The sequence below is a fragment of the Tiliqua scincoides genome, chromosome 3 (assembly GCF_035046505.1).
Source record: "Tiliqua scincoides isolate rTilSci1 chromosome 3, rTilSci1.hap2, whole genome shotgun sequence".
Classification (NCBI taxonomy): Eukaryota; Metazoa; Chordata; class Lepidosauria; order Squamata; family Scincidae; genus Tiliqua; species Tiliqua scincoides.
The window spans coordinates 193,497,614-193,600,202 of NC_089823.1; the positions used below are offsets into that span (position 1 = coordinate 193,497,614).

At 42.6% G+C, this 102,589-nt stretch overlaps 2 protein-coding genes and 1 pseudogene across 8 annotated transcripts; 2 read left to right on the forward strand and 1 right to left on the reverse strand.

The window, feature by feature from the left end:
- Positions 1-495: 495 nt before the first annotated feature.
- Positions 496-62,303, reverse strand: UGGT1 (UDP-glucose glycoprotein glucosyltransferase 1). Of its 3 annotated transcripts, XM_066619449.1 has the most exons (42): positions 62,222-62,303; positions 61,597-61,798; positions 57,546-57,685; positions 56,278-56,360; positions 55,175-55,305; positions 53,699-53,811; positions 52,931-53,105; positions 51,243-51,339; positions 49,641-49,719; positions 49,285-49,385; positions 48,353-48,452; positions 46,115-46,175; positions 41,779-41,870; positions 41,136-41,286; positions 37,704-37,823; positions 36,810-36,895; positions 34,715-34,850; positions 33,349-33,480; positions 31,926-32,090; positions 31,408-31,528; positions 28,231-28,329; positions 27,275-27,298; positions 26,658-26,752; positions 24,819-25,025; positions 22,601-22,732; positions 19,304-19,434; positions 18,537-18,632; positions 18,057-18,159; positions 16,723-16,802; positions 15,304-15,493; positions 13,569-13,727; positions 11,729-11,814; positions 11,246-11,330; positions 10,869-10,957; positions 9,463-9,567; positions 8,128-8,212; positions 5,492-5,674; positions 4,714-4,874; positions 3,967-4,081; positions 3,260-3,376; positions 2,371-2,539; positions 496-1,450 (listed from the first exon to the last, which is right to left on the reverse strand). In XM_066619449.1, exons 3-42 carry the CDS (start codon positions 57,668-57,670, stop codon positions 1,425-1,427), a joined length of 4,605 nt encoding a protein of 1,534 aa, XP_066475546.1. In that variant the 5' UTR covers positions 57,671-57,685; positions 61,597-61,798; positions 62,222-62,303; the 3' UTR covers positions 496-1,424. The 3 variants fall into 3 exon arrangements, with proteins under 3 accessions (XP_066475546.1, XP_066475544.1, XP_066475545.1); XM_066619447.1 differs by lacking the exon at positions 62,222-62,303 and having other exon boundaries at positions 61,606-61,677; XM_066619448.1 differs by lacking the exons at positions 27,275-27,298; positions 62,222-62,303 and having other exon boundaries at positions 61,597-61,671.
- A 1,645-nt stretch (positions 62,304-63,948) lies between these two features.
- LOC136646445 (5S ribosomal RNA) lies at positions 63,949-64,065 on the forward strand (annotated as a pseudogene).
- A 4,205-nt stretch (positions 64,066-68,270) lies between these two features.
- On the forward strand, positions 68,271-96,112 carry SAP130 (Sin3A associated protein 130). Of its 5 annotated transcripts, none has more exons than XM_066619610.1 (21): positions 68,271-68,385; positions 71,624-71,741; positions 71,861-72,099; positions 73,747-73,905; positions 75,088-75,199; positions 76,478-76,602; positions 77,490-77,614; positions 77,944-78,094; positions 80,469-80,559; positions 80,917-81,021; positions 81,506-81,647; positions 82,174-82,292; positions 85,736-86,032; positions 87,216-87,390; positions 87,894-87,998; positions 90,030-90,385; positions 91,309-91,557; positions 91,876-92,001; positions 93,332-93,435; positions 94,354-94,467; positions 95,344-96,112. In XM_066619610.1, the coding sequence occupies exons 2-21, from the start codon at positions 71,630-71,632 to the stop codon at positions 95,500-95,502; spliced, it is 3,165 nt and encodes a 1,054-aa protein (XP_066475707.1). In that variant the 5' UTR covers positions 68,271-68,385; positions 71,624-71,629; the 3' UTR covers positions 95,503-96,112. The 5 variants fall into 5 exon arrangements, with proteins under 5 accessions (XP_066475707.1, XP_066475710.1, XP_066475709.1 ...); XM_066619613.1 differs by having other exon boundaries at positions 91,312-91,557; XM_066619612.1 differs by having other exon boundaries at positions 87,219-87,390.
- The last annotated feature ends 6,477 nt before the right edge of the window (positions 96,113-102,589 follow it).

Genomic DNA, 102,589 nt, shown 5'->3' on the forward strand with positions numbered 1-102,589 from the left:
GAGGCAAATGATATACTTTTAGTTCAAGTGAGCAGGAAGGAGATCAACATGGCTTGCATCCACTATGGGCTGGAGGGAGGTGGTGGCAAATTCAGAGGGACCCTCAAATCCACTGCTCCCTTCCCCACCCCACCCAATTCAATCCACATCAGGATGCCTCATGGTTGGGCTATCCCTGGTCTGTTCTGCACAAGATATATTTGGGCTGAGTAGCCTGTCTCACATGTCAAAGGCAAAAAAAAAAAAAATCACATTAGGAATATTGAACCAAAGAAACCATGTGCCCAGGCATCCTCCAAGGGGCCTTGACCCAGAGCAAAACATTTCCTGTTCTATGCATCCAAAATCTGGCTAGAAGATGTGAAAATGAGAAACCTACTTTGGCAAAAAACGTGAAAATGAGAAACCTACTGACTTCTACTATAAATAGCACTGAGAAAAGTTCTTAGTCACTTCAATAAATGAATGGGGCCTGAGAGAGAAGAGTTAGAGATAAGGTTGGGGAACTCTAAGGCTTTATTGACCTGACATCAATCTTGGGTTTGAGGAAAAATAAATGTATGAAACATACATCTTCCAGAAAGCTTCCACATATTTGCATAAACAAAGTACATTCATGAAACGACATAATCACATGAGTCATTGTAATGCCCTAATAATTTTGCAGTCTTCAATAACTCTGAAGGAAGATACCCTCTTCGTGATGGGAAAAAAGTGTTAGGTGCCACGCATGGTTTCACTTCCATAAAATATACATTTATTTGCAAATGTATATTTCTGAAGTTGGCTGGGTTGCTTTGACATTTTGCTTTACAATGAGTTAACAAATATGATATTCACAACATCTCATTTTAAGTTAAAGAATTTCAGTTCTCCAACCAGAAATAGGGGTGCAATGAAACGAAACTAAATCCGTTTGATATCGGTGACTGTGTCAGTCAGTTCAAGGCATGATACCAAGCCCTGTTTAAACCTGAAAAAGTTAGCTCTACCTCAAAACCTCAAATGAGGTAAACGCCTATATATATTCTCAGTGTTTTGCCCACTTTCCAGGTAGTACCTTTCCTCTGGGCTCTTAAGAAAGGCAGAAGTGCCCAGCAGAATCTTTATTACCAGTGTGGTGGTCTGCCAAAAGTTAGATGAAGAGGTCCAGCTGCTTTTCAGTGTATTTCCATCATGACCAACATTCTGCATTCTTCTGTCGGCTTTTACACTTCTTGGGGGCGCAGCTAAAACAAGTTATGCTTGTTCCAATCATCCAGGCCCTATTCCATTGTCCGAAATCAATTCTATCACAAGTTAATTACACACATCAGGAACCCCCTTCAGTTTATTCAGCAGTTTTGCAAACATACTAGAAAAAAAACTAGTATTTGATAGAAAAATTGTCTATGAAATAGTCTGACTTGGTTCATCACCATGGATCATAATTCTATATGTGCAGCCATATCTGTAGAAAAAGAAGACAGAACAAAAAGAAATTAGTATTACTGTTATTATTAACAGTATTTATATACCATTTTTCAATGAAAACCTCACAATTTCCATGTAAGCACTCTCTGTCTCCCCACCATGGCCTGCAAGCCAAAGGTCAAAATAGCAGAGGGACAGACTGCCATTCTTTCTAGTACCCTTCCTTTAAATGCACAATTCTCAGCCTCAGCATGGTAACACATATACAGGTAATAGAAATGCTGCTATCCATGGCTAATAGAAAAGACTATGATATGCCTAGACCAGAGGGAACTTATAACAACAGCTCCTATAGAGACCAGCACTGGCCTGAGAGAACTGCTACTGCAGCCCCTCCTTACCCTCCTTGCCAAGGACTGCTTATGCATGCCCTGAGAGGGGGAAAGAAGGTGATGTACCAAGGCCAGAGGGAGCTTTTAAGTTCTGTTTCTACAGAGACCAGCACTTATCTGGTCCGAGAGTTTTGTATTGTACTTTTTTAAATGTTATAAGTTGCTTGGGGGCATCTTCAGAAGTACAAAGATTATATAAATACTTGGATAAACAAATAAGATATTTTTCACAGCAAACTCAGATGCCTGCAGTGGTGGGATAGCCACAGGCACACCAAGCAAAAGTATAACTTCATGCTCATGTCTATAAATTTTAGAAAGAACAACATTCATGAGCGTTGTGAAAACAAAGCAGTCCTCTAGTTTTCATTCCAGAGTTGGGTTTCAATAGTATCACTTTCAACAGTGGAAGGATTTTCTCTTCTCCATTAGGCCTTCAGTGGTCCCAAAGTGAGCTGTTGCTTCCCAGAAAATGGCTAGTCAGTCTGTTGCCATTTCAGACTGTTAACATACTCAGGGAGGATAATAGCTAGATCTCAAAGTAGTGTGAAAGAAAATATCCCACCTTCTTGATTTGGGGGTTGTGTCTCATTTGTTGTTAAAAGCGTTCCTGATGCTTTCTCTTGGTGGAAACGACTGAACAGCTGCTTAATTTCTTGATCGTAGTCCTGCCACTCAGGGACAATCCTCACAGCTGCCTGAAGTTTTGGCTCTTTGGTCATGGGGTTATTGCACTGCAACATAACACAAAGGTCAGTGCTATGAAATGTCGGGTCAATCTCTGCTCAGAAAGAAAACTTTCTGATCACAGTGTCTGAACAGTGTCTAGTAACTTCAGTCACTAATATCATGATCATGAAAACGACTCTGCATTTTTAAAAATTCCACTGTTATCAGAATAGTGAAGCCTCTTTTGGAATAGAATGAAAACAATACAAAGGTTCCCCAACTGTTTTTATAGTTTACAGCAGGAAAGAAAGTAGACTGATATCGATTGGTAGATCTTTGGGTAACCTGCAATGGATTGGCAAACGCTTTTACTCACAATTGTTTAATAACAGCAATGACAAAAATGTCATCCAACCATCAGTCCATCCCCCCCCCCATGCTATTATTACAGAGCAGGGTTCTAATTCATATGCTGTCCTTGTGTCTATACATCATTCCACTGTATGGTCCATGAAGTGCAGCAGCTAAATTGGTTTCACCTTCTCACTTGGTTTCACCTTCGGTCACCATTTTACACCAGAATCTGTGCTTTTTCCCAACTTCCTCTTGCAGCCACAACTGTGTACCTAGCCCTGGTTGGTGGACCCTGGGATTCTAGTAAAAATAAGACCACCAAAGTAGATCCCACAAGCTTGAAGTCTTCCCTCAAATGCTTTATAGCACACAAAGGCATTTTGAAATACTTCTAATTGCCTGCCCCCTACTGCTTTTACAAGGAGACTTACCAGATCAATTGTTTTTGCTTTCTTCTTTGATGCATCATCACACCACGTTTCACACCAAAGCCACTCTTGTGGGAGTGATTTAATAGGCACCTGATGGATCATGTTGTTGGGCAAGTCCTATTAGAAGGAAAATAATAACGGTAGTTATTTCCTTACTAACCCTTTCAGGAGAGTTAGTAATCAGATGCAAATTAAAGTTAATTCCAACACAAATTTTTTGCTGTCCAGAACATGTTAGTAAATATATGGCAAGATACCAAAGAATACATAATCCCATACGGTTTCTGATTTATCAACAAAAGTAAAGGATGATGGATTATGGTTATAACCAGAACACACCAGACAGACCAACAAACTGGAAACCAGCGATGAAGAACATTTAGCTACCCTTATTTCAAGGCTGACCACTATCTGCAATCATAAACCACCATCGTTTAACAGCTACGCCGCTCCAATTGGATTTAGATTAAAATTTAAGACATCTTCCTCCTCATCCTCAATATTAATCCTCACTGTTTGCTTTTTTGGTTTATCTGTTTCTAAAGCTTTATGCTGCACATGGTTGGCAACCTTCAGTCTCGAAAGACTATGGTATAAGCCTACAGCACCCGGTATTCCCAGGCGGTCTCCCATCCAACTACTAACCAGGCCTGACCTTGCTTAGCTTCCGAGATAAGACGAGATTGGGCAGCGCACCGTGTAAGTACCTGATCAAGATTGGAAAGACTGTTGGGATCCTGGCTAAGTCCTTGATATTGTCCTCTGAGGCGGTCTCCAGCAGCTATCTTCCGGAACTTCTTCAAATCCACAACATAGAGAGCACTAAGAACAGACAGAGCAACTGCTTGAGTCACTGTATCTGAACACTACAGTAATGAGTTAAATACAAAAATATTCAAATGCACAATATGATCAGATCATTAAGTGGGTAAATTAAAAGAACAGAAAGCATCACATTCCTGAAACTTGCATTTGTTCTTTATTAATAAGTTAAACTTACATATCTTCTGAGAAAATATTTTTTGCCATAAAGTATTCATTTTTTAAACTGTTATATGAGTATTAGTTTTCATCCTGAACGTCCTCCAACAGGTTCAGGGTGGTATATACAATGTTCTTTTGTTCTCACAATGGCCGTGTAAGGTAGATTAGGGTAAGGAGTGACTGGTCCAGGGTCACCAATGAGAACCTGCTTGTCTCTACTCCTATCAGATGCTTTAACTACCACAGGAAATAATGCCTCAAGCCAGTACCCTGAAGTTTGTGATAGAATACTTTGCAGAAAAATGCAACGCCACAGTTCACACATGAGCACTGTGTGCCCACTTTTCATATGCCCACACCAGTTTCACCACTGACAGCAGAAGTTAGTGATGCCTAGTTTTCAAATCCTTGTTATTAAATTTACAAGGCAACAGCAGCACCCATATCAGGCAGAAACAACTGGCTGTCACCTGATGTGATATTTTCTTCCTGCCAAGTGACTTGCCCAGTATCCTGACTTCCAAAATCTGTATCCGTCCATCTCTTTGCGGCTGTCACAGAACGGTGTATAACCATAAGGTGCGCCATCCAAGTTGAAATCTCTTAGCTCCTTGAGATCTGTCCGCACAATCTAAAGAAAAAGTAGTTCAAAGGTTTAATCTTCAGTTTTGGTTTTAGATATTCTAATGGGAAGCTTGGGGACTAGGACTTGCATGGTTATGCTAACTGGTATGTTACTAGCTTAAGTTCCACCAAGATTGAGGGTGCAGATGGAATGTTCCAGCCCCCAATCCTGCTCTGCACTATCCACTAGTGATGTCACTGCCACAGATGGAGCAAACTCAGTCCTGCTTACCCAAACCTGGATATTTCCTTGGTTCCTGTGAAACAAACATAGCTCAAGAAAGATACAAGCAATACTTCTTTCCCATCATCCTTGAATGCCCACCAAAAGCCTCTTACTTCTTTTACTCTTCTCCTACCCAACATGGATGGATGCAGGAGAGGGGTGTCAGAAATGTAGTCCTCTTCAAACCTGTGGCTGTCTCTAGAAGGGGCAGAGATGGCTTCTCTGCTATCAGATAATATTATCTGTTATCAGATAATAAGGATGGTGAAATAAAATTATCCTGAACCCCTGACATGCTGTCTATATTATAATTAAATGATCTCAACTAACCTATTCTGGTCTTTTTATGTTAAGTTTTCTAGCAACTCCAGCAATTTTAAGATCTGAGGAACACTTACCTGGTCAGCATCCACAAAGAGAAATTTATCAACGGCAAGAGGAAAAAGCACATCCAGAAAGAGGATTTTGTAACCCCAGATGATACGCTGCTTCTCTGTTTGCTGGTGAAGCCATCGTGGCCATTTGTATTGGACTAGTTCATACTGGAAATTGTATTCTGCAGCCATATAGGGGATGAACTCCTAGAAGGAAAGTATGGTTACTGATCTCCAGAGCTTCTGATATCAAAGCAATGTTTAAAGCAAACTTTAAAAATAAAGTAAAACGCTCCAAGAAAAAAAAACACCTTAAAAACAAGATACTGTGCAGTGAAAGCTTTGCATGGAAATGGCAGAGGTGAAAGTTCAAGTGCAGGGCTCCACACATATTGGCTGGGTTGGGTAGCCAATCATTTTTTCTAGCAGCCCAGGAGGCTTGGTACCGAGTACCGAGTGAGTACTGCGTTCTGAGTACTGGGTGTCCCTTCTGTACCTGCTGCCCAATAAGGGGGTTTTATGCTAAGGAATGGAGAGTGGTGAGTATGTTCATTAACAACCTCTTCCTTCCAACCCATGACTGTGATATGTTATCCTGGCACAAGATGCAGTCTAACACCATTTTGACAGAAGCTGTCTTGGGGCTGCCAAAGGCTTTTAAAAACCTATGGCAGCATATACCAGAAGCTTTCCTAACTGGTTGCCAGACTTTTAAAGTATATAATACAGAAACCAGACAACTGTATTTGTGGGCTCCTGCTTAAGAGATTTTAAGATAAGGGTATCTTGATTTTCACAGGGCCATGAGTGCTTCTGATCATTGCTCTGAAATGTGCTAGGGAATCCCTTCCTTTAACTTGTGAGTCAAGCATGTTACTGTTGGCACACTCAGGAAGCAGCATGACAGCAGAAACATCAGGAGATCTGGCACAGATTTCAGACTTGTAATGTATGCCTGGCACAAGAACAGTCTGTTCTCTTCTGAAGCCTAAGTGTGACTATTCTAATTTATTTTTTTACGTGGTGCAAAAGAAAAGGAAGGCAGTTCACATTGGCAACACTGTACAATGAAACCACAAAGACAGCAGACAATGGGAAGTCTATTTCATCCCCATGTCCCAGCACAGGGGGCTGAAAGTATGGAATGAATCCCTTGCAAGTCTCAATGAACTCAAGTCATTCTCAAATAGATTTTAGTGATAAATAAACCAACCCTTAAATGCAAATGGCCTCAGTACAGTTGGGTCTCTGAGATCCATTACTAAGCTACACTAGTAATGCCATTGTTGAATTTTATCTCTCTGTATTAATATGGAAAATGCTCATTGAGAACCAGGAGCACCCAAACGAGATTGGATAATGGATTTATCTTGAAAAGTGTATTGTTGTCTGGAAAGCTGAAGCTCACTGGAACAGTCTGTTTAGCAATGAGTGCAACTTGCTTAGGATGCATCCCAAATTTCAAACATCTCAGGTAGCCACATTCCCTGGGGAAACTGATCTATCCCACAGCAAGACACTGCTCAATTGGTACAAACCAGGAACACTAGACTGCAAGACCAAATGTTCACTATGTGTCTAACAGCTCAATCCTATGCATGTTTATGTAGAAGTAAATTCCACTATGTTCAGTGGTGCTTACTCCCAGGAAAGTGTGCATAGGATTGCAGCCTAAGCCTCCACATCTCACTCTTGAGTTAAGCCATTTCTGCCTGAAGTTGCATATATGCAACAGGGATCAAATGTGTACACCTGTGGGCTGGGCAGAAATGGGTTAAAGAGAAAACTAACAGGTAGCTTACAGTGAGTTAAACACAATTCACACACTGCAGTTTAAAAATAATGCAGTCCCTACACATGTGAGAAATTCTTCAAGGCTGATCAAGCATTGTGTTTATGGGGGGGGGGAGCCTTTAATGTAACCCACCTGGATACATCACACATTGTTATGGGCAACATCCTACAGCTGTATCTTGTGCCTATTTACTTGGAAATTCAGATCTACTAAGTTCAATGGGAGAGACTCCCAAAGAAGCATGCACAGGACTGCACCAAAACTTCTCATGCTATCAGAAAGTATACTTGAAACAAAGCTTCCCTGCATGACTACAATATCATCATCATCATGAACCTGGAGCCAAATCACAGTGATACTTTTTACGATCAGCTTTCCCAGCCACAACTTTCCAATAATATGAGCTGATTATCCTGAACTAGAAAGCAACCCTTTGGATAACCACTATATAAATCACCCAAGTACTATGACTTATGGGGGAAACGCTTCTCTGTTAACCATATGGCGCTAGACCATAGGGTAAAACATTACTGATGGGGGTGATGAGTTGTGGGATATCCTCCCTAAAGCAATCCACCAATGCCATATTTTATGGTTTCTACTGTATTTTGTTACAGGGGGACACAAATTGCATTTTCAACTAAACTACTGCAGCAGGTGGCTTTAACCAGGGATACATTTACAAGCAACAAAAGCAACCTATACAAAGATGTGAAGCATTATTTCTCAAACTTTGCTAAAGCCTGCAACTTTCTCCTTAATGTTTGCTTTATTTTATTGTATTTACTTAAATGTACAGCCCAACTTGAATGCAGTTATGCTCACTGAGTCATCAAGGAAGTTAAATCTTTTCATTGCAACAAACCTTAAATGTAGGTGACAAGTAGTTCTTCAAGAACCAGAATTTCACAGGAGTCTGTGTATTTTTCAACACAGATAGCATCATTATGCTGTCAAGGCAAAAAGAGAGCCATTTTAAGTACCTTTAACAACTACATGAAGCAGTGGCGAAGCAGTGGCATAAATGCTCCAATATGACAGGTTTTGCTCTTACATCTTGATGTTTCATACAATTTGTATTGGTGAAATTATTAAACTGTGCACTGAAAATCAAGAGGACAGCACCCGCCTTTATATATATTTTTATATTAAAAAATAAAAGTGCACAATGCAAGGACATGTTTTCTCAACTTTTGTGCTACATGTTTACTTAAACACGTGGTCTCATACTCCAAATGTATTTTTTGAACAAATCCTGAATCACTAACATTAAGTGCCTATCGTTTATTTTATATAAGTAAAATAATGTAATGATGCACAGAAACATATTTGATATTTTCTAGTTAAACAAAATCCTGATTTTTGTTTACACAAAATCCTGATTTTGCGTGTTATACAAGCAACCCTGGTTCTCACTTCTTTGAAAATGAGTTTTTAAAAACATAGACCAGACAATCATGTAACATGGTTTAGCATTTGTGAATGAACTACCACAAATCATGGACTTGCACCTTAGATATCTGACAGTTTAGCTTGCCCTCTGAGTTTTCTCCAAAAGGTGACAGGCATCTTTCTGCTGGGGCTTCAGTAAATTAAATACTGTTTTTCATAACTTTAGGGCTCTCCTTCTTTTTTTCTAGCTTGCAATGTCCCCCTCCTCCTTTGCACACAAGGGAACAAAGCTGAGCGTTTCCACTTTCCATTCTGAATAAACAAAACCACAATTTTCTTCATATCTAAACTCTAGAAATTGTGCTGGCTCTGGTTAGTTAACCAACTCAGATCTGAAACCATGGCTGCATGGTTTTGTTTGAACTAACCACAGTTAGAATAACCTAGCTTTCCCCAATTCAAGTGTAACAAGAAATAAAGAATTTGGTGAACTGTAAATTCTACTTCTGGCTTGCCTGAAAGTGGTCCATGTAGGTTAAGTGCCAGTTGGTTCAAAGATTGGGAATGGGGGGGGGCAGACAACAAATGTAGGAATCAGGGCAAGAGAAGAAGGGATATGCAAATTTGAGGGTCATCATGGCTTGTTCACGATAATCTCTAAACCATGGTTTGGATGTCTGAGCTGGGCCAGCTGGAAGAGTTACACCACATATTTGGATAACTGACCATAGACAGTCTCCCAAATTGCCACTTACAAGCAGCAATGCATTTTCCAATTTGAGTAACATACTATTGATCCCAGACTAACCGAAGAAATCTCTCATATAGATGCCCTGATGCCACAGAAAATATGTTGATCACATCATCTTTATCCTGTTTCACCTCTTCTTTTTTCTGCCCACCTGTAAATCCCCTAAAAAAGAAGGGGAAAAACAAAATGCTAACATCAAAATGCAGTAACACATAAGAGGCCCAGGTCTGCTTTCTGCTTCCACAACATGTTCCTCACTTAGGCTGCAACCCTATCCACACTTTTGTGGGAGAAAGCCCCAGTGACTCTAATGGGACTTACTTCTCAGTATACATGCAGAGGATTGGGCTCTTAGTCAATAATACTGGTTGAATGGACTAAAAGCACTCGGTGTTTGTGCTTCAAGAGAACAGGAATGCTTAGTATGATCACTTTATTGTAATTACACAAATTCTCTCTCATCAAGAACATGCTGGCTATTATTCAACAAAATGTAAAAAAAACATAAAATCCTGACACAAAATCTATCATCCTTAATATGAAACACAACATTCAAATACAACAAATGCATCTAAATAATGTTTCATACTATCACCCATTTGTCTACTTATGCATATGAAAAATTCTACAGAAACTCTTCTAGAATTTATTCACATGTAGTTCTGGTGCAATCCCCACTTCTATTCGAGTTCTTATTTAAATAATTGAAATACACTGAAAATTTACAGTATGGTTAATTTTTTAATTCTAAAGTGTGGCATTGCACATCTCTTATAGGTGCTATATTAAGCCTGGAATCCTAAACACACTTAATTGGTATTGAGTCCCATTGAAGTCAGTGCAACTTACAGCCAACTTGACATACACAGGATTGAACCACTACAGCACGAAGAAATGTTTCTGCCTCAAAGGAAGTTACATTCCAATCCTATCCAAGGTCTGTGCTGGTGGAACGTGCAAAAGTGTCATTAAGTGCTTTGCAGCAATGCAGGGAGCCAGCACACTGGCGAGAAGATCACAGCCTTCTCACATGTGTTGAAGGAAGCCTGCTGGACCAGGTAAGCCTGGCACAAGGGTGGAACAGGGTAGGGGTAGAGGCTTGAACAAGGCAGGGATAGGTGGATTGGAGCAGGGAATGGGTAGGTTCGGCAGCAGTGGCACACACCAAATCCCAACCCCCTTCCTGGGCCTGATTCACCTGCACAGATCAATATGGACTTGCACCAGTGATATCACTGGCACAGGTCTGAGTTGACCTGTTGCAGCTTACGCCTTACCCTTACAAATGTCTCCTTACGCTAAGGGGATTTCCAGCAGCTGAAAATCCCCTACGGGATGCAGCGTAGACCACAGGAGAATTTAGTTAGGATTGGGCTGCCCAAAGGGCAGGAAGTAAATTGATTAAATATATATTCAGGTTTAAGATACTTGAGACACAGTGGGAAAGAGAGAATCATGTTTACCACTTAAGGGATTCCCAAAATCCAGACTCATTTTCACTAGTTCCATCACTGAGCAAATCTTCATTGATCATATCTAGTTTCTTCTGAACCTGTAAAGAGATCACAGTAAACTTAAACTTATAATTCAAGGCTGGAAATATTTACAGTACACTACAATGCGTGATATATTCGGCTTTTTCTATTGGACTACAGTATGCGGACCTTTTGTGGCACGCCAGTGTTCCACAGCACACCAATTGAAAATTGCTGCTTTAGAGCTTCACATTTCTCATGAGATTCTCTGTAAGATATACAAGAGGGGCGAAAGGCTCCTTCTTCCCATTATAAAGCAAATTTTTGAAAATACTTCCTTACCATGCCATTTTTAAAAAACTTACCTTCACTTTAATAATTTTGCTCTTGAAATTGTTGAGAACAACAACGACATCACTTGCATCTGGAGGCGAATCTGTACCATCATGGCTAAAAAGGAATTACAATATTTAAAACATTTTACAAAATAATCACTATAAAAGAAGAGCTATTTTGTTTCCAGTTGTGCTTTCTTTCCTTCATCATGAACTTGTCTCAAAAATGCTTTCTTCCACCTTCAGTCTATCCTCCTACTCATTTCAAATGTTCTAAGAAGTTATTTCAGAAAGGGGTATATAAGCTTTAGGATGAATATACGCATCTGCTTATGAAACAATGTAGTTGAATCACATAATTCAGTTTACCCCCAAAACCAAGTGTTATCCATTTTGTTAGTTTAGGGAAGAGTATTGCCAGTCAGAAAAACAGATGAGCAGAACCATGTTCTGATAGATGAAATGAATTTTCACCAGAATGAAATAGCAAAGCAGTTCTTCTTGTTAACACACCTGTAGATTCTGTATATATCTTCAGACCTCCCCTTTCTTAGTTTCAGAAACCAGGCACCAGGGTTAGCTTTTAACTGGAAATAGCCCTATAAAAGGGAAAAAGACACGCTAGACCAGTGATTTTCAATCTTTTCCATCTCATGACACACTGACAAGGCACTAAAATTGTCAAGGCACACCATCAGGTTTTTGACAATTGACAAGGCACAGCAAACTGACACGAGAGGGTCATATCCCCCAGTGGCCCTACTAACAAATGATCCTCCCCCAAACTCCTGCGGCACACCTGCAGACCATCTGTGGCACACCAGTGTGCCACGGCACAGTGGTTGAAAATGGCTGCTCTAGACCACTGACAAATAGCTTCCTTACTGCCAAGCAGAAAGACATAGCAACCCAAATGTTTGCTTTATATAAGGTACAAAAAATTAACATGGTAAAACACCTTGCTCTCAAAAACAAGATGGATGTCACATTATGGCTGGCAGAGATGTTCTCATAGAATCTATGACTGAGAAAGGACCACCAAAATTACACAAGCAGAACACTAAATGCCCTACGTACTTCCTTGTTTTTGACACTAAGAACACAGTAACAAAATCTGAGCTTCACTACAACAAAAAGGGTTAGAAACAATTTTAGAAAAATATAATTTGGGATTTGTAAGATTCTAATATAGCCCAAAGATCTTGAGAAGTATTAAGCAAATTATGGGCCTACCCTACCTAATATTGGACTGGTGTAAGGGGGGGGAGGTTTACAACAGTGGAACAGTATTCCACTGTTGTAAAATGGTTGCCAAAGGTGTGTACAGTGTGGTGACAACCATTTTGCTAGTGCTGCTGCAAGAGGTGGTAGTAGCACTGGAGTGACATTGACAGATGCCGCTGCCCCCACTGGACACGGTGGCAAGAGGTGTGAGTGGGTAGTAGGTGGGGGTGGGAGGAACAGGGAGTGAAGGGGAGGAATGAGGGGATGAAGACAGAGGGGGACAAATTGGAGGCTGGGAAGAGGGTGGTTTCAGTGCCACCAATTTCCTATTCCCCTTTCCAGCCTCAATCCGCCTTCTCGGGTCCACCTGAACCAGCTATATAGCTGGCGCAGGTTCAAGTATTTTACCCCCTAGACATAGGAACAAATGTTTTGTTCACCCAGAGAAGAAGAAAAGCCTCCAGAATCTGAAACTCCCCCAAAGGATGCAGCACATGCCCCATTGGCACTGCTGCATCAGCACAGGGCCAGTTAGGTCAGACTGGACTGCCTGTGTATGAATTATTATATCTAAGGATATGACACTTCTTACCCACTGCATCCTTGGGCAAGGGGGGTTAGTTCTACTAGTCAGAGTTCATTAAACCTGTAGTGACAACCTCTGTTGTTACAGTACTCTCATCCAAGAATGACTGTATTTATTTGCTTTTTAGAATGCTGAAATAAATATATTCTGGTGTGACCAACTGGGCACATAATTTTTAGAGGAAGATTGTTTCGCCATTTATTTTAAAAGTTTTAAGCTAATTGTGCGGCCTGTTTTTTAAATATCTTTTCTCTACTTTGTTTATCTCTACATTGTTCTGAACTCCATAGGGGCAGCAGAAGATAAAGTGATCCAAAGGTGACCAAAGAACTGCTAGTTAAGTCAAAGGCTCTAGACTTGCTGCCAGTGTATACTGAGACAAGTGATCAAGTAAACAAAAGGATTGTCATTTGTTGCATATAGTGCAGAGTCTCAGGATCCTAGAAAATACCTTGACAGAGCATAGAAGCATCAGTTACCTGGGGACTATTTGCAAATCTGTTTCAAAAGTTATTCAGTTTGGTTAGCAGGTTAGTCACTTACTAAGTTGGCCATGACGATGGTGTCAACCACAACAGGGTTTGTTGATGTCCCCAGTGTGAACTGAAGCCCTCGAGGGGGCTGCCCTGTTGTGATATCATAGCAGTGCCCTTCTAAAAGGAGGTACTCCAATTCATATTCAGCTGCCACTATACTCTCCACCTGTGAAAAGAAATAACCAATATTTAAGCTAAATTTCTTAATGGCTGATTACTTTGTAATTTGAAAAAAGGATATACTATGAAAAATATACAGGACTATAAACGAAGGAACACACATAGAAATAAATGTTGCACTGTTCCATGTGCAGTTCTGCAAGCACATGCAGAAGAAACTGAGCTACAATAGTGACCATTTTATGTGCGGCATCTTGGGCAACATGCTGTGCACATACAGAGTCAAGTCAGGCTCCCATTCAGATTTCTGGGAGCAAGAACCTTGCCTGATCATTACCATGCGCCCAAGTCCTTTATAGCGAGCAGAAGGATATTTTAAGATTCAATTCACTGTTTTGTTTTTGCAACCTTAGAGAACCAGCTGCCCCAGGCAGGAAACACAGATGCAGCAGGACGAGACCTTGCCTTTGCTAACTAGAATTCTGTAGTTACCTTATTGTACTGCTGGGAATTTAGGTTCAAAGATTTGCTGGAAGATGAACTCATGGTAATGACAAATTTCTCCATTCTTAACCTTTTCTATGATTATCTTTTGGTTTCAAAAACTATAGTCCAACTATATCAGCTTGTACACCAGTTGTAAAATGATGGAACAAGATGTCATTTTTTAAAAGCTTTAACACATTTGTGCAAATTGTGCTCAAATAGCTATCACTGCTCTTTGCAGTGCTGAAATAAACAGAACCCTTTAACTATGACAGCTTTCAGAATGTCTCTGCCTCTCCTGGGGAATCTCTCTGCACAGAATAGAAAAATGGAGAACCCATCCATACACTGCAACTTCTATTTGAAAACCATTTGAAATCTGTGTTGAGCTTTCTGTGATGACATTTTGACTCAAGAAACCACTAGTTACGCTAAAACACAAAATCAAAATTCGTTGTTGGGAAGAGGGAGCTGGTGGGACTGTTCAGCTTGACTTCCAAACTCAGCTCCACCAATAAATGCAAGCAGATTGTAAGCTTGCAGCCTTACTCTAACCCTTTGGATAGCCCAAATCTGAGCTGCCCGGAGCGCCCAGACTTGGCGGCACCGAAAAGGGCTGTCGCCAAATCCTGCATCTCCTGTGCTACCACAGGAGGCTCCTTGGGAGAAGGGGACGTTTATCCCCTTCCCCCGAGTAAGGTAAGCAGCCCCGCAATGGGGCTACTCACTTTACCGCCGACCAAAAAGTCAGCAGTAGAATAAAGGCGCTCGTGTAGGGTGCGCAGCCTTCCACAAGCGACCTGGATCCAGCTCTGCGGATCCTCCTCCCGCCTGCACCTCGGCACGCCTCACCCATGCCCCCACCTCCCATTCCACAGCCCAGCGGTCCAGGGGACCGCCAAGTCGTGGAACTTGGGCCACCACCCGGCGCTAGCCCAGCACCGGCCGGCACTGGGCTAGCACTGGCAGGAGCCCGGCAGTGAGCCCCGCAAACATGCCTTATGGCATGTTTGCGACTGTGGCCGGCGGCACGGAGCCATGCCGCCAACCACAGGATTGGGCTCTAAATCCAGAAAGAATTCTCCCCTTGAAAAAATCAGAACATACTCTGGCCGCAAAATATTCACATCTCTTACCTCCTCTAAATAAATGTTGTCAAGATCATAGGACGTTCTTACAGATTCCACCATCCAGCTCTCGGGAGTGATTGGATTCAGAGTAAACAAGGGAGACTGAGGCATATCCAAGAATTTGGCAACTGGACCAGGAACAAGGAAGTTGTCCTCTGTGAAAGTGACTTCTGGCTCCAAAACATAGCGATAAAAACTGAAATGTAAAATGTAAAATATCATAACATTATAGTGTTAAATCCTGCAGAAAATTTTTTTTGTGTTGTAATGTTTAAGTCTTAATAGCTTCCCTTAGACCCACTTTGTGTATCTAGACACTGCTTTGAAAAAGTATATGTCAATTCCTCAAATTAGCCTGCTGGACTCTAGTGTTTTAAGGGGCATTACAACTCTTTATTTTCTGTCCAAAACTCAAGCCAAGGATTTTAGAGAATTATGTATCTTTCACACTACTCATTCCTTGTCCAATTCTTCTATGCATCTATTACAAAAATCAAGGAACAGGGTATAAACTAAAGAGCATCACTGCTACATTAGTGACACTAAAGGAACCAGAAAACAGAGGACTGAAATGAATCCAGAATGACACTGTTTAGAAAGTGCTACCAAATGAGTTAACACACAATGAAGTTTCCTTTTTTACCTAAAACAGGATCAACAGTCTAGTAGTTTAAAACTACAAACATTCGAAGCCACATGAAGCCCTTCTTCAAGCAGAGCATGTGGAGTAAAATGTATTGCATGTGGTCACAAACTCAAGTTTTGTACCTTACTATAAGGCAATGCTGTGATAGGTGATTGAGCGGAAAGCAATTATTTTAATAATCAATTAATTTCAAAGAGTTTCAAAACTTAAAAGTTTACTAGACTAATGTTACATTTTATGAGCAACTTCACTGAAGTTTTAATTTTCTCCATGGTGAGTACCCACCTGTGTGAGACTTTTGCAAGGTTAACAACTGGATTTGGGTTAATACATGCTGTCTTAAATCATGGGGCCAGCATGACACAATCACTCATTTAGCAGGCATAAGAATGTTTATTTTAGAAGGTACAACATATTGGACAGGATACAAAGGCCTATACCAGGCATTCACAGGGCTGGAAGAGAATCTACTTTGCATGCCAGGTTCCCAAGGTCAATCCCCGGTATTCTCCAGGCAGGACTGAGAAAAATTCCTGCTTGAAACCATGAAGCCAGAAAGTGTCAACAATATTCAGCAAGATGAACCAATGGTCCGACTCAAAATAAGACATTTTCCCATGTTCCTAGGATTGTGGCCCATTTATTTTGTACATAAACCTCATACTCTGTCTGTTATGGAAGTTGCACACCAAAGCAGTAGATTCCTTACATCAATGAACTGAAGCAACACAAGGCATACTTTTTTCATTACTGTTTTATAAAGCTCATTTTTCCCTCACCTTTTCAAAGGCATATCTGAGAGCTTGGACTGGCAATTCATAAAAACTCTGAGGTTCATGTTTATGAGCTTGGTCAACACCTGTACAAAAGGGGGGGGGGAAGGCAAGATACATCTGAAATTAAACTTTACAGTAGACAGGGTAGATTTTGTGCAAGTTCCTGCTTCTCCCTTATCCCCAAATTTTTCACTCTCTGTTGGCCCATTAAGGCTGCACGATTCAGTGAGTTGCTCAGAAGCAGCCATACATACTGTGGTTACATGAACACAATCCAAGGCAAAAGGGAACATTACCAGTTGTTCTAAGGAAGAGACATGACTAATATGCAAATAAAATGATATAAAATAAGCAAAGGAAAAACACTCTGAAAACTTTGTCCCATAATGCACTTGGACCTTCATTTAAATAGGTTAAACAACAATTAAGGAAACTTCTCAGACACCTCAGTTATCTCAATGCAAAAGATATATACAGTCAAATGAGTAACAGTTTTAGGTTTCTGATGTTAAGTTTCATAAGACAACTGATTCTCAAGAGTTACTGGAGCATACTAAGAAAGACGGGGGAAACAACATATTGTATTTCTGAAATGGTTGGCAACCTTCAGTCTCGAAAGACTATGGTATAAGACTACAGCACCCGGTATTCCCAGGCGGTCTCCCATTCAAGTACTAACCAGGCCTGACCCTGCTTAGCTTCCAAGATCAGAAAAGATCGGGCATCTGCAGGGTAACAGTTTCTGAAAGCCTTCCAGTAAAATAATGCATCATTATTGAGAGTATCAAATATGAATGCCTTTGTTAAACTAGATCATGTAAACCCACTTTCTATGTCAAACGAACAGTGCTATAATTTTCTCACCTTTGAAATTTTATTTCTTGTTAAATGAAAAGAAAGTACACCAATGTCACATTTTAAAAAAACAATTAATCTTGACATGCTAGTTTTATAATTTGTGGGATTTATTTTCTCTCTCATTCTCACTCAGAGAGAGAGAGAGAGAGAGAGAGAGAGAGAAAGAGAGAGAATATGAGAATAACCAGGGTGCCTCCCACAATAATGGAGGAAGAATACAATTCAAAAAATATACTATAATTGCCTCTTAGTTATGTTGTTTTCTGGTGCTGTGTACTATTAGATATGCTGTTTTTTACTTGTTAATTACTGAATTAATTTTTATTGCACTTTTTAATATGTTGTGAGCCACCTTGAGCGCCTTCCTTGTGGAATGGGAAAGACAGTATAAAAATATTTGAAACAAGCAAACTACTGAAACTGCTCAGGTTAAACTGTCCCTCAACTCTGATTATTACAAACCAATAATGCATCCACACCATAAGTAATGGAGCAAGTCTTTGTGCATCTCTGGTAGCAGGGTCAACAATAGCCACAACATCAAAATATGTCTCTCCCTCCTTTGGTCTTAACTTAATTGCACTAAAGAGAAAAAAAAAGGAAAAAAGAGACACAAACATTTTTACAATTAAATATATGCACATTAGAATAATCAACAAATAAAATGTTTTCCCTCATCATCCCACAATGGAAATGTCCACACAGGCTCCAACAAGGAGTATTTGATATGTTTAAAGCAAGTATTTTTATCAATCCCTTCTTTAAGCAGAAATTAAACTATCAAAGCACAGGGACACATACTCCACTCCAAATAATACATTAACACTCCTTAACACAAACAAGTAATGAAATCCGAGATCTTTATAGATCTAAATCTTTATAAAAGCTTTTTAAAAAGAGACTTTTGATAGTTCATATACATGAAATCCAGAGAAGAATCTATACCATTAACTTCTTACCTGTATTTGTCTTCAAAAAAGTTGTATTCAATTCTTGCCTCTCCTTTTGGCTGAGCAGACAGAAGAGCATCCACCTTCATCACGAGATCACTTGCTCTAAAACAAAATGCATTTCGCTTGTTCCCAGTGCTACCAGATCTCATCAACAAATTTTTTTTTACATAGTACTTCAAAGTGTTCCAGGTGCTTTTGCAAAAACTAAAATGAAATGTTCCATGGCCCGCATATTTACAATCAATAGCTTGTTTCCAATGGTGCCTCAATGAATGAAGGCACTACTGTTCATACAGTGGGATGATGCCCAATTTCCACTGATTTTTTTGTCTCCCAGTGGCAGCCCCTCTTGCTGCAAACACCATTCTGGAGGGTCTCCTGACCCTTAGGAGGAGCTTTTGAAAGAGGCTAGGGCAGTGATTTTCAGTCTTTTTCATCTCATGGCACACTGACAAGACATTAAAGTTATCAAGGCACACCACACTTTCTTGAAAATTTACAAGGCACACCACACCACCAGCCAGGGGTCACATTCCCCTATTAATAAATGACCATCCTCCAAATTCCCACTGCACACCTGATGGGGTGGTTTACATCGTTTTTAGGATTCAATTGTAAGCATGAAAACCTAAACTTCCAAAATGGGGGTCCACGATGCGCAAAAAAAAATAAAAAAAAAGCAAAAATGATTCCTCTAGTACTATCCTCTGACCAGATGATAACTGGAAAAGCTAAATGAACAAACTATTGGTAGCTTGCTCATTTTTACTTACAGATCTTCTTCCACTCCTAGTTGCTGAATATGAGTTTTTATTTTCTGTCCAGAAGTCTTTAATATAATATTTTCTAGCAAATGGAAATCATCCTGGTTAAAAAGTTCACCATCTCCTAATGGGCCAATGATCTAAAAAGAAAATGAAATGGTGAAGGTAGGCAATGCAAAAATAAAGGATAATAAAAACAATAAGGTAATAAAGAAAAATTCAGACACATCTGAAATGCACACATTGATGCCCGGGACAACTAGCCTCATCCTTATAACAACTCCAAATGCCTTTGAGAAAGGTCACATTGTTCCTGTTGTGCTATGAACAATACCAAAAACCTCCAATCATATTAACCTCTATCTGCTCCTTCCAAACATCAACTGAAGTCTTGCTGAAGGTTCCTCTGCGGAGTGACATAGGACAGTACCTTATTTCCTGATGGTACCCAGACCCTGCAATACTGTCCTATGCTTGTTTGCTCCTCCACCGTTTACCTTTGGTCATGGTGAAAATGTTGCTTTTTATGGTACATTCATTCCCACTGATAATTGAAAATCATAGAGTTGGAAGGGGCCTAATAGGTCATCTAGTCCAACCTACTGCCTTAGGCAGGAAATCCTCTTAGAACATTTCCAACAGGAGGGCGGCAGGGCCAGAGGCAACTAAATGGCCGTGCTTTTCTGAGCTCTTGAAAGCTCTTGGAAAAGCATGCTATTTCCTCCCAACAAACCACGGGTCTGATGAGATCTGAGGATCTGTGATCAGGAGAGATTCCATCCTACAGATAGTGTACAGTTTCGGAGAGGAAGGATCCAGCCAGGGGCTTTTTTCTCTCCAAGGGAACCCAGCCATCAATGTAGGTGTTGGTGAGGATTCATGCTGAAACTAAGCTGAAGGCCCCAAGCAGGGAAGGATGTTGGAAGAACTAAGTGAGTGTTGTTCTGCTGTGTGTGTCTGGCATTGATTGATTAATTGACTGCCTGATTAAACTTTTGCCCGAGGGAAGAAGGAGGGGCAGGTTTTCCCCCTCTGGGAAGAGGAAAAAGGGGGGAGGCTTTCTCTGCTCATTTGTTTGTTTGTGTAAGAAGAAGCTTTGGAGGAGACCTGCAGAGCTTGTTATGGAAATATGAGAGCATAACTCTAACTTTACAAGTCTAAAACTTGTTGGATTACAAATTAACCATTTTGGAATATAAACTTTGCTTCGAAACACTCAGTTTTGTTTTCCTGTGGAGATCTTGGAGTGCCTGTGGAGAAGGCTGGAGATTTGCATTTCTTTGTTTTGCAAATGTGGTTTATTGTTTTGAATTCTTCTCACTATCTCCTGGAATGGAATGTGGTTGATATAGCAACAAACATAAGCAATAGAACCAAAACAGAGTAAGAAGAACATCGGGGACATCTAGTGGAGTTGAAAAGACATTGTAAGGACAAGAACAGGACTTGACAAGTGAAGGAGGAGATACACTGAGGACATCTAGTGGCGTTAAAAAATATTGCAAGGCAAAGGTTTATTTGACTTAAAATTTCGCTGTGTTGGTTTTTATGGGTGAACAGTTGATTTTTTGATGATGTGATGTGATGTATGGGTAATTGATAGTGATATATGTGATAACAGATATTTGAGTTTTACAGGAAAGAAGATACAAGAAGGAAGAAAAAGTGACAGGAAAAGGAGCAAAAGGTAGGGGCTCTCCCGCCCTGGAGTTAAGCTTGGGAAAACTAACACAAGAGGAACCGAAAAGGAAAGATTGGAAGCAGACAATACAAGACAATATAGAAAAATTAGTGGTGATGGGACAGCAGCACAGAAATCAATTTTTGCAGGTTCAAGCTAGTCTGGTTGTTTTAACTACACAACTAAATGATCTTTAAAAAAAGGCCTCAGAAGGCCTCTATCTCCGGACCAGATCAGATGGAAAGCTCTTCAACCTCTCCAGACTGAGAGCAAAAAATAAAAAAAACACGAACATCTCCAACAGGTGCTTGTCGAGGCTCTGCTTGAATAGCTCCAGTGAGGGAGAGTCCACCACCTCTCTCGGCAATCTGTTCCACTGCCAAACCGCCCTGACCATCAGGAATTTTTTCCTGATGTCTAATCAAAATCTCTCTTGTAGTACCCACTGGTTCTAGTTCTACTTTCAGAGACAGCAGAGAATGAATTATTCCCTTCTTCCATATGACAGCCCTTTAGGTATCTGAAGACAGCTATCATATCCCCTCTCAGCCTTCTCTTCTCCAGGCTGAACATGTCAAGTTCCCTCAACCTTGGGCTTGTCCTCCAGCCCCCTGATCATCCTTGTCGCTCTCCTCTGAACCTGCTCCAGTTTGGTTGCATCTTTCTTAAAGTGGGGTGCCCAGAATTGGACATGATACTCCAGGTGAGGTCTAATCAGTGCAGATCCTTGTCCTGAAGGGATCCTTGCACTGAGAAGATCCTTGTTTTTGTCTGCTGACTTTTCTCTCCTTTTAAAATCATCAGCTGCTTGACTATTTTTTGTAATTTGTTTGCATTCACACTGTTATTAGCTGTCTTGCAGTGCCTTGATGGACAAAGAAGCAGAATATAAATATTTTAAACAAGTGAACATTCACATGGGCACTATCCTAATGCAGCATTTTGTAACATGAGTATGGAACAGTTGAGCTACCATACCACCCAGATAGCTGGCCAGCACAGCTCATTAAAACATCCACAGAGGCACACTTGGGATACACTGTTATCTAATCCTAGAGATAATCTAATTGCTGTGGGGAAGCATTTCATCCACAGAAAAGGAATGCTAATTGTGAAGGGCCTCTTGAAAAATTATGAACAGAAATAAGGGTGCTCTATGCTTATCTGGATAGAAAGGCATGCGGTCAGCAAACTTCTAGACTATGCAATACGTTATTCAAATAGCTGCAAAACCTTTGCACACTGTCCAATGAAATAAATTCTGATCATTGTATAAAATTTAGGTTGTAAGCAAATACAAATCCCATTCAATTTCTTAAGGTCCTTTAATGGCATAACGCGAGTTATCTGGAATGTTGTTCAATGAAATTAGAGTGAATGAATTCATTAATTCCATGCTGAACAAAAAACAAAAAGACAGTGGTGATTTTTAGTACCAGCCAGCTTTTAACCATGTTGAAGATCAAAGGACTGGCATCTTATTCTGATTTTATCTGGATGTTAGTTAAAAATGCTATATTGCCTTGAGCATGAGAGTGGGACAGGCTAGGTGTGTAAATAAATATTCCTATAAGCGATATCGTCTCTGTTCCAGATTTTAGAGGCAGCTTCCTCATTTTACTTACTCTTCCATTGCTGATTACCGCCCTCTGGCCTTTCTTTAGTTTAAGAACATCCTTGGAGTACATGGTATGTGAAAGAACAAAATCCACTTTAGGAGATTCAAAGGCATCTTTAAAAGCATTGATATCCATGCCCTGAAATGGTCGGGAGAAAAAAATCATTCTGAGTAAAAATCAATTAAGAAACTGGACAAGTGCACAAACTGCTATATGGTGGTGGTGGTGGTGGTTTTTAATTAAATTCCTTCCAAGTAAACAGGTGAGAGTTTCCCTTGTTCTCACTTATAATTATTGAAACTACCTAGATAATTTTGCAAGGCCATCTAAAAATGTCTTTAGACACACTGGGGTGTGCTGAACTTTGCAGCCTATCGAACTAAACAATTCATATTCTGCAGATTTTATTGCAATTCCATGATAGAATAAAAACTGCTATGTTTCTTAAGAAAAATACAACTGAAAAATCAATACTTTTTAATACTAACAAGTAACCATGCACAAACAGGTAGGAATAGGGGCAACAGCTCAGTTGCAGAGTGTAGGATTGCATACAGAGAATCCTAGGATAAATTCCTGACATCTTGATGTAAGACTGGGAAATACCTCTGTCTGAAACCTGAGAGTCACAGCAAGTCAGTGCACACAGCAGTGAGATATGGTAGGTGGGCCAATGGTCCAAGGCAGCCTCTATATTTCCTATAAAGTTACTTGGGACTGGAAAGCTCCCCTCTACAACTTTGGAAAAGGGCCTAATGTGACCTACCCACAATGGCTGATGGAGGGAAACAGAAGGGGAGATCTTAAAGTAAGTTGAAAGATTTCTATAACAAAATTAAAAATGTTGCTCGAATCTTCAAACCACGGATTAAAACACATTGTAAGATCTAGTCCCAACATTTCACTTTCATTTGTGGAAAGCATCTTCAGAGGCTTACAAAGAATTTTGTGTCCTCTGCTCAATGTTCTGAATAACATCCCTTTTTGTAGGTAGCCCAAGCAAGTATCTAATTGGTCTCATCTGCTAGCTGGAAATTCAACAAATTACACTCTTTGCCTGTTCATCATGACCACAATTTCCTATATAGGTTTCTCTTCAAACTTTTTTATTCTCATATATTTGAGTACTGGAAGGCAGGCATTACTTAATGCCTTAAGTAATTTAAACAGAGTGTCTTCCTTTTTGTTCATATTGTTTTTATGTTTTTGAATTTCAATGGCCTCTCTATGGGTTCTACTATGCTATTGTTGCACTGTGGAAAGAACCTGAGTTTGATTAAAATTTATTTGGTGACCAGTTCGCACAGTATGCTCTGCCACTGCTGATTTTTCACTTTGTTCTAAGCAGCAGTGGAGTTCGTGTTCCTTAACTCTAGTAATCACACTCCCTACGTAGTCCCGTAGATTTTGTGGCCCCTATGTAGATTTTTCCACACTCGCAAGGAATACAATATACACTGGCTTGAGGATTTGAGCAACATTTTAAATTTTGTTTTAGACTCATCCAGCCACAAAAGCCGTAGTGTGTTTGTAAAGATTTCTATATTTCTCTAAACTACTGTTTTGTGATATGGAGCATACAAGTGCAGCCGACTGCATCCTTAATTAGTAATAACTAGAAAAAGATAAGGACACTTTAATAGTCCAATCCGAAGATTTACAATACCAGTAAATCAACCCATAGGACTGATCACACGCTCTGCTCTTGCTGCTAAAAACTACTGCATAAATTATCATGTATTAACAGGCTTGCAGTCAGATACACTGACGCATTTTGTTGCATGGTGCACAAATTCATAATGCCAAATCCTCAAATCCCATGTCCCAAAGCACTCTGACAATGGGACTTGTTAAACTCTGTTCACAACTTTAGTGAGCTGCTTGTGGGCAGGGCTGGTGGGTGGGGCTGCAAGTAAGGCTCCTAGATGAGGATCTCATATTTTTGCTGGGACCCATGTTTCTGAAATATGCCTCTGCATGGGAATAGTACACTCATCTGTTCCTAACTCCTTAGGAGAGTGGGAGAGGAAGTGGCTCTGGGCTTCCTGAAATCGCTAAACTTTGTTTGGTTGTAGGTGGTGATAGCACAGGTTCAACTCTACCCTGTAAAATATTTTCACTAAAATATTTTCACTGTCAGATTCCCCACACATACACCCGCTCTGGAGCAGGTGACCCAAAAAGCAACTAGTCTACCTCACTAGAAATGACTATATATACTTACTCCAACAGCAAATTCAGTGATATCAGCTCCAGCTTCCAGCGCCTTTGCATTCTCCTCTTTAGCTAATTTTGTGATGAAATTTTTGGCATTGTTAGAGGTTTGTGTCTGCAAGGTTGCCCATATGGCCCTGGCAACAACTGTATTCTTACTGTCTGGTTCTTCACTGGGGTTGTTGATCATACCAATCCGGACATGGTTACTGGATTTCTACAAAACAATAAAATCTACTTTAATAATGTTGTTTCTAGACAATTTTGAAGTCTGACAAAGAGTACCATAACAATCAGCATTAAAATGCCACCTGTCACATATATGCGATTCCAACTTTTATTTAACAAGTCTCACAATATGTATGAACAGAAACAATGAGCTTTTTAAAAAGAAAACAGCACATTTAAACAGCTACAATCATAATGGCATAGAAACGCCTTACCTTTATTTAAAATTAAATTAAAACCAAAATATTCATCTGCTCATTCCTTTCTTTAAGGGTAAAAATGGACCGTAATATAAAAATACACTGACCAAAAGAAACAGATTTTTGCTTAACGGCAGACATTTGTTAAAAGCCTGAATACTAATAAAGCTGTTTGTTCTCTGGAAAAATGGAACAAGCACTTTTTCTAAATTGTTTTACTGCACCATAAAATAAATCACAATTATGAAACATGAACAATGGGTTCAGGCTTCTTATTACTTTAGATTCCAACATGAATTTGTAGGCAAAACAATACTTGTAGTTTAGTGTAGAAAAGAATTCCTACTGGGCTATTCCCATTTAAACAGCTACAGTAGGGTAAGACCTGTATCAGGACCAAATTAAAGTTACTAAGTAGTAAGCAAGCTTTCAAATTCAATGAAATATCTCTTCAGGCTGGATATTAAAGCAAAACTGGAGTGAGGGTATGCAATAAAGAGATAGCTAGGTATAATGAGAAGGCTAGTCTGCCATTTGCAATTGTCTTAACCCGAAGAAACTTACGGCATAATCCTATACACATTTATCAAGAAGCAAGTCTCACTGGGCACAATGAGACTTTCTTTCAAGTAAATGTGCATAGCACTGTGCTATTCATTAGGTTAGACTATTGCCTATTGTAAAATACAAAGTAAAAACAAACCTCAGGTTGTATCAAGATTTCTGGTGTGAAAAAAAGCAATTTTATGTTATCGCAGTCAGAATTTATCTGGACCAGCCTCCAAAAGTCTCAAAAAATAAGCAAGTGCTGGCACTTATTGAGCAATCCTGCACATCCTATGAATTCAGTGGGACTTACTTCCAGGAAAGTGTGTACAGGATGGGCAACACAATCCAATGTTGGGCTTATGCTGACAGATCTCATGATCCATCAGTGTAAGCCCCATTCCAGTGGAGCAAAAGCCATGCTGTCGTCATGCACTTTCGAGCTGATGGCATAAACCACTGGAAGCCCCATACATATGCCAGTGGCTTTCAGATGCCCCACTGAAGCAGGCAAGGTGGGGGACATTTAGGGAGGACTGGGGTGAGAAGTGGGCCAAACTAGGGGTGGATTTTGGTGGCAGTAGTGCTTTCCAGTGCTATCCCCATCTGCCTGTCCCAACACACCCCTGAGTCTTCTCAGACATGCAACAGCTAGCTGACTTAGGTCTGAGAATATTTCTTGGAGGTCCAGCAGCCTATAGGAAGCAAGTAAAAAATGATGTTTACTTACCTCTCCCAGGCCGCCATAGCATGCAGCATGTACTCCGTGAGAGATACTGCATGCTATGGGATAGCAGGGATAAGACTAGACTGTTAGTTCTCTATATATGCTGGTAACATTGCTTGCCTCCTTGTTAACTAAGGCTGCTACCTACCTGATGTTTGATTGCATCATATAACAGTTGTCTTCCAGATGGTTTGTCAAAGTCTCCAACAATCCAAAAAGTCACTGGTCTTACAAAAGATTCATCTGTACAAGAAAAAAGAATGCCATCAAAGAGAAAAACTAAACTTCTTGATAATAGCACAAGAGAGTTCCATTTCATGCTAGGTACATCATGCAGTGTATTTTTTTTGGGGGGGAGGAGTGGAACCTCAAGGCAAGATATATATTAGACATTCCAAGGATTCTAGCAAGTACCAAGGAAAATACTATAAATTAATATTAATATTAGATTAGGTTTACAATACTTAAAATAGAGCACATGCATAACTCTGTTTCTATTAATAATTTGGCTACTTGCTTAAAAAAAGATTTTGAAGACCTGCCTGCAAAGAACCTGTAAGCAACTTCAGTGCGCTTATCCCTTAAGGGTAAAATTTTATTTGCATACTATGGACTTAAATTTCATACAGTACATATAAATAGAAATCCATCTATTTTTCATTGCTTACAGGTGCCAGGACCAACAACTCAAAATATCTCTCAAAGAATCTAAATATAGTAATGTAATAGTAGGGAGAAGGGAAAGGAAGTGCTCAAACTCATTACCATAGATTTCTTTGGAAGACATTCCTGAACAGAAGTAAAAGAGGAGAGAGTGGGAAAATAAACCATTAGTTTATAAAACAGCCATCATACAACTAGTCGGGTCTGCTGTACTCCTATAAGCAACCAGCAAAGTTTATGGCAACTAAGAATGAACTCATTTTCAGCAGTGCAAAAAAATCAACATATTTTATGAAATCATGTATCCCTTTAGAACAAAATCAATCTTCTGCAACTTGTCCCCTCTCATAAAAGTCTCACTGATAGGCTTCTTTAGCCCACATAAGTTTAAAAAAACCCTCCTCGTGCTCGTTCCTGATATAATAGAGACTGGAACAGTTATGGGTTTCTCAATTTCAGTGTCTTCTGGCCCAATCCCATCCTCTTCCCCCCCCCCCCCCGCTGCCAATGCAGCTGTGCTGCTAGAATGTGAGCTGCATCCTGAGGGAGAGGGGCATTCCTGGAGGTCTCCTCTGGGTAGGAGAACATTTGTTCATTCTGCTGCACATGTAAGACCAGAGAAATCAAACGATAGTATAGAAGCTGGGGGATGCTACGTGATAGTTTGGTTTAAGAAATTCTGCCTGAATACTTTGTCAAAATTCATACATTTGCTTGTGTTGCCATGTGGTTTATATCCATCTGACTTTTCAAAACATGACATCAATGAACATTTAATGGCAGGTTAAATCTATGGTGGCTTATAAAGAATTTGCTCACCCAATGAGCCGTATGCAATAACCCAAAGAAAGAATTGACCACATGAAGAAGGACATATAAAGTAAATGACTGAAACTACAGTAGAGAAGGGACAATAATATGGTATCACTAGAAGCTGTTTTGAAAAGATAAGGATATATCACACTATGTTTTGCAACACAAAGGAACACTTGATAAACAAGTGAAATTGTAAGCCTTCATTTGCATTAGTTTCAGTATGAAGACACACTAGAGTATACCTTTCTTGGTCAAGTAAGTCATGCTGTTTGCCACAGCAGCTGTCTTGTCTTTGGAATCCAGGAATGTAAATCTAGGAAAGTCATCTACATAGAAATTATCTGCAAGAAAAACAAAATCCAACACATGCCATATTTTAAGCTAAGAACAAGGGACATATCAGTCATGGAATTAAATTCACATAACTTATTTTCAAAAGTACACCAATGTCTCCACCCTTGAGTTCACCTACTTTTGCCTAGACTTGTAGCCTCCAAACCTTGGTCCACTGCAAGCAGGAAAAGCAATCCGGCCATGGCACTTTCCATTCTGTGCCTCAGTTGCCTTTCTTCTTTCCCAGTCATTGCAGAGCCTCAGGCCGGGCAGCTGCTATTCTCAGGAAATCGGGGTACAGAGGCACCTGGAGTGACAGGCACTGGAAGCAGCTGCCCGGCAGCTGCTCTGCACTGGAAGCAGCCGCTCTGCGATGCTTGGGCAAGAAGAAAGGCGGCTTCTCCTGCATGTTGGATCCCACCCATGCGCCACCATTTGGAGGCACCTGGACTATAATCAAACTAGTATAATGCACAGAATAAAAATAGAGATAATGACTCAAAAGCACTCTTTAATGTGCGTCTAAAGTTCTTCCATTAAAACACTTATTTTCCTTTCCACATATAGTACATCGTATTGCATTTTTGTTTATTGTTATAGCAACAGCTGCAATAATATGCTATTTCAATCTTCAAGGGTAGTTTGGTAGGTGCACAAGGGAAGATGGGGCCAGAAAATCTTAACAAGGATGTGGACGCTTCCTTCTGGAACCCAGCACTGAGAGAAAGAGAGGGGGAGAGAGAGCGCGTCTGTGTACATGTGTACACAGGCGAGAAATCATGAGAGATTTCTACCAATATATCCAGTTTAGATAATCTCTTCGCCTTATCAGTGGGCCACTAAGGGGTCAGGGCTGTCTGGGGATGTCATGACAACCAGGAGAGGCCCAGAGGAGAACAAGAGGACACGCAGGAAAATGTAGAGCATCACTAAGTTCTCTCCTCCTTCCCTCTGGGCTGAGCCATTAGACAGAAGAGTAGAATGGCACACACTACTGCATAAGCACTTTGTTAATCTCTTCAAAAATAGTGGTGTGGCTCAGATGCTTTTCCCCTTTACAATCAAGCTCCAGGGCAACCAGGCTCCAGAGCAAACTAAAGATAAAGTTAATATTTTCACTCCTCCAGAGAAAAAAGTAAGCAGGGTCTCAGTGTTGCTATTTCAATCAAGCATGGCTCATTCTCTTTGGCAGGATCACACCTGACCCTTCTACATCCTTGTTCCATTTTAGCAAATGTTTGGCAAAGCTCTGGTTTCTTTAAACACATGGCACGGCTCTTTTCTATCGTGTCCTGCTGAGTTTTGATTTGGAGTTGTTGAAGCCTGTGTTGCAGTGATTCTCAAATACTTCCTCTTCTGTTGAAATCAGTGTGTGTTAAAGAGAGTTTAGAGGGGGGTGCGGGCTTTCATATATTACCTGGAATACTGACAAAGGCAAAGAACCATCCCTTCTCTACTCCAAGCACATTTACTTAGAAACAAGCCCCCTGATTTCAGTGGCACTAGTCCCAGGGATTCCAACTTGCTCAGAATGGATCTGTGTTTAGACCTCAATCATAAACAGTTCTGAAAGTCATGTTTTAATCCTCATTTCCATCTGAAACAAAGTCTAAGGCTACAATTCAGTGCACCATTTACTTAATAATAACACCCATGGAAAGCAATGGGATCTACAGGTATAACCTGATTATCCACAGATTTTTCACCCGAAGTTTTATCTTAATGTGATGAGAAGGACCCTTTAAATTAAAGGGAAAAAGTCATTTAACAATAGCTCCTTAATGCAAGAGAGGGCAGCTGGCTGACAATCCATCAATCATTCTCTCTCCAGGCACTTAGAACAGCTTTACTTCAAGGCAAGCAACCCCTCCCTTCCCCCAAGCATGTGAAAGAATTATCATCACTTTGCATTCTTTCCCAGTACTGCACTCTAGGTGAAGGGAGGGGTTGCTGGCTCAGAGTGAAGTCTTTCTAAGCCCCTGGAGAGAAACAGATTCATGGATTGACTGCCTAATGACTGTCTTACTTCACAAAGGTAAGCAAGGCTGTTTTTAAAAAGCCTAAAGGGGCATTGTTTTTTAAATGGATTTGCTTTAATGTGATTTAAATCAGATTGCAACTATGTGTTGCACATGTTCATTCCTTATTGCTTGTCTCTCCACTGTAAATTGAATTGCACACTTCCCCAATTATGTGTTATGTGTAGAGCTTCTGGTTTAACACACCAGGCACCTTAAAGAAGGAATTGATTAATGGTTGTATCAGTATGTTTATAGTGCACTTACTCTGATAGTGTAAACTATCTAAATCTACAAACTAAAAAGATTGTGAAGATCAGAATTTAAGTTAGTGTATAAAAATGTATCTTATGATCTTTTACTACATTTTTAATGAATCAGAGACTGTACGGTTCTTGGTAGGTTATTTTTCAGGATCTGACCTTGGGTCAAATCAGACAAAATTATAGTCAGACACTTCCCTAAGTTTAACCCCCTGACTTATCCGAGGATCATAGAAAATTCCACGATTTTGGCTCAAAATCTGCCCTCGACTTATCTGTGAGATCGGCATACTCAAGTGTCTGCGGTGTACATGGCTGAAGACGAAAGGAAATAAATAGGTTCAGCGACAAGTTACAAGCCATGAAGGGTATGTGTGACTTCCTGGTTTTAGAAGTAGCCTACCACAGAAGGCCAGATGCAGGAGAGTGGCAACAAGATGGCTGGCATCAGAACAGTGGAAATCAAAATTTTGTACAAGAGTAACCTAATTTTATACCACAGCCTTTGCTCTGAAGAGATTATACACAAAGTCTGCCTACGTTTCCTTTGTATCACTTTTATCTGTCCAATTGCAATATTCACATTCTTGCAGAAATATTTGGGCATAGGAATGTATAGAGACAAAGAAGAAGGGAAAACATAGACAAGAACAATAAGGTCAGGGAACAGAGACTAAGTCTGGAAGGATAGAAAAACCACCTATGCAAGATACAGAACATCATCTTCCAACAATGTCTGAGGATTTTCAAATTCTTTCATACTCTTCTCCAATGTCACTCAATGTCAACAAGAATTGTCCCTTACTAGTTGCAGTTAGATCTAGGTACTCTCTATCACCCATCAAGATCCGAGAGTTGATTCTTGGAACAACGTTAGGTTGGCTCATGATATATTCAACCACATCTTGATCATTTGAGAGTTCACCCTGAAAAACAAAACAAAAAGGGAAAACCCATATATCTCAAATAACTTTGAAAAAGAATGCTTTTGAACCAGCTTCAACATGAAGAAGTTAATAGTTCTTTGCACAGTACAACTGTAATTAGTACCTCGCAAAATATTGAGATCCAATGTGCCGTTATATGAAATTTTGGAGCTGAATGTATATCTTAGAAGAGGAAACCCTGTGCTATAACAAAAATTGTGCTTAAAAGTCCCTGCAGTTTCAAACACAGTTTGCCTCATGGCAGAGGGCATCACGGTCCTATAACACAGAAGTCTAAAATCCGTTAGAAGCATAGAACAAGCTAAACAGATCTTTGGTTCTCATCTTTAAGCATAGAAAGTGCCTGATCTCTTATTTTTAAAGTAACACATCTTACCAAGTACACAGCCCTTTGGAAAAAGCTGGTGGTTTCCAGTATTTTATGCATTGTCACTGTTTCTAGTTCATCAGGATCTAGCTGTTCTTTTTGAAAGGGCATTCCATTAAAAAGCACAATCGGTAAGGGGCCCACACCTGTCTGCTCATAGTAAGCATGGCCTTCCTGAAATACACAGAAGATATATACATGATTATTTCCTTCATGTTTCTACTACAACTTACTGCCTTTAAATACTTCCTTAACAACGTCAGAAAAAGGCACAGCATTCTGATTACAAGTTTTTTTCTTAAGCAGCACTGTCCATACTGTGAAGACTAATTCAAAGTACTTACTACATATCTAGTATTTTAATATTTCAGTATATACTAGTCACACACAATACAAAATTATATTTTTAATTACATATAAACTAAGCAGCTGATAGGAACCAACTGGTTCTGACTACTATGTGTGTTTGCAGATTGGGCAAGACACACCATGCACCCCCCCCCCAAAGGCAAGACTCAAATTCTTCTCCTGGGGAGCTTGTGGCTTCCACATGCATTCCTCCTATCCACTGGACTATGGAGTGAGCTGCCTGTTATGATTGGCAGGACCACCTTTCTTCACTTGGCTTTCTCCTTGGGAAAAAGAGTGATTGGCAGGCTGCTATAACACTTATTTTGTCCATCTGCATGCTAAATCTGGGCTTCTAAATGAATCTTTGGATAAGTCATTGCTTTCCTACTAGGCGAGTCATGGAGATGCCTCCCTCTTGTCCAGGGGAGGCACTGTGAGCTTCCTGGCAGGTTTGTATTCTTTGTGAAAGGAGACGTGGCCTGGTTAAAGTGATGTCTAAAGGTGCTTGTTTCTGATGAGTAAGATAGATTTGCACCCTTTTACCAAACACAATGGGTTTACTTCTGAGAAACGTTAATAACACCATTTTCAAACACTTCTAGTGATGTCATAGTGGCACCCACTTCTTTGTGCATGTTGATTGGCAACTTCCATGCATGGCTAGTAGCAGCAAGGCAAGATCAGGGCACAACATGATTGGTTCAGGGGTGGTAGGGTTGATACAAACAATGTTGGAAGGTGCCAGTGATGCTACATTGCTTCTTGATTCTACAGCTATTCTTGCATTTTCAGGTTTGCTGCTGCAAATGCACAAGATCAGAACTATGTTATGCCAGCGTCAGCTCTGCTGCGGTAGCCACTTGCTGTGATGGGACCACAGGATTTGCCTTCTCACCAGAGAAAGAGAGCAGAGAGCATTACTGAGTCATACTGTTCCTTGAAATTATGAACACATACCATTCATAGAGAGTATCTTGATCTGCCTGCCATTGTACTGAACAGTTTGGAAAAACACAATTATAGAAGGCAGAAATTAAGCAGTGGGGAAAGAAAGCATGTAAAATATACATGAATTCCTTACCTTCCTATTTTGATCATAGGCAGAATCAACTCCAATAATGCTGTTTACTTCTACATAGGGATATTGTTTTTCAAGAACACTAACCACGTGTTCCACTTTCAATTTTTCTCCTGCACTTACTCTGTTATATATCTGCAAAAGCACAGTTGAAACACACGCAACATTACGATCAATATTTTTTGCTCCCACTTAATCATTCGTACATCAACCACTCTCCCTTACTTTCCCAATGCCTGGAACTCCATTCAAGTAAAATAAACATTGTGCTCCATCTCTTATTTTCTTCAACCCCCAGCTGAAATCCTACATACTCCAGGAAGCCTTTGACTTAATCTCTTAGTCCTGTCCCCAAAAGAAATGATATCTCAGTATTTCAGAGACCTGTCTTTTTGGCCCCTAATGTTATTCTACAAAGTGTTACATACATAATACCACCACTGCTCTATCCCAATACTTACAGCAAACTAGAATTGCAAAGCTGATACTTACGGCCAGGACTTGATTACGTACAACACAAGACAGTGGGCCCTCCTTATCAGCAGGCTCCGTATCCATGGTTTTGAATATATGTGGACGCTGAGCCAACAGCTGGAGGGCCAGACCTCCCAGATGCAACCAGAAGTACCTTCCAGTCCTTTCTGGGAGGTCTTCTGAGGCACAGGGAGGTCGCACAGAATGCCTCCCAGAGGCTTCCGGTTTGCAGGTACCCCCCCCCCCCGGATTTAACTATCTGCGGGGGGGGGCATCCTGGAACAAATCCCCCACGGATACCAAGGACCCACTGTACAAATAGAAAGATTTTTTTCCTAACCTGTTCTATAAGTTACTATAATGAGAAGTCTACCATTACTTTCTCCCAGCATCTATATTTCCCCAGAATGTTTAAGGAAGTGCAAGGCAGAAAGCCTCAAAGAAAACAAATTAAGAACTGATGGTGATATGAGTGAATCTCTGAAAACGATCACTGTTAAGAATCAGTGGATCACACTGAGACTATGACTGAGTTGCAGTGACAACAGCAAAAGGAAGAAACCAGACAGCATATAGGTAGGAGAGAAAAGATGGAGTGAACCATCTGACCCATTTCTTCTTTAAATGCATTCAACTCTTGTCTCAGGGACAAGAAGCCCTGGAAAGCAACAGCTTTCCCATTACATGGTACAGCAGCAATAAATAAGAAAGGAAATGGCGAGGGAGGAAGAATGGCGTGAAGATTGGAGCAGGGACAGACTGGATTCAGTATTCCCTTCCTAGCCTCAAATTGCCCCTTTTCTTTCTTTCATACATGTAGTTCCCTCTAATCAAGCCCAGTGGGATGCACAAATCTGACCACCAGATTGCATTGCTTTTGCAAAGAATTACTTACGGATATAACTGTCTGGAAGGCATAATGGCTATCTACTTCTTCTGCAACATAATTGTATGCGCGAAGAAGAGCAACTCCAGCATCTTGTAACCCATCAACATCTTCAGAGTCATTAACCACAAAGACTAAACCAATCCTATTTAAAAAAAACAGGAGTCATACAGATTAAAATCTTAACCCAGGGGTTCTCAAGAGTAAACCTCCCAAGATAACTTTTTGCAGGGGTGGAGAAAAAGGCGGTGACACAATCCCCAGAATTATGCTGCTGCAGGGGCAGGGGGACTTTTTCAAACAGTCTTTTTCCCCACAGCTTGTAAAATGTGAAAGTGGTGATCGCAATCCACTTCCAGTTTTGTGATATAACACTACTGGATCACTACTTCAGCAACTACACTGGCTGCCCATTTGCTTCTGGTCCCAATTCAAGATACTAGTTCTAACCTTTAAGGCCCTCCATGATTTAGGACTAGGCTATCTAAAAGACCATCTCACTCCACCTCACTCCATACACTCCAGCCCGCCCTCTTAGGTCATCTGAGGGGACTCTTCTACAAGTGCCGCCTCTGCCCTAAGTGAGAGGTGTGGCAGCTTGGGCACAAGCCTTCTCTGTAGTGGTGTCACAACTATGGAATTCCCCTTCCAGGGAATTCCAGGCAATTTCCCTTCCAGGGGAATGGAGAACTAGTCCCTCCCTCATGACTTTTAGGCAAGGGCTCAAAACAGGAGAGGGAGGTGAGACTCCCTAGACTAATTTGCTCCCCCATAACCACTCAAGCCACAGCATTCTTGAGCCATAGCATTCTAGTCCCTCTAACCACTCAAGCCACAGCATTCTGCACTAATTGCAGTTTCTGAACCATTTTAGAGGATAGCCCCATGTACAGCATGTTACAGTAGTCCAGTCTTGAAGTTACTAAAGCCTGGGTCACCATGACCAGGTCCAGATGGCTCAAGTATGGTCTCAGTTGGTGCACCAGCCTAAGCTGTGTGAATGTACTTCTAGTTACTGCTGCCACCTGGTTCTCTAAAGAGAGCTGAGAGATCAGAACTCCCAAGCTGCACACCTCTTCTTGCGGGGAAGAGGGGTGCAGCAAACGGCCAGATGATCTCCCCTAGCAGTTTCATATAGATGTTAAAAAGCATGAGAGATAGGATAGAGCCATGTGGCACCCTAAACTGTAAGAGCCAGGGCACTGAACAGGTGTCTCCCGGCATCACCACCTGGAACCTGTCAGACAAGGAAGAGTAGAACCACTGCAGAGCAGTGCCTCCAAGCACCATTTTGGTCAGCCAATGGTGTCGAAAGCTGCAGATAGGGGAAGTACATCCCTGCTGGATCTATCTAATCAGTGTAAACAGGATGGCTAACTCAAGTTAATGCTAAGTAGGAATCATTCCTACAAAGAATCTGAACCAATAGCAAAACAAATCCTACTTAGCATTAACCATAGCTAAAACAAAGCCATGGATTTGGGTGGGAAGAGAAAGCATTCGTATACAACAAGGGAGGCAGAGGTAAATAATTGTGACATTACATTTGTACCAGTCCACAGTGACAGAAATAGTCCACAATGTGGATGTTCCACTTAGTACTCCTGCATGTGCATGCAAACCAGACACTCATTAGATTGTGTATAAATTCTACTCCCATATCTCCAACCTATTCTGGTGCCAACCAGAACCTTCATTCAGCAGATAACCCAGAAAGTTTGTATATATGGATTAGATATTCATTATTTTCATAGCTGGAAAAGGGGAAGGGGCAGAGAAATACACAAATGCTTCAGCAGAGCTTTAGGGCACAATCCTAACCAACTTTCCAGCACTGACTTAGTAGCAATGCAGCCCCCAAGATAAGGCAACAAACACGTCCTTAGCTTGAGGAGGCCCCCTTGACTACCTCCCCACTGCAGGATGCAGTGCACACCACATTGGCACAGCTATGTCAGTGCTGGAAAGTTGGTTAGGATTGTGCCCTTAGTATGCTAAATGCTTACTTTTCCTATTATCAAAACTCTTAAGTTGTGATTATTCCTCAGCCTCAAGAATAAAGACAATGCCTTAAAGGTTCCATACAAAAAAAATCAAACATTACCTCAAAGGTATGTGGTTACTAAGGAACATTTCAGCCACACTAAGCAATTCCACTGTGCTCTCATGGGATGGATCCAATATGAGTACCTGACAGTAACAACAAAAAGTTTCTACATGTTATTTTCTCACTTTAGAACAGATACAGCAACATTTCATACTCTGAAATATATGTCCAACTGCAGCAAGTGAGACATAGCACAATTTAAATGGATTCCCCCAACATTTAATGGAGCTAGAACCTGAAATGAATGCCAGGTTTCTTCAACTGTGTTTAGATACTGATATGTCAAACATACAATGTGCTGTTTATGGGACTGTCATGGACAACCACTCACAAGTTTCAGATACAGCACAACCAACCACTGCAGCACATTACACAAGGGCTGCTCCATCAGCACCAGGTTCTTTGTATTGGTTTTTGTATTGGTTTTGACTGACAAAGCCATAAGTGGCTCGAGCCATTTCAGTGACTGGGACACAATCATGCAAATACCCTTTTCTACTGGAAACTCCCCAAAGATCAAACTTCTTTCAGAAGCAGTGAAAGTTCTTCCAATTTAGGCTGGTTTTGAATTGCCAGAGTCAGACCTGCAGCAAGAGGTTTCCATTTTGTCCAATTTTATTTCAACATTTTGTGGTTCACTTCCAAACATTTGCTCAAGGATGTCTTAGGAGTCATAAAAGGATCTCTGGTTTTTTTAAGTGCAACATACTCTGCACCTCAAGGAAATGCAAATAAGGACAAAGATAGAATATGCCAGTAGACTCATACAACATACGTCAATTATTGTGGAATCATTGGTTAGGAAATTAAGCTTAAACAAAATAAAAAAAAATATTTAACCCTGGAAGATTTAGGATGCAGTAACAGAGCAAAAACAAAGTCAACACTTACAAAATTATGAAAATTTTTTCTTATTTGCCTGATTACACCAGGGAAGGTAGGGCGCAATAGTTCCTGGATGCTAGAAGACCAAGAATTATATTTGCTGTCAACTTCAAGATTGTTGATCCACTAAAACAAACAAACAAAAATTAAAATCATGCTTGTTAAACTGCCTGTTACCAATTTAATTTGGACAGGAACACTGGTGCTTACCATAAAAGTCTCTTCCTGATGGGAGGAGGGCATCTCCTCCCATTCACTCAAGGGGCAGGACTATTAGCAAAGGCTTCAAGAGCCCATAGGAAATATCCCTCACAGGTTTTTTGTTTAGGTTTTTTTTTTTGGTAGGCTGTAGCCTGAGACATAATTATAGAAACTTCAACTTGGAGTATAGAAAAACATAACATAAATAACACTGACGGCTTCAAGATGATGTAGGATAAATCTAGAGAACTAATATGAACTAAAGAGTCTTGGGGAGACAATATTATCCGGGAAGCGTAAGGCAAGAGTTCCCAAAGTGTGTGTTGCAGCACCTTAGGGCATAGTGGCACAGTACTGTGGGATATCCCTGGTGACCCCCCTCCAACCTGTTCTCATGGGTGCCACCATCTTGGACCTCGCCAAACTTGCAAGAAACAAGATGGTGGCTTCCAAATCTCATGGTGCCCATACCAACATGTAGTCCCAGTCGGAAATGCTGCAAACTTTTTGTGATCCACCAAAAATTGGTTCTTGACCCATTGGTGGGTCCTGTCTGGGAACCATTGCTCATCTAATGTGAAGTCACACACAATGGTGCTGGAGCAGAGTGTCTGCTTACCGTCTTCAAAACCTCTGCTGTGGTTGTGATAAGAAGGGGAGAAGAGACACAGTCTAGTGGTGTCTCCCAAGACCTGACAGCTTGCTGAAAAGACAGCTGCACCATCTCTCCTGATGTCCACTAAAGCCTCCCTTAATGGCAAAGGGGTTGGGTAAGGGAGAGGCAGTGGTGGATCAGCACCTCCTTCTTAACCAAATGTTGGTGTCTACTAGGGAGACGCAGATATCCCAGACTTGACAGCCAAACAATCCCGCATGGTGGGCAAAGGCATATACTTTGTTGATAAAGTCGCTTGCTTCTCTGTTTCAGCATCTGACCAAATCTGGTGGGCTTGTTGCATGCTATTGCAGCTACCTGATTTTCAGTTGAAGGGCATTTTAGAGGCCCCTAAGTAAAGAAACTTTTCTCTCTCTCCTTCTCTCATTTTTTGGAAGAGAAATACCAAGAAGATGAGGAAAAAAGTGCCTCCCCAACCATGGATAGGAAGACAAGGCGAGAAGCCAAAGTGGGGGGCGGGGAGCGATACCTATTCCAAGCAGGCCTTGAAGACCTTGTGATGGAGATGAGCTTCCTCATTCGCTTTCATTTTCACTTGAGGCAAGAGAAGTCAGGTCATATTCCTGGAAGTTAGTGCCTGTCTCAAGAACAGTCAAGACTAGAAAATGAGAGGAATTTCCTCTAAGGGAGCTCCTTAAACCTTTGCTAATTACCTTAAGTCCTGTCTCTTGAGTGAGTGAGGGGAGGTATCCAACTCTAGATGCCCCCTCCACCAAAAGAGACTACCATGTTGACAACATTCTAATTAGCTGTTCTAGTGTAGTGAAGATGAGACACAGTATTATGTGAAGAAACCTCTGAAAAAGTTCACCTACGATACTATTCTCACTGCTTCTACCCTATAGCATACGTCATGCTCTTCTGGGCATTTTCAATTCATTTGTTGAGTTAAATGTCACTAGAAAAGCTGGCAATGAAATAAAGGAGAAATGATACTGAATATCAGCCTGAACTTATCAGCACAGCTACATCACTCCACCTGGCTCACAACTGTGCAGTGTTAGGAACCCAGTGCCTCATGTTGCTATGCCTCACATTCCTTCTCTGAGTTGGAACACCAGCACTGATTGCTCAAGTGACTTTGACCAAGTGGGCAGGATCAGCCCCTAATACTGAAGCAATAAAAAATATAGCTGCCTTGCACTGGAGAACAATCCAATGCCTTACCTTCTGCTTAGAACAGTATTTGATTGCCCTGAAAGCAAACTATACCTCTGTTCCTTTGGTTGGCAACCTTCAGTCTCGAAAGACTATGGCAGTGCTATTCAAACTCGGGCATTGCAACGCCCCAGCCTGAGGGCCCTGGTCTCTGCCCCCTTAAGGGGCGGGGCCACCTTGAGGCAGGGGGAAGGCAGTGCCACGACCCCCAGGATCGTGCCACTCGGGCTGCAGGGGCTTGGGTGCACTTACCCAAGCCTCCTGCAGCCTCCCTGGGGTGTGGGGAGCCCGACACGACTTCTGGAAGGGCTCCCCGCAGCAGGGAAAGTGGATGTGGAGCGATCGCACTCCACTTCCGCTTTAGCAGGGTGGAGCGCGATCGCTCCGCATCCACTTTCCCTGCTGCGGGGAGCCCTGCCAGAAGTCGTGTCGGGCTCCCCGCACCCCAGGGAGGCTGCAGGAGGCTTGGGTAAGTGCACCCAAGCCCCTGCAGCCCCCTGAGCGGCACGATCCTGGGGGTCGCGGCACTGCCTTCCCCCCACCCCCACTGCCTCCTCTCCCCACCCCCGCAAAGACTTACTGGCTCTCAAACTCTCCCAGAGAGTTTGAGAACCACTGGACTATGGTATAAGCCTACAGCACCCGATATTCCCAGGCGGTCTCCCATCCAAGTACTAACCAGGCCTTTAGAGCAGGCTCTTCTAAACCCTGGCCCAGGAGCTGGATCCAGGGTTTGGGAGAAGCCATCTGCTTGTTGAGAGGAGCTTACTATACCAGCGTGCCGCGGCTCAACATGTCCCCCAATTGAGATGACGTGACACTCTGGGCAGTTGTGTCTGCCTGGAAATCCAGACACAATGCCCACTGGGGCATTGCACCATAGACATGACTTCCCAGAACGTCATGTTGCCCCAATCGGGGGACACGGTGAGCCACAGCGTGCCAGAATGGTAAGGGCCGGTTGCGTTGGGGAAGACATTCCTGATGCACAGCAGTTTCCATTTTGGAGACCACTGCTTTAGAAAAGAAGTATCTAAATAAGCTTTATTTTAGATTGCAGTGGTACTTCAATTGCTATCTAGAACTCTAACTAGGGTTCCAGGAGCAGAGTATTAGCAGACCTTAACAGATTCCCTTTCATAATGATTTCTGGTATAATGCTATTGCTTACTACATATTTGCAGATCATTTGGATCAAGTGTAAAATGCTTTAGGACAAATCTTGAACTTTTAATGTAGTTCAACATATCTATATATAGCTAAGATCCTTCTATTACAGCCTACCACGAGGACCCAATAACAAGTTCCCGTGAGAGCCAAAAGAGCCCATTTACTGTTTGATGATATTCTCATCATACAGTTTCAATTGCTGGAACAATTGGACAAAACAGTTTCATACTCACTGAAATAGCAGGACTTCTGATGTCTACAGCATAGTCAGAGTCTGAAGGCTGGGTATTTAGCTTTAACACATTGTGCATGGAGAGGCCTACGATTCCTAGACTGTGCAGCCCTTCCATAACACGAGCTTCATTCCTCAGCACATCAAACAAACTAGAAAGATCAAAAGAAAACTGTAAAATACAAATACATCTAGCCTTTTACAATTGTTGCACTCTATACTAAACAACAACAAATATTCTGAAGTATACATTTGTGGTCACATGCACATTCTTCACTTGTTTACCCTGCCTCTATTTCCCTGCCCTTCCTAGAAGCCCTGTTGGTTCAGGCCCAGGGTCTATCTAGACCGGCTTCCCCTATCTCACAGCAGCCTACCAGATGCGTCAACATGATACCTGTATCTTGTTTCCACTCCCTAGAATCTGGCATTCAGAAATACGCTACCTCTAAACCTGGAGGTAGTATATAGTCACAGGCTTGTAACCTATGATGGACGCTCGCTCCATAAATCTGTCTCAGCCCACCTTTAAAGACTTCATCTTCCCTATGATGAAGTAGATCGTGAATTCATGAGGGCACAGACCTGTCATTTGGTACTTTGTAAAGCATTACGCACAGTGACAGCACCATATAAATAAATACCTAAATATGTCCTGTGTGTCCAGATCTATGTGCAGTCCATTGATGAACAGGGCAGAGTCCCCAGGCTGTAATCCTAATGTTCCTTTGAAGTACTAGGAAAAAGTGCAACAAAACCATTCAAAGCATGCTAAAAATCAGCTGATTTTAAACGAAACTTCAAGAGCACATATCAAATACTTCACTGACCTATATTTAAGTATTTGTATTAAACATTAAGTTTGCAACCAACACATACTTTGTTATGTTGGAGTCAACATATCTGTCTGTCTGGTATTAATACAGTATTTGACACTTAATATTTAGGTATCTGAATAATCTTGTTCAGACTCACTTGTGAAGGACAGAGTCTTGACACTATTGGGACCAATGGACCTCTTGCCTTCATTTGAGTCAGATGCTGCAGTTGGGACTGGGAGAGAATGAGGAGTCTTCTAAAGAGGATCATCAATCATGCTCCCTCCAATACTTGTGGGTGCACCACCCCATTTCTTTATGAAGTTTTAGCAGAACTTCATAACAGTGTGACTGATCCTTTTTAGAAATTCAGATGAACTTTTCGTCCTTAAGGACACAGAGGGAGATCTTTTCCCTGAGCCAGAATAAGACATTCTGTCTCCCTGTTGCAGCTCTATATGCGATTTCAATCGCTATGCAGGCAACACAAAATACACTGGACCAGTGTTCCTCAAACTGTGGGTCAGGACTAAGTAGGTGAGTTGTGAGCCAATTTCAGGTGGGTCCCCATTCATTTCAATATTTTATTTTTAATATGAGACTTGATGTTCCCATGGTATGTGACTATATTTGGGGAAATGTTACAGACCTGTACTTTTAACAAGCTACTATATATATTCTTTTAATAATGACAGTAAATGGGACTTACTCCTGGGTAAGTGTGGATAGCATTGCAGCTTAGGATTGTTAAAAATTTTCCTGCTTGATGGTGTCACTTCTGGTCATGACATCACTTTCGGTGGGTCCTGACAGATTCTCATTCTAAAAAGTGGGTCCGGGTGCTAAATGTGTGAAAACCACTGCACTGGACAAACTACTAACCTGCAATTTCCAAGGCAATGCATGTATGCATAAATTTAGCAAAGGGTTTTATCACAATGGAGAGTCAAACTAGATATTTTTAGAAATGAGGTACTTTGTGATTAGGATCTAGGGAGAATAGTAATAGCTGACATTGAGTGGTATTACTGATGCAAAGTCAATAGTGGTGGATGCAAAAGGGATACTGCGCCTGTTATTATAGTGTCCTAGCTGAAAGCTCAGGTCACCATGAGTGGTAATACTCGTATTCAAAACTGGTACATAATGCTAACACAGATCAATGAGACTGATCTTGTATACATTTACCTGGAGGTAAACTTCACTGAATTCAATAGGACTTACGTTTGAGCAGATGTATATATAGGATTATACTGTTGGGCAAAATGAGAGATTTCACCACTCACTGCAACTTCCATTACAAATAATCTAACCTTAGGACATATCAGCTAAAGGCCAAAGCTCTGTGGAGAGTACATGCTTTGTATGCTCAATACACAGAATTTCCAGGTAGGGCTAAGGAAAAAACCCTGGAAGGCCACTGCCAATCAACATCAGCAATACTGAGCCAGATGGACCAAAGGTTTGAGACTCAGTATAAGGCAGCTTCCTATGTCCCTGAAGCCAATTTTAAACATTCTTTGCACCACCTAAATTTCAACTTCAGTCCCAAGCGTAGAGCAGCCTCTAATACTGAATCACTCATGGCTATGCATACTTCAGTGAAAATGTGAACAACATTTTCTAGGTTTGGCCATGTCATGAATACGTACATATTAGGCCTAGGTTAGCATGTGAAGCCTGAACCAAACTAAGTAACGGAGAAGTGGCTAGAAGTTCCTAGCTGCAAGAATGTGAGTAAACAAACAAAAAGATTGTTGTCTCTCCTTGCTGGCCAGAAAGGACAGACAACAAGAATTACAACCCATTGGAATGTTTAACACCATAGTAGACAGAGAGGCACCTGATCAAGCGTGATGGAATGCAGCTATGGATCTCCGGTTGGGAGGGGTAAAGAACTATGAGGGCTAGCAACCAGGCCAACTTCGGGAAGGTTCTGTCCTCAAAAGTTTCTGATTGGACAGTCTAAATAAGTATGAAGTCACCTCAGTATTATTAGCATGAGAAGTATAATAATGAGTGCCGAAGGGGTGTGTCCGGTTCCTTGTTGGACAGAGTTTTCGGGTGCAACATCCTGCACGCTTGGAACTCCATTGGGTACCTGGCCTCATAGGTAGCCCTGGAGCTAAAAGAGAGTAACTGACCCAGGTGAGAGATAGGGATTAATAGAGATAGCCAGCTAGCTTTATTATTTTATTGCTGATATGTTTCCTAGATGTTTATGCCTCTAGCATTTACTGCCTTACTGCAACCTTATGTAACCATATGTACTTAATAAACTAAAATCTCTTTTACTAAGTTGTTTCATTGTCTGTTGGGGACAAAGGTTCAGAATCCTGCCTAGCCGTTCAGCAAGCTACCAAGTGCTCATTGAGGTCTAGTAACTTGAGGACAGAAGCTTTAATTGGAGAAAGCGCTCAGTGCCTGCAAGGGATAGAACTAAGCCTAGAGGGTCTCAGTGTCCCTGGACTGAGGCACTGGCACATACAGGCTGGTGGCAATACTACTGAACAGAGGGGCCTTGATGGCTATAGGGTTCGAGAACCAAGAACTCTGAGCACCCAAACCCCCCTAAGTTTGTGACAGGCCATCTCTGCGTTCATGGCTTCTTTCTTCATTGTTGTGATAACCAAGTTCCTCTGAGGGATATCCTTTTCCAGGGGGAGATAGTTAAGATAATGTTCTTGGTGTTTTATACTACCAACTGACACTTCTTGCAGAGAAGCTCTGCTTAAATGTGTTTAAAGGGAAGAGTAAAGCAAAACTGCAACAGATATTAGGGTGCAGTTATCACAACTCTTCGGCACAGTTCAGTTGTAATGCTACTGATAATGATATTCTTACCACTTATTTTGATTTGTTAACTAATTATGGTTTGTACAAACCACAGTGTCCAGTGCTTCGACAACATGGAAAACTGTAATTTGTAATATTTGCAAACCGAAACTTCTAAAGAATGGGGAAGAGGAAGTAAGACTGAGGCACAACACACTAAACGATAGTCTAGCATTACTTCTGAAGTGAGCCTTAAGAAGAGGACAGCCTTTAGAAAACATTTTTATGAAGTTTTCCCTAAAGATCTGTCAGGACCATAGTTTAATATTATGTCTGAACCAGGACACTGTGACTAAAGACTGAAAGTTGAGTTAAGCTACGGAAGATATAAACTGAGGGGGTTGTGTAGCTCCTGCTGTACCAATTATTAAGTTTGTGTTTGTTTAATTCCCAGAACACTTCAGAAAAGCCATTTAACTATGAGTCGACACACACTGGGACTTACTCAAAAGCAAATGCAAACACACTGGACTAATTTTTCCTCAAGTGACTGCTAATTACTGTCTCCTGAGAAATGGCTAGATTAAACTGGTTGGCTCCTGGCTTCCACACATTTACAGCTCTGCTTATAACACTCAGTTTTTTTTCTCAGAGTCCTTCATCACCCTTTCCTCCTGATCCTGCTGTGAGTTACAGCACAAGCAGAAGTCTGCTTAAGTGGCTATGCAGCACTCTACAGGTTACAAAGCAAATAGGGGAAAGCCCAGCATTTTGTAAAAGGTCATCAAATCTCTCTTCAGATCAGTAAGAACCAAAAGTCACTGATCACAAAATGATGACGACGCGAAAGGAGTACATTTTGCATTCTCTCCTGAAGAAGGCAGGTCAAGACAACTGCTAAAACCAATAGATCTTGCACAGATCACACTAAGCCAAACTACCATTCCAACAAGGCTTGATACACCATACAAGTCCACAGGCATTTTTGACTGCCTTCTTGAGGGAGACTGGAGCTCCCTTGGCTCTGTGATCAGAGACTTTTCTATAGCTGTCACTCTGCATCATATAAGCAGTTATTTTATGGACTAGACCAGCAGGGAAACATAAACTTTCAAAAGTCCTATAATAGCCATGATATGAACAACACTCCCAAGTTAAACTGATATCATTTGACATCACTGGGAGTGGTCCTGTGTGAAAACATATTCTATAATTTTTTCCCTTTGCCAAATCTGAGCAAGCTTTTAGAGGCTGGGCACGCAAATTACACCTCAGGAATTCTTTTTTTTTTTTTAAAGACTCTTATAATTATTACTACAATTCTTTATCATAATAGAAATATTTATTTCAAAATATAAAGCTAATGTATATAAAAAGGCACCATTACCTTTTGGTTGTCTTCAACTTCTGATCTGAGTTCTGAAGAAACAACAGTCTTCATTATTGCCCTAAACAATGAAAAGAACCTAGTTTATCATTGTCATCTGCCCAATTTCTCATGATGCTTGCACACATGGGTTTGGATAAAATGTAACACGAAACCATTTGTGCTCTAAGAAGCAGCAAGTATAGGTCATGTCTTGTTTATCACTGATTTGGCATCCACTGATTTGACTCACCACTGATACCGGGGTCCACCTTTAAATGCCTTGTAACAAAGAAAAAAAGCACCAAAATCTCATTTCCTACCCTTGTGCTGTTAAACAGCACTGGATGCAAGCTTCTTGGGGTTAAAGATAGCTTTAAAGACCCACTTCTAGGTTTCTTGCTTCTCCATAGTCACCCCCAGAATGTGTCGGTATAGGTCAGGGGTCGGCAACCTTAAACACGCAAAGAGCTATTTGGACTCGTTTTCCGGAAAAAAGAAAACCTTGGGAGCCACAAAACCCTTTTGACATCTAAAATGAAAATAACACTGCATATATAGTTTGCGCTCCCCTCTTATAGGTCCCAGTTATATAATACACTCCCCTCTTAGAGGTCCCACTAAAAATCAGGTCCAGACCCACAGTTGGTGAACAACAGTTTTAGATTGTGCACAGGTGAACTGCTTGTGAAGGATACTGTCATTCTTTACTGTCATTTACTTCTGTACTTCTGTAAATGCCTTTCCACACAATACTACCTCTGAACAAGACCACTTAGTACTACTTAACACTGTTCACAAAAGTGTTCCTGAACAAACAAGCTAAGAGTTCAAAACTGCATAAAATAAAAGGCATACTAACAGTGATCACAACCATGAAATATGCTTTGGTGCTACATATACAGTATGTTACACATACAGTATACAAACATATACAGAATACCATCTGGTGCAGGGGTCTCCAAACCCCTTTCAAGTTTCCAAGTGAAGGAAATGGAGCAGTGAGAGTGTGAGTGAGTGACGGGGGGTGCTGAGTGGGGAGTTTGAAGGCTGTAATCCTGTGCACACTTTCCTGGGAGCAAGCACAATGGGACTTACTTCTGAGGAGACACGCACAGGATTGTGCTCTGAGCTTGGGAGGAGGACAGAGCAGCTGCACTCAATTGCTTGCTTTTGCCTTGGCTCCCTGGGGTCAGGGCTGCTTGTGGGAAGGGGCGGTCATCAGGGTGTTCAATGGGACTTACTTCTGAGGAGACACGCACAGGCTTGGGCTGCGGCTCCGGCAGGAGGGAACGTGCGGCGGCGGGGGCAGGGGCTCGCTCTCAGCGGAGGAGCTGCTCCGCCAGCCGTTCGCGCCCTCTCCAATGGGGCGCAGCTGCAGCCCGTGTGCTTGGGCTGTGGCTCGGGAACGTGCAGCGGCGGGGGCTCGCTCTCAGCGGAGGAGCTGCTCCACCAGCTGTTCGCACCCTCTCCTATGGGGCGCAGCCACAGCCTGTATGCTCGGGCTGGTGAGCGGCGGCTACGTCGCAGGAGGGGCGAGCCCCTCCCCCGGGACGGGTTGGCCCCGTACAGAGCCGCAGCCGAAGGCTCAAAGAGCCGCTTGCGGCTCCAGAATGGCAGGTTGCCGACCCCAGGTATAGGCGCTATAGTGCATTCAGTCACAATTCCATTCCATTAGATTCCATTATTCATTCCATCTAGTGGCTGAATGTGGTATAGCATCTATATACAAATGCATTCTGGGGTGACAATGGAGGCGCAAGAAAACCAGAATGGGGTCTTTAAAGCTATTTTTCCACTGATTTGGTATTCACTGATTTTTTTTCTCCACTTAGGGTTCTGGAACAGATCCCCAGTGAATAATGAAGCACAATCTGTATGAGCCTCAGGTGTGCATGCACCTATCCTCTGCACACAAGAGAGCTTAAAGCCTCCTTTTGCAGTTTAGAGACCTGTTATTTGAAAAACTGTCACTTGTTCAAATTACAGTTAGTTATAGCAAACTAAAATCTGTTTTAAAAAACTACACTCTCCCATATAAATAACAACAACAGTGGTTTATCCCAAATGGTGAGAAGAAGGCTTAAACTTTCTCTGCTCTCAAGTGTAGGTGGACAGAAGTGCGCACCACCTGCTGTCTGAGGTGACTGCTTCATTTGTCCCGCTCTGAATGTCTGAGACCATTAACACCTTCCCCCAAAATAAGAATTTACCACAAGGTTATTACTAAATAAGTGTTTCAAGGGTAATAACAATTACCTAGCCTTTGTAGGAAAATTCTGACTTATATCTTTCATAACCGTCAGAGCATATGCAGTGGGAGTAGCCAGAACTCGGGCAGCAGTCTGGAAACTTAGATCTAAAAACAAACACAATCATAAGTCAAACCAAAATATGTAAAGCTTAATTTTGTTAGATACTGAAAACATCAGCCTAATCCCTAGAACAGCAGTTCTCAAACCCTCTAGGAGTTTGAGAATCGCTCTATTATCTTTCCAGGGGCAGGGGGATGAGGGTGACGTGATCATCATGATTCCATTGCCACCAGGGACAGAGGATGTTTTAAAAAAAACTTGCCACATTAAAAAAAAAACTTGTTTTGCTTCCTGCAACCCCCAGAGGCCAATGTAGGCTGTCATAAGCTTAAAAGAAAAACCTTTTGTCCCTGGTGGTGGCACATCGCCACCATCGCCCCGCCTCATCCCTTAAGAGGGCAGAGACAAGCCTTCCCAGGCTGGTTGGTCACAACCCACCAGTTTGAGAACCACTGCCCTAGAAACTCTTAGGTACACAAAAGTATTCTCCCTCCCCATCCACGCATTCACTCTGATGTGACTAATCACGTGCTTGAAGTGGATCTTATGCCTCAGAACATTAATGGGTTGAGTTACGGCATCCACTGCTTTGCTCCAACAACTCATTTTCAGAAAAGTGCACAACTCATCCAACTACACTTTTAATTCGGAAAAGGTTACGCTACAAAAAATATTGCAACTAAGTGTGTTTTAAACTTAAACAACAGCTACAGTGAAGAGGGGGTTATTAAGAATGGAACTAAAGTGCACAGATTGGGGGGGCATTTAACCTTTTTTTGACATGCTGTTCCACCAAAGAAAATCAATGCAAGCACAAATACTCTTCCATATAGACACCCCCAAAAAGCAAAACACATCTTAATTTGGGTGCATTACCTTGCAACTGCCACACTTTCAGTGGTGCCATTTCATTGGTGCTTTCAATAAGATATTTTCTTAATTCTTTCAGTTCTTCCTTCAAGTTGGGATGCAGTTGCCTGAAAAAACAAAGCAAATTCAAGAAATTCATCTCTCTAAAATGAGATCAATGTTCACAACACAAAAGATAAAACCACCACCACAACTGCCCCAACAGATGTGGATTCCTAACACCTTGTAGGTTTCAGAATAAAGTTAATATATATGGAAGTGGTTGCCTGAAAGTCAGTTTTCTGGAATGTTTTAGGCAGAAAAACAAAAATGAATAGGTTTGTGGCAATGATGTAATGATTTAATTGAAACTAAGGATTTACCTTAGTTTCCCGAACAGAAATCCTTGCACTTCATCGATGGGGTCATTTTCATCTATTACTGTTGCATTTACATCTGTACCTATGAAAACATGAAAAGCATCCTGATTAGGTTACTTTAGGTCACAAACAGGCTGTGACCAGCTTTGCAGAAGCTTTACCAAATAATATTGAATTCTCACACATTTCTAGGAGTAATCACAAACTATTTTTACCAAAAATCAAGGACTGCAAGGAAAACCGCAAATAAAGAGACACCAAAGTGACAACAGGTTGCCCTTTGATGAAAGATGGCAGATGGACAAAGAGGCACCATTCAAAATGGAGGCTCTCTTATATTTAGCAGAGATACAGGAACAGTCCCCATTCATGCCACTGTAGCATCTTTCCAGCAACTGTTGCTAGCTAGTGCCTCTCTTAAGATTGTAAGTCCCTTTGGAACAGGGATTGACTTTCTCATTCCTTTTTGCTATGCAAACAGTCCTGAGAATTTGTTTTGCCAAAAAGCAGTATAAATATATACTACTTCGCAATAACAACTCGCCCACCTATTCTTCATGACTGCCACATCCCTGCCTCACAAATGTATTGCTACATACCCTGTTCCACTGGCAGCCAGTGCCCAATTCTCATCTATTATAAATCACTTGTGGCACAAAATGGAAGCTGCCAGTGCTTCGCTCACTCCTTATTCTGCCTCAGCTGACTGGGCTGTTGCACATTTCTGCTTAGTAGCCTCAGGGTCCAATCCTAAACATGTCTACTCAAAAGTCCCCTTAAAGTCAATGTGACTTACTCCCAGGAAAGTGTGGATAGGATTGCAGCCAAAGGCATACAACTAGAACATTCAGTCTGCAACCCTATACATACTTTCCTGGGACTATGTACCACTGAACACAAAGGGATGTACGTATGAGTAAACCTGTATAGGACTGCACTATCAATGGAGCCTGACTATCCTTTGTTATCTTATTTGCAATAATTTTAAGCCATATTTATGCACTGAACAAAAGATGTAACACAGAATAATAATCGGTATGGATTTTCCTTTATTAAGCACATTTCATGCTTGCTTCATTCTGACATAAAGAGCCATCTGGAAGGCAGAGAACAAGTCAAGAAGCCAGGCACAATTAACATCCCTGCCTGAATGTGTCAAGGAAAGCTAAAGGACAAGGACTGCCTGGGTAAAACTGCATTTTAGAGAATCACTTCTAGGAAATACATCTTAGGAAATAACTTCTGACCTAACAGCCTTGGGCGGCCAGCATAACAATGGCATAGCACAGATCAGAAAATTCCCAGATCTAATTCTGCTGGCTTCTGACAACATGTGACCAATTTCAAAATGAGGAGGGGGAATCAAAGGTCACATTTTGCTCATACAGGGGACATTGCTTCTTGATGATATTTTGTTTAGATGGCTACAACACAGAATTAACATACTATGAAAGAGTATTTGATTCTAAGTTAGATAAAAGAATGAGGAAAATTTTTAAAAACAGTAGAAAGAAAAAACAAAAAGGAAAAGACAAAGATTATAAAGCTTTGTAGCATATTCCATTTCATAGTGGAACCACTGTTACTCTTAAGGTAGGAATTCACCTTTCACCTGGGTATCATCCTTGGCCTTATATTCTGTACTTTTAATGGCCAGCTCCACACCGTAACCTGATAAGTAGACTTTTTCTTTACTTGGCTTCTACAAGGAAGGAAAAAGTAAAGCAAGTTAATATTATTATTGTAACTTATGTAGGGTGGCCCTTCCTGGATTTGTCACAAAGCTGCTGGTAGTGGGGTTCTGCTGCTTGATACCTCTCAACAAAACAAGTGCCCTAAAGCCTTGTAGTTTACTCAGACTCTTCAGAGGTAAGAGAGTTGGGGTCTGATTGACAGGTCCCACTAACAAGTTTCCATATGATAGCTACAGTAGTAACTCCTGCTTTCTAGAAAGGTTGTTAGTACCTCTCTTCTGAAAAGAGATGCTTGCATACCAATCAAGAACCATGATCCTGATGCTTTCCGGATACTCTGACTTTAAACCATACATGCCACTAAGTAGATGCTGGTGGGCCACTGTGGCATCACTCAGTGCAGTTGGTGTTATCCCTATGGCCCTAGCTCTTCCAGTCTCACCCCTCCTGTGGAAGAGGGAGGATAGGAGGGGGGGTGGCTTGGAAGGGCCACTTTCATCCCATCTGATGAGACAGCAGGTCCTGGGAGCAGCAGCAAGAAGCAGCTGCGGGGGCTCTACACAGTCAGGTGGACAAGTGAGGACCAGCTCGATGGAGTGGGCAATGCAGAGGCTGCTGTTGCTGTTGCTCTTCCACTTCTGCTGGAATTGGTATTGCTGTGTGCATCTGAGGTCAACTAAGTCAGCAGGAGGGTCTGGCACAGGGCAAAGAGGTGGTTAGAGGCACACTTGCGTCTTCCCAGGCTCTACTTCAAGAATGGGGCCAGCTCTGCAGACCAGCTACAGGCTGCAGCACCATCGGGGCGGAGGCACACCAATGTGGTTTGCTGTCATAACACCCCATCACAGCACCTCTGGACCATCTGGTTTGCTGTGCCACGGGGGGCAATGACAGGTCGTTTTGGGGTCACCTCCTCCAATGGTATTACCTGCTGCGGTCTGTACCACCCACACCCCAGTAGTAATCCCTGTATCTGTCCTTCCAGATAATAGCAACATGACACAATGTAGTACTTGTGTGTATGTGTGTGTCCCAGGTAGTAAGCTGCCACTCTAGGCAGCAAAACTGGTGTTCCTCTTCTCCTTGCACTGACAAGAGAAAACTCTTTGACAGCAGGTTAACAAAACTCCATTTGAAAGCAAGGGGAATACCAAAAAAACAGTTTAGGGGCAGTTAGAATTCCCTAGCAATCCAAACAGAAGCGCTCCAACTAAAAATCACCTGGACCTGTTGCCTCTCTAATCTGCAGTTCAGGGGACAAACAGACCCCAGGTCTCTAGTCACATTCAACATAGCTCCAACTTCCTAGTTGCCTTTTCTGAACATAGATACATAATCTCATCTTCTAAATTTCTGTCTAATTGATTATTAGTGAACACATTATAAAAGGAAATCCCACTTTAAGACACACAATTACTGCAAGCATCCATGACAATCTTACAAAAATCATGCTGCTTTGCAAAAACTGCATCTGTATTCAAATCTTAATCTAAAATAGAGCTAACTTCTTTTTGAAGTGGCACCTAAGCAGAGTTCTTCAATAACAAATACTGTTCTTTTGCAATCACAAGACCTTTACTAAATCAGATCAATACTTACAGCAACATAATGCCTGAGGACATAGGTGATTTCTCCCGCATTGACTTTTGATACAAGTTGCTTATGGAATCTGGAGAACTCCTCAGAGCCAATTTCAGCATACATTATAACAACAGGACTTTCAAGGTTTGAAACTGGGTACTTGTGGTCCCCCTTGAACATAAAAGGCTTTGGCCTAAAACAAATAAATGCTTCACTTTAACAAGATTAAACATTTACTTAGGAGTAAGATGTTCTTTTCATTCAGATACCTCCGATCTCATATAATCAGTGGGGTAGTGGTAAATTTTGCAGCACAGGAGCTTACAATGATACATGCTACAGCCATGCCCCACTAAGAATGTACAATAAAAAATTCAACATTACATTTCTTCATTAGAATGTTTTCCTCTCCTACTGCTTGTTCCTACTTTGAAACTTTTGTAAGACACGCAAGAGAAAGGCTGCGTAGAAATTTTAAAATAACAAATAAATAACTTAGCATACACCATTTAGTGATGTAGTTCATTTCATCCCAAATTTAAAAATGGGATTTAAAAAATTCCAAAAATATATAACAGGTATATTATAGCAATGGCCTATGCAGGTATATGCAGAAAAAATATGTTTGACAGCTCTTACTCCCAGGTAAATTTGCATAGAATTGTAGCCTCAGCATAACATCAGGTACAGTGACAGCCCATGCCCCCATGCAACCTAAATCATTCTTGATTTTTGTTGCATTCTAACAAAAAAGACACAGGGAGAATAGGTACAAAATAAAACTACCTTTCTGAAGCTGATTGTAAAAGTGTTCCAAGTTCATCAAGTTGACAAGTAGTCTTTCCATGGACAACAAAGAATGCATTACATCCTGTTGGTGGGGGCTCATCGGCTGCAATCTGCATGAAAATGTATCACTTTTGAGGATGGTCTGAGACCTCTGGATATTTGAGGTGGTGTTCTAATTGCCGCCCCCCTTACTGATGTGCCAGACTCTGCTCTGCCCACTCTCCTAGTTCAGCACTCCCCTCCCTCCATATTTCCTCTTCCTCTCTGTCTCCCTCTTCGTTTTCCAATCCAGGATGGAGAAGGGGGAGTGGAGGAGGCAAGTAGGCAGGCAGAGTTGGGCACCCCCACCAATCTGCTGCCTGAGATGGCTGCTTCAGTTGGCCTCATAGGTGGGCCAGCCCTGGTTCTTATATGATGATAACTTCCTGGGGGAGGGAGAAAATCACAACACAGCAACAAAATTTGGGGGCATTCAAGCCATTTTCCAATTCTGGTACTGGGGCACCAAGTACCTGAGGCACCTTGGGCACCTGAGGCAAAACATGAAACACCATCTTGCCCAACTCCCTGCAGGCTTTAAAGGAAGTGAGGGGAAAGCAAGGGAGGTCCCAGGAAGTGACTGGAGAAGTTACTGTCATGGTGGTGGGGAAGGTTGCCACTTCCCCTAATCCTCCATCTGAGATGACCAGGTGAGCTGCTACTGAATAATAGGCTAGCTAAAGGACAATAGGAAGAAAAGTGGATAGGGAGGACTTGGAGAGTGAGAGGACTGACACAGCTTTCCTTCTTTCCAGCCTAGATGGAGACCAGTAAGGAAGGCAAAAGCAGGTGCTCAGGCTCTTCCAGGACACACCCCAGTCAAAGCAAAGACCACAAGAGATCACTCATGAAAGACAAGAGATCTACATGAAAGACAAAGGGGTGGTCTTATAGAATCTTTCTTTAACGCCTCATCCCCTGCTTCTTTTTTTCTATCAGTCTTGTTTTGCACTTACATGCACTATAGAGTTAGTCATTACCTAAAAAGCAATGGTTATGATACAGGGAAGGCAGAGATGTGAGCAGGAAACTGTTCTTTGCAATTGTAAATATATTCAGAATTTAAGGTGGGGGAAATCTCTCTCTCCCCCCATAATCTGTTTGCAGCACTGATGCCATGGCCAATAGTTTCCTGCAATGATAGGGAAGAAGTGGATGATAGATGCACTTCACCTCAAACCTGTGTCTCATTTCAGTATTTGGACTAGGAAGGAGTGGGGGTGGAAGAAAGCACATTTAAACATGGTCCATCAGGATATCTCCCACCCAATAAAGAATAGCTTTAGACATTGCCCATAAAGGAGCAGATTCAAGTGCTAGTTGGTTGGTAGCCAAGGGGGTCAAGATGCCTTAGATTGTCTTTAAAATGCATGACTACTGTCTGTGTGAAACACCACTGAAGATGTAAAAGGGTTCCCAAAACATAGTACTAACCTGTTGAAAGGCTTGAATCGTAGCTGAATAGGACCGTAAAGACAAGGCAAACTTCAACAAGTTCTGCTGCAGAGGTGAAAGATTCTTGGAAGCTGCTTGTAGCATTGCAGAGTAAGAAGAATAATCAGTACCTGCCAACCCAAAACACAAACTATTCAGTTTCAAGTACTACAGAAGAAGTTTTTAGGAGGTCTCATCATGAGTTTTGTTATTCATACTGCAAACAGCAAGCAACACATTGATGTAACTAACTGCAACAAGCAAAAAAACTTAAGGCATCCTCAACTTATGCAATCAGATCTACTGTCAAGTTTATACATTTATAAAAACCTGGATTGCCAAAATATCCAGGGATTGCTCTGCACATCTGGGCCCTGCCTTCAGCTGGATTCAGAACAAATATATTTGGCATACCCAAGTGAGCCTGATTAGAGAGCAACAAATGGAAAGGTGTCCAAGGGCTACTGCAAAAATAAGGGAGTGGGAGGGATACACATGAGAGAGAAAAAGCATGTGACCTCACAGCCTATATCCTTAAAAGCAGGGCCAAAAAACTTGGCACTCAGTAACACAAACAAGCTCACCACACATACAATACTGTGACCTGCCAGGAGTAAGTGGTGGGTAGAGGTGTTTGAAAACGGTGTTATTTATTTTACTCAGAAGTAAGCTCACTGTGCTCAGAAAGACTTGGGATGTAACCTATGTGGAAAGAAACACCTCTAGTTATATTTGGCTTGGTTAGTCATCAAATTGAGCAATACTGCCTAAAAGGGCAATGTTATATCTGCATCAGTCCTAACCCGTTACCATTTGTATCTCCATGGAGTGGAGTGCTGGAATTGGGGAAAAAACAGTTAGATGCAATGCAATGGAAGGAACTGGCCTACTTGGGCCAACTGACCATTAGGGTTGGGAACATGAAACACTTAGTTGCAGGTCCTATTTGTACTGACTATCTAACTGAACGCTATAAACAGAAACCAAGAAAAATCAGATCTTAATGTCTCTCATCTATACCGATGAACCCTTACAAAGAATTCCAACATTAGCACAATACAACATATTTGATTAACAAAACAGTCAAGAAAAGCAGTGATTACCATTACGATTAGATGAACTAAAATCTTGATAGGCTTCAACAAAATTCCAAAACTTCTCTTGTCCTTCTTCTGCTAAAAATTCACTGAAGAGATGTGTGGGGGGGGGGGGGGAAGAAGCAGGATATAAAGTGTTAAGTTTAAGTTTTATTTAAACAATCACCAAAACCCTGTTACAGTACTGTGGTTAAGATAACAGACAATGAGCCAGGAAGTCTCTGGTTCAAGTTTCACCCAATTATGAACTCACCAGCACAAAAGCAAGCCACTTACCTCTCCACCTCAAGCCCCTCACCTGCAATACGGCAATTACAGACTGTACTGGCCCACTTTATGTGACTGTTGGAAGAGTTGTTGGGACCCACTCTCATTCAACTTTCAGGAAACCAATGCTGCCGAAATGCAGACCCAAGGTAAGGGAACCAATGTTCCTTTACACTGAGGAGGCCTCCATTATTGCCCCCACTCTGCAGGATGCGCCCCATTGGCATGGCTGAATCAGTGCTGAAATGTTGGGTGGGATTGTGCACTGAGATCACATATGCAAAGTGCTTTGAGAAAAGAAGCCAACCCCAGGGCCTAGGAGAGGGGGGTAAAGGGGGTATTTTGTACCAGGGCCCAGGGTGAAAAAGGGGGCCCAGGAGCCAAAGAAGGGGCCCAAGAAATTTCCTGGGTTCTTACGTTTTTCTATCTACTCAGATTTGTTGCCTGCATGGGATGCTGGGGACACTACCATGAGTGTGCAGCTGCAACTACTGCAAAGCCATATATGCTGGGCCAAGGAATGCATACATGACACTCCTTAATACAGCATCAAATTTGTTTGGAAACTGGACTGCTACAGTAGCTCTTTGGCTTGTGGATCTGCTTACCATGGAGCGTATGGCAGCTCAGGGCTACAGCTGCTGCAGAAACAAGTTTGGAGCAGGACACTTTCCATTCTAGTGTGAGCCTAAAAACTATGATGCTAATTTTCTGCATGATTTTCTATATTTAAAAGATTTTAGAGAGACTTAGGAGTGTGTTTGGTTTTCTGTATTACTGTGTCTAGCTGCTGATACCACATGGGTGGGTAGACCTAGGCTTCAAAGACTTTTCCAGCTGTCTCCAGCCTCCCCCTGCCCTGTTTTGCTCCTCCTTGCCCCCATTCTCCTTGCCTATCACCACCCTCCCCTGGATTGTTTAATCCCTCCCCCTTTGCAATGGGGCCCAAATGAAACTTTGTACCCCCTGATAAAATTCCTCTCAGAGATCTTGGCCAACCCTCTTACCTTGCTTCAAGTAATAAGGGTGTAGAAAACCATTTAGTAGTCAAGGATGTTGTCACTGCTTTTGAATCTGCTTTCACTAGGGAAGCGCTCACCAAGATTCCAATAACTGCAATAAGAGCTCCCATCTTATAAAAGAATACCTGCAGGAAGAATGAAGCCATTTGAATGAAGAACAAAGACTATTGTGTCGCAATAGATACAAAAGCATATGCTGCCTAAACATAAATGGGCAGTTCTACATCCATAGGTTTGTAATCAGTTACAAAACATATTTTGGGCAAATAGGGAAAGAGGTTAATTCTGCAGCCTCTATAACTATCCTCTAACTATAGAGCCTCGATAATTTTAGGTCTGTGGACTTGTAGAGCAACTTAGGCATGTATACTCAAAAGAAACTCCCACTATATTCAGCTAGGCTTACTTCCTAGACAGCGTGTTTAAGACTGAAGCTTTCTATAAGAAGAACCCTGCTGGATCAGGCCAAAGGCCCATCTAGTCCAGCTTCCTGTATCTCACAGCAGCCCACCAGATACCTCAGGGAGCACACAAGACAACAAGAGACCTGCATCCTGGTGCCCTCCATTGCATCTCGCATTCTGATGTAGCCTACTTCTAAAATCAGGAGGTTGTACATACCTATCAAGGCTTGTAACCTGCGATAAGCCTCTTGGCAAGAGATTTGTGCCATTACTGTTGCAATGGCACTGTTATTGTCTCAGTGGTAAAAGTTCTCAACAGATATTTTTGTAATTTTCATTTTTTTTTAAGTGGTCATGGAAGAGCATTTGAAGAAGGCAGATGCACAAAACCTGTTAAGGCAGAGGGACAAGAAGAAGGGCTGACTATCCAGAACTAGTGACTTTTAGTTATTTTCAAAACTAAATTAAAATTTTTCTAGCTAATGCTATGAACTCGGGGGGTGATGGGGGAATCAACACTTTACTCCCTCTGTTTTCAATATTTATTCCCTCTAATTTGCTCCACCAGCTTCAGTAGGATGCAAGGATGATTACTGTCTCAGGCGGTTGATTCACCCAGACTGGAACAGGACTGGCCAAATCAGGAACTGGTCAGGACAATAAAAGCCACCCAGCCAACCTCCAAAGTTTAAATGCCCACAGGAGTGGTATAAGTTGCCTGACTGAGGGCGCAATCCTAATCAACTTTCCAGCACTGGCATAGCTGTGCCAGTGGGGCACGTGCTGCATCCTGCAGTTGGGGGGCAGTCATGGAGGCCTCCTCAAGGTAGGGCAATGTTTGTTCTCTTAGCTCGGAATTGCATTGCCTTTATGTCAGTGCTGGAAAATTGGTTAGGATTGTGGCCCATGAGACTCATGCCACCATGACACTCAGTTGAGATACTTGTTTGCTGCTGCAGCAGCTTTCTCCTTGCATCCCCATTTGCAAAAAGGGATCCAGGTCAGTGCTTCATCTTGAGCTCTGGGCAATGCACCTAACTGCAGGTGGAGTGTACCAGGAGACGGCAGCACAAGTCAGCTGAGAGACTTGTACTACCATTGCTTACTCCTCTCCCCTGCATCTGCAAATAGACTTTGTCCCAAAGACCCTGTGATGACGTAGGAACATCTTGGATGAAGCCCGTTCACCAATGATGGTGGGGGAGGAAAGAGAAGCTGCCGCCACCACTGAGATCCATGGTAGCTTATCCTCCTCACTGCCACAAGTGGGGGGGGGGGAATCCCTAAGGGTGGGAGGAAGAGCTCTGAAATTTTCTTCTTTCCCATTCATCAATTAGCCATTAGTGAATGGTCGGGGGGGGGGGAGTAAGAATGAATGGCTCCTCACCATCTGAGGTAAGGAAAAGGAGTAGCTGCTGCATGGGAAGAGTGGAAAGGGAGCATAGTGCTCACATGCCATGAGCCACCTCAGACTTGGAGCCAGACCTGGTTTCACTATAATAATTGAAGTACCATTTGCAATCCCAGAAACCTTCAGGCCCAACTAAAATTATCCTGAGTCTTCCAGTCTATACATCAGCGATTTTCTACTTTTTTCATCTAATGGCACACTAACAAGGCGCTAAAATTGTCCAGGCACACCATCAGTTTTTTGACAAAGCACACCATGCTGCTGGTAGGGGGCTCACATCCCCCAATGGCCCCACTAATAAACGAACCTTTGCCAAACTGCCGTGGCACACCAGCAGACCATTTGTGACACACTGGTTGAAAATTGTTGCTATACATCAATCACTCTAGTTTTCTCCCTTTTTGTGCAGCACTTAGGATTGCTCGAGCCATTTTGCTACGGCTTTTATATAATGTTCAAAGTACTTCTGCGTTGTTCCCAGATGTGAACATAACAGTTTGTTTATGGCAAAGAAAAATAATTTGTTTTCCTTATAAATGAAGAAAAAAATTGAAAAAGTAGAATGTGTATTTTTTCCAGCCGCTGCAGTTCTCTACCTCTTCCATCATCTATAGTGTTCTTTGCTTTTTCCCCTTATGTACATGTGTCCATTACAGATAATGTTCGTAAGGACAAGCCTGGAGATGCTCATCCACATAGGATGCTGAGTTCTCAGGCACTTCCCTGAGCCAATCCTAAATTCGAAAAAGGAAAATAAACTGATGCAGAGACATGACTGGGAAAGGTCTGGCTTCCCTTCTCTACCAACATTTTGCTACAACTGGTTCTGATCCTCAAGGGTGACTAAACTTAGCTTGACCATAGAAGTTATCATTTGTGCTACTTGCTCTTCTTCCTCACTTAATTTGGTCATCTTCTCTTTTACGTAGACTACATTTTCGTAACAATGAAATTTGTAACATCGGAGTTCTTGAGCAATTCAGCTCATTGGAAGACACAGATGATCAAAAGGTTTGCTGCACTTCCCAGCATCCTGGAAATTCTTGCAAGGAACCAAAATGCTAAATAGTCAAATCTCTATTAAATCACAAGCATTTAAGCTGTTGATTTTTTGAGCAATTTCACGTTAGTGCACACAACACTCCTGATGAGTACATGCATTCATTTCATCAGGTATACGTGTTAGAGGAAGTGCAAGGGCAACATTGCTGGGTCACGTGCTTCATAGCTAGTGATTTTGTAATATCTGAGCTGTCCTAAAGAAGTACAGAAATGGATATCTCATAAGCAATCTCTCACTTATTAAAGTTTGCTCATCTGCTTTTGGACTAACAAAGCACACAACTTGCACTGCAGAAGCTTCCAGCATATATAATCATATGAAGAGCAACTGTTACCCTGCACATGCCCAATCTCGTCTGATCTTGGAAGCTAAGCAGGGTCAGGCCTGGTTAGTACTTGGATGGGATTCCGCCTGGGAATACTGGGTGCTGTAGGCTTATACCATAGTATTTCGAGACTGAAGGTTGTCAACCATTTATACCAAGTCAGTGCACTAATCGTCCTTACACAGAATCATCTACTCAGGCTAGAAGCATCTTTCCAGTCACAGAGGAAGTCTCAGAGCGAAAGATTTTTCTCACTTCTGCACACATCCTTTTTTCTTCCCCAGCTTAAACCCATGTATCTGCATATATTATATGCATCCTACTAGCCATCAGCTAATATCCACTGTTACATAAGAAGAGCCCTGCTGGGTCAGGCCAAAGGCCCATCCAATCCAGCTTCCTGTGTCTCACATTGGCCCACCAGATGCCTCAGGGAGCACACAAGGCAACAAGAGACCTGCATCCTGGTGCCCTCCCTTGTCAGCTGAACATAAGAAGAGCCTCACTGGATCAAGCCAAAGGCCCATCCAGTCCAGCCTCCTGCGTCTCACAGTGGCCCACCTGATGCCTCAGGGAGCACACAAAGCTATAAGAGACCTGGATCCTGGTGCCCTCCCTTGTCAGCTGATTGTAAGAACCTAAGAAGAGCCCTGCAGGATCAGGCCAAAGGCCCATCTAGTCCAGCTTCCTGTATCTCACAGCGGCCCACCAGAGGCCTCAGGCAGCACACAAGCAAGAGACCCGCATTCTGTTAACATAAAGGAGGCTCGTTGTGCTTCACCACGTCTCGCCTCTCCAGGCCAAGGCACGTCTTTATAAGAAAAAGGACCAACTTTGATCACCGAGATCGTAGATTGAGAATGGCAGCCAAGCTCCTGTTCCTGCAGCCAGAAAACTCGCAGTCCCTGAAGAATCCGAAGGAGCAGCTTAAAGAATGTAACATCTGCTTGGACCGGCACAGAGTTCAGAACAGGCTCCTGCTCTGCGGGAAGCTCCACCCAGAGATGCGTGTCAGCCTCAGCTGTATCCTGGAACCTGAAACAGGGACAACCCGATAACTGCACACAGTTGTCACGTTCACCACAACTCTGACGGGGTAGGAGGGTGGACATGAAAGCCTGCGCTTCCTGCAGCCTGCCCCGCAGCTGCCTCCTGCCCCTGTTCTTGCTGCATAACCCTATGTAAGCTTACTCAGAAGTAAGCCCCATTGTGTTCAGTGGGCCTTTCTCCCAGGAAAGGGTGGGCAAGGTCGGAGCCTCGGAGCCCAGTCCTCTGCCTGCCTACTCAGAAGCAAGCCCCATTACAGTCAACGGGCTTCCTCCCAGGAAAGTGTGGACAGGACTGCAGCCTTCGCCCCCTGCCTCTGGGAGCCGCGGAGGCGGGCGCCGCTTTCCCAGCCTCCGCATGAGGGGACCTGCTGCCGGGGAGGGAGGGCGGCGGTGACGGAGCACCACTCACCGCTCCGGGACGAGGAGCGCGCCAGCCGCGAAGGACCGGGACTCCCTGCAGATCCGCGCCTGTGAAGCAACGCCACGCTCCCTTCCTGCTTCAGCCTCCGCGGCTCCCTCGGCTTCCTGACAGCTCGCTTCCGCTTCCTGCCCCTCGGAGGCCGAGGAGAGCGGCCCGCGCCGGGCGGCGGCACACAGACTCCCTCACAGCGCCCTCCCGAGCCGCTCCGCTTGCCCAGCTGCCGCCTTCCTCGCACGGCTTCCTGCGAACCATCTGCAGCCTGGGAGGAAGCCCATTGACTAGAAGGGGACTGACTTCTGAGTAGGCAGGCAGAGGACTGGGCTCTGAGGCTGCCATCCTAGCCGCACTTCCCTGAGAGTAAGCCCACTGACTAGAGCTCCAAAGCATGCTCTGCCGTACTCAGAAAAGCCTTCCTGTCCACCCTGAGCCTCTTACTTGTATTTGTTGTGTCGCATCTGGCCTCCTAATCCAGAACTAACTGGCAATGATGTCAGATGCACCATCTGGTTGCATGTAGAGGATGTCATTGCCAGTTACTTCCAGTGATACATCAGATAGGTGGACCATGTGAAGTGGTACAATGGAGGCCAAACATTGAGAAACACTGGCCTACATTGCCTTCCAGTTCCGGTCATACAGTTCCATGGTCCTACACAAACAGTAGCAGAAGCATTGGTTTCACAACTCTTTCAATTGATAGGAGTGCTGATCTAATTGAAACAAAATGGTGACAAAACCTGCAAGTATAGCAGCCTGATTCTATGCATGTCTACTCTAATGTATGGTAAGTGCTGGTGAGTTGACTTCAATGAGATCAGCACTTCATTTTATATATCAGCTTATGAGAGCAAGATAGTTTGAGACCTCTTGAATCAAACTCTGGAAAGCAGCAGGATTATGTTGTGCCAGGTGCTTGACCACCTATTTGTTTTTGCCATCTCAGGCATACATACAGCAAATATTTACATAATCAGCTAGCTAAATTCAGTGTGCAAGTCACATAAAATGCAGATGTAAGATGCATGATCACACTGGAAATAGACTTCTAGTTCTCCCCAGCAATACAGTCTAGTATCATGTGTTTAAGTTGGTGTTCTACTGGAGTTTTTAGTTAGTCATATATGCTATCATACTTCTATAGTTATGCTTATCATTTCATATCAGGGCAGTAGGTCTGGTTCAGTTGGTAGAGCTGCTGCCTTGTATGCCTGAAGATCTGAGGCTGCCAGTTCGAAACAACCAGAAGTACCTGAAAACTGATGACACGATGATATAACTATTCAATTGTAAAAATTCCTACACCGCCTTGGATTAAAGTCTCAGGAGAAATCTGACGACCAAAGAAAGGCGGTATATAAATACCTGTATAAATAAATAAGTTTCTCTTCCACTTAAGCTACAGCTTTATTCCATTTCTATATACATGATACATGAGTGGTAATGACATGTTTCTTCTCTGCAGAATGGACTAAGTAAACTCATAAGCCTTGCTGAACTTAGAGCCAAATCCTATCCAATTTTCCAGCACCAGTGCAGCCATGCCAATGGGGCATGCACTGCATCCTGCAGTGAGGAGGAGCACCACTCCAGGCCTCCTCCAGGTAAGGGGGCATTTGTTCCCTTTTCTCAAGGCTGCATTGCAGCTGCACCGGCACTGGAAAATTGGATAGGACTGGGCCCTTAGTAGGCTTCAGAATAGCTTCTTTCAATCACCCTCATGTAACTGTTACCCTGCACATGCCTGATCTCATCTGATCTCGAAAGCTAAGCAGGGTCAGGCCTGGTTAGTACTTGGATGGGAGACCGCCTGGGAATACTGGGTGCTGTAGGCTTATACCATAGTCTTTCGAGACTGAAGGTTGCCAACCAACACACTTAGGGCACAATCCTAACCAGGTCTACTCAGAAGTCCTATTTGGTTCAATGGGGCTTACTCTCAGGAAAGTGTGGTTAGAATTGCAGCCTTACTTTATTACTGAAATGAGAATTGTTTGTTTTGTTTTTTTTCAATATTGGGGAAAGATACCAATACACTCTTTTTGCCTTAACAGAAACTATCTCTTTATTGTGACAGGTCTGGAAATTTTTCCCCAGACTTTTCTTCTGGTATGTGTGGAATCTTTTTACTCTGAGAGACATTCATTACATCTTTTCATTCAAACAGTTTATCAGAACCTTGGCAAGCACATGCAAGAATTTCAGCTCCCTAGAAGTCAGTGAGCAAGAGCTGTATCTTCCCTCCTTGCAACAGCAGTAATTCTGTGTTTGAACACCTCACACCAATATGGCAACAAGCGCTCTCTTACTCAAAAGCAACCACACTTGATGTATTCAAAACTGAACAGTACAGTCTGAAGCAATTATCTAGATCAGGAAACTCCAAGCATCAAATATCTGGCATGGTGTCAAGGGCCGGAAAAAAAAAAGAAATATAAAATTTAAATAAATACATTAGAGATGGTGTAGCAGTGTAACAGTGCAGAGGCACTGAGCTTCAGAGCTTTCGGGCAAAACATGACAATTTGGGCATGGGCACACACCCCCTCTTTCTTCTCATCCAAAGCAAACCTGTATGTTCCTTTGTTCATGGGAAGCTGGAAGCTGAGAGGCCCAGTGCAAGGAAATAGAATGAGTCATAGTTTTTAGATAAAGCCTAGAAGTAAGGAATGCGCTTTTGCTTGAGAAAGTTTTTTATGAGTAGCAGAAAAGTAACCTGGGCATCGCTTTTGTATTGTTAATGAGAGACAATAAAAGGCTGAAAGGGGGCTGGCTCAGTAGAAGCGCTCTTTTTCCCTGGACTCAACCTGAAGCCCTGGCCTCCATGTCTTCTTTGTGTCAATTCATCATTGCTTCAGATGGAACTTGGATGAATGACTGAAATGAATGAATGAATGGGCTCAAATGTCCAGGATTTCTCCAAGCACCAACACAGCCCAAGAAATAAAGCACACACACTTTATTTCCCATTCCCCCACCCCACAAGCACAACTTTGGTTGCTTTTGGTCAACTGGGCCAGAGGCTCTCAGGGGATCAGAGACTGGCCGTGGGCCGGATAGAGGCTCTCCGCGGGCTGCATCTGGCCCCTGGGCCAGGGTTTGGAAACCCCTGATCTAGATTCAGGGCATCAAACTCAAAACAAGTCAGAAGGCCAAACGTCCGGCCCAGCAGATTCCATGGAGCAACGCACACATACATACATAGTTTTGATGAGGTCAGTAGTAGGCTACTATCATCAAAACTCCTTCATTACAACTGCCCCTAAGTAAAATCGCCATCCTTCAAGCCTGAGCACTCATATGTAGCTTATCAAAAGTCTCCTCTCACTGTTAGATCAGATCTCCAAAATCATCTCACTAATGCCAGGATCCCTGGATTTAAGCCCTGCCTTGGTCAACCCATGGTGCCCACCTCCAGCCACCTGATGGTGCACTGGGTCCAATGCTAGCTGGACCCAGTGGAAGGTTCCTGGAAGCCCTGCACTTTGGCCCTCCATGAACATCAATCTGCCCATAGATAAACCACTGGATAAAATATCTTGGTTGCATGTAGGAAGCTAGTGTGGGTGTAGTGGTAAGAATGTTTGGCAATCCAGGTTCAAACCAGTGATCAAGTGCATTGGGTAACCTTGAGCAAGTCACCCTCAGCCTAATCCTTCTCAAGGGTTATTTTGTAAGAATAAGGACCATTGCCCCCATTTCCTGAGAGCAGCGATTTTCAAGCTTTTTCTTCTCATGGCACACAGACAAGATACTAAAGTTGTCAAGGCACACCACCAGTTTTTTTTACCATTGACAAGGCACACTGCGATACTGCTGGGGAGCTCACATCCCCCTAATGGCCCGACTAATAAATGACCCTCCCCAAACTCCCACGGCACACTTGCAGACCATTCACGGCACACCAGTGTGCCACAGCACAGTGGCTGAAAATGGCTGCCCTGGGGTCCAATCCTATCCAACTTTTTCAGCTCCGATGTAGCTACAATGCAACCCTGTGATAAGAGAAAACATGTTCCCATACCTTAGAACATAAGAACAAGAACATAAGAACAGCCCCACTGGATCAGGCCATAGGCCCATCTAGTCCAGCTTTCTGTATCTCACAGCGGCCCACCAAATGCCCCAGGGAGAACACCAGATAACAAGAGACCTGCATCCTGGTGCCTTGCATCTGACATAGTTCACTTCTAAAATCAGGAGGTTGCACATACACATCATGGCTTGTAACCCGTAATGGATTTTTTTCTCCAGAAACTTGTCCAATCCCCTTTTAAAGGCATCCAGGCCAGATGCCGTCACCACATCCTGCGGCAAGGAGTTCCAAAGACCAACCACACACCCTAATGGCCCGACTAATAAATGACCCTCTGTCGTAAACTTAGGGGGGTTTGGGTGCTCACAGTTCTTGGTTCTCAAACCCTAAAGCCCTCAAGGCCCCTCTGCCACCAGCCTATATGTGCCAGTGCCTCAGTCCAGGGACACTGAGACCCTCTAGGCTTAACTCTATCCCTTGCAGGCACTGAGCTCTTTCTCCAATTAAAGCTTCTGTCCTCAAGTTACTAGACCTCAATGAGCACTTGGTAGCTTGCTGAACGGCTAGGCAGGATTCTGAAACTTTGTCCCCAACAGACAATGAAACAACTTAGTAAAAGAGATTTTAGTTTATTAAGTACATACGGTTACATAAAGTTACAGTAAGGCAGCAAATGCTAGAGGCATAAACATCTAGGAAACATATCAGCAATAAAATAATAAAGCTAGCTGGCTATCTCTATTAGTCCCCATCTCTCACCTAGGTCAGTTACTCTTATAGATCTTTTAGCTCCAGGCTACCTATGAGGCCAGGTGCCCATGTTGGACAATGGAGCTCCAAGCATGCAGGATGTTGCACGCAAAAACTGTCCAAGAAAGGAACATGCACATCCCTTGGGGTACTTATTATACTTCTTTTGCTAATAGTGCTGAGGTGACTTCATACTTATTTAGACTGTCCAATCAGAAACTTTTGAGGGCAGAACTTTCTTAAAGTTGGCCTGGTTGCTAGCCCCTCATAGTTCTTTACCCCTCCCAACTGGAGATCCATAGCTGCATTCCATTACACTTGATCAGTCTACTAAGGTGTTAAACATTCCAAGGGGTTGTAATTCTTGTTTATTTACTCACATTCTTGCATCTGGGAACTGCTAGCCACTTCTCAGTTACTGAATTAGTTTGGTTCAGCCTCCACATGCTAACCTAGGCCTAACATGTACATATTCATGACACCCTCCCCCAAACTCCCACAGCACACCTTAAGAAGGCCCCAGCAACTGGCCCTACACCACAGGACACAGCGCACACCCCATTGGCATGACTGCACCAGCACTGGAAAACTGGATAGGACTGGGGCTTTAGGCTGCACACTTTCCTGAGAGTAAGCCCCAGTGAAGTCAATGGGACTTCTGAGTAAACAAGCTTAGGATTGTGCTGCTGCAGGAAGGAAGGGTGGTGTGTTAAGCCTGATCTGATCCACTCTGCATGTCTTAGCAGTCGTTTATTTTTTATACTACCCTCCCTCCAAGGAGCTGAGGTTGGTGTGCAGAGTTCCTCCTCCCTTTGTCCTGGCACAACAACCCTGTGAGGGAGACTAGGCTGACAGAGTGGCTGGCACAAGAGCACCCACCAAGTGGGGTTTGAACCTGGACCTTCCAGGACCAAACCCAGCACCAGAGCCCCTGCACTGCCTCCTGACTCTCATTCATCGCATGTTTCCCGCCATCTCCCCGAGACGCCCAACTCTCGCAGTGTCAGAACGTTCCAACGCAAGCCAGCCAATCTCAGCACTAGTGGGCGGGGTCTACCCGCCCCCTTCCAGCCAGCCAATCACGTCCCTCCCCCACCCTCGCACATCTCGCGATACCAGCCCCAAATCCCGAACTACAACTCCCATGAGCCTCCTCGCCACCGCCGCCTCAGCCAACCAGCGCGCGGGAGTGAGGAGAAAGTATCGCCACAGTGGGCAGGATTAGTCTCGAGACCCATCAATCCGAAAGGGGGGAGGGGAGCTGTGCTGCGGCAGCGGAAGCAGCGCTCCCGAGCGAGCCCCTCGGTGTCAGTGAAGGAAGCTGTTCTGGGGGCTTTCTTGAGAGGCGCCGCCGCGCCCTGGGCCGCAGGTAACTCAGCGGGCTAGGGGAGGGCTTGTCCCGGGAGGAGGGCTCCGGAGAGCGACGTTGCGGCTCTTCCCCCCCGGCTACGGAGCGGGGGCTGAGGGGAGCCAACCGCCCCCTTCCCTTTACGGCGGTTGGTGGCGGCCGCTTCAGCTTTTCTAGCCCGCTGAACATCCGGGTCCTTCGCCCTGTGCGTCTGTTTCACATAGTGATCAGGGGAGGCGGGCCCTGCCCACTCCTGATTAACCATCGCCTCCTTTCCCATTGGCGGCCTCAGGTAAACTCTGCGAGTTTTCCCATTGGTGGACGGATCTCCCCATTCTCTATCTGATTGGGCCGCAGTGGAAAGAAGGAGCGTTTTGATTGGCTATTCCGCGGAGGAGGCGGAGCTTACGAAGAATCTAGTGGGCGGAGCCTATGTGAATAGATGGACTCCCACCAGAGCACGCGAAAGGGGCGGAGCCTGGGGTGTTGCTTCTGGTCTTCTCCTGCCACTTTACCGCCTGGTATTGTGGGTCGGTCTCTCTCTCTGTCAAGGGTGCTTATGGGTATTGTAGGCGGGGGAGAGTACCCAGTGGTACATAGGGTGCAAGTTAGTTTGCTTGCCTGGATTTAGGCTTGTGCAGTGCTGTAGATTTTAGAGTAGGCTTCTATGAAGTCCTTCGGAGTGCTGAGGCTGCAGTTTTTTTACAGTGCAGTTGCTTGGGAGTCAACCCCCTTGGACTTCTGAATATACTTGTATTGGGTTGGGCAGCAAGTGTGTAGAATGCCCCAGTGCTGTCTGTGTTATACTGCAGGTGGGTAACAGAAATAAAGCATTGCCTGCACTAACAATTAAAAAGCTATTCTTCAATTACATTTTATGCCACCACATCATAAAATGGAATTGATAGACAGTGGTGTCAATAATACAATAGGATTGAAACTTCTTCTTCACTTTCTTTTTTATCACTTTGGGTGTAGAGGGAGATACAAATTTCTGATTCTTGAACTTCTAGTGGCCTCTTCCAGTGTTATTTGATGTTGTTGCAATATATCTTTGATAGCCAGGGAAACAGACCAGGGACAGACTATGTTTGCTCCCAGTGTGGAAGGGATTGTCACTCCCGAATTGGCCTATTTGGCCACACTAGACACTGTTCCAGAACCACCATTCAAAGCGCGATACCATAGTCTTCTGAGACTGAAGGTTGCCAACAAGAAGTTTCTCCATCGTCCTCTGGGTCTGCCTCATGCTCTTTGCCCTTCTCCTCTCTCAATGTATGCCTTATATGGTATATATAGGATTGAATGACTGAGTATAAAATATGTGTAATTATTTGGACAGGCTGATCTGATAACTGTTTACCTGCATATTTGTATGTTACCTGTCGCTGAACCGAAGGAAAGATCTTCACACTATGAGGCTATTTACTTTAATTGGTGTTTCAGCACCATCATATAGTCTGATTCTATGCACATTTATTCAGAAATTATTCCTACTGTGGTCAGTGGATCTGCTTTCAGGTAAGTGCACAGGACTGCAGCCTTAATAATAATAATAATAATAATAATAATAATAGTATTTATATACCGCTTTTCAACTAAAAGTTCACAAAGCGGTTTACAGAGAAAAATCAAATAACTAAATGGCTCCCTGTCCCAAAAGGGCTCACAATCTAAAAAGATGCAAAAAGAATACCAGCAGACAGCCACTAAAACAGACAGTGCTGGGGTGAGGTGGGCCAGTTACTCTCCCCCTGCTAAAAAAAGGAGCACCCACTTGAAAAAGTGCCTCTTACCCAATTAGCTTGGCAGCAGAAACTATCAGTGCTGTTGTGTGATCGCTTCCTCCCAGTATCTGTATGGTTCTACTGTGATGTACAAGTGGCTTCTTCAAACTGAGGAAAAGCAAGCATAGGGTACGAACAGGTAGGAAAGCTTGACTACTACCAGCCCCGTGCACTGGAACCCAAGGACTAAACAAGTGTGGAACCCCTGCAAAGATTTTCTGCGTTAAGGACATTTTAAGGTCTAAAGTGACAAATGGCATTATGTTTATATATTGTATTGCCCGCTTATCTAGAAAAATATGATGCTTCAGGAGTAGCAGTAGGTATTTCCTCGTAGTTGGGTTATCTAAAGGCACAGATAAATTCGCAGGTAGCAAGACAGGGAAAGGCCACTGCCAGTTGAAAGCCTATACTGGCTAAATGAACCAATGATTTGATTCAGTGGTTCAGCCTTCTAATCTATGGTTTAGTTTCTGTTGGCAACCTTCAGTCTTGAAAGACTATGGTATCACGCTCTGAATGGTGGTTCTGGAACAGTGTCCAGTGTGGCTGAAAAGGCCGATTCAGGAGTGACAATCCCTTCCACACTGGGAGCAGGTGCAGTCTGTCCCTGGTCTGTCTCCCTGGCTATGGGCCTTCCTTCTTTGCCTCTTTGCCTCAGTCTGTTGGCCAAGTGTCTTTTCAAACTGGAAGAGGCCATGCTGCACAGCCTGCCTCCAAGCGGGCCTCTCAGAGGCCAGGGTTTTCCATCTGTTGAGGTCCACTGCTAAGGCCTTCAGATCCCTCTTGCAGATGTCCTTGTATCGCAGCTGTGGTCTATCTGTAGGGCACTTTCCTTGCACGAGTTCTCCATATAGGAGATCCTTTGGGATCCGGCCATCATCCATTCTCACGACATGACCAAGCCAATGCAGGCAACTCTGTTTCAGCAGTGCATACATGCTAGGGATTCCAGCTCATTCCAGGACTGTGTTGTTTGGAACTTTGTCCTGCCAGGTGATGTCGAGGATGCGTCTGAGGCAGCGCATGTGGAAAGCAGTTTAGTTTAGTTGAATGCAAATGAACCACAGCAAACATTTGGCTTGTGTACTCTTCCTCTCTTTGGTATGCACAAGAAAAGGAGGATAAAAAATTTTGCACTCATTTTAAAAACAAAGCACAGTATCTAATTATGTCAAATTTTTGGGAAGTGCAGTTTAATTAACTAATGCTATGATAAGCCAGGATATTAAACCATAATCAAAAGGTTTCTGTTCTCCTTATTTAAAAACAGTCTTACTGAATTCAGTTGAACTGTTTGCATTTCAGGATTATAACCAGTATCTTGATAAGGGAGTGTTTTGCACTTTGGATGTTAGTATCGACAGCTTGAGAGCACTAGTCATTAGTCCCATTAAACTCATTCAAATTATTCATAAAAAAACAGGGTTCAAGAATGTGATCATGTGAATGATTTATTGTTCTGTGTACAGGTGGAAATGAGTTCTCAGCAGTTCCCCCGTTCTGGCGCTCCTCCCACAAGTCTAGGACCAGCTCCTCCTCCAATCTCCACCAGTGGATCTACTGGATTAATAAATCCAACTACTACAGGTAAGGCAACTATTAGATTTGAAGTGGTTTTCCCAGGGCTGTAATCCAAAGCATACTTGTGACATCAGATATTGCACATCTTACCCATTTCTAACTGGTGTTTCTTTCTGTCTCTTCAGCAGTAAGTGATGAACCCAGCCGAGAATCAGAAGTTACTCCCAGAGATCTTGTGGTTCCTGGTGGCTCACTTCAGTCTCGTGAAGAGAAGCAGGAAACAGTGGTAGTTCGGCCATACCCACAAGTGCAAATGTTGACTCAGCACCATACAGTGCAGTCTGGAGTGCCAGTTACAGTGGCAGCTCCTCCAGCACATCTGGCTCCAGCAGTGCCACTTTCTTTTTCTGAAGGTCTTATGAAGGTAATAATAGTGGCTATCCCATAATAGAAAATGGAGTTAATACTTCTTGTCTAGTGCAGTCAACAACAGTGAAGTTTGCTTGTACAAATTTTTTGATTGTATAAATAAGCTTAAGTACAACTTTCTGTTCATTTTAACGTTTAATTGTTTCACCATCATTATTTAACCTGAGTACTTGGAACAGGAGAGGTTGAATATGCTTAGTTAATAGTTTTTAATCTGCTAAAGCTCTTATCAATAAAGCAGCTTGACAAAGAGAGCAGACTAGTAACAAATATGTCATCAAAATATCTAGTGTATCTTGCCTCTTCTGTGTGCCACTAAATGGTATGTCCAGTCATGTAAATATTGGTTTTTCTCACTGAAAAAATTACCTGTTTCTAATTATAGTGCCACTTCTCCATACTGAAAAATGGATGCACCTCTGCTCTTATGTTGTTCTGCTTTTGTGGTCTTAACTAGGTGTCAAAGAAACCTCTCATCATGTTCTGAGCTAGCAGGGAATACAAAATCAGCTTTATTTTAGTTATCTTACTTATAGTATGTGAGGAGAGCTCACACAGGCCTACAAAATTGAGGGTCAGAAAAGTTTTTCCGAAACTTTATGGTGGCTTGACATGAATTTGGGGTGCTGATTCCAAAAATGGCATCCGTTTTGCCCTATCACGTCTAGTTTTGGAGATATAGTATAGCCTCATTAGTGAATGGTTCAAGCAGCTTCCTCATGAGGAAGCCATGGCTGCTTGAACCATTCACTATACGATATCTCCAAAACTAGACGTGACAGGGCAAAACGGATGTCATTTTTGGAATCAGCACCCCAAATATACCCAGGAATTGGTGTAACATTTAAGGAAGCAAAATGTGTGTTGGCCTGTGTCATCTGTAGGGTTTCTGCCTCAAAAACAAGTCACAACTCAGTGGTTCCCAAACTTTCTAGAGGCCCAAAAGGGACCTCTAGAGGCTGCTGCCTGATTTATAAATGCCAAGGGGTATGGCTTTAATGGTGATTAGGCAGCAGTTCTCTGCCCTAAGTAGCAGCTTGTTTAATCCCTGATGCACATAGCCCTGCAGTTTTCAAACTCTCAGGGAGTTTAAGGACTGCAGTAAGTGCCTGTGTGGGAGCAGGGAAGGCAGCGGTGGCAGGGGCAAGGCAGTGACACGATCCCCAGGATCATGTTGTTAAAGGGACCGCAGGGGCTGGCATGTACCTACCAGTCCCTGCTGCAGCCCCCCCCCCCCCCCCCGGGATGCAGGGTGCAGAGAATAGTTCAAGCAGCTTCCTCATGAGGAAGCCTACACCATGGCTTCCTCATGAGGAAGCTGCTTGAACCATTAACTAAAGAGGCTATACTATATCTCCAAAACTAGACGTGATAGGGCAAAATGCATGTCATTTTTGGAATCGACACCCCAAATATACCCAGGAATTGGTGTAATGTTTAAGGAAACAAAATGCGTGTTGGCCTGTGTTATTCCTTTCAAACATTTTTAAAGCATATTTACCGAAGAATGCAAAAGATTATAATGAGTTTAATGGTTGTTAGTGAGTTATTTCACATTTCCCCCAGAGACTGGCTGCATACTTGTATTGTTCTTATTTCTGCATTATAAATAGTCACTATTATATTTTTATGTTCTTTGCAGCCTCCTCTGAAGCCCACCATACCCAGCCGTCCTATTGCACCAGCTCCCCCATCTACTTTGTCTGCTCCCACCAAAGTTCCTGGACAGGTTACCGTAACAATGGAGAGCAGCATCCCGCAGGCCTCTGCTATTCCTGTAGCAACGATCAGTGGACAACAGGTTAGCGTTTTCATCTGCTAAAGCAGCAATTTTCAACCACTGTGCCGTGGCACACTGGTGTGCCGCAAGTCGTCCACAGGTGTGCCACAGGAATTTGAGGGAAGGTCATTTATTAGTAGGGCCAAAGGGGGATGTGAGCTCCCACTGGTGTGCCTTGTCAATTGTCAAAAACCTGATGGTGTGCCTTGACAATTTTAATGCCTTGTCAATGTGTCGTGAGATGTAAAAGGTTGAAAATCACTGTGCTAAAAAACATATGTATGTTAAAGCTACATGAGAGAGAGGACTATGAACTGTTGTAATTTTAAATTTATGCCTAACGGTAAGCTATAGCCCCTATCTTAACAGTGCCTATCTGACCAGAACATATGACCATACAGTTGAAGCTGCCTTATATTGAGTCATGCCATTCTCTTATCTAGCTCTCTACTGTCTACGAGCCCAATCCTGTGGTCCGCGCCACGCTTCCGTGGCGTGGACCACAGTAGCAAACGTGCCATAAGGGCTTACCACCAGGCTCCCACCGGGCTGCAGAATGGGAAATGGGGACGTGGTCGGGGGCATGGGGGAGGTGTTCCGGGGAGGGGGGAGGCATGGTTGAGGACGTGGGGGGGGGCTGTTCCGGGAGGCAGGGGAGAGGCGGGTCCACGGAGCCAAGCTCCACAGGATCCAGGGAACTCGGGCAGGGCTGCTTGCCCTACACAAGCACCTTCACTTTAGCAGTGACCGAACAGTCACCGCTAAAGTGAGTAGTCCCATTGCGGAACTGCTTCCCTTACTCGGAGGAAGGGGACGAACATCCCCTTCTCCGTGGTAGTGCAGGAGGCTCTGGATCCAGCGGGAGCCCTTTGTGGAGCCACCAGGTCCCGCAGCTCCGGGCAGCTCAGGATTGGGCTGTACATCAACCAGGAATAGAGTCTTTCCTAGCTCTGGAGAGGCTACAGATTGAACCTGGAACCTTTTGTGTGTACCCTGGCCATCCTCATAACCTGTACCTTCGTGTTTCTCTTCAGGCTGAAATCCTATACCCATTAACCTGGGAGTAAGCCTCACTGAGGACTTACTTCTGAGTAAACATACATAGGATTGTTATGTATCAGTATTAAACACTGTATCAGTAGTTTGTGATTGTGTGTACATTTTGTCTTAGAAAAAACTTACTGTTTTTCTTCTTACCTGCAGGGACATCCCAGCAACTTGCATCATATAATGGCAACGAATGTTCAGATGTCAATCATCCGAAGTAATGCTCCTGGGCCACCCCTACACATTGGAGCTTCTCACTTACCTCGAGGTACTTAATTTAGCAATACTTTAATTTTGAGGGGTGGTTTGGGAGTAATGCGTATTAAACTGTTAATACAGTGATGATACATTTAGAGCAGACTTGTCTCAGGAGTGACTACATGCATCCCTCATTTTCTGTATCTAATTCGTTCCTAAAAATGGCCCAAGAAAAGGGGTGATGGTGTTAGGCAGAGGAGGAAGAATGAGAAGTAGGAGATGGTGATGGTGAGACAAACTGTTGAAATCTGACCGATAACAGATAAAAAGGACTGTAAACATGGGAGTACACCCAAAACATCACATAATTTTTGCACCTTGAAACTGAGTGCGAATATGCACCACCCATCAAGCAGTGTGTCTCATGCAGACACTTGGCACAATTTTTAATTATGGCCTCAGTTCACATGGACCAAATGCCTCTTCTCCTACTGTATACAGTACTTTAAAATAATCATACAGATAAAGAAATACGGTATTAATATTTGCAGTACATAAGTGAAAATTCATATAGTGAAAGTATTGTTAGCAAGGGGTGTGTGCACTTGTATTTTTAGCTGTGTTGTTTTGCGAAAGGTAGCTGAGTTTAAAGTATAATAATGGTGTTTCTAAACATGCCTACATGCTTTTAGGAGTTACTGTGAGATTGGGTACTCTCTCCACTCCTCTGCTTTTTGAATCTCAAATTTCACCTCCCACTAGCTGATAACAAAAGTTAACATTTGTCGTGATATTTACTATGGTTACAATCTCTCTTTTGACAAGAGTTTGCTAACTGGTTTTAAGTTCTATCTAAGGGAGAAGCTCAATTAATTAAGCAGCTCAATCCTATGCAGCGCTGGTGCAGCTGGGCCACTGGGCCCATTCTATATCTAGCGCTGCAATTGAGCAAGTGGGAGGTCTCCTTGGGGTAAGGGAATCCCACAGTCCATTTCCCAATTGCTTTACTATAGAAACGTGACTGAAATAATTATATTCGCATCAGCTCTATTTTGTGTTTTCACCTGGTCTTTTATGTAAGCAGTTTGGGTAGTTAGTACTATTACAGTGCAATCCTACGCGTGTTTGCTAAGAAGTCCCACAATGTTAAGTGGGGCTTACTCCCAGGTAACAGTGTATAGGATTGCAGCCTATACAACCTATTGCATTGTTTTTTCTTAATTTTTTTTTGCAAGTATTAAGTAAAAGTTAATGTATTAAGTATTAAGTAAAAGTTGCAGCCACTTTGATGTTTTAAAAGTAGAAAAACTAGCTATATATTTTAATGTAGCACATGGATTTTTCTTAGGTGCAGCTGCTGCTGCTGTTATGTCCAGTTCTAAAGTAACAACAGTCCTGAGACCAGCTTCACAGTTGCCAAACGCAGCCACAGCTCAACCAGCAGTTCAGCACATTATTCACCAACCAATCCAGGTAGGTGACAGTCATGCAATATTGCAGTCAGACTGTTCTTATTTAATGCTCTGTAACCTTTCCAGTGGGAAACCACCCAGAAAATTCAGTTGACTTGCATAATTATATGAACTGGGATGTGTGGTAGCTGCAGAAGGGTAGCTGATTGTGGAGAGAATTTTTCAGCATCGTGGGATTAGTTCTGGAAATAACCACTTGGAGAACAAATTGTAGAGAAATTACTCGAGTGGTGATCTTCAAATTAGTATTAATAATATTATTATTTATATATCACTTTTTAACAAAATTCACAAAGTGGTTTACAAACAAAATTCAAAAAATTAAGTGGCTACCTGTCTCAAAAAGGATCACAATCTAAAAAGATTCAGAACATCACTAGGAACGGTCAGTAGAAAAGACCCTATGCTTGGATGAAGGATAGTTTTTCCCTTCTAAATATAAGAGGAACACCCTTTGAAAAAGTTCCTCTTCACCCACTTAGCAGGGCAATTCTGCAAATTCTGTTCAAGAACTTTCCATTTTACGTACAATTCCAAAAGTGGTGACTTATAGCTTTTAATTCTAGTTGCATATAAAATTATTTACCAGTAAGGCTTATTACAATGTCAGTGGAATTTTTTTCACTTTACAAAAATCTACATCTTGGTTGATGAATAAATTTGCTTCCAACAATAATACATTTCATGACGTTTAAGAGACAGAAATTTCAAAAAGGTATTTTATTAAGGTTTTGCAATATGTACCTTTATTTCAGTTGTATCAGTTCTTTTAAAATCTTGGTAGTGAACTCACATTTAAAATATTTACTGGATTGACAATTATAATGTTAACCAATTTGTAATGATGATGGCTAGTCATTACCTCCTTTTGTCCCCCTGCCTTCATAGTCCCGACCCTCAGCAACAACATCAAGTACCATCCCTCCTGCTGTAGTAGCAACAGTCTCTGCTACAAGGGCTCAATCACCAGTAATTACTACGACAACAACACATGCTACAGAATCTACCCTCAGGTAACCAACACAAAATGGTCTTCAGGAACCATGTGGATAAAATTACTGAGAGTTACTTTCATGCATGATGAGATGTTATGTGATGAGCTGTTCTGTGTGTAGCAGCTTACATGCAGTTCTGCTAAGCAGCCTTCCATCTGGTAGCCATCTAGCATAAAATGGTCTTTTGTGAAGTGGCCAGGAGGCACCTCTGTGTTTGCTGTTGGTGCACTAATTCATATCACACACAGCATAGCAATAATGGTGAACCTGTGCTTTCTTCTTGTGTTAGGAATTCACTGACTCTTAACTTCTTCCAAAAAAAATAAACTTCAGATTTTCTTTCCTAGTCGGCCAACGTTGTCAATTCAGCAGCACCCACCTTCTGCACCTATCAGTATTCAGCGCCCTGCGCAGCCACGGGACACCGCAACTAGAATCTCGCTACCTTCACATCCAGCCATAGGAACACCAAAACAGCAACTCCACACAATGGCTCAGGTAAAGCATTATGTACAAAATGAATGTAGTTGTTTCTTCTTCTATATCATGTTTTGGTTTTTGCTGCCGTGTGGCTTTAAAAGCAAATGAAAAGAGTATTTTGCCCGGTTTTTAATTTCCATTTCAAAACTTATTGTATTGTAAAATGGTTAAAAAAAAGTTTTTAGACTTTGTTAGCCACCTTGGGACTAATTGTGAAAGGCAAGATTAAAACAAAAAAGTAAGCACTGAACAGGGTGTGTGTTGGGCTAGGAGCTTAATACTAGATTGACATAGCATGATTTTTAAGCAAACCTGCATGAAGCACACCAGCAATAATTGAGCAACAGCTGGTGTAGCATAGTAGCTAAGAGACTTAGAGCCCAATCCTGTGGTCCGCGGCACAGTTCTGTGCCACAGACAACAGTCGCGGGGGTCACCACTAGGCTCCCAATGGTACTAGCCCAGCACTGGCTGGTGCTGGGCTAGCACCAGGCGGTGGTCCAGGTTCCGCGGCTCGGCAGTCTCCTGGACCGCCGGGCTGCAGAACGGGAGGCGGGCAGGGGGGAGGCATTCCGGGGAGGGGGGAGGTCAGCGGGGGCGGGCAGAAGGCGTGCAAGTGGGTGGGTGGGAGGCGTGTTGTGGGGAGGGAGAGAGGCGGATCTGCAGAGCTGTGCTCCGCAGGATCCAGGGCACTCATGCAGTGCTGCATACTCTACGTGAGTGCCTTTACTTAAAGAGAGTAGCCCCATTGCGAGGCTGCTTATCTTACTTGGGGAAAGGGGATGAACGTCCCCTTCTCCCGAGGTGCCTCCTGTGGTAGTGCAGGAGGCGCAGGATTCAGCTGCAGCCCTCATCAGAGCCACCGAGCCTGGGCACTGCAGGCAGCTCAAGATTGGGCTGTGAACTTTAATAGGGACACCCTCTGCCATAAACTCTGTAGGTGGTCTTAGGTCTCTTTCAGCTTTAGATCCCCAAGAGCTGAGGTATTCAATCTGTGCGTCCTGCCTTCCTGGTGAGGTGTGGCTAGCCTCCAGGGGCGTCGCCAGGCATCTCGGGGAGAGGGGCTGGGCTGCTCCACATGCTGCCTGCTGACTTGCTGCTTTTCTGCAGCTGTGAATGAGGTGGGTGGGGCAGCGTGAGGCTGGGAGGGCGTTTGAAACATGTGGGGGGGAGGTGGGAGAGAAGGCTGGCTGGGCAGGCAGAGGTGCCGCATCTCATCATGGAGCTCTCTCTCCATGTGCAACCTCGCGCCAAGGACTACATTTCCCAGTGTGCCCCTTGCCATCCTGGGATTGGTCAAGGGGGAGCCCAGCAACACAAGCTGCTCAGCGAAGGAGTGAGCCAGCCTGCTCTTAGTAGGGGGTGTCCAAATGCCCCAGCCTGCATCACTCCATCTTGCCTGGGGGGAACAGGGGTGACTTCTGCATGCTGGGTGTATGTGTGTGAGCAGCCCCCACCTGCTTTGCAGTGAGTTGTAATCTTGCTGTATGTGGCTGCAATCCTTTCCACACTTTCCTGGGATTAAGCCCCATTGACTCAAATGGGGCTTACTTCTGAGTAGACCTACATAGGTGTGGGGTCTGCATCAGCTTAACCCAGGATCTTCACCTTTCTCTTTTTCCTCCCCCTTCAAAAAAGAAAAAGAGCCACTCTTGATGACTTTGTCTCCAAAAATTGATTAAAAATAAAAATCCCCATTTCTTTTCAGCCATCCCCTTTTTCCTCCTGCCTCCTTTGGGGGGGGGGGTACTCTGATGGTTGCTATTGTAAGACAAAAGGCACAATCCCAGCTAGGTCTACTCAGAAGTAAATCCTATTGTGTTCAATGGGACTTACTCCCAGGAAAGTGGGGTTAGGATTCCAGCCAAACAGTCTTTATGTCTCAGTTTGCATCAGTTTGCAGTTAGCAGATACACACAAAACAAAGGCTTCCACTCCCCCAGCAAATTCATCACTTCTTCCCCCCTCCCTTTCCAAAACCCTTCAGGTGTGCTGCTCACAAACTCAGGGCACAATCCTAACCAGGTCTATTCAGAAGTCCTATTTTGTTCAATGGGGCTTACTCTCAGGTAAGGGTGGTTAGGATTGCAACTTCAGAGTGCTGGCAGCTGTTGTTTCTAGTGTATAATTATAACACCTTCATCCCCATTTTGGGGGTAACTGAGGTGAGGTGTTGTAATGGGGAGCTGTGGTGAATGGCTACAAGGATCAGGGGAGGGGCGACCCAGAAAAGTTCGAGAACCACTGCCCAAGAGCAGTATGGGGATAATAGTACTTACTTACCTTAGAGGTTATAAGGATTACAGTATATCGAGGTAATACATATGAAGCACTCTGCCCATTTGTAGAAATGCAAAGTATTATTTCTTGACATGCAATTTTTCTTCAATAGAAAACTATTTTCAGTACTGGTACTCCGGTGGCAGCAGCAACAGTGGCGCCTATTTTAGCAACCAATACCATTCCTTCAGCAACCACAGCTGGTAAGTATCTGTCTAGCATCTCCTTTCTATAAGTAAAAAGCCAACTGTTAGGGAGAAAAATACCTTATTCTAAAAAAATCCATTAACATAATATTAACTGATTAGAGACTATCACAATCTATTCATATATAGCATAATAAAATCATCACGCATTGTTTTTTGTATGCCATTTTGTGAGGCTAGCTCCACAGAGTAATCTCTATTGTATAAGATTTTACCAGAGAGATGTGTACTGGGCCCTAGTCATGGACAGTTTCTGTGAGAAATAAACATACTTCTGCTTGCTTGTTATCTACAAATTCTGTCAAAGACACAAATACGGAGGGATATTAAACTGCATATATCTCTGCCTTTTAGGTTCTATATCTCACACTCAAGCGCCTACAAGTACAATTGTCACAGTGACGATGCCCTCGCACTCTTCCCATGCAACTGCTGTAACCACTTCAAACATCCCAGTCGGTAAGAAGCTGCTGGTTTGGGGCTATGTATCATTTGATCTGTAAATATGATTTGTGGGTGGGGATAGAATGGATTGGGGGTATGCATACATGCTAGCAAATTCAGTAAGTGATGATACCTCGAATAGGGAGAAAAAGATATTACAGTCTGTATTTTGTTAGCTTTAGCAACAAGCTCTCTGGAAGTTATTTGGAATGATAAAAGTCCTTTTACTTAGTTTTTACTTTCTTCTCAGAGGAATCCAGCTTTTCCCATCAATTTCTCTGGAATGGATGGTTTCACTAGTACTGCACAGATGGTGCATATTTATGCACCATCAGACTTTTGCCATTCAAAATCTGGGTTTTCAAATTCAGATTACTTTCATGAGGGAAACAACATAGGGGCATTTGGAGCTTCTAGTTGTTCCTTTGCTTACTGGAATCTATATTGCTTACCTGCGAGTACTTTGTAAAGAATTGTGATGCTTTCTCTCACTATGCAGCTAAAGTGGTTCCTCAGCAAATCACACATACTTCTCCTCGCATCCAATCTGACTACACTGCAGAGAGGAGTAACCTCATTCCTATATCTGGGCACCGTGCATCTCCAAATCCAGTTGCAATGGAAGCTAGAAATGATAACAGGTAACTAAATTAATGGTCATATATAGGATAGATATTTGATAAACTTGGGTGCATAACATGTATATTGTAAGTGAAGATAGTTACACGAATAGAATGGCATGCCTTGATCCTTCAGTCAACCTAATCACAAAGCCTTTGTATGCTTCTGTGAAGAAATGCAGAAAAATAAGGTTATTATTTAGGGCCAATTCTCGGTTGAACCGACTGTTCAGGACCCTAGTTTTAATACTGTTCTGACATTTTGGTGGCAAGGAGCACGTGCAAACCCACCAAGACTTTTGCTACATTCCAGATATTTGTTCTTAGCCTATACTGTACAACTGTATCAGGGTATAGAAAGAATTGAGTTGGAATACTGAGGCTTTACAGGTGGCAACCATAAGGCAAGAAAATGGGATGTCCTGCAAAACAAACAAATTGGAACAGTAGTTTGCAATACCATAAGCTTAATAATCACTGCTACATTTCATAAGGTGACTGTAATTGAAATACTTGTCTAACATTTGGTTGATCTTTACTTCTGTAGACAGTCAGTGCCTGTTCAATTCCAGTACTTTTTACCAACATATCCACCTTCTTATCCTTTGGCTGCCCACACTTATACACCTATTACGAGCTCCGTGTCTACCATCCGCCAATATCCTGGTAAGAAATCACAGTGTTTACTGATTTATAGAGGAGTATAAATGAGTCTTGTGCATAATATACAGAAGCAGTTCAGAGCTGCAACCAAATAAGAAAGACAACCCATTTAATGCAGTATCTAAATTCTTCTTAAGAAAAAAAACCTGCCTTTTGGGAGTTGGTTTTGGAAGTGATCACTTATTATTTTTTTTTCCTCTTGTATTTCTTTTATATTTGTAAGCCACTTTGGTTATCCTAGATGAAAAGCATGATATGTATGTAGAGTACTTAAGCAAAAATATTATTCAGGCTGGAGGTACAACACTGACAATAAATTAATAGAGGTCGTCCCTAACAAGTATGTCTTACTTATGGATGTCTCAGCTTACGGTAGCCACACCTGCACGAAAGTGCAGATGTGGCTGTGTGTATAAACATGTACTATTGTGCAGGTACTAAAGCTTTGTTCTGAATTATGTCATTTCCGCCGAGAATGAAATCTGCACCTCAGTCAGTGACTACCTATTCCAAGAACTTGAGAGACACAGTTCTACTAAATAACTTAGTTTAGTTTTTCTAGGCATAGCATGTGTATTACCTAGAACAGGGGTGCCCAAACCCCGGCCCGTGGGCCACTTGCAGCCCGCTGCAGGTCCCCCCATCTCCAATGGGCACTCGGCCCTCACCCCAGCCCACACTGGGCCGCCGTGGGAGCTCCTCACCTTGCTTTCCCTCGCTGCCGCTGAGCTCAGTGGCAGCAAAGGAAAGACAAGCCCAGTGTGTGCGCAGGGCCTTTTATAGTGGGAAGGTAATGTGAGACTTGCAGGTCTCGCGTTTCTTCCCACTATAAAAGACGCTGCGTGCTTGTCGGCTGGTCTCTTCCTGCCTTCCATGGACTGGGCTGGGCTCTGCTCAGCTGGGCTCGGCTCCCCTCCTGCCACCTGAGCCAGGGGAATGCAGGAGAGAAAGAGATCCCCTGCTGGAGGTCTCACCCTGCCTTGCCCCTCCCATGGGCTCAGCTCCATGGGCTCAGCTGGGCTCGGCTCCCCTCCCCCCCCCCCCGCAACCTGAGCCAGGGGAGTGCAGGAGAGGGAGAGATCCCCTGCGAGGGAGGGCAGCCCAGCCCACAGCACATGTCTGGAGGGAGGGCTGGTTGGCTGGCTGGCTGGTCAGGCAGGCAGCAGCACATGCCGCCCTAGCTAGTGAGGAAGGGCAGTTAGGTGGGCAGGCAGGCAGGTAGACATGCAACTGGGCGAGCAGGCAGGCAGCCCAAGCAAACAAGGGAGGTAAGGAGGGAGGGCGAGGGGGCAGACGAGAAGGCAGGTGTGTGTGTGTGAAAGTGTGGAAGATCCCCCCCTCCATTTGCGTGTGTGTGAATGGGATCATAAACTGGCATGAAGATCACCCCCCCTTATTAGGGTGAATGGGATCATAAACTGGCATGAAGATCACCCCCCCCTTATTAGGGTGACTGGGATCATAAACTGGCATTAAAATCTTCCCCCCCTTTATTAGGGTGAATGGGATCATAAACTGGATTGAATTCATTTATTTCCCTCTCTAATATATTCATTTATGTAAATTTATTCAAATTTGAAATGTAAATTCTTTTTTTCTGGCGGGGGGGCCCCCTCCCAACACAGTGTCAGAGAGATGTTGTGGCCCTCCTGCCAAAAACTTTGAGCACCCCTGACCTAGAAGAAGAATTGCAGTATAGAATTTCAAGGGGCTTAGTTAGGATTGTTTACAGCCCAATCTACTTAGATGTGTCTACTTAGAAGTAGTTCAACAGGATCTACTCTCAGGTAAGTGTATATAGTTTGTAGCCAAATACCATAGTCCTATACACACTTGCCTGAAATGAAGGGCCCAATCCTAATCCAACTCCTCAGTGCTGATGCAGCTGCAATGCAACCCCATAGTAAGGGAACAAACATTCCCTTACCTTGAGGAGGCCTCCATTACTGATCCCCCCCATCGCAAGATGCCGTGCAAACCCCATTGGCAAAGCTGCACCAGTGCTGGAAAGTTGGATAGGATTGGACTCTAAGTCCCACTGAATGCAAGGGACCTTACTTTTGAGTAGACACAGGATTGGGCTGTTACATAGCATATTCAAGGAGTGTTGGGGTCTTACCACAGCAGTTGGAAAGGTGTCCAAATTAGAGGAGTGGGGCAAGTGGTTCCTGCATGTTCCCCCAGAGTCACAATGAAGTGGAAAGGGTGTGTGTGTCTCTTCTCAACCTGTCCACTGAGGGCTTAATGGACAGGTTCAACCACCCCCTTTCTCATTCCAATCTTGTTTACTCGTAGTAAGATCGAAAGGAACAAATTTGTTTTTCTAGTGAGTGAACTTGGAACTTGTTTTGTTTGTAAGAAGAAAACCTTAAGATGAAAAGGTGAATCAAAGCTCAAAGGGCAGAAGTTGAATCAAAAACCATACCTGAATCAAGCTATTTTCTTCATAGTCATAGTACAGGTTGAGCCTCCTAATTCATGAGGGTTCCATTACCATAACTCATGTGGATGGCAAAAATTGCATTAAAGCAAATCCATTTAAAAAAACAGTTTGCCTTTGCTAGGCGATTTAAAAACAGCCTTGCCGACCTTTGTGATGTAAGGCAGAGTCATTAGGCAGACAATCCATCAATCAGTCTCTCTCCAGGTGCTTAGAAAGGAGTCACTTCTAGGTAGTGACCCCTCCTTTCACCAGAATGCAAAGTGATTATCTTTCTTTCACTTGCTCAGGGGGAAGGGAGGGGTTGCTTGCCTTGGAGTTAAGCTGTTCAAAGTGTCTGGAGAGAGAATGATTGATTGTCAGCCAGCTGCCCTCTCTCACTTTAACAAGGCTATTGTTAAATGACTTTTTTCCTTTAAAAGGCCCTTCTCATCGCACTGAGATAAAACTGCAGGTGAAAAAATCTGTGGATAATTAATTTATACCTGTAGTAATTTCCTGATATCCATGGCATGAAATATGGGCAACCCACTGAGTTCAAGACTGAGATGAAATTTGAACTACAGGCTTTCCAGTTTATATCTCATGTTCCCAACCACTGCATTTCACCAGGTCTACAGTTACAAGCTCTGTTCAACAGTAATGCTGTATCATCCAATACCAAGTACTTCAGCTAATATGAAAAGCTGTAATAGCCAGACTCAGGCTGTTGAGTTGGCTACATGTTGTGGGGTGCAAACTATATCTTTCCAGCTCCATAAAACACAAAATGCACACAACTTCTGTTATACAGCCGTAACAGTATACTTCCATTGGTGCTTTATATATCTAAAATTGGAAGGGTTGGCTGATGAATTTTATGTAAACATTTGGCATCTTCAGAACCACAAATGTGTAAATAAACTTAAATATAAAATCAAGCAATGTTTCTTGGCAATGCAGGATAATTCATTCTCTATTTTACATGGAAGTAATTAAATATATTGTTTCGCATTTCCATTTTCAGCTCAGGCCCCCAACTCTGCCATAACAGCTCAGACTGGGGTAGGAGTTGCCTCCACAGTTCATCTCAATCCCATGCAGCTAATGACTGTGGATGCATCTCATGCCCGTCATATCCAGGGCATTCAGTCTGCACCAATTGGTGCACAGGGCATACAGCCAGCTCCTGTCAGTGCACAAGGAATACAGTCTGCACCAATTGGAACTCAAGGGCTACATCCAACTGCACCAATTGGCACGCAAGGTCTTCAGACTGCACCAATGGGTGCTCAGCAGCCACCAACTGAAGCAAAGACATCAGGTAACTAGCCAAGAATATTTGTGTTGCAGGTACAAGACTTTTGAACTATCCCTCTGACTGTGGTGGTTTTTAAAAAAATGTCATAACTGTTTTAAAGGCTCTGAAATTGTAATTCTGTACACACTTATTTGAGAGAGAGTCCTGCTGAACTCGAAGACTTCTGAATTAATAGCATGAATCAGATTGAACTGTCTGTAACACAGAAGGCTTTAATAGTTCAGTGTATGTCATATACAGGTTGTCCCTCATTATACACTGAGGTTCCATTCCAGAACCCCTAGTGGATGAAAAAAAAATCAGTGGATTAAAAAATGTGGAAAAATAGATTTAAAGACCCACTTCCAGGTTTCTTGCCCCTCCATTGCTCCTAATGGAATAAGGTCATGCCTCAATGTTCACAGAGGTTTGATTCTGGGACTCCCTGCTGGTACCATAAAATGTATTAAATAATAGCAGTTTTAAAAAATTTAAAAAGTGCATCCCTTTACAATTGTGATTTAAAAACACCTTTTCTTACTGTTGTAGAGAGGCAGTCATCAAGTAGAAATGCAAAGGATCCTCTGCCTTTGCCTGGCTCATCTGAGGAATGGAATGATTGCTTGCATGACTGTCTCTCTACAACAGTAAGAAAAACAGTTTTTTAAACTGTGATTTTAAAGGGATGCATTTTCCCCCTACTCCAGGGGTCAACATGTTCCTTCTCATTTGCAGTGGCCATTCGTGTTGAGTCAAATCCATGTATAAAAAATCCATGTATAACAAGGTTGAACCTGCACACACAGTAATGGACCCCCAAATTCTTCAGTTGGCAGATATTCTCTACATTCCATCAAATGTTGTATCATAAGGCAGCAGCTGTTGAACAAATGACTGCTCCCACCATTAGATTGCATGATCATTTGCAGGGCTGGAAGTGGTGCTAGCTCTAATTTTAGTATCGACTACAGTCCTTTGAAGACTCACTTGGGGTAGGCCCACTGAACATTGTATGACTTACTTCGGAGTACACATCTACACATCCCAAGAATTGGGCTGTGGATTATTTTAAAACACTAAATACAAAGTTTGAAGTGACTATACAATGGAGCCACATTGTCAATTTATTTTCTTGTAATGACAAGTTTAAAAAAATTTATCGTCTGCTAACTTCTACTCTTTAAATAATTTTGGTTATTCTCACTAGTAGTCTTGGCAGACGGAGCCACCATTGTGGCCAATCCAATCAGCAATACATTCAACACTGCTCAAGCTTCAACTACCGTGGTGCAAACACATAACCAGAGTGCCAGTTCGAGCACACCAGCCCAGGGTTCATCCCCTCGCCCAAGCATACTCCGGAAGAAACCAACTACAGATGGGTGAGTGCAATTGCCATAATATTTGTGATTTGAATAATCATAAAATAGCTTCTTGTTGCATTCTTCTAAGGGGGTAGTGTTGCAGCAAAACCAGAGAAGAGTCTTCTGGCATTTCATAAGTCACATTAAACATGGTGGGCAGAATGATACAGCCAATACAGCATATATGAGAAATGGCAGAGTTCATGTTTGAATTATTTTCTTTGGTTGCCTTATTTCTTAACAAAAAATATTCTCCAAGATTCAATTTTTCCTCTTGGTAATAAACTGAATTTAAAGCTGGAAATTATATCGAATAAATGCATTAGAAATGCAATAAAAGAGAAATAGTAAAATGTTTTGATTTTAAATTCCCTGAAGAACTAGTTTAATCTTGTTTTTAAAGAGTTGCATTTGGAATCAGTTCCATTTACTGGAACTGGAAATATTAATTCATTAGTGTTTTAGCTTTTTAGGTTCCCATGTAACAGATATTTCATGCTTAGTTGCCTTTTATTTTGCAGGTTGGCAGTTAGGAAGAGCCTCATTCCTCCTCAACCGCCTGAGGTAGCTGGCACTCGAGTTGAGAGCTCTATGAGGAATGCATCTGGATCACCAAGACCAGCTGGGTAGGATTTCATCATAAAGTGACACATGAAAATTCAAAGTTACTGGAATTTTAGCTTGCCAAAAAGGGAGCGAACTGGCTTAATCATTACAAAACAGTGAACTTTCTGTTAATCAACTGCTGAACACAGGGGAGTCCCATATCTGGGAATTCACTTGACCGTGGATTGGGTCTGGCTTCCCCCACATGTGCCCCCTCCAGAGGTGAGGGGCGCTCTATTCCTTTCGCCTTCAGAGGATCCTCTAAGCCCAACAGTGGGGAAAAAGTCACTTCTGGTTTCTTCTTGAAACAGGAAGTGACATTTTTAATGCCTTATAAGGTATTAAAAAGGTTGCTTCTGGTTTCACAGATAAAACTTTTTTCCACTGTCAAGCTCAGCCTGAGCCTGCCAGAGGCTGTGGACAGAAGTGGTGTTTGCCCGTATCCACGGTTTTACTTAACCGTGGGGGGGAGGGTTTCCTGGAATGGAACCCCTGCGGATATGGGGGCATGCCTATATATACTTCTGGGTGAAGGGAAGGTGAACCAATAAATGCTCAGGCTTTAGAAAAACACTGTTCTTAAGTTCCACAGCTTTCTGCCAGATCTCGTGTACCTCCTCTGTCAGTCCCACCCCAGCACTCACATCAGATTGTCATGATCTTTCAGACTGCTACAACTGCTTCCTTAAGATTTGACTATAATCCCTAATCTCCTCGATGTTGGCAACCTTCAGTCACGAAAGACTATGGTATTGCGCTCTGAATGGTGGTTCTGGAACAGCGTCTAGTGTGACTGAAAAGGCCAATTCGGGAGTGACAATCCCTTCCACACTGGGAGCTAGTGCAGCCTGTCCCCTGGCTGTGGGCCTTCCTTCTTTGCCTCTGCCTCAGACTGTTGGCCAAGTGTCTCTTCAAACTGGGAAAGGCCATGCTGCACAGTCTGCCTCCAGGCGGGCCGCTCAGAGGCCAGGGTTTCCCACCTGTTGAGGTCCACTCCTAAGGCCTTCAGATCCCTCTTGCAGATGTCCTTGTATCGCAGCTGTGGTCTACCTGTAGGGCGCTTTCCTTGCACGAGTTCTCCATAGCAGAGATCCTTTGGGATCTGGCCATCATCCATTCTCACGACATGACCGAGCCAACACAGGCGTCTGTTTCAGCAGTGCATACATGCTAGGGATTCCAGCACACTCCAGGACTGTGTTTGGAACTTTGTCCTGCCAGGTGATGCCAAGAATGCATCGGAGGCAGCGCATGTGGAAAGCGTTCAGTTTCCTCTCCTGTTGTGAGCGAAGAGTCCATGACTTGCTGCAGTACAGAAGTGTACTCAGGACGCAAGCTCTGTAGACCTGTAGATATGATAGGGAGAAGTGTCCTACAATTCACCATTGTTTTAGCAAATGAACACAATCTGCATTTTGTAATAAAGTGTGCTTTTTAATGACATAAAGGGCTTCTGATAGAAGAATTTTATTAACCAGAGCTATGGAAGGAAGATTTGGACTTGAAAAGATAAAGGAATGATTAAAAGAATGAGAAGCTGCATTGTATCACATAATTTAAACAGATTGCTAGAATATGCACAGAGATTCTTTGGTTCTTAAGCCTCTAGCACAAATTATTCTAATTTTTTCAGATTTAGGGCGCAGTCCTACCCTGCGCTGGAACAAGCAAGCCAGGAGGCTTGTACTGTATCCAGCACAGGATAGGGGCCAAAAGTGGCTCAGCCAGAAGCAAGGGGAAATTCTTCCCTTTACCTCTGGGAAAGGTGTCCTTTCCCCTATGGGTCTCCTCAGACTTGCGCCACCTCTTGAGGTGGCGCAAGTCTGAGTAGAGTGGAGCGGCTTCAAGTTGCTCCATTCTCCCCGGGAACGAGTTGGGATCCGGCATAACTACTGGATCCCAGCCCTGCCTCCTGCTTCCCACTCATAAGTATTGTTTCCAATAAAAGAAGGAAAGCAGATTACTATGACACTGATTAGGGAAGTATTATTAAGTTATAGCGGTAGAATCTTGAATAAAGGAAACCAACACTGTTTTGTTTTTTTGTTTAGTGCCAAACCTAAACCAGAAATCCATGTGTCTATGGCCACTCCAGTCACTGTGTCTGTGGAAGCAGTATCCATTCAGAGCAATGAGCAACCTATTGCAGTTCCTACTTCTCAGCAGCCACCATCTGCCATTCCAACAATCATCACAGCAGCCAGTCCACCTTCACAGCCCGCAACAGCCCTGTCAACCATTCCAGGAACAATTCCAGCTGCCCCACCCACTTCAACCACAATTGTGGCTGCTCCTCCACCTCCGTCAAACATAAGTGGTGTCCTCTCCACAGTATTGGGTCCTGTGGTACCAGAGATAAAAATCAAAGAGGAAGTGGAACCTATGGACATAATGCGGCCAGTCTCAGGTAGTCCTCTCTTCTCAGATCTCAGTTGATTACAAAAATCATTACAATCATCCATTACAAAAAGCTCATGATAATGAATGCTGTACATTTTCTAATATATTTAAAATTGTTTGGGGTTTCTGTTTGTCTCGGAATAGAGGTTCTCAGTATAGAGGTTCACAATCTAAGAGCATGGCTGGATTGTGAAGTGCCCATAGGCTAGCATAATCACAATGCATGAAAAGTAAAAGTGGTTTCATAGAAGAAACAATTAAAGTGGTTCAAAGTTCTACATTTAATGATGAGGTGTTTGTGGGAGGCACCAAGTGTTAAGTGCTGTGTATTCTGTAGTAAAAGCTGACAATTGTACAGCTTCACAAACAGCGGTGAGGTAAGACAAGCCTTTCAACTTTAAATTGAACAGCTTTTTTACAAAAAGAATTTTGCCTGTATATCGCTTTGCAATGACCATTACCAGCACTAAAAATTATGTGCTTGTAACCACTTTACTGCACCAAGGATAGTAGCTTACAATTTCCTTGTAAAATAAAACTGATCAAAAGCAAGCCTTCCCAAACCTTGTCAGAGTGAGCTTACAGATCAAGACAAACAATTACTCAATCCTCCCTGAATGTAAACAAGGCAAAACAAAGCCAGGTTGTTCATTTGGCTTTGCTTGCTCATGTTCTTGGCATAGTATCAAACAGTTCAAAAGAAAATCAGGTGGGAGATAAACATAGTAAAGTCTTTAAGATCCTTTGGGGGGGGGGGTGGAATACAGTGAAGCTGCCCCTTAAAAATGCACTGCAGTAGGAGTTAGCACAAGTGCTAGAGTATACAACTTACAGCATTGCACCCTTTTGGGCAAGGGAGGAGGTTGGAGGATATAGAAAATTTTCATTTTAACTCTCAGTCTCTTAAATACATTCCATCCTTCCTTTCAGCAGTTCCTCCCCTGACTACAAATACTGTGTCTCCGTCTCTTACGTTGCTGGCCAATAACCTCTCAATGCCCCAAAGTGACTTGCCACCTGGTGCCTCCCCAAGAAAAAAACCGCGGAAGCAACAGCATGTAATTTCTACAGAGGAAGGAGACATGATGGAGACCAATAGCACTGATGATGAAAAATCCACTACCAAAAGTCTGCTGGTAAAGACAGAGAAACGCAAGTCTCCTCCAAAAGAGTATATAGGTGATTACTTCTTTTCTGGGGCAAAAATATTCTTTCTTGGTGCCTGTTCTCCAAAACTTTACCTGTGCAAAGTATGACATTGCAACTAAACAAGGAATTGCAGCGAAAAACAATGAACTTCTGCTTTTCCTATTTCCAATATCTTGTATGTCTCTCTCTCTCATGTTCATATATATAATCTGAACATGAAAAAATTATTATTTGAACTGAGCTAATCCCTGGTTCAAGAATATTTAAATCAGGCAATCACATTCATCCTCCTAGTTCAAAACACGTATATTTAATGCGTTTCTTTCATTTTTCTTAATCCTTATTTAGATGAAGAAGGTGTGAGGTATGTTCCTGTGCGTCCAAGACCCCCCATCACACTGCTTCGCCACTATCGCAACCCCTGGAAAGCTGCTTATCATCACTTTCAGCGGTACAGTGATGTCAGGGTGAAAGGTACATTTTCTAATCATCACATTTTAGTATGGGTCTATTCCATTTTGTTAAGACAACTGACAAAAGCCTACTTGCAAAACTATAACTTCTAATATAGAACATGCATCCTTTTGCCTAGAAATACATTCATCACTTCAAACCAACACAATTTCCACTGCAGAGGTAATAGTAATGCACATCGGGTATAATTATATGAAATGTATTACAGAACCCCCACCCCCCGCCCTGGGGCATAGGACAAACAGGTCTTCAGCATTCTACATAGTTAACTTGCTCCTTCCCAGTGGCAAACAGAAGTAGAATTATGCAAAATAAGCATACAGTTGTACTTATCACGTATTACTTACTCAGTTCGCAGACTTTTGGTGGTGGGTACAATACAGCCCATGGTTATAAAAGATTAAGAGCAAAAAGACATCTCCTCACCAGTTTTCTCAGTTATCTAGAATTCCCACATTTAGCAGTACAGGTCCAACCTTATTATACACAGATTTGACTCAACACGAATGGCCACTGCAAATGAGAAGGAATGTGCTGATTCCTGGTGACCAGCACGTGAGTTGTTGTTGTTGTTGTTGTTGTTAATAATAATAATAATAATAATAATAATAATAATAATAATAATAATAATAATAATATTATTATTATTATTATTATTATTATTAACAGTATTTATATACCGCTTTTCAACTAAAAGTTCACAAAGCGGTTTACAGAGAAAAATCAAATAACTAAATGGCTCCCTGTCCCAAAAGGGCTCACAATCTAAAAAGATGCAAATGAATACCAGCAGACAGCCACTAGAACAGACAGTGCTGGGCCAGTTACTCTCCCCCTGCTAAAAAAAGGAGCACCCACTTGAAAAAATGCCTCTTACCCAATTAGCAGGGGTAAGTTAGTTATGGGAATGGAACCCTCACGAATGAGACTCAACCTGTATTTGTAATAAAACATTTTGGTGGGCATGCTTTCATATGTGGTTGTGCTTAACTATATCAGTATTTCATCCAGTAGAGAAATGGACATTCCTCATTGGTGTGAGACACATTTCCTAGTCACTGCACTAAGCCCTTCAGATGTACAGTTGGTACCTTTGAATGCAGAGGGTTATTTTCTTTTTTGCACATTTGATGGTATTTCGGTAGTCCACTCTCCACATCTGTGATAAAGCTCCAGATGCCCAGCGTATAAATAACTGCTGCTCCCTGAAGAAGGTTCTGAACTATTCATGTGCTCTTTTTATGTTGGTGAACTGAAGACTAAATAAAGTACATTTCCTGCTTTGTTGCATGATTGTTGGCCTTCTTCTCATCTTTCTCTTTCCTTCTAGAAGAGAAGAAGGCTATGCTGCAGGAGATCGCTAACCAGAAGGGTGTGTCTTGTCGTGCCCAGGGGTGGAAAGTTCATCTTTGCGCAGCACAATTGCTGCAGCTGGTAAGTGGAAGAATCACATTGGTTCAATATAAAATGGGGATGGGGGACTGAAGCAAACATTTGCAAGCCTTTGAAAAAATGTATACATTGATATATAAAATGCAGAAAGGCAGCAAGCTACCACCAGGTTGTTAGACTGCTGGGACTCTATTTTCCATCAAGAGTGAAGTGTATTCTGCAATTGGGTGTCTATGCATCAAATGAACCATTTAGTATGATTGGAGGTTTTGATCCAGGCATAAGAGCTTGATGCATTTTATACAAATGCTCAAAATTGGCAAATCCCTCCCTCTGGTGCACAGGTCTGAAGAAGTGTCTGGGATGGTGCTGCTGACCTGAGGAGGCAGCACTGCTCCACATTCCTGGATGCTTCTATTTCAAATGGGAGTGAGGTAGGTGCTTTGTATTCTAGCACCAAGCTCCCTAAGTACTTACATTCTCAAAGGCGTAATAGAGACAAGTGAGGTTACAGTCCGATTTTTTAGGAGTATTGGAACTGCTTTGTGTTTGTGAAAAGTATTTGGAGCTTTTGTATGGACCATGGTTTTGTTCCATGAGTAAGAGAAAAGATTACTGGAAACAGCCACTATTTTTTGATCAAGCATGGGACATGGGTTGTTTGGAGGCATTGGTTTTTGTAACAGTGTAGGCAGCACAAGATTAGGCTCCATGTTTCCCTATCCAAAGGTGGGTTAGTTCAGTTTTATTTTGAACTCTATTTAAGAGAAATCTCGTGGCAGCTGCAAAAACGATATTTTGACCACATAGAGAAGAAAATGGTTATGTTATTAGTGAAATAATATTGAACCTGTCAAAAGCAACTAACAGATGTGAGAGGGGATGTCCATAGTGTTTGTAGCTTTAATGTGGAATAGAATGAAAATGTTAGTAGTATTGCCAAATTCTACTGTTTTATAGACAAACCTGGAGCATGATGTGTATGAACGACTCACGTCCCTGCAAGAAGGGATCATTCCCAAGAAAAAGGCAGCAACTGATGATGACTTGCATAGAATAAATGAACTGATACAGGTATAGTACGTACCTTCTGTATGGTGTAGTAGAGTAACACTCTACTACAGTTGTTTTCAGTGTAAGCAAGAATTGTTAAGAGATGGAAGGGGGTGAATCAAATTGCACTGTCAAACAGTCAAATTGCAAATCAAACTTAGGCACACTACAGATTCCTAAAAATAAAAGGCATATAGCCGTTGAAAACACTGCAAGTTAGGAGTGTATGCAAATGATCCAATCTCAAAAATGTGTTCTTTAAACCCTAATAGGTTTGTTCTTCAAACCCAATTTGATACATTTCAAATTGCTCGTGTATGTAGCTCGTGTATTCAAGGTATAGGACTCCATAACAAAGTCCAGAGATTTCCATAATTTTATCCACAATAATATTGCTTTACCTGTTAGGGGGGAAAAAACCTATGCAACAATGGAATTATCTTGTCTCCTTTTGCACAGCCTACCGATGTACACATTTAGTCCCTGTTGCATATATGCAAGATTGGGCAGAAATGACTTAAAGTTCACTTTTACTGTGCATCTTGAAGGACAAAACATTTCACAAAATGTCTTTTGAAGAGTCTTAGGCTGCAATCCTAACCACACTTTCCTGAGAGTAAGCCCCATTGAACAAAATGAGACTTACTTCTGAGTAGACCTGGTTAGATTGAGCCCCTAGATGGTGTATTTTATCAGCAGAGATGAGAAATTAGGTTGGAATCAGACACTTCTGAATACATTCCTGTGGGTCATTTATTTATTTTTTTGAAAGGGCTGTTAGATTTGCTTTAAAATTCTTTAGATCCTATACCAACTGGTTAATCAAGGATGATAACAAAGATTTGCATGCCTTTAAAGTGTTTAACTTTTTAATATCAGCGCTGTGTTGTGTTTCAGGGGAATATGCAGAGATGTAAACTTGTAATGGATCAAATTAATGAGGCTCGAGAATCCATGCTAAAGGTCTTGGAACACAAAGAGCGTGTTCTGAAACTTCTCAACAAGAACGGAACTGTCAAGAAAGTATCCAAATTGAAGAGGAAAGAAAAAGTGTAGAGCCAGAGGTATAAAGACTCTGGAAACAGAAAGATTGTACAGAACAGTGTTAAGGCTCTTTTATTTTGGGTTTTATTTTACAGAGCTACATTTGAGTTAAAAGGATGAGTTTCAGAGATGGACAATGAATGGATGTGTGGAGTCCAGTGACCTTAAGGGATTATTATTGACCTATCAAGGAACAAAGATTTTTCCTCAGGCTCGTCCCTGTTTAAACTTCACATTCACAGTTTGTTTAGCCCTCTTGATGTGCCAGTGCCTACGAATTGGAACCATTGATGCAAACGTAGACAGTCCCCTTCCTTCCATCTTACAGTTTTAATGGTAACTTCACAGGTTTGTACAATGGATTCCTGCAACAGACCTCAAGAACCATCTATCTCGAAACTATCTGTCATGAGTGTTCAAAAAAATGTTTTTGGAGATGACACTACTTCCACCTGACCCACTCATCTCTTGCATTGGCAGGAGCAGCCTTCATAAACCAGTGCCACTGCACTGGCAGTTCTTCTACATTTAGAATCTTAAGTGGTTCTGAAGTCTCTAGCTGTCAATTTTTTAAAAAAATACATTTCAAAGTGATTTGTAGTGTTGTGGAGTGTGTGCGTGTGCGTGCCCATGTTGGTGCTCTGGGATATAATTGTTTTCAAAGTACTCTCGTACAGCACAGTACTCCTGTAGCTGGTGTGATGCTGTTCATTGTGTTACATACAATTGTGCGACATAGCATCCTGAAAAGACAAATAAAGGATTTGGAGAATTTTGTTATAAGAACAGTTAGTTTAATTTTGTGTGGTGAAAAATAGTTTGGAAAACAGATATCTTCTGAAAAGATTTTAAAAATCAACTTTTTTTGCTTCATTGAAAAAGAATGGAATGGTAAAATGTTTACACTTGTTCAGCATCAAAGATTTTTTTCATGCATTTATTTCTGTAAGAGCAGCTATCAGTGCTAAATAACCGTGGTGCTAAAGCAATATATACCTTTATCATACATTCTGTTCTAGTAGGTTTATAGAGGGGTTCTATCTTTAGTTGGCATTTAACTTGCAGAAAGTTTCTCAACTGTGTTTCGACTAGCCTTCCCATGTAGTCTGGAAAAGTTATTGCTGATAACCATTTTAGTGGTAATTGGATAGAAAACTAGGATGCAATCTACCCTGATATTCTCAGTCACAAGACTTGTTGAAGTTTGTTCTTGTGTAGTGACTTCATTGCAGGTAGACCTGTACAGGAGACTATCCCAGTATAATATGCCCATATTCTGAGTAGGACTCTCTTTTAAAGAGCAGTCATTTTGTCTCTAAGTGTAATTTATTTATAAGAAAGTTCTGTTTGAAATTGGCAAGATCTTATTGACTGGACATGACCCAAATGAATTAGCTACTCTCTAGATTTTCACTTCCAGTTGAAGCTTTACCTGGTACATTAAGACTGCACATTCCCCTGTCATTTCAAAATGACCAAGGTTTTATGTTACATGGTCAATATTTTATATTTCTGAACACAGACATGTGTACTTCGTGCCTGCCTGGACAGCAAAGGGCCAGACCCGTAACATGTTTGATTTTCATGGCTCCAGAGGCCAGAAAGATCACACCTTTCATTGAATCATGTAATTATCCCTCTTAATTTGTGGAATCCAGTATCCTAGCTACATGGGGGTCAAGTGCTACATTTCACAGGCATTTCAATGTGCTATGTAAGTTGCCCCTCCCCCACCCCATCGGAGCCATTCAGGGTGATGAGAGTGAGGTGGAGGCATCTAGGTTGCTTTGGTTTTGCTGCTGGGAGTGGCTCGGACAGTGAGAGGAAGGGGCAGCTTACACAGCACATCAAGGCACCTGCAAATCTTAATGCTGTGAGCTTCATGTAGCTATGCTACTGGTAGACTCAGTGCTCCAAAGTTGAATAGAACCTTGTTCACTCCTTAAATGTAAGTGAAGACTTCACACCTCCAAAATGTAGATGACGATTTCCAGTTTCAAATCCTGTTGTACCAATATATTTGGTGCCCTGTGGTCATAGCCACCTCACTGAATTTCAGAGTTTAGGATAAGGAGGAAAGGTTTCTCACAACCACATAAGAATCAATTCAATGGCCATCCATATAGCTACTATACCCTCAACTAAGTGAGAAATCAAAGCCAGACTCCAAAAGGGGCATTTAACCACCAATGGAGGATTTCCAATGAATTACCCCACCTGAGGATTTTGTGGGGCAAAAATCTATAAAAACCCTTGGCTATAGAGCCTTTATTTCCCAATTCATCTCACTACCCTGCTTTGCTGTTGCTCTGTGGAACTTTATCCCAGCAGTACTGCATCAAATCACCCCTATTCCACTTTCCATCCAAGAACCACTGTCAACCAGGACTGTAACACCCTGCAAACCCTCTCTCCCTTCTGGCTCCCTGAATGCTGTAGGTTAGTCAGCTAACCCTGTGGGCCACTTCTCTCTCTGCGCACTCTCCCTTCCTCTCAAAAAAGGCAATTTGACTCCCAAATCTCCACTCTCTTGTCCACTGTCTCATATGAAGTCAAATTGACTGCATGTTTAGTGATTGTTGCTATCTCTCCTTTTCTGTGTGTGTGTTTTGTAGCTTTCGGTTGGAGGCCTGATATCAGGCTTGGGTCTCTGCTCCCCAAACTCCCTTGAGAGATCCAGCAAGTCCTCAGAAAAAGGATAATCAACCATTCTAGTTCATTCTCCTTTGGTTGCTTGGAGCACCAGTCGAGGGTGCTCACTCAGTGGGAGAGACTATGTCCCCACTGCAAGTGAGGGAAGTGTATTCACAGCACCCTGCTGTCAGTACTACCCTCATTTTCCCCTCCATCTGCCTCTGCCAGGGCCAAAATGGAGACTTCTGTTGCTACCAGGAACATAAAGCCAGAGTGACCCACTTCAAAAGTCATCTTTGCAGTTACATGGAGAATTCTTCAGAAAACATATGTAGCAGGTAGCCAAGGGTTAGAGCAAAGCTCAGATAAAGTTAAAGGCAAGTGAAGAGTTAAGGGGTTTATTGAAACACAAAAAGAGACATTGTGTGGGCACAGAGGGGAGAATACAACAAAAAGAGCATAGAATCAACAGGCTTGGACACTAGAAGTGCCCAATGTAAACCTTAGCAAAAATACAAGCATACAATTACAGGCACACCTAAAAGCAAATAATTCTCTAATCCGTTTTAGCTCCTCAATCCATATGGGTACTTATTCAGGGCCTTAGCTTTTTAGATGCCATTAAAACCCTCTCATCCAGGGGATGGGGTGGGGGGTGGAGAGAGAGGGTAGAACTAGCCATGCCCACTTGCTCCTAGAGAACCAGAGCAACACATAAACATTCTTGGACTTAACCTTAATAAACTTAGGTTCAATTAGTCATAGGTCTATCTGATTGGATGGCTCACAACCACCTGGGCATCCCTACCTGCCTTCTGACCTAGTCAGATGTGCTTCGCTACCAAATTGGCTGGCACATGCCAAACTAGTAAGTAAGTTGACTAGAGCTATTGTTTTTGGGCAAACCAGATGAATATGACAGAATACACAAGTTACCTGTCTGCTTGGCCATGCAAACTTTCTGCAACATGCTGATTTTGAAGTGTTTCAGGGTAGCTTCCTTTCTGTTGAATCCTGTGTGGAGGCCTAAGGGAAACCTATAGGGAGGGAGCTCAGTAATCCACAAAGGGCTGCAACTTCCTTCACAAACACAAAACAAACACAGAACTCAAAAGGTACAGAAGTTTTCAACACTTCCTAAAGTAGTCATGGAATCATGAACCTTCTGCCAAAGTGTAACAAACCTGTTTTATGTCATACATTGGAGCCAACATGCAAATTTCCTATTTATTTATATCCCTTTCCCCAATCATAGATTTAAATAACCATAAAAACAAATCAATAAAAATGCTGCAATAAATATAAATAAAAGCAGACAACAGAATACAGCAATCACTCTTAACAGAATAACAACCAGACAGAAAGACTAGCAGCAGAAAAATGCAGTGTGAGAATACTGACCCAGAAAGTCTTATAGGTAGAGGCAGATCATCAGATTGCCAAGAATGTTCATGACACAATAAATTATTCCCTAGAATCTGACACGCACACACTTATTGCAGTCAGTTGTTTCTAAAGACCAGATAAGTTTGTGCCTTATTCAGAGATTCTTACAGCTTGATATTTGAAATGCAGGTGTCTATTTTAAAAAAAGTTGTGGGGAGAGTTGGATACACCCTGATCAGAACCACCAAGTCTATGAAAGTAAGTTTCTAACAGCCCAATCCTATGCCTGTCTACTCAGAGGTAAGTCCCATTCTAGCCAATGGGGCTTACTCTCATGAAAGTGAGGATAGGACTTCAGCCTAAGGGCCCAATCCTATCCAACTTTCCAGTGCCATTACAGCTTCAATTAAGCCCCAAAGTAAGGGAATAAATGATCACTTATTTTAAGGAGGCCTCTATGAGTGCCTCCCCACCATAGTATGCAGTGCACACTCCATTGGCATAGCTGTATTAGTGTTGGAAAGTTGGACAGGATTGGGCCCTAAGTAACATCACAGTCCTGTGTGCTTAAGAATAAGTTCCATGGGGCACAGAGATTACTTTTTAAAATAATTTCCACAAGGTAACCATACAACTAGGTTCATGTTTACAGAAAGAAGTTCCCCTATGGCAGTGTTTCTCAATGAGTTGTATTTGTACCACTGGTGGTACTTGAGAGAGTGTCCAGTGGTATTCACAGGACCCCCAAACCCCCACTGCCTGGCAGTGAGACCAGCAATGCAACACAACAAGAAGCAGTGGGAGGCTCCGCAGGCAGAGCTCCAGCATGCACTTTTTGTTTGCTTGAAAAAGCCCTCCCCTCTGCCCTGAGCCTCTTACTGGTGTTTGTCCTGTTGCATCCGGCCTCCCAATCCAGAAGTAACTAGCAATGGAAGTGTTACTTTTAACAGGCTGCTATGCACTGTATATGCTTTTAACAATGATACTCAATGGGGCTTACTCCTGGATAAGTGTGGATAGGATTGCAGCCTTTGGGATGTTTGAGGAATTTGATTTTGTCAAATGGGGGGAGGGGTGTTACATGTTTTCCTGCTTGAGAATATCCTTTCTAGCCATGACATCACTTGCAGGTAAATGACATGGCTTCTGGTGGAAACCGACAGATTGTAATTCTAAAGAGCAGGTCCTGCTGCTAAAACGTTTGAGAAACACTGCTAGTTACAGCAAACATGCTATTTACATGTAAAGTTTTAAAACAAGCAATAAACCTCTTTTTGTTCTTAAGGGACCAAGAGACTGAGGGCCTAATCCTATCTAACTTTCCAGCACCAGTGCAGGTGCAATGCAGCCCCAGGTAAGGGAACAAAGGCCTTGAGGCCTCTGTGACTGCCTCCCCACCAAAGGGCGCACTGCACTAGCAATGGAGAATTGGGCGCTTAGGCTACAATCCTAGCCACACTTATGTGGGAGTAAGCCCCATCAACTATAATCAGGCTGACTTCTGAGTAGACATGTATAGGATTGGGCTCCTAAGGCTACAATCCTAGCCACGTTTTCCTGGGAGTAAGCCCCATTTCATATGTATTTTTTTTTCTTCAAATAAATTTGGACCATTGTTATTAGCTGAATATATCCTCATTTTCTTTAACCCTCAGATTACCCCTCAGGGTTCTTTTTCTTTCTTACTTTCCATTTTTTTCTCCTGTAATATTTTTAATAATTTATCTCTATAAGAGAATCTGATAAATCCACACTTTCTTATATAGGGTGTGTTCATTCTTCCAGTTAACTGGGATATATTTTCTCCTTCTTGTTCCAACAAATTTTGTGATTTGTGCACTCCTGTTACTCTGTCCATCTTATCTTTCTTAATCTCCATCAGCGCCTCTTCTTTGTCCTGTTGATCATCCTGTTGATTTTCCTCCTTGTCCTCTTTTTCACTCCCTTGTTTATCTTCTGCTTGTTTCTTCACATCTTCCAATTGTTCCTTATAGACATCTATCTGTTAGGAAAGAGCCTCCAGACTGGCTTGAATCTGCGAAGACCAACTCAGCTCCATAACAAGCAACATCTCCATATTAATCAAGATTTTCTGTATCCACATTTCTGGAACAGAATCCATTTTGCAATTTCTCTCTACTCCACTAGATGTCCACAACATATTATTCTCCTCACTTCCACCACATCATTACTACTCTGCCATCCGCATTCCTTACATACCTCTTGCAGATAACAGTCCAGTACGGTTTACAGAGAGAGAAACAAAACGAAAGAAAACAGTCTCACCATCTCTGGTGCAGAGAAAACAAAGCTCTTTCAAATCTAATGAGAATTATATTTATATCCAATTATGTCCAAGAATAATTCTGGATTTTAGTTCACACCCAAGTTATAGTTGTAATTATAATCCACCACCAATTTATTCCATGACAGAGAAAAAGAGCACTTTCAACCTCCTTAAAATGTCTCTCATTAACGCCTCCAATATATCCAGGGCTTTTAGCCAAATCAGTCAATCAGAGCTGGGGGCAATATTAACACTTACTTATCTTAAATTTCCAGCTTAAACTTTACACTTCATGCTTTTTTCCCCTCCATATGGCATCTCAGCACAGAGCCAGCAGCTTGATTACAGATCACTGCACCTCCCCCAAAACTGTCACAAACTGTTAGATTCCTCTGAGAAGAAAGCCCCCGCCCCCCCAATTGGGCTTTCAGTTTCCCAGATACTTGCAGGGATGAAGATCTTGCCTCTCCTAACAAAAATCTTCAGGTCCTCTTTGGACCTGCAGTATTTGGGGGAAAACAAACTGTCTCCCAGGAGCTCCTGGGGACATGTCTGTTCCTCCACTGTTGGCTCCTCCTCCTCCCATGGGACTTACTTCTGAGCAGACATGTACAGGTTTGGGCTCTGAGGCTGCAATCCTAGCCACACTTTTGTGGGAGTAAGCCACATTGACTATCATGGGACTTACTTCTGAGTAGACATGCATAGGACAGGGCTCTGCATTGGGGAAGCCCAGCAGATCTGAACTCATAAGAACATAAGAACAGCCCCACTGGATCAGGCCATAGGCCC

What these genes read in the sequence shown, in the direction of transcription:
- UGGT1 (XM_066619449.1), bottom strand. Translation starts at nt 57,670, where the DNA reads ATGGGAGCTCTTATTGCAGTTATTGGAATCTTGGTGAGCGCTTCCCTA. An exon ending in TCAGAAGTCCTGCTATTTCA is followed by an intron (nt 37,824 to 41,135) that starts GTGAGTATGAAA and finishes TGTTTGTTTTAG; the next exon opens with TGGATCAACAATCTTGAAGT. An exon ending in AAGCAAAAACAATTGATCTG is followed by an intron (nt 2,540 to 3,259) that starts GTAAGTCTCCTT and finishes GTTATGTTGCAG; the next exon opens with TGCAATAACCCCATGACCAA.
- SAP130 (XM_066619610.1), top strand. Translation starts at nt 71,630, where the DNA reads ATGAGTTCTCAGCAGTTCCCCCGTTCTGGCGCTCCTCCCACAAGTCTA. An exon ending in TCCTTCAGCAACCACAGCTG is followed by an intron (nt 80,560 to 80,916) that starts GTAAGTATCTGT and finishes TCTGCCTTTTAG; the next exon opens with GTTCTATATCTCACACTCAA. An exon ending in AAGAAACCAACTACAGATGG is followed by an intron (nt 87,391 to 87,893) that starts GTGAGTGCAATT and finishes TTTATTTTGCAG; the next exon opens with GTTGGCAGTTAGGAAGAGCC.